Source organism: Lonchura striata, chromosome 11 (assembly GCF_046129695.1).
Source record: "Lonchura striata isolate bLonStr1 chromosome 11, bLonStr1.mat, whole genome shotgun sequence".
In the NCBI taxonomy this organism is placed as follows: domain Eukaryota; kingdom Metazoa; phylum Chordata; class Aves; order Passeriformes; family Estrildidae; genus Lonchura; species Lonchura striata.
Window position 1 is genome coordinate 16,592,845 of NC_134613.1, and position 138,824 is coordinate 16,731,668.

General features: G+C 49.2%; 7 protein-coding genes across 10 annotated transcripts; 4 read left to right on the forward strand and 3 right to left on the reverse strand.

The window, feature by feature from the left end:
* Positions 1 to 44,535: 44,535 nt before the first annotated feature.
* On the reverse strand, positions 44,536 to 55,253 carry WDR93 (WD repeat domain 93). Its single transcript, XM_031505729.2, has 15 exons — positions 54,990 to 55,253; positions 54,055 to 54,250; positions 53,359 to 53,423; positions 53,041 to 53,119; positions 52,082 to 52,209; positions 50,513 to 50,600; positions 49,778 to 49,955; positions 49,508 to 49,575; positions 48,965 to 49,051; positions 48,513 to 48,644; positions 47,768 to 47,999; positions 47,048 to 47,108; positions 46,201 to 46,357; positions 45,873 to 46,074; positions 44,536 to 44,816 (listed from the first exon to the last, which is right to left on the reverse strand). The coding sequence occupies exons 1-15, from the start codon at positions 55,251 to 55,253 to the stop codon at positions 44,705 to 44,707; spliced, it is 2,049 nt and encodes a 682-aa protein (XP_031361589.2). The 3' UTR covers positions 44,536 to 44,704.
* An 820-nt stretch (positions 55,254 to 56,073) lies between these two features.
* Positions 56,074 to 61,297, forward strand: PEX11A (peroxisomal biogenesis factor 11 alpha). The gene is made up of 3 exons (XM_021537385.2): positions 56,074 to 56,183; positions 56,582 to 56,697; positions 58,224 to 61,297. The coding sequence occupies exons 1-3, from the start codon at positions 56,128 to 56,130 to the stop codon at positions 58,787 to 58,789; spliced, it is 738 nt and encodes a 245-aa protein (XP_021393060.2). The 5' UTR covers positions 56,074 to 56,127; the 3' UTR covers positions 58,790 to 61,297.
* A 3,775-nt stretch (positions 61,298 to 65,072) lies between these two features.
* PLIN1 (perilipin 1) lies at positions 65,073 to 69,782 on the forward strand. The gene is made up of 8 exons (XM_021537386.3): positions 65,073 to 65,238; positions 65,845 to 66,043; positions 66,171 to 66,253; positions 66,592 to 66,844; positions 67,016 to 67,350; positions 67,869 to 68,015; positions 68,670 to 68,903; positions 69,402 to 69,782. The coding sequence occupies exons 1-8, from the start codon at positions 65,116 to 65,118 to the stop codon at positions 69,780 to 69,782; spliced, it is 1,755 nt and encodes a 584-aa protein (XP_021393061.2). The 5' UTR covers positions 65,073 to 65,115.
* Positions 69,783 to 70,672: 890 nt separating this feature from the next.
* Positions 70,673 to 75,071, reverse strand: LOC110474297 (ras-related and estrogen-regulated growth inhibitor-like protein). 2 transcript variants are annotated; one of them, XM_077785921.1, is made up of 4 exons: positions 75,024 to 75,071; positions 72,994 to 73,047; positions 72,648 to 72,724; positions 70,673 to 72,089 (listed from the first exon to the last, which is right to left on the reverse strand). In XM_077785921.1, the coding sequence occupies exons 1-4, from the start codon at positions 75,061 to 75,063 to the stop codon at positions 71,664 to 71,666; spliced, it is 597 nt and encodes a 198-aa protein (XP_077642047.1). In that variant the 5' UTR covers positions 75,064 to 75,071; the 3' UTR covers positions 70,673 to 71,663. The 2 variants fall into 2 exon arrangements, with proteins under 2 accessions (XP_077642047.1, XP_021393293.1); XM_021537618.3 differs by lacking the exon at positions 75,024 to 75,071 and adding an exon at positions 73,462 to 73,678.
* KIF7 (kinesin family member 7) lies at positions 74,349 to 85,459 on the forward strand. Of its 2 annotated transcripts, none has more exons than XM_077785920.1 (18): positions 74,349 to 74,724; positions 76,058 to 76,258; positions 76,446 to 76,857; positions 77,420 to 77,951; positions 78,232 to 78,369; positions 78,514 to 78,738; positions 79,503 to 79,657; positions 79,945 to 80,051; positions 80,353 to 80,508; positions 80,812 to 81,014; positions 81,125 to 81,322; positions 81,507 to 81,632; positions 82,094 to 82,270; positions 82,550 to 82,765; positions 82,970 to 83,176; positions 83,647 to 83,845; positions 83,938 to 84,087; positions 84,630 to 85,459. In XM_077785920.1, exons 1-18 carry the CDS (start codon positions 74,424 to 74,426, stop codon positions 85,010 to 85,012), a joined length of 4,086 nt encoding a protein of 1,361 aa, XP_077642046.1. In that variant the 5' UTR covers positions 74,349 to 74,423; the 3' UTR covers positions 85,013 to 85,459. The 2 variants fall into 2 exon arrangements, with proteins under 2 accessions (XP_077642046.1, XP_021393291.2); XM_021537616.3 differs by having other exon boundaries at positions 84,633 to 85,459.
* Positions 85,460 to 87,172: 1,713 nt separating this feature from the next.
* TICRR (TOPBP1 interacting checkpoint and replication regulator) lies at positions 87,173 to 104,415 on the reverse strand. 2 transcript variants are annotated; one of them, XM_021537613.3, is made up of 22 exons: positions 103,774 to 104,415; positions 102,955 to 103,240; positions 102,157 to 102,398; positions 101,657 to 101,900; positions 101,031 to 101,166; positions 100,206 to 100,348; positions 99,278 to 99,490; positions 98,472 to 98,620; positions 97,648 to 97,742; positions 97,197 to 97,290; positions 96,951 to 97,030; positions 96,395 to 96,631; positions 95,873 to 95,969; positions 95,580 to 95,652; positions 94,747 to 94,887; positions 94,156 to 94,246; positions 93,600 to 93,661; positions 92,655 to 92,810; positions 91,772 to 91,929; positions 89,274 to 91,563; positions 87,955 to 88,059; positions 87,173 to 87,606 (listed from the first exon to the last, which is right to left on the reverse strand). In XM_021537613.3, exons 1-22 carry the CDS (start codon positions 104,413 to 104,415, stop codon positions 87,488 to 87,490), a joined length of 5,853 nt encoding a protein of 1,950 aa, XP_021393288.2. In that variant the 3' UTR covers positions 87,173 to 87,487. The 2 variants fall into 2 exon arrangements, with proteins under 2 accessions (XP_021393288.2, XP_021393287.2); XM_021537612.3 differs by having other exon boundaries at positions 87,955 to 88,080.
* Positions 104,416 to 109,123: 4,708 nt separating this feature from the next.
* On the forward strand, positions 109,124 to 117,018 carry RHCG (Rh family C glycoprotein). Its single transcript, XM_021537617.3, has 10 exons — positions 109,124 to 109,352; positions 112,704 to 112,890; positions 113,351 to 113,501; positions 113,841 to 113,988; positions 114,368 to 114,534; positions 115,210 to 115,347; positions 115,701 to 115,837; positions 116,374 to 116,498; positions 116,674 to 116,747; positions 116,831 to 117,018. Exons 1-10 carry the CDS (start codon positions 109,142 to 109,144, stop codon positions 116,894 to 116,896), a joined length of 1,404 nt encoding a protein of 467 aa, XP_021393292.1. The 5' UTR covers positions 109,124 to 109,141; the 3' UTR covers positions 116,897 to 117,018.
* The last annotated feature ends 21,806 nt before the right edge of the window (positions 117,019 to 138,824 follow it).

The window sequence follows — 138,824 nt, forward strand, 5'->3', positions numbered from 1 at the left end:
GGACAATTCTTAGCGGACTTTGGGCTTCTTAATCTCAGAGGCTCTTCTGGAAGGGATTACAGCATCTAGCACTGCTACTCAAAATTTTGCAAAACGTTCCCATCTTTCAGGAGGATTTGGCACGCCACAGCGCAGGTGTCGCAACCCCGGCCTGGTTCAGGGGCTTCGTGTGGTGGAAAAGTCTCTCCTCCAACCTGAGCTTCCAAAGAAAACTCAGCAGTCTCTGCTGTTTGGTCTCAAGGTAGTTTAATGCAAGTTATCTAAAATATTTTCTTCTCTGGCTACTCTGGTTTGCTCACAGCTCAGGCAGAGGCACACACACACCCTGACATCCTCTCTGACCCCGACTGCTTCTTCTCTCCTCACCCAGGGCTGCTGCTGTCTTTTATATGGTACATTACGTGTTACATGTTTATAGTTTTTTCCCCAATGCCCATTGCCTATATTAAATGGTGCTTTTCTACTCTAAACCAAACCATGAGTGCCAACATCATCAAGAACATGGAGGTAAGGAAGAAGAAAGAGGAGGAACAGGACCGGCCTACATTCCTCCATCTTAGAACTTCTGACCCCCATGTACAAAACCAAACCCCCCCGTACAGGTGTTAAAACCCCCCTGTACAATACTAAAAAATCCTTCCCTCTACTTTGTGACTACTTCTACTATAATATCTAAACGTTTGTGACTTCTTGTTCCACTTGCAAAGTTGGTAAATCATTCCATGGCTCAAACCCAAAATCACAGCTGTTTCCACCTGCCTGCCAGGGTCTAAAATGCTCCTGACCAGGGCCTGGAACCTTCAAAAATGTCTGAGGGACATTTTGAGTTCCAGCACCCTGGCTGGCTGTGCGTAAGGGGCTTGTAGCACTGCCTGTGTTTCACATTTTGTGGTTGGCCTGGCACCAGGTTTTCAGCTGCCCAAAGGAACCAATCCCCTGGATCTGCTGGACCAGCTCCAGACCTGAACCATGTGAGGAAGGGACCCAGATGATGCCTGGAAGCAGGTGGGGAAATATGAGTGAGGGGAGCTGTTGTGGGGCTGCAAGAGGCAGCCTCAGGTGTGGGAGAGCTTAAAAACTGTGCTGGGCACAAGCTGTCCATGGGGGTGGGAGGGTTAATCACACAACAGCTCCCATGAGGGCCTGTCTCACAAAACTGTCTTTCACAGGCAGAAAAAAGGAGAAAACAGCTGCTAAAGAGAGAGAAAAGATGCTGCAATGTTAGAGAATTCCTCTGGGCTCGCAATAAGTCACTGAAGCAAGTTTGTTCCTGAATGTGTCTGAAATACCTCCAAAGCAAACATGTTCTTTTGAAGAAGAATGTTTTTTATATGTAGCTTAAAAGAGATTAGTTGCCAATAGAAGAGCACAGCAGAAGAAAATATTGAAAAACAACTGGAGATTGTAGTAGTGGCTATCACACTGGTCAGCAATCAATATTACAGTTAATGTTGTCACCATTAATTTAAATATTAGAAGCCCAAATAAACTAAGGAAACCCATATGAGCATAATGAAATCATTCACCTGCATCCAACCAACTCAGATGAGGAGTTTTCTCCTGCCCAGCATCTGCAGTCTCTTGTACAAGTGACATGTGAGTTTGCATCAGAATTTCAGAGGGAAAACCCAGAAAATTGTTCAGATCAAGTTGGATTTGGCTCCATGACTACAAATAGCAAATGCAAATCCCATTACATGGTGCACACTCACAGCAGGATACAGATTAAACAAAGGAGATGCTGGGATATTCAGTAAAGACACCATCAAAAAATTTGGTCTGCCTTTCACCAAATGCCCAGAAAGAGAGAGGCTGAAAGGCTGTGATCACTCCTTGCTGTTCCCCATGTTTATTTTCTCCCCAGAAGATGCCAAAATATTTATCCAGCTGCTTTGTTTCAACACTGCACTGGAAAGGGACTGGAAATACTTTGCAGCTCTTTTGCAAGCTTTGTTTTGATGAAAAAAAAAAGAAAAAAGAAAGTGGAGGATCTGTGTAGATGGGTAAACTTCCACTTGAAGCTCTCAAGTGCTGTTAGGCAAAACAGCAGGATTTTATTAAGGCAGAGATGTGTCTGATGTCATACATTACTGTGTGCCTTTCTGGATGCTCACAGATGCAGACACTAAGGCTACAGGAGGTTTATCAGGGATCCAGCCTGATCCGTGCTGCTGGGCACTGAGCTCAATAGCCCTTGGAAACAAGCAAAGCAACCAAGAAACCACAACCACCCCACCTGAGTTTCCAGCAGAAAACCAGGTTCAGCCATCTCCCCTTCACCTAATTAACCCAAATCCTTTAAATCTTACAGAAAACCCACAGGCCTAAAGTCACAGACAGAGAGACAAAGTCACCTGGCTTTTAAAGGTTAATTTTGAGGCACATTGGAAGATGCTTTATGTGTACAGCTCCGTTGGCTCCATTATTAAATTAGCAGGTTACAAAGCTGGTACACCATGCTCTGCACTGGGACATTAAGCTGCAGGAATTTTCCTCTCAGCACTGGCATCTCATTATTTGCTCCTGTTGATTATTCAGATTGCATTAGATGTCAAGGCTTGCTGGATTCAAAGACCTCAGTGAGACGAAGGCTGTTCTATCCATCACAGACAACGCCGAGGAAATGAGTACAAAAGCTACTCCATCCCTCAGGATAACAAGTGATGCAAAATATACCACACCATGCCTTATTTAAGAGCCTTTTGAAATGTCATAACAGCTTAGATTTAATAGGGGGAGGTGCAGAGGAGGGGGAAGTCCATCCAGTTTCAAGAGGGTCTACAGCCAGAATTCAGTGAATTGTGCTGCGTTTTGGTCCTCACATCTACAGTTCATACCTAGCTCACCTCTGCAGTGCAGATTCCAACCCTGGAAAGTGGGAGGCATCTCTAAAACAGAGGAACAAACTAATTAAGAGATTACACTTCTATCTCCTTCTCTAAACAGAGCTGGAAATGGACAAAAACCAGCTGCACCTAAAGACAAAGCATCCCTGTGGTCTGCAGCCCTGAGGCAGCCTCATCCTTCATCCTTCCTGCCTGAGGTCCCCTAGCAGTGACCTCAGTGCCCCATCCCCTTCTGCTGCTCCTCCTGCCTGCCCTGGGCACAGGGAGACTCTCCAAATCACAGACATTTGATCCTATTCCCTCACTCAGGCTCAAACAATGAAAAAGAGCTGCACAGACAGAAAGTTGAATTTGCTTTGGTTAAATACCAAAAAAAAAAAAATGTAAAAAAGTGGAGGTTGCCTAATTGTCCTCTCAGCTAACCATTTTAACCTTCTTTCCTCCTACTAAGTGAATATCTTATGTGATTTCTGTGCTAAAAGCAGCTGAATGTCAGAGACATTGAACTTGGCTTCAGCTTTCTTTCTTTTTTTTTTTTTTTTTTTTTTTTTTTTTTTTTTTTTTTTTACAGGATTTGGGTCTACTCTGATTTGGCATCACGTTACAGGTTTTTATCAGTGTCAAAGTGCCACTTTCTGTTTTGTTTTTGTTTTTGCCCTGGTCTGTTTTGCTCACAGACCTCAGCCCTTTGGATAGCAAGTGCCAGCCTCAGGGCAATCAAACTGTCACAGGAGGAGACTCTCCTCATGTCCCCAGAGCATCCTCTTGGTGCTTCCAGGGGACATGAATGTACCAGTGGGATGGGAAACTGATTCCCACAGTAATTCACTGTCTCCCTTCTGTACCAAAATCACTACAGACATCACTGCCATCACATAGCAGCACAATGGGACCAAGCAATGCTGGAGGTGCAGCAGCAGAATTTCCCAACTTGAAATCACAACTTCACTTTGGAAGATGGCAGCTCTGTCAAATGAGAGAGGGAGAATCCCTCCACAAGTCTTGGGCTCACTGAATGATTTTTCTTTTTTAATAACTACCTTCTACATTCAGAGCATCCTCATTCTTTTGTTTCTGTTGCCTTCTCCCTAAATAGTGAACGCTGTCTCAAGCTCCCTGCACACTCTCCAGAAAACAAGTACAAAGCACTTTTCCCCTTCTAGGATGACACACTTTATAAAACTACATAAAGGCACATTAATCACAGAGCTCACATTCATTTATTCATGCCATTATAGGTGAGAAATATTCTTTGGTTTTAACAGTTTCTATAACAAATGAAGGTTGAAAAGCCAAAGGAGAAAAAGAAAGAAGAAAATGGAAATAAAAAAACTACATCAAAATATTAAACATGGGAGAATATCAAGTCAATGGTCTCATGGATTTATTGCCAAAATCACTTGAAAGACTTTCACAGCTGAAATTGGGACAGAATTAAAGAACTGAAAATCCTAAAAGAACATGCTGAACCATTTTTTTTAAAAAAAAGTGAACAGAAGGTCTGACTGAAGAAACTTAACTGTGATCCCAAGGCAATTCCATTATCCATGAAAACCCAAGCTTTTCTTAGGAGCTGGAGCTGCTCTTCCTTCCCTGCCAGCACCAGGACAGGGGTCTTGTTTGGACAGTCCTCTCAGCATTTACCACCCAAATCATAACCCCAGGCTCCAGAGAAACAGCACCTTCGGCAGAGGTCTCAGAGCAGGGCAAGGGACAAGTGTGGTGATAGCTGGGAATTAAAACAAGCAAATGTAGATGATGAGTTCAGATTTGGGCTCAGGAGACCATCAGCATCCCCCTCCTGAGGAGCAGGTGGGGATGAGAAGTGCCAAAGCAGAAAGGTGTGGACAGGGCCAGCACTGGATCGGAAGCATCTGTTGGAGCAGGCTCTTCATTTCCAGCCCAGCCTGCATTGAGGGCAACTCAGCACCAAGTTTTGGCCCAGGAGCATCAAAGAGAAGAAACAGAAGTGGGTTTTGGAGGGAACAGCAGGAACAGCCAAGAAGGTGCAGCAAAACACAAGAGATTCTTGTTGCCCATAGTAAGAGCTTAACGAGCCAAAGGGCTCTGAACACCTCTTGTGGGAAGATACAATCCACAGAAACTGGGATTGCTCTCAAAATCCAATTAGGCCTTGCCTACGTCAAAATGTCAGAGGGAAATAAAGGTGTCTGATCCAAATTTGTCAAGTGCCCCCCAGCATTTCTGTAACAGATGGTGCAGTTTTTGACAGAACTATGATGTGTGAAGTCAAGATTGATCTGCAAGCTGCAGATGATGACGACGTGATTAAGGAAATAAGAATCACTCTCAGAGACAGTGGTCGTAATCAATTAGTTTCCATTTCTTGAGTGTTTGCCAGTGTAAAGTCTGTTCTGCAGGCCATTTGCAAGTGACCAAGAACACCTATGTTACCAGTAGTTTCCTGTAACAGCCAGAAAACACACTAATTGATTAAGCAAAAGGTAAATACAAGTTTCCAAAACCCCTGTTCAAATCTGAAGTTGGATATTATTTTATAGTTAATCTTCTGTCTGTTTGTGGTGATGAGGGAGCCAGATGTTTAATTAGTTTTAACAAAAAATTCCATTAAAATTTGTCTTGCTTCCAATGAACTAGATTTATAACCTGTGTAGACAGAGACAATTGAAAATCCCAAGAAAAATATTCTATGGGGAATCCAAGAAAATCTGTATCTCAGAACATTTTTTCCTATACTTGGGGACCTTCAAGGTCTGCAGACTCAGATAGAAAGTCCACATGCATTTTTCAGCTGTCACCATCACTTATTCACTTAACAAAGGAGAAAGAAAAGCCTAATTACTCATGGGTCCACTTTTAATTTTCAGGGTTAGTGATGTTTAAGAAGGAAAAAAAAAAAAAAAAAGGAAGAAAAACACAGAGACGAATTATCCCTTCACTTAGAGCAGTAAGAAGATAGTGGTGGTGTTTCCAGGCAGGCAGGTCCAGGGGGGAGTGCTCAGGAAGCTTTATAGCCCAGAGTGCTGTTCCAGCCAACATCACATAGTAGCTGCCAGTTTGCAACCTTCTGCAGTTTGTTTGCATGCTTTTAAGCAACATTTTGTTTTTAAGCAATATTTTGGGTCTAGTTTCTGAGTTATTTTACCCAACCTCATCAAGGCAATTTGTATTCCCACCCTCCTCAGGCACAACTTCCCCAGAATCCTCATTTCAACAGGTCCAGCAAACATAAATTCTTTTGTCTGTACAAAAATGTTCCAATCTAGACTAAGGCTACTATTTTTTATTTAAAATAAAAAGTGTCCTTTCATCATAGCCTCCCTAGCTGTTATAGAAAACACTCCACATGCAGACAAATTGTTGTGTACAAATAACTACAAGCAGTTCCAACCTAGTGTTTTGCAATCCTATGTTCTACTATTATTCTGTTAAGCACAGAGAGATCTACAGTCATGTTTATTTTGGCTCTTCAACCCTCTGAGTGCCCCTCAGGTGCTGCTGTGACTGAGAACAGATCCATCCCCTAGGGGCTGTTAACATGATTTCCTACTTGTTGCAATTTTCTTTTCTCTTTTCCTAATTAACACTGTTGTGAAACTGGTTGCTCTCCCTTAACCTAACTCATTTTAACATATGCAGCAGCATTGACAAACTCCTCAATTAATTATTTAAAAATACCAATACAAACATGTTTTGGGGCATTGTACAACCACCTCAGTGTAAGTTGGACTGAGATATAAAGCAGATCCTTGTCTGAGCTGAAAAGAATTAGTTTTGATCACAGAAAAAGCCCTTAAGCACAATAAAACTTTGGTCTTTTTCAGGCTGCATTCTCATGTTTTCCTAGATGGAAAGAAAAGATAAAATTGCAAGCACGTTTCTTTCAGGGCAGATTTCAACCTTATACAAAATTGAAACCTTTGTCTTAAATAACACTTCCCCCTTTGCCATTGTGAGGGGCAAACTACATTAGCCAAGAACATTTTTTAAACAGCTTTTAAGAAAAATAGGTTTTTCTAGTAAACACAATCCCATGTCTAGAAGAAGCCTGAAAGGAATCTACTAAAACCATCCAAAAAGAAATATGTAGAAACAGCATATTCTCCTACATGCAAGAAAAGGATTTTCCTGGTGCTAAAGCACCTCCACAGCTCAGCCCCAGCCCTTTCTCAGGGGATTCAGATGCATTTAATCAGATATTTTGGCTTCTCTCAGTGGGGTCAGGAGAGTTGTTCCAACACCTGACACCTTGGTAAATACTTGGATCTAAAGAAGATGCATCCCTGTCCCTCACCAGCAAATTCCTGTCCTGGCACCACGGAGAGAGCCTTGACAGCACCACAGCTCACGAGGAGCAAGATGTGTCAGTCAAATATACACTGGAGCCAACCTCAGCAGAAAGGGGAATCATGAAGGTCTTCCCATTTCCCTCAGGACCAGATTCCCCTGCTCCTCAGAACAGGAAGAATATGGGAGGGGGGTACAGCCCTTGGCTCATCTCCTGCCTCTGGATCCATCCCACTCCTGTGGCTGGCCTGCCCAGCAAACCTCCACTGGCATCTCAAGGCCATTCCCTGCTCAGGAAAAGCTCAGACAGTTTAGATGATCCTCCTGCCTTTCTAAAACGTGTCTTGTACTTGTGCCCAAGGCAGGAGCAGTTTAGATAGCATAAATAGAAATAAATGATAACTATAAAGCAAATAACAGCTGCGTGGAGGGAACGGCATCTTCTGGAGTGTATTAAGGCAGTGTTAAGAAGCACAGGACAAGCTGCACTGAATTTCAAATTAGGAGGAATGGCTTTTTTCTTCCTCCTCCCCGGTGAAACCCCAAGGCATTTCTCATTCTGCTCTGAGGCACAGTGCCAAAGCCTCTTTTAACAAAAACTTGTTTTCTGGCAAAGCATGGGGACTGAGAGACTCTGGCTTAGCTGAAAGTGTTCTGGTCTCAGTATTCCAGAGGGTGCCAGGCTGTTCTGAACTTCTTTAGCTCCCATGACAGCAACCTACAAAGTGTTGGCAGAAGAACTCTGTTTTCCCCTCATTTTCCCCAATTACAGTCATTCCTCCCTCTGCCCCATCTCAGACACAGGTCCCCTTCCCTGAGCACATCCCATTTTCCAGCCTTCCTTGGGGACACTTCCATCCTCTTACTCCTCTGAACTTTTCACTCCCATTGGGCATCTCCACAGCTCACCATTCAAGCCATGGCTTGTAAGAAGGAGTATGAAAGCACAAGGTGTGTGGAGAACTGTTCATCATGAGAATGTATTTCACTATGCCATGTCCTTTGTCCAGCCAGTGGAAATGGGTGGAGAGCACCTCCTGCAAAGGTTCAAAGTGCCCTGCATTGATAATAAGGCCAGGGAAAGATACAGGGAAGAAAATAAATGCAAAATGTAAGGTGACACCAATGTCACAGCAGACTTGGAAATCTCTTGCATCTCAAACCAGGTGAGCCCTGAGAGGATTCACAGAGTGCTGCTTTCCCCCACCCAAATCAGGGATAAGATCCCTGAGCACAGGGAGGGGAAGTGAAGAAACAGCTCAGGGACATTGCAAGCAGCATGTTCGAGGTGATGGTGCAGTTAACAAAGGCCCACCTGGCTGAGGGAGTTGAATATGGAACTGAAGGCAGCAAGGCTGGTGTGACAGCAGCAGCCCCGAGCCAGAGCCACAGCTGGCTTGGGCAGGAGGCAGAGGCAGCCGCGGGGTGCCCAAGGCTCTGCTGCCCAAACAAACCAGGGATGCTGCTCAGCATGTAAAACAGATGGCAAAAGGGCACAGGGCTCCTTGTGGCACATTGAAAGTCACAACTCACAAATCACTGAGGATTAGACCAGGAAAGAGTCACTCCATCACGCCCTGTAGGGCCACCAGCACAGGGCGAAGCCTCTTCTCTGCAGCTTCTGCCACGGAGGGGGCTCTTGCATGACAGGAATGGAGCAGAAAATAAATATACCTTGGTACAATCCCGAACCTAAATGAAAATTTAACTTCAATTTGCACTCAAAAAAGTGGGTTTTGAGTGCTGGCACACAAATAGGATGACTAATATGAATGAGTTAATAGAAATGGAAATCACTCCCATCTGAAGTGAAAGTAAGAGCTAGAGCTTAAGGCACTTAAGTTCTGGGGACTGGGTAATTCCCGAGGATAATGATAATTAAAAAAAAAAATCTATCAAGGCATAAATGACAGTGTGTGCTAGGAAACAGCAAATATAAAACTATGTTTAAGAGAGGTCCATTAATCCCACTGCATTGGTGTGCAAGATTTCCTGAACAAGTTATGAAGGGAACAATAATTAAAAGATATGGTGGTTAATGGAAAGTAGTATAAAATGTAGCATGGTTGTACAAAGAGAAGCTTATGCCAGACTGAATCCAATATCTTTCTTTAAAAAGATAACTAGTTTTCCACGGGAAAAATGTGGCAAGTCTAATCTATTTGGACATCTGTAAGGAACTTGGAAATAAAACTGCATGGGAAAGTGCTGGTTGGAGCTAGAATAAAAAGGGGTGCTACAAAAATTATTAGCAGTGAGAAACTCTTCAAGGAGCTGACCACAATACACACATGCTGTGTTCTTGTCCTCCCATCTTTTATCTTAGCAGTGGCCTAATTTTTTAAGGTTAGTCTGAGTTTCTATGGTTGATGAAATTTAATTCTCACATCTTAGGTACTTAATAAGCCCACACATAAAATAAGTGCTTTTTGGGGCTTTTTTTAGGGAATGTAAATTTATTGTCCTTTGAAGTAGAAAAGGACAGTGGTGTATGTCCTTAACTTCAGGAAAGTTCTGCAGAAATTTTATGTCCAAAACCATCCAATGTCTAATGCTCCCCAAGCCTGTATTCCTCTCCACAGCTGAAAATTTCTTCACATAGTTTCAGGCCATCCTCTCTCCCCTGCAAACTCAGTCACGTCCTTGCCAATGATCGGGTGTGAGGTTTGCTTCATGCTGCCTGAGAGGAGGCTCAGATCCTCCCTCTCAGCTTTACTGTGGGTGCTCCTGGGGCACCACGGATGGACCCCAGGCATGTGCCAAATCCCTGCCCCACAAGGACCAGCAGCACTGGGGTGTGGTTTAGAAAAATACAACCCTTGGCAAAGGAGAGGACCAGGACCATTCTCCTGCCACCTGACAGGGAAGCTCTGTGGTTATGGCTGTTCATCAGCACAGTCCCAGCACCAGTCAAACCCAGCCTGCTGTGGAAAAGCCAAAAAAAAAAAACATTTCCCTGGGCCAGGAAAGCCCAGTACCAAACAGGAATGACACTGGTCTGGACCTCAGCTCTCTGTGCTGCCTCTTGGGAGGCTTTCTGCAAAGGCACCTGGCAGGAGCACATTCCCAACCTGAGTTTTGCCCAGGCACAGTGACTCTTTAGCTCCAAGATTGCAAGCACAATCTTCCCTATATAAGCAAAGTGGCAGATACTTTGTCAGCAGGAAAATGTCTGTATGGCTATTAAAGAAATCAAACCCAGAAAGACTGCACACACCAAGTGGTACGAAACTGCTATAAAATTCAAATTAAGCTGCATTGCATTGCACAAACTTCCCCCCAAACCCACCCCATGTAAGGTTATTAAATGAATGTGACTGGAGTGCTACAGAGAAAAAAAAAAATAATATGAAAATTCCAGTGCATAATTTTCCCATCTCCAAGCCATAATGTGGCAGTGCTAGAAGGTTTCCTATTTTGGAAACATCAGGCAGGCACATTCTGTCTCCATCCCAGCATGTCTTAATCAAAAGCATCCTGATCTCAGGTTCAACAGCTATTTGCAGGAGCAACCAGCAGCACACAAATGATCAGAGAGATTACAGAAGAGACAAGTCCTGTACCAAGAAGCCTTAGCAGGGTCTCCTACCCTCTCCAAACACAATCTTTGTGCTTCAGTATCTCCATACACTGCTGCAAGAACCAGCACAGTCAAGATGTGAGCAGTATGGCCAAACCAGACTGTCCAGGGCATCACTCATTCAAGGATACTGAAGATAATTTGGGTTAATTGCACTGTGGCTCACCTTTCAGCCTTTGGCTACAGTGAAGAAAGTGGGAGAGACACTGGCAACAGGGTGGGAAGGTGCAGAACCAGCTGGGAAAGCATCTGGAAAGAGCAACAGCGTGTAAAATCAGAAGCTGGCTTTCTACGGACAGAAGAAGGTCCAGTCCTGATGTAATTTAAGGTTTAATTGCTTCAAAGAGATTCACCTAGGCAACAACTCACAGCTGTGCCCTCCCTGAAACCAGAGGTTCAGACGTTGTGAAATGGAAATCACTGTCAATGAGCCAGAGCTCCCTTTTCATTACAGAAATAATGAATGAACAGCTACTCCTCACAAAGGGCAATAGAAAACTTTACAGGACCATCCACAATTTGAATATTAACAAGATTAAAATATATTAATACCACAAGTGTTTGATCTTTTATGAGCAGGAAAAGAATATTAATTTACTGCTGAAGAATATTTTGGGGTTTCACCTCCTGTGATGACTCTCTTAGACAAAATCAAATCAATTCATGTTAGCACTTGTCTATCATCAGATCATACTGAGGTACCATTCAGAAGGTAATTGAATAAAGTTTTTAATCTTAGATGACATTCAAATACCAGTAAACAGCTTTCTCAGTATTAAAAAAAAAATCACTCTAACTTAACAGGTGGCAGATGTAATGATGGCTTTTAAAGAGATTGCAAAAGAATGACAGAGCTGACTGTCTCTTCAGTGGTCTTTAGAAAACAAAGTTTGCTTGCAAATTTAGAGCCACTGTCTCAGAAGTTCTCTGGGAAAGCCTGGCTCTCCAAGGAGGTGGTCAGACACACTTTTGGTTGAGCTCCCTCACAGCACAGCCCTCACTTCTCCAGAGCCTGTCCTCCAGCACAGCTCAGGTGCTGCTGTTCAGCCCTGCCTCCCCTCATCACCTTTTTGGGCACATCTTCCCTCTGGAAGATTTAAGGAAATCAATATCCTCTAGTCTATGAGTGTAAGAGAGAGACAGTGCTTCCTTCTGGAAGCTTTATATTTTATTAGAACAGTGATGTAGGTTGTTTTTTTTTTTTTTAAATAATAAAAATTGAATAGGAAGGAACTTGCCTGGAAGCCTTCCTCGATGCCTCCTTTACATTAATACAGATATTGCAAACCTTTTCTAGACATATGAACACTTAAAGGATTTGCTGACCTGGCTCCACCTTGACACAACAGTTCCCACAGCACCTGCAATAACATCCACCTGAAAGAGACATTGCCATCAAAACCCAGCGTGCCTGCTAAACTGAACAGTCCTGCAGAGCCTGCAAAATTCTCCCAAGATGAAAACAAAATAGTTTCACAAGAAGCCAATGCCCTCCAGGTTAGCAGCGAGTTCACCCAAGCCAACCCCAAGGGTTTTTCAGGTATCTCAGCTCCTGAATTCAGAGAACCAACCTCCCCTCGCTGCCTGACCTGTACACCAAAATATTCCCTGCCCTGCTGCCCTGCACCAGGCTCAGTCCTGCTTAACCTGCGTGCTGCCCACCACGTCCCCAGGCATTTGGGAAACCCCTGCAGTCAGAATTGCTCTCTGTTGTGGATGGTTAACAATCCAATTAGTTTAAAATTAGCTGGTTTCAAGGTGCAAGGCAAGAAAATATTTAAGTCAGGAGGAATCCTCCTCTTTAATTAACTTTGGTGGAAAACAAGTTTGTCAGACAGTATGGATATGTTTGTTTTGGTTCGGTAGATTTCTTAATAAACACATTAGGTGTAACATACTACAGTGAGCTTAATTGCACAGCTATAACAAAATTCAATGAAGAACATAGTTAACAATTGCTAAACTGCAGCAGCTCCTGTTATTGCTCACAGAGTTATTACAGCTGGCAGTGGTCATCTGGCTCCCCTAACAGAGCAGGGACTGCACCAACCCATAAAACAGGTAGGAGAGGGGAGAGACCGATACACACTTAAATAATTGTGCAGCAAGGCCTTATAAATTCCAATTTCTGCTAACACTGCTTCCCATGGAGAACAAGCAGCCTGGGCTGGCATGGTCCGTGCCTCTCCCAGCCAGGAGCTGCCGTGCTCCCTAGCCGAGGGCTGAGCTGGCTGTGCTCTGACTGCAGGGATGCCCCAAGCAGAGGGCCAGTCCTGCCAAGCCCTCCATCAGCACACCAGGGTGGTGGCTCATGGCATCAGTCACTCCTGTGGCACTCACCCATAGCCCAGGGAGGAGCAAGGAATTGTTCTTCTCTGCAGGTCAGCAGTGGCTTTAAGTGTTTCTGTCCCCAAGATGGGAATTCTTGGAAAGAAGAGCAGAAGGAAGAGACACAACCAGCTCCTCCCTGCTGCCAGGGCCATCCCAGCTGTAAGGATTATGAGACAGTATCCCTGTCTGAAGGTCACAGCCCAGCAAAATGCACATATTTGTTCAGCACCAGCAGCACTGCAGCCTCAGTTTGGCTATTACTTGTCCGTGTGCTGCAGACCTCACTGCTGGGAGCTCTCATTTTGCAGCAAGAGGAATGAATGCTTCTCCACACAGGATCTTCCTCTGGCAGGAGAAAGGAAGCCTGACTGGGGTGTTGGAGAGTGATCCTTGCGTGCTGCTAATGCAGAGAGACTGATGCTGCAAGAGCAGGGCAAGGGCAGATCACTGAGGCCCTGGGAGTCCCTGCACCATGAGCAGCACAGAGCAGCTCTGCACACACTGGATGAGACATGTCCCACCCCACAGAACCCCCCAGGAACACCCCCTCCACATCCCAACATCCAAGTGTCAAACTCAGCAGAGGCTGAGCCAGCCAAGACATTGAGCAGCAGTGACAGACACAAATAATTTTAGTTTTGTTTGACACGCCTTCAATTTTCTACTCCTCCTGAGAACATGAGCAGCAGCAGTTGATCCTAATACACACACATACACATATATAGATTATAGAACACATTCCTGTGATGGATGCCTCCCTTCCCTACCACATCTCTCAGTCAGCACACAAATTAACTTCAGTCAATCAATCATTCTGCTGTCTGCACCTAACACCATATATTAACTCCAGTGATAAGACAGTGTTAAGATGAAGTTTAGATATAGGCCTCTAACCTCTGGCTGGTGCAAAGGAGTCTACACAGCCCATACATTCACAATCCCATGAGAAGAAATACTTACTACCTCTGGTTTACTGATGAGCATATCCATACTTTTATAGATACCTGGAGAAAGGCGAGGGAAGGTGCACTCCATAAGCATATTGATGAGTTCTGCAGAAGTGCTCCAAGTACCATTAGACACTCTAATATGATGTAGCCTATTAAGAGGAACACAAGCTGGACAAATCACTGCACTCTGTTACTTTATAAGTGACAGGCAGAGAGGCAGTGGACAGAAAGAAACCTTCTGACTAAAATGTAATCAGGCAGGAGACAGTGCACAGCAGGGCTTTTGTTGTTTTACCCATCATCCCTCAAGAGGAGAAAAACAATCCTTGCTTAGCTTTGGTGGCAGAGAAAAATTAATGCCACAGTGGGAGTGAGGGCTGAGGGCCTTTTCTCTACAAAACCATCCCTGAGATCTGTTCATTCTTTTTTGCCTCTTCCCAAAAACAATCATGTCCCAAGCCATCCATTGCACACACACACAGAATTGTGTCATTTGTTCCACTCCTTGGTAAAGTCTACTTTGGTCTAAAACAGCAACAATTTAGCAAAGCAAAATGGATCCAGCTTCTTTTGGTAGATGAGGTGAATCAGTCAAGGAGAAGATGTGCAGTTTTCTTCCCTCTGCCTGCAGCTGGAACTGTACTTGGCCTCAGGTGGTTCAAAGCATTTCTGTTTAGAAATCTTGCTTGTCTGCCATTAAAACTGTGCATTGCCATTCAAGGGAAAGTGCAAACATCCTCCCCAGAGGTTTTGCAGGTGCTGGGCTGACCACACACCCCTCCAGACCACGCAGCCATCTCAGGAGGCATTGCCAGCTGTCCTTCCCCCTCAGTTTGGTGAATATTCTCTACTCAAAGGTGGTAACAACCAGAAGAAAGAAATAACCCCTTTCAGTTGCATCACAGCAGAAATCCTGGAGAGCATTAATTAAGGTCAAGGGGAAGAGCTAGGAGGGTTAAGAGCACAGGAGCAGTCAGCAGCAAAATATTGCCAATTAACATAAAAAGCACACAAGTTGTTTGTTCTCTTTAAGCTTGTTAAATATTGAAATTAAGTGTTATGAACTATTAAATAAAATTAAAGTCACAATTAACTGCCATGCCTCCCCTTTTAATGGCTCATTAGTGATGCTCACCAAAGAGCATCACCCACGCACGGCACCAACGCTGCTCCCTCTGGGATTGCCTGTGGAGACTTCCCATGCATCAGGCTCCCAGAAAAGTTGGTGGGCAAGAGTTTGACACTTGTGGATCAGGAACCAACCCCATCCATCTGAGGTAGACACAGCTGGAGAGGCATAATAACCAGCAGCAACCTCCTGAACATTTCAAGTGACAGAGCTCTTCTCAGAGCAGCTTTAAAATCCCCCCTCTACGTTTGCTAATTAGTCACACCTAAAAATACACCATTTGCCCCAGAGACCAAGAGGATTAAGTCACTATTTTTTCCAAAAGACATGATATTTTTATAGGAAGAAAATTTGGTAAATATATGGAAATTAACCGACTCTCCTAAAAGGTTCTCTGATTTTAAGTGAAGCCTGTTCTGCATCACCAGCTGTTTATATGTGCTGATTGAAAGCATAATTGACAAGGGATAATTGCTTATTCTTCCTAATACATGGTGAATTACATTTTTCTGACTCAGCACACCATGCTGATGAGAAGCCTCGCAAAACACTTGCAACAGAATCCGTTTGGAGGGCAGGAGCCAGACGCAGACTTCAACAGGAGGGGCCACTTGGACCTCGTCTTGAGCACTGGAGAGCCATGCTGAGTCCTCAAGAAAGCTGTGACACCACCCAGGAGGGCTGGGTCTCCTTGGCACTACAAAATACCTCAGCTAAAAGCGCTACAGAGCTACCAGCACATCAGGAATGGTACAAATCTGCCGTCAAACACAGATGTGTTAAAAGTACACCAGGATCAGAGTTCAAAACTGTGAGAGGGTTTAAATACTGAGTATTCATTAATCAGGTGAATGCAAGATCTACTTAAGACCACAAGCATTTAATAATGCTGATAAAAATTAGCAAAGGCTGATAATTGCTTTGCAGAAAATACAGCCCAAGGAATGAGTGGGAGGAGGATTTAAACCCCTGTAGTATTTGAAAGGAAAATACTTTTGTCCTTAAAATGTTTCACAGCAGTTTAAAGGGGACAAAGAATTTTCAGAAATGGTTTTAGAGATTTGGGGAGTGCATTTGGAAGTCTTTCCAAAAACCTTGGCAATTAGTTGGAAGAAGGTATTATTGAATGTGCTCGAGTCCAACCCATTGCCCGGCTCAGCCCACGAGCAGGAAGGGTCTCCTGGTTTCAGCACTGCTGGCTGGCTGCTGCAGGGTCCTGTGCTGACAGGATGACAAAACTCTCCCTTGACCAAATGCTAATTGCAGTGCTCAGGAAAAGCTTCACACAAGTGAGGCCAGGGCAGCATTTTATGGATGTTCCCACAACGCACCCCAGCCCTCCTGACTTCAGAGACTTGGGATGACTATCTCCAGCTTTATCAGATAAGAAGCTTATTTGAAATTCAAGGCAAGGATATTCCAAGGCTCTTCCTTTTCTGCATGTTCATTCTGTTCTAAAGCAAAGATATTTTATCTAATGCTTTTTAATTCTGGCTACAGAGTATAATTGGCCAAGACTGGAAGATAAGCAGTTAAAAATCTCCACTTCCTTTTTAAATTAATGCTTTCTTGAAAACAACCTAAATCACATTCAATGAACTCAAAATATTTAGTGCTTATTCAGTAAATTTCACAGGAATTAATTTTTTGTTTATATCCAAACAACCCTTCTGATTTTTGAAATACAGTGTTCCTTCAAATTAAAATCTGCTGGTGGGAGATGTAATCTAACATTTCCTTCAGATTAATGCCATCAATAGAGAGGACATTTCTTGAACAACCTTACTGCTCCAAAGACCTATTAAAGGATGCAAAAGAAGTTACAGGTGCAGAGTTCATCCTCGCAGAGTGCTCCTCTTGCTGGCTCTCCCATCCCCACACACAGGTCCAGGTTCACCTCCCATCACCTACAGGGGTCTCTGAATGGCCACAAAGTGACCAAATCAGGGTCTCTCTTCCAAATTTGTGCACCCCACATGATCACTGGCTGGGTGGTTCTCAGCCACAGCTACATCCTGATTTATACATGCACTCAAAAGCATCCCAGTGCTTTTGCACAGCCTTTGCACAGACTTCCTTTGGAGTCAGCAGCAGTGCAGAGGAAAGGGCAGCAAATCCTGCCAGCTCCTGTGAGGCTTTGGCCTGGCACAACTTCCCCAAGTCAAAGCTGGGCAAGGAGGAATCAAGGTGGGACATCATCAACCACATCAGATCTTAAGATAAAGTGGTAATGGCCTAGAAGGTGCCACTGGAGAGGATTAGCAAAAGGCAGAGAAGCACTAATGAGACAGATTAACAGTGATTTTGGCTTATCTGTTCTTTCCTAAGGGAGGAAAGAATTTCTAACAGCAGGACATGTGGTCTCAAGCAGCAGTTGAAGCTTTGGGAAGTCTTCCCACCATGTTCCCAGGCCCCCACATCCATCTTTCATTGGTGTTTGCCTGGGTGGAGAGGTGGAGCAGACCCCCTTTGGCACCCCAAGGACCAGCCAGTGAGCTGCCATGGGGTGTAAAAGGCTCTGCAGTGTGACATGGGAACACAGCACCTGGAAAATCTCCATTTCAGAATCCTGCTGTTTATTTCAGGGAGATAAAAAGGAGCAGTGGAAAGCTGTGAGTCTTTGAGGCACTTCAGGGCTCCAGCAGTGATGCCCAATTAACACAAAAGCCAGGGCCAAGCACAGCCCAGAGCACTGGGTGCAGGTTACTCTGCACAGCACAGGCATTACCATGCTTGGAGGTGCTAGGCTGCTTTCCAGAGGCTCTACTGCACCTCACAGAGTTATTTCCTTAACCTACTGCTGTAGGCTATGGGTGTAGAAGCAATACAACAGAAAAATAAATGAGGGTAACCCAAAGAAAATAAACCTGCACTTGCTTCAAGGAAACTGCTGGCTCATTCACCAAGCCTGCCAGAGTTTAAAGAACTGTTTGGTCAACACTCAGGCATGTGGTGTGATTCCTGGGGTGGTCCTGGACAGGACCAGATAGATTTCAATGATCCTTGTGGGTTCTTTCCAGCTCAGGATAATCTAGGATTCATCAGCTAAGAATTAACTGGCCATGGCTGCTCAGCTTGGCTTTTGCTGGCCAGGATGAGTATCTGCTGCAAAAGCACCAGGTGAGCTACTAGCTGATAGAAAGGGTTAAAGATGACTGCAAGGCAGGCAGATCTGGACTTTCAATACAGATATCTCTAATTAGGGCCATGGGCTGGGGACAAGAGAAGGACAGCCAGCCTAGGACCCAGTACAAGCTCACACCAAACTACTGGGTTTTACAGGGACCACTGGTCTTAGCCAGGGTCATGGGGACCTGAGCAGAAGGCTCAAAACAGGCTGAGAAAATGAGTAAGGAAAGTGAGTGTGCTAGAGATGCAGACCATGTAATTACAGACAGAGACACCTGGATGGCTTAACAGAGGTAAATGAACTTAAGTCCATTAAGGTCTAACAGAAGACAGCCAGTGATCAAGTGTCAGTACTAAATAGGGTGGAGGAATTTTGTTTTTCAGGGCCATCACCAGTTTGTTGTGCATATCAGGATCCCAACAGGGCTGCCGGGGCACAGCTGGGAGCAGGAAGCAAGCAATAACATTTTCCCATAGCTCATACAACACAGGGAGACCAGGAAAAGCCAGGAGATGAGCCAAGGCACACACAGCAGGGACTTCAGAGCCACAAACCTCTGTCTCAGCTTTGCTGGGAGATGCCTCTCCTCATGCAGCAGCTCTGGCTTCTTGTGACACCTTGTGCCACCCCGCTGCACATGGAGACAGAAAATGGCTTTTTCAGCCCTGAGCCCACAGCACTCAAGAGGCCTCTGGCTTTGTGCTGGCCAGCCCTCATCTGATGTGTTAAGGGGATTGTGCATGGAGCTCAGAGGAGCAGCAAGAAAATGTTCAGAGAAGCTTTGGGCTCCAAGAACTCATTGGGCTTCTACTCCTTCCTCTCACTAGGCAGCTGGGAAAAAATTCAAGCCAAGGAGGATTGCAGCAGCACACTTTGCACCAACACGTGTGCAGTTTGTGCTTTCCTGCTCTGTCCTTACAGAGAGACGTTTCAACGCCAAGCAACCACCTAAAGAGAACAAGCATTGCAAGAAGGCAGAGAAAAACCCACTTTTCTGGCCTGTATCAGAGCTGTTGGCAAAGAAAAGGAGAACCTGAGTGTCCTTCTCAGGAGATGCTGAGTGACCAGCAAGCTGTGCCCAGCAGCCAGACCTCTGAGGGCACCAGCTGCTTTGCAGAGCTGGGCCCTGAGCCTTGTGCTGCCATCCCAGCCCTGGTGGCAGCTGTGTCCCAGAGCCCAGTGGGAGCCACCCTTGGTGGCACAGGTGCTGCCTCACAGTGCTCCAGAAGAGAACAAGCTGCCTCATTCAAACAAGAGAACTTGAATCCCTGCCCAGCAAACCGTGCTCTTGAAAGGGAACTTTCAGATCAGCGTTTATTAATTCTGGAGTGCGATTTTGTTTCCAAGAAACTTTCTTAGCTGAAACAATGAAAAAATTGCTGGTTTGGCAAAGTTTCTGATTGAGAATTCAAGCGACAGAGCAAGTGTTTTGCTGATAACGAAATCATATACATTTTTGTTTTATAGACACTGCTATTTGCTGCAGAATATTTATAGGATGTGATAAAAATCTACACACTCAGCACAGCTCAAACTTCTTTCCACAGACAGGTCTCTACCCCATCAGAAGTTTTGTTAGGACAGAGGAGCTGCCTCTCAGAGGTCCAAACAGATCTGCTGCACCAGTGGCCAACTCACCCCCTGCCTGGGACCAGGACTGCCAAGATCAGCTAGCAGCTGCACAGGACTCATCCATGCTCTTGAGTTCCTGTTAACCAAACAAATTTCACCTGGGAAAAGAACCCAAAATTCAGTTTAGCCAAGAGAAACACGCAGTTGTCCTGCTGCTGTGCACAAAGCACATAAAAGTCTATTCAAGAGCTCTGTGTCCCTCTTATATCAAATCAACATTAGGCCAAATAGATGCTCTCACATAAGCTGTTCATAGGCTTATGAATGTAGTTTTATGCAACTTAGAAGTTATTTTCTTTTTTTTCTTGTTTTTTAAACCTCTTGCTGTTAAGACTGCAGGCATAAGGAAATTTCCAGCTCTGGCTCTTGCCCCATTTGCTTTGCCCAATAGATCTTCAGGCAACAGTGCAGATTACTTGATTGTTGCTAGATCTCACACTGCCACCTCTGAAAATCAGTGTGCTGACAGCCACTGGTGACTGGAGGCCAGGGCAAGCATCTGGCAAATGGCTACGAGCATTGCTGTGGGGGAAGCAAGCCTATCCAGCCTGGAGTATTTATCAGACTGCAGCAGAGCTGACTTGCCTGCTAAATAGGGTGGGTTGGGGTTTTTTCCTCCATTCAGATGAGGAGGGAGTGTGAATCTCATACAGCTATTTGCTGGAAAGGAACAGCTTTCCACTCCAGCAGCAGCAGCCCTGCCTGAACTACTACCCTGACAGCCAGGATATATTGCCTTACTACTTTTGCTAAGAACAAAATCCAGGGATTTGCAGCTACAACCCCCACCATTAATCATCTGGGTTCAGAGATTTTACTTCTGTGCACCTCCAGCAGAGCCCTTTGATATGCAGAAGATGTACCAAGCCCCAGGTGATGGCTCTGATACGGGGAGGTTCAAGGGCACAAGCCAAGAGCAGAGCTTCCATTCAAATGGCCACGGGGGAGTGGGGGGCACTGTGAAGAGCCTGGAAACCATCCCTGAGGCCTGCTGGAGGTGAAGTCTGACTCAACTGGGAATTGGAGGCTGCACCCAGCAGGTCAGGCCCCCAGCTGATGTGCTCAGACCCGTGTTTGGCAGGTGAAAGCACCCCAGGTGAGTTGTGATGTATCTGCCACCATTGCTGAACACACCTCGTTCCCTTCACTCATCAATCCAGGGAGAGGCCATTACTGTTATTGATGTGCCTCAGACCTCAGGAGCCCTCAGACTTCCAACCCCAAGAGCTTTAAAGTCATGAATTAAGCCCTAAGGGTCATTATTAAAAAAGCTGCAACCACTGCATTATTTTCATCTGCCGTCTGTTTAAATGCTTTAGGCTATACTTAGCTCAAGGTTTCTCTCCACAAGAGCTAGAAATTCACTTGCTCTAAATGAAAAAAAAACCTTCCAATTGTCCTGGAGTTATGCAGTGATTTGAACTGAAGTTTTCATTACTGTGATACTTGCAGTATAGGCAAAATGCTCCAGTGCTTCCAACTTGTCCTTGAGAATGTATTGCTCAAGGTGGGGAAGGATGGAAATCCAGGATCTGCTCAGGGCTCATCTCCCAAATGCATATGGGAAAAAATTATCTAAGACAGAAGTGCCACAGTCCACATCAAGGCAGTGATTTCCTTTGGTGTTTGCCTGCCCTCCCCATCACTGATCTTAAACCACTAGATCAAGAGGAGCTTACTTTACCTTAAGTTTTCAACTTGGGTTCATTTTCAAGCCATCACAAGTGAATTGAAAAGTAAACCACAGATTCAGTTTCCTAATCCACTCTGGTGGATGCACCCCATTCCTCACAAACAGCCTTCATTCACCTGCTCTCACCAAGAGCAGCACTGACGGCAAAAAAAAAAAAAAAAAAAAGGAGGTGGGGTAAGAAATAAGAATATCTACCCTCAGAAATAAGACTTTTTAAAATTTTCTTCTTTACTGAATTTCCTTTTCCCCAAATCCTAAAGAGAAGCAAAGATCAATAGATTAAAGATGTCCTATTCTGCAGCCACAATATTTGAAGTCCTTAGACCTCAGCCAGAAACATCCCATTTAGATTTTCATTACTTCTAACTCTCATGGTAGAGTTTATGGCTACACGTTAGGACCTAAAATGGCACCAACATTAGACTTGGCCTTGCAAAAGAAAAATAAAAACCTTTTTCTTTAAGAGTAGCTTTCATTTCTATATTCAGTAAGAATTCAAGAAAAAAAAAGCCCAGTATGTCTCTCAAGCTAGAGAATGCTGTTTTATTTTCTGCTTTATAAAATAATCCTACTGAAAACATTTCTCTGCATACATTCAGTAACTCTATTCCAACAGAAAAGGAAGCCCTACCCAATACTGTAGATAACCTTAACAAATATTGAAAGGATTGCATGACAAACACCAGGGCCCTGCACAGAGCTGGAATCCAGAGCAGCACTGAAGGTGGATGCATCACCCCAGACTGGAGGTGCTCAGAAACACCCTTGCTGTGCAGCAGTCCCCTCTGTGGGTAGCAGCTCAGGCAATAGCAATATGAAGAACATTTATTGCAAGACATCCATGAAAGAAACTCATGAGGAGCACATGCATTCCCACTGCTGCTAAGGGAATTGTTCCTTTAGGGAATGAGAGCATTCAGTGGAGTCAGTGCAAAGGGTCTCATTTGTAAATTATAGACAGCAGCTATCCCTCATCTATCTCACAGGGACTGACTCCTTGGAAATTGGGAGCAAATTCTGTGGGTCCTCACACCCTTGAGGAGGACCAGACCCTTTGCACAGCCCCCATTGCATTTTTGGGTGGCTGGATTTCAAGAGGAAAAACAAAAGGACTAAGTTGACCTGCATTAAAGTAATTTCCAGATTCAAAAATCACCAGTCCTGGTTGAAACAATTTGTATTTCCTCCTCCTGATGCCAAGGTCTCCTTTCTGAGATCACCAAAAGCTCTAAGAGCTGTACCACTCACAAGGGCAATGACAATTCCCTTAATATGCAATTTCAAACCACCCACCACACTCAGTCATTCAAGTCTTTGATACTCATCTGCTGCTTTACTGAGGCCCTTTGTTGAGGCACAGTGGGATAAACCTGAAGCTCTCTAGAGTGAGCCAGTTTTCACAGAATGTGGCTTTAACAAATTCTATGTAGCCAACTGGAAAATTAAAAACTGTCTTTTCTTTCCCTGGAATTCATTAAGGTTGAAGTAGCCTTCTTAAGTGTCTTCTCAACATGTCAGTGCTATCTAATCAATTGAAGATAAATTAAGGGTTTGATCAGACTTTCTTTCACAGGAATTGACCTGATGAGTAGAGAAAATACTTTGCATTTTACTTCATCCCATGCAAGAAGAAGAAAAATCAACTGTACCTTGCTACAAGTGGCCAATTTTGGGTACTTGAGGCCACCTGACCTTAAGCATCACTCAGTACCCATGCTGTCCAAGAATGACTGTACAACATTCTTGCTTTGCATTTGACTCTGCAGGACAATTGTCTTAGTTACTATTTCAATAGCTTAAAATTGGCACAGTTTGAAGTGCAGCAGGACAGACTGGACCATGGAAACCCAAGCAGTGCCACCCAAACAGCCCCCTGAGGTCACAACAATGCCTCCTCTAAAGCCTTCTTGAGAGATGAACACTTGATTTCTTTACTCAAAAAGACAGCACCACAGTCTCTGGGTAGTCCAGAGAGATCAAGCCACTGTAAAATCACAGAGTCACTGAGGCTGGAAAAGACCTCACAGATCTTTGACTCCAGCACCACCATGTTCATCACGAAACCACATTCCTCAAGTACCACATTCGCTTGACTTTGAACTGTTCCAGGAGCAGTGATCCCACCACTTCCCTGGGCACTATTCCACTGCCTGACCACCCTTCCAGTGCAGTTTTTCCCAAAATCTATTCTGTAAACCTCCCCCAGCACAGCCTGAGGCCATTTCCTCTCATCCTGTCCCATTCACACATCCAAAATTCCTGCTTCCACCATTACCTAAACCAGGCAGGAAAAAGGCTGCAAAGCCCACACCACTCTTCTGTCCAGCCACCTGCAGGGTTTGCAGAAATACCCCCACAGAGAGGGAAAAAGCATCTCCACAGAGGCATCTTTCCAGCATCCCAGTGCAGTGCTTCCATCCCTTCCCAGGAGAGACACTGCCCTGAACACAGCAGCTCTGCTTTGCTGCCCAGGAGCCAGCACTGCTCAGCAGCACTGACAAACCTGTCCCCACATCCTTCACCCTGAGAGGCTTCTCAGACACACAAAGCTGATGGCTGCCAACCTCCCATGTACCCATAAAATCCTGAAACAACGAGGTATTCATTTCAGGGAAAGTGTTGAAACAAAAATAGAAAAAATAGAAAAAATCCCACAGGAAAAAATAGAAACAATGATAGAAAGAAAATAGAAAAACCCATAGGAAAAAATAGTTTATGTTTGAGCATAATAGATGGCCTGGGAAGATGACAACCTTTGTGTATTTGTTGATAGAACAAGCTGATGATGTGACTGGGCCACAAGAGAGGCTAATGAGTTTCTGCAGTTATTACAGAAGGTCTGCTCAGGAGAAGCTGAAGATCAGTGTTATTGCTCAGGCCCAGGAATCCCAATTTAGGAAAGATCTCATTCAGACTGAAACGGGTGCAAAGAACCATACATGTTTAGTTAATCTCACAAAAGAAGATTAAAAATAACTCATTTCAGTTTGCAAATGAAAGTCTAGTGGTACAATTGCAGTCTTTGAATAGATCAGGGAGATTACCAGCATCAGACCCTGCCTATTTTTACACTGAGAGCTGGAGTGACCCTTGACTCCACCAACAATGTGCAAGACAAAAAGCAGTTTGGGCACAAGAGGAATTTCTACATTTAATTTCCAGCACAGATACATTGCCTAGTGAAACGTCTAAGTGCTAGATGAGGGCATAGCTGGAAAAGCTTTCCCATAGGAGAGGAAGAAATAAGCACCCCTTACTAAAAGGATCCCACCTGCTTGCAAGTTTTCTGAACAGGACTGGGATCCTTCCTTGAGCCAAGACAGAGCTAAACTTTCAGCCACTTCCCTTCTTGCCTGACCCCACAAAGCAATTTGAGTGGATACCAACAGCCCCAGTAGCATCTCCAAAGCTGTTCATGTTTTTCAGTCTCCTCATCACTGAATATTTCCATTAATCAGGTTTTTCAGAAGAGGGATATGGGGAAGCAAGTTTAATATACTGAAAAATTAAAAATTTAGGGGCAGGATAAAACAAATTGAATCTTGTGTTAAATTATACCACTGTAGGGATGCCAGTGCAATTTTATCATTCATACTTAGTCTAATAAAAACTCTCAGACCTTTAATTTATCTCCCCTCCAGAACCATCCTGCACCATTAAAGAGTTTTTCCACAGAGCAGAGGTCAGGCTGAGGAGCACCACAAGCTGTAAATACAGCAACTGGCTTCAGCTGCTTCCCCAGGGAACAACACCAGGATACTCTGCTCCAAGGATAAATCAGAGATAAGCACAGCACCTGAGAGCTCACTTGCTTTTATGTTCTGTACAACTGCTTCACTCTCAAGAGTGTAAAACTACACAAAACAAGGATGGAGGAGTCTCAGCTGGGCTTGGCCTCCTGCACAGTGTCCCCTACAAGGATAATTTGTGGTTGTTGCTCATCAAGAGGACAAGAGAACAGCTTGCCTTTCTCCAAAGCCATGATCCAGCCAGCTTCCTCAGACCAGTCCCAAATTATTTGTGAAAAGGCAGGGCTGTGCACCAAGCAGTTGCTGCAGCTGACCCCAGCAGGCAGAGCAGATAGAGCTGGTGCTTGCATAGCCTGCAAAACATGCTGTACTTTTGTCCTCAGGCCTACAGGGATCTGTGACAGATATTTTGTGCATCTTCTGGGCTAGAGATGTATTGCACAGCTGCCTGAGCTCAGTGTGCCAGCTGTTCCACATTAGCCCCTTGCCCCCACACTCATTTGCAGCCCTGTTCTGAGTTGATTGTCCCAAGATGGGAACTCAGCAAGTTCTGGAAGATCTGGGTGGATTTTGATTTCACATGAAGTTGCTCAGTGAAACCTTTCTACTCCATATCTATTTCCCATTTGCACTTGCAGGAGCAGTGATCCCTGCCTGCCACCCACCCCAGCCAGCACTCAAGCTCAGTCTGTGCACCAGTGCCCCCAAAACAGGCAGGGTAAAATTTCCACAGTGCCTTTTAAAACAGTTGCAACTTTAAAAAGACAACAAGAAAATGAACAGCTGACTAAACTGTTGCATGGTTTCGAGGAATTAATAATTTCCCTTATTGGTAGAAGCTATGCATTCATAAGCAGCTCAGAGCCTCACCAGACTGAATCATTTTAGCTGGAAGATGAGAAACTGCAAAAGTTCAAGGTTTCCACAACAGCAACCAGGCTTTAGTTGAGGAAATGCTATAAACAAATAAGCAAAACACCTCCCAGCCTCAAGATGCTGGAGACTCAATTCCATCTTAGAGAGCTGAGATGCACTGGAGGTGGGGATGGGCTCTGTGGCAACTCTGCAGTGGCCTCATCCCAAAATGACACAGGAGCACAGGGCTTTGGTGCCCGTGGGCAGGAAGGCACCAACCCTGGAGACATCAGTAATTTCTTTGCTGCAAAGATGCCCTTCAGGTACTTCTTACAACTTTTAACAAATCCCAGGATGAAAAAGACCATTGGAGCATCTTCCTCAGGCTGAGAATAGCAGCACAACTGCTCTGTCCTCTGCAGGAATACCTTGGACAGCAACCTGTAGAGCTGCCCTGAGTGGGTACATATGGTCAGGGACCACCTTCAAAACACAGCAGCTTTAATTATTCTTGCTCCTGTGCCAGACATATGGCATTTTACCTTCAGTTTAAATGCCATCACCTTCTATTCCTTTATTGTTCCTTTCCAAAACTTGTCCTTTCTCCCCACTTTAATATTTTAAGCTGCAATGGAAATAGATTTTTTTCAAAGGAAAAGTTTGTAGCCAAGCAAGTGTCCATGTCATAAGATGAATGACTATGCAGCTAAAGCAGTGATGTTTTCAGGATTAATCTTGCCTAAATATTTCATTTCTTCATTTTGAATTATGAACATCTTTTTCATAAGTACTGATAGAGTTTATAGATCATTCCCAAAATGAAATTTTGATTAAAAAACTAGAAAACCATTTGAGGAAGAGGACTTCAGTAGGTGACAAAAACTGTCCTTCAGATAAGACAGAAGAGCCTATAAGATGATAGGTCACTTATTTTTGATAGAGTTTTTATTTTGGCAAAAAAAATAGGACTACCATAAGTCTTGTGCTATTTAGCCTTTGTTGGACTAATTTAATGAAATATTTTCTTGGGTCTAAAACAATTAGGCTTTGTCAGAGAGTATTTGGGACTCAGCACTCTGCAAGATTTTGGCACCACATGCACCTCTTTGTACTGTGGGATTCATTGAGAGCCATACACATTTCCTTCAGGAAATCAGGAAGCCTAAGAAACCTCGTGGCAGATAAGATGCAAGACTGATGAGCTGCAATCAGTATAAATTAGCACCTGCAAAGGATAAATCCAATGCACAAGAAAATATCTATTATGACTATCAGAAAAATTCCAGGTGCAACATGAACTTGAGGAAGTCACAAGGTTGTTATTTACAGCCAGACCTCTTCAGCAACTGGAGTTTTGCAAAGAAAAAAAAAAAAGAGAAAAAAAACCAAACTAAACCAAAAGCTGCTAAGATCTTAGACATCCTGAAGATGGGTGCACCATCAGGGCACCATCCTTCCCAGCTCGTGTTAGTTAACATGTCAGAACTCCTGGAAATGCTCAGCCCCCAGCTGGGAGGTGGTGGAGGGCTGGACAGGGAGAAGCTCTGGATCTGCCAGAGGAACAGTTCTGCAGGAGGTCACTTGCATGCTCTGTAGGAACAGGAGCCCACATTCCCCATCCATTGCTGTGCAGCCAGGACAGAGACCTGGAGTGGGCAGGAGAAGTTTTAACAGACCTAGCAGATGAGAGAAAGAAATTGGTGTCAAGGACAAGCACAGCCCAGCATTACCAGGCACCCCAACAGGTCACAAAAACCATCTAAGTTATGAATTTCATTTAGAGCTCCTTGTTCTCTCTACACCTGCAAAATCCAGATACTGGTCTTGTCCAATGGCATCTCTTAACTAGGAGATGAGTACCATTAATTACCTGCAGGCCAGAGGATATCTCCTTTCACTGCTAACCCACTCTCAAGTGCTCTGATAAATACAGAGTTTCCTCTTGCAGGGGGAGGGAACCTATCTGCAAAGTGTTAACGGTCTAAAGCCACTTTCAAAGTAGCATCTACCACCTGATAAGTTTATCCTATATCTCAGCATTTCACAAACAGCAGCTCCAAACACTTTTCCCTGACCAATTTATCAAGATTTATATCAGATTTGGGTTCTGTGCTCCAGTTTGACTCGCCCAATATTTCAGCATTCTGTAATCAAACCCTGAGAGGCCCATGACTCTTGGGCATGACATCTTCTGCTTTTCAAGATACTCCTGTCCTATGACATAAAGAGGTAACTGTGCCAGGCAATAAGCAGGAAGATAATATTTCAAGAACACAAGAGAAATAGTTAAAACTCAGCAATTTATTTGGGAACACATGTGCTTTTGTTAGTAGGAGAACATCATCCATGGCTTTTTTAATCTAGGGATGCATTGATGTATTGTGACACTTTGTGCTTTTCAGTGCCCTGCACTTCCATCCATATCCTTCCCTCAAGTGGGACAGGCTTTCCAATGGATTGTCACCATTTAGTAATTACAAATATAAATGTCACTGCTGTCAAATAATATAACACACCTCACGCATCAGGACACAAGCTGTTTGAAATCGAGCTATTATAGCAGAGCCACCACTGTGTGAACACGCCTTGATTAAATTCATAGACATTAATCATTTTAAATAAAAAACTGAATTTTGTCAAGGCAGCAATGAACTTTCCAGAAGATATAGGAGTGAAGTGATGTTTCCAGAAGGCAGTGTTCCTCCAGGCATTCCTTTAACACCAGAGCACAGTAGGAGTACATAATGCATAGCTGCAAAAAGCAGTTTTTAAGCACAAATCCCATGGAGCAGTTCAGTACCACAAAACCCCTGAAAGCTGCAGCCCTCAGCATATGGCAAGTGCTCACCTGAGCACCAGCAGAGCCATCACAATCAGGAGTGGTGTCTGCACAGGCACAGCCCCAGCCAGCTGAGAGCAGGGTCCAAGGTAATTGGTTTTGCCACGCTGTCAATCCCACCCCCAGGAAGAGGTTTCCCTGCCAGCCTGCCAAGACAGCTTCTATTTTCCAGACTGTCAGTCTCAAATCCTATCAGATTTCAGGCTGCAGAAGATAGATTATCTGGGCAGCGTTATGACAGATGCACTGCTGAAGATGCCCACTTACTCCAAGAGAAAAGGGAAAATGTCTCCCCCTGCTCCTTTTCTGCCTGTGTCAGACCCATCTGCCATCCACTGCTGGGCTCATCTTTGTCACACCTGGGAACAGCAACTCCACCAAGGGGTCTGCACATGCATTCATTAGGAGGAAGCGTAGTTTGATGGAAAGATTTAGTTTCTTTATCTTCCCAGAGAAGGGATATCCTGGGAAAACAATCTATGATGATTCCCCTATATATTAAAGGGGTTATTCTGCATAGGGATCAAATTGCAGTTGCAGAGTGGAACAGCCACTTGGCACGATGACAGATTGCTGTATCAGTCATACCTGCAAACCTTATTTACAGAAGCACTACGAAAATATTTGAGCTGGCAGCTGCTCCATTGTGAGAGCAAATATAGCTTAAAAGGTTTTCTATTTTGCAGAATTTCCAAGCCTTTTTTTTTTTTTTTTTTAAAGCACATGCAAAACACATCCCTCCTCACTGTCATCCAGCTCCTGCCCACCCTTTTTGATGAAGGGTCTCCTAAGTATGAAGCATTTGCTAAAAAGCAGACAATGATGTTGCTGTCACTATTCAGTCTACTTATGAGTCCAGCTTTGAGATCAAGAGCAGATGAAAGAGGAGAGGAATCTCATTTGAAGTCAGATGATGCTCAGCCCCAGCTTGCTGCACGTCCAGCCAAGTTTCTTTACTCCATTGCTCAGTCACCTTGCACTTACTGGTTTCCCAGGTGTGACTGAGCCTTGCCCAGTTTGGGGTGACACTGGTGCCAGCTACAGACAGCAGACAACCCCCAGGGCCATGTCAGAATTGCAGCAGCAAGCCAGCATCAGACACCAAATTTCTTACCTTTCCATATCAAATGCAAGGAGAGCTAAGTGCCCCCATGTGAATTGAGCACAGCCATTACACAGCCCTGCTGATCCCTCCCCTGCCCTCAGCCCTGTGCTCTTCCCTCCATCACCCAACTACAGCTGTACATGCAGCTGGCACAGCAAAAGCAGACTGAGGAACTGATCTGGGCTAAAAAAAGAGGCAACTCCTTGCAAATGAACCCATAAATTTAGCTTCAGAATTTGCAGCACAAGTCTCCTTGATTGAGGCTGGTGTGCTGGGAGCAAGATGCCTCCTGGCATGGATCACCCACCCTGGCACACTCAGCTCTTCCCTGGAGATTTGGGATTTCTCTGTGCTGCCCTGGGTCACACCAGCATCGTGCACAGCCTGTGGTGCCCAGCTCCTCCCTGGGCAGTCCCCACCAGGCACAGCCTCACCAGATCATAGACAAAAAGCATTGCAAGGCCACTCACCTGACTTGAGGTACCAGGCAGCGTTATCACAAGTCCTTAGGCAACAGTAAAGCCCCTAGATTTTGAGGTTTGCTATTTTTTTATAAGCTGAAACATGTATGCATATGTTCCAGCTCTCTGTTGCCAAAAAGAACCAGACAGGTAAAACAAACAAAAGGTAAAGTTTGTTATAAATGCAAAAGCCACAGCCCTTGCCCTTCTATCCCTCAACCTGAGTCAAGCAGGTTAACCAGCTCTGCCTCCTCTTCCTGATATAAATGTAAAGCAGAAGGGAAATAGTGCCAGGATCCAGAACGTGCTTGCCACTTACTAGGGTCAGAACTGCACTTTACACCATAAAAATCTTCCCTGGACACTCACTTCAAACTCAGGTCAACATTTGACTCCCCCAGTACCAAGTGAAGCAGCTCTGCTGAAAGCTGCTTGAACTACCTCCTCTACCAAATCTTGCTCCCTGAGGGACCAGAGAAGCTCATCCTACTCAAGGGAATTTGCTTGCTCACTTGCTCTGCCTGAATAGAAGCCCTCTGCTGCTCCTCAGCACCCCTCAATGAGCAATTGAGCCTCAAATAAAAGCAGCTTTTCCAAGCCCAAGAAAAACCAGAGCAGAAATCACCTCAACTTACCATCCAGGCCCCCAAGCAGCTCCATTTCCCACAGCCATGCTCTTTTATACTCATGGCCTGTAATGATTTTTCAGGTGCTCTGGATTCAATGCACAAAAAACCCTCATTTTCCCCACCTGAAAGCTTTTACCCCACTCTCCTGGATTGGCCTGGGAGGAAATGTGTGAATTTTGTGACAAAATATTTTAATTCCTTCACAGGGGACAGAAGAGAGGTCAACCTAGAGGAAAGGGATGACATAAATGGAAAAGTTTGGAGGTTTGGGTTTTTTTTTTTTCTCTTTATAGATAAAGAAAACCTTTTCTATGCAGAAGAATTGTAAAAGTGTAAGGGGTCAAATCAGCAGCAAAGAATGCATTTTGCACTAAAAAAATAATGTTTGTACAGATATAATAAAAGCATCAGAGTCTTGCTCTGCTCTTCAGCAGTGAAAAAATACCTCTGGACTCCCCTTTGCCTCATAAATCACTGGCACAATTGTCCTCTCTCACTGCAGCCAGGCTTGGGGTGGCAGGAAGGGCAGGGCTCGGTGTTGTCACCCAGTGCAGTGGCCAGCAGGGCAGGTTTGCAGCCAAAACCTGTGAGAATGGGACCTCAGACTACGGTGTGTTGTCCTGCCCTTCACTTTTCAGCCCCTGTTTTTCGTATGCAGGATTAAATTCTTTGCATTAGCTTCAGAAGCAAGAACAGGTCCCCAGCACCACACACCTGCGAGCACTTGCTGCTGGGTGCAATGCGACATCCGCTGCTCTTACCCACAGCTCATGAATGAAATCCAGAACAACAGCTGTGCTGCACAGCCACGGGGAACCTTCCTGTGGACCACTGCAGACAGGATCCTCTGCGAAACCTGTTCTTTCTTTGCACGTGCAGAAGATGAGCTCACTCAGACCACCAGGCACCCGAGCCTCGGAACGCGGCGCGCGGCAGCTCGGGGCAGCGGGTGGGATGTGGAGAGCCCAGCGTGGATGTGCACCTGGATTGTGTCTGCCATGGCCATGCAGGGAGCACAGCAGCCTGCTCAGCTCCATGAGTTCCCGAGCAGGAGGAGGGAGCGGCGTGGGCCTGGGAGGGCCGCGGGAGGTGCCACAGCAGCTTTGCTGAAGTCACGGCCGCACACGGCGATGGCACAGCCACAGCCTGAGCTCCGAGCTCCACAAACACCAGCCTGGAACCCTTTAAAAGCCCCCCTCACACACCTCAATTATTTCAACCGCTTAACCATCACGTTCCACTATTGATTTGAACAGACAAATTATTTAAGTCAATTGCCTATTAAAATTCATTTTGGGTGAAAGGTCAAAGCTGCAAATTGAAACCAGATGCAGTACATTATGTCTATCAGTACTGTGATCTGCACACAGGTTCACTATAATGTTTCTGCAGAAGTAATTTCTCTTGTCAAATTTTGCTCTGTATGCCACTGTGGCTATTACAAGCTCTATTAATTAAGAGGCCTCTTTACTTTTATTAACAGAAAGTTTTAAATTCTGCAGTCTCAAATAAAGGTATGTAAAAAAGCATTAGGTCTTACCCACCTTATAGCATGTGCCTCCTGAAATTCAGAGAAAAAGGAAAATGAATTAATTTTGTAGATGGAATTATTTTATTCAGTTGCAGGAGATCTGAGGAACTTTCAGACTCCCTGCAATGACTAACAATGACAAGTAGCACCCTCCCCCAAAGCCACCAGCAACATCCCTGCATCCAGGACTGTGCTGCTTGTAAAGTGCAGTGACTTCTGGGCAGCTTTTGATCCACTTGAAGTCCATCAAGAGAAAAAGGCCACAAGAATGGCCTCTCCATGTCACCTTGAAGCCGCCATCAACTCCTGATGAAAGGCAGCAGAAGCACAGCAAACCTCTAAGTGTTTACACTGCTCTCTTCCTCAGCAGCCAGAGCTGGGAAATCCCACCCTGACTTGATTTGGGTTGCATCTGGTTTTAAGTTCCTAGAAAAATAAAGGCCAGTTACTCATGGCTTGCTCTGCCACAGCTTGCATGAATCTTTAGCCAACACAGCACTGCCCTTTGTGTCTTTCTTTATGTACACATGGCTTATGCAGCAAAGGGGGCATTGGACCACAGAGGGGAACATGGCATTTTCTCCCAATCACAGAAGTGTTTTGTTTTCTTTGAGACTGACCCTGTAACTACTGTCTCAAGAGAAAATTTAGTTTTTTCCAAAGTAAAAATCATTTGAAAGGAAGGCTGCTGTTCCAGTGGGAAAATGATGATGTGCCTCTTGGGAAAACTGAAAACAAACCAAAATGGAAATTTTAATTTAATTTTTAAATGCCAGCTTGAAATAGGACATTTGCATTTCTGCCCTCCAATAGCAGTCATGTTGCTCCTATTAAGATGTTTATAAAAAGATTTTGTTTTGGTAGAAGGAGGGGGTGTTTGATACTTCTGATAGGGAAAGCTGATCTCTGACCATTTCTGAACATCTGAAAGTGTTTTCAGCTCTTTGCAGCCTACATTGACATTTCAGAGTGTTGAAAGTTGCACAGATCAAGTCAACAAATTTCAGGCATGCTATGAGTAATCCAGTTCATAGAATCTCTCCCAGCCCAGGGAATCACTTCACTTGCACATAGCACCACCACAGACCAAGGCTGTACTTTAATTACAGCATCTTCCACAGCTCTTCCAAGAGTTCCTAATAACTCTTTAAGACAATTGCCAGGGAAAAGTGGAACAGAAGAGCCAAGAGAAGAGGAACTGCTCTCAGTGCCAAGCATATTCGGCAGTTCAGTAGACACACACAGACACGTTTTTTGCTTTGCCAAAAGTTAAACCTTTTCTTCTTAAAGTTTTCCTGTAAAAATATTTCTTTTCAGTGGAGTTCTGTAAAATCTGTCCAATTTCTTTATAGTCTATTTGCTGAAACAAGGAACCTGCAAGTCCCCAGCAGGTCACCCCAGAAGTTGATGCCTTAGGATTTTAGCTTTTATATTTTTCAAATCCTGTACTGCTTTAGGGTATAACTCTAAAGTCCATATAGAGTGTTAGATAGGGCATAACTCTAAAGTCCATATAGAGTGTTTAGTTAACCATCTTCATATTTTGGTCAGACAAAACAATCCCTCTAGGTCTGATCCTAATCAAAATGAGTGGGAGCTCGTGGGTGTCCCAGGGAGGGGGCAGGGTGGGTGCAGGGGCTGCACCTGGAGCAGATGTCTCTCTACAACACAGCTCATGAGAAATGAGGTGTCTCCTCCCCTGAAACTGGGATCACTGTGTGAGCAACCAGAGAAATGGGGCTGAGGATGGGAAAAGCATCAAAAGCAAGAGTCCTGTTTGAAGAGATGCAGTGGTGGTTCTGCTTCTGGTTGGGTTGGGCTGAACTCTTCTCTCTGTAAAGTTATTTGAAAATGACTCTGTGGACACAGCCTCTGGGAAGGGCCAGTGGAAGGGCTCAGGCTGCTGTCTCAGAGCCCCCCACGCTCTCAGCTCAGCTGCAGAGGTGGCAGGTCTGCAGGCAGGGCAGGGCCCCTTTTGCAGTGGGATTTGTGACACAGGCACATCCTGCTGGGAAGGGAGTGGTGTGGCCAGGCCAGCAGTGCTGGCAGATGGTGAGGATCTTCCACCTCAGCAGAAGGTCTCTCAGGAGGAGGGGAGGCTGAACACCTGCTCTTCCAGACACACATGGCTCTGTGCAGGCAAAGGGATGATCCTCAGGCAGGACAGGCACTGCCCAGGGTGCTTCCCCACAGCTGGGGCTGCTGAGGCCATGGCAACAGCTCTGCAGGGCCATGGCTTTTGGAGGTCCCCACTGGGATTTGAAACTACTCCATTTGGTCAGAAGGGCTAAAGGCAAGGGCTTTAGTCATGGCAATGGGTTGTGCTGTAGGGCCATGTAATCCAGGGGTTAAATAACAAATTCCAGTATCATCTCTCCACCTCTCTTCCTCACTTTCTTGGAAAAAGGATGAGATAAGAACCCAGCCCTGGGCAGGACTTCACAGTCTGTGGCAGGCAGGTTTGGGCTCTCTGAATGTGAGTCTCAGAGGGGAGGCATCTCAGAGCAGCTTCCAAATGACCAACACTGAGGGCTTCTCACCATTTGGCTGAGCTCATCCCCGTGCCAGTGTGAGCCAGTCCCAGGGCAGGGTGCACAGCTGATGCAGAACTGATGCTACACTTGATCTCAGCTGAAAGGCCATTACAGAGAAATCAGAAGAGACTGGCTAAAAGCAATTTATGGGGTTACAAAATGATGTATTACATGCACCATGGCTCCAGGTTTGCAGTAATTTAGGCTGGTATTGATTGAGGAGAGACTGGGGCATATTCCACCACCTTTTTAATTTCAGTCTGATTTGGCCACTACTTGCAGGTCAGCAGGCAATTTGATGAGACAAAAACAAACGAAGCATTAGAGCAGCCTAAATCACATGCTTTTAGAAGTACCTTGTAAATAACTTTTAAGGCTGAACAAGGAGAACAAAATGAAAGAATTGGCTATTAAGGAAATCGAGACTGAAGTTTCAGGCTCAGAAAAAATGGTTTCATGGCACAGCTAAGAAAGAATATCACTCACACCTACCATCATTGCCTGCCTGCATTTTCCCAGACAAATATGCTGTCTTTTTCTTCATATTACGGTGGTAATTCTGATTCAATGTGTACTGATTAGATATGAAAATAAAGCCAAAGTTTATACAGTTTCTTACAATGGCCTCTAATTATATTATTTCAGCAGTGGGATGAATGACTTGGTAGGATTCCAGATTGTTCAAACCAGGTAATGGAGTATTGTCTCTGCACTTCAAGAAAAGGGACAGGCTGTAAACCCAAGTGTAAAACTCTTGTAAGGGTAAACCTGAGATTATTTTCATCCTGGAGGTAGTGATTACAGTACTAGTACATGAAAGGGCACCCATCAGTACTTCAGGTGAGGAAATTTCCCAGTGATTTCCATGAGAGAAGGAAATTTAGCACATACTATGTGATATTGAGGAGAAAAAACACAGGCAGAGGAAGTGGGAGGGAAAGGTTATTCAGTTCTTCATTATTTCTTTTTGATTTTAGGGTTGAAGCGGTCCTCTCCTCACAAAATTCCATTAAAGTGCACAAAATCCCAGATCCTTTTCCCTTCCCCTCCTAGGAATGTGCCCTGTAACTCATCACCCACAGTCCCACAGGGTGAGAGGGTAGTGGAGGCACATGTTAGGGGGCAATTGTTCCAAACCATAGAAGGGATCCAGCTGCAAACTGCCCGAATTCAGCCCCGAGCTCAGCTCTTCTGTGTCTGCATATTGATGTTGTGTAGGACATGGACAGAGGTCTAAGCAAAGCAGATCGATTATGTCACTTACACCAGCCATCAGGTGTGGATATAAATGGATTTTCTAAGTTTGCTGTGACTATCAAATCTTGAACTCTGATGTGCACAGGTAAAGAGAGACACAGGAATCTCTGATTGGAGTAATTAGCACTTTCCTGCAGAAGGCTTCTCTGATCTCTATAATTGCATGTTCATTTCAGTCTTTTAATAGCACACTTGTGAGGCGCTTTTCTACTTGCTGCAGGTAAAGGGAGACATGACCTCGTGTTCCATCACACCTGCTGATGGAGCAGATGCCATGTCCAGACTTGCTGAAGCTTGGGAGGGAGCTGGAAAAATCTCTGAATTTATTTCAAATCAAGCAACTTCTGAGGACCCAGTTCTTTATTTCTGGCTAGCAGGGAGTCTGTTCAAATGGCATCCCAGGCAACATGAAGTCCCACTTGATGGTTTATTTCATAATAAAATCAAGTTTAGTGGTGTGAGGGAGGATAACATCTCCTTCCATGGGCCTGTAGGAAATGGTACCCTGCTCCCAAATATATACACATGTTGGGAAGGCCAGTCAGGCTCTATGGACTCTCACAGACATCACAGAAAGTGCAGGGCTCAACTGCCAGTGAACTCGATTCCACCCTTTTAATAATTCATTCACAACCAAATGAAACCACCTGAGCATCTTCTTCCTTTGTCTCAACTCCAGAAGTCAAACACCTCCAAAGTTATTGGCAGCTTTAATTAAAACTAGCTTTGAAACACAGAGCAACCTATAATAGTTATGGCTCATTCTAGATAATACTGTAATAACCCTCTCTCATATTAAATATAGCAGCAATATTGTTCACCAGAGATGAGGACATTAGCACAAATAATCAGCCTCACTGTTGTGGGGAGGGCACTGAAGCCAAGAGGGGGTCTAAAATGATTGCATAAAATGCATTTGCTCCTGAAAAAGAGACACCCTGCAGCTCCCTGCCCTCATCAGCATCCTTCCCAGAAGGCCCCTGAATTTCCTGTAGAATTAGTTCACCCCCCAGTACTATCTCAGTACGTGCTGCCAGTGGGAGGCCATTTCCAGGCTCCTGCCCTGCCTGGGCACCGGCTGCATTGCTCTGCCAGTCTCATTCACACAGCCACTTCCACCAGCACAGAGCTGCAGCAGGGAGGGCTGTGGCCCAGTGACTGCAGATGTGTTCCCAATTCCAGCCCCATTCAGCTCTCCTGGTCCCAGGCCCTGGGCTCTGCCCCAGGGGATGCAGCAAAGGCAGGGCTCTGCCAGAGAAGTCGATGTTTGGGCAGGCTGGCAAGCAGAATCACAGCTGGGCTGCTGTTCAGAGCTGGGGGGGCCGTGGCACTGCAGCACAGGGGGTTTGGGGGGAGGCCAGGAGCTGGGCTGGGGGTGCAGAGCATGGCAGATTGTCCCCCCCTTGCTCTGAAGCAGTGAAACCAAATGGCTCTGCAAATGCACCCTGGTGCAATGCCTGAGGGATGCATAGAGGCACCTGCCTTCTGCTCACCTGCCAACCCTCAGCATGGCTGCAATTAACTGAAATTCCCTCCTGTTGATATACATAGGAAATTATTTTTTCCCATGGTGTAAATCCACTGAAGTCAGCACATTCAAGGAAGGCACACAAGGAGTGAATTTGACCCAGGGCAGTTCATGTCACAGACTCAGGTGTCCATTGAAATAGCCCTTGCAGCTTCAGCCCAGTGCTATTTTAAGGGGCAGTGAAAAATTTAATTGTTTCTTCACATGCATGACAGCCAAATCTTCAGTGCATTTTCTAGAGAGATATCTTACGTTCATCTGAAAATCTCAAGACATTCTGATTTGATTTGAAGGAGGCCTTTGGGGGACAGTGAAAACAGTCCATTTGAGGAAACTCTAGTTGAGTATGTGAGGTAAAGGCATCCAAAATCATTAACTTCTTTTACAAAGCACATCTCTTCTTTCCTACAGTGCTGAGGATGTGCATGAAAACACCGAAACAAGTTTTACTCAAAAGACCATTTCAGTGAAAAGGATTGTCATTTTTTTAAAACTAATGAAACAAAATGCAGCAGCATTTCTCCTTTGAGAAAAATAATAAAAAAAAAAACAAACTTCTTCCTTACAGTTCTTATTCCTTTTTCACCCTGTGTGTGTAATTAGATAATAAAGACAAGTGAAAAAACACTGGAGTTGGATTCAAAATTTGAAACTCACAGGGTTCTTTACAAACTTCTTGGGGAAATGTTTAGCTTTCTGATAGATGATACAAACCTTACATATAGAACCATAAGCTCATGCTAACTTAAAATCCCTTACATATGAAATGCACTTCAGTGGCCATTCTGCTCAGGAACAGTTCATCCTTGGGAAAACATTATTGCTGGAATGCTACATGAGTCCACAGCTCAGAGCTGGAGGATGCATTGAAATTCTCTAAAGAGGCTTTAGGAATTCATAACAGCACTTGATCTACTTTTGAGGGAGGGAATGTGGGGGGTTTTGTGCTGCAACAGCTGAAAGCATTAATTGGCTGATCTTTTCACCAACAATTCATTGTATTTCATTACGTGCCTTTTATGTGTCTGTTGTGTTGCCCCAGTGCCTTGCTAAATATTTCCTAGCTGCACCATGGCATCTTTGAAAGAGGGAGAGGGGCTCCAGCCATCACTCTGTTCCCAGAGAATGAAAGAAAAGTCAAAATTAAATGGGAAAACAACTGTCACCACAATGATAATTAAACTGCAGGCTGCATTAGTATTTTTCCTCCAGAAGCTCTGGTATGAGGCAACAAGATGCATGTCTTTCCACAAAATAATTGTGCTGTAATGAGACTGTCTTTGTGCGTTCAGAAAGAAAAACTGCTGTTAAGGCTGGCTAAATGGAAGTACAAAAGCAGAACAGGTAGCCTAAATGGCAGTTAGTCTTTATAGTTTCTTCCCCAGTCTGGAAGATTAGGATTAGTGTGATCATAGCGAGATGCAAGTGTAAAATCCAGATCTGGATTTCAGGTTTTGCCTCAAGAAGTGGAAAATATACAGAGGAAGGTTTCTGATTCAGATTCATTTTGTAAAGGAAATGTGTAACTCTCTTTCTGTTCATTCTGGTTCCAACAAGTAAATAACTTCAGCCTCTCTGATCCCTGAGGAATGATGATTTACAACTGGTAATGTGCACTGAAGAAAAATACAACTTGTTCCTGAAAACTACTGATTAAAGTGATCATAGCAAAGCCAAAATAACTCACAGCTTCCTCCTTTTATCACTCATACCTGCCTTAGCCCTTGTTACTCCACCCAGCAGCACTGACTCTGATTTAATCTGCTGGAAGGGGGCTTGTCTGCAATGCTGATCAACACAATTCAGCCTTTGCAAACATTGGCCAGTGCCAAGGGACATTCTGGCAATGCTCTTAGCTGAAATAATCTTCAGAAAATGAACTGCTAAAATATGAACTTCCTCAGAGACAGGACCAGGAGAAAAAATGACAAAACCATAATAGGCACTGCCTGCTCACTGGGAAGCATGAAGGATACCAGTTATTGAACCAGGAGGGAAGTACAACCTGGCAGATCTGTTCAGTCCTGTCTCATCCACCATCACTGCCCCAGTCTCTGCCAGGACTCTGTCACGGGGGAGATCCATAAAGAGCAAAAGCTGCTAGTGATGGAACTGAACATTCCATTCCCATTTGGACAATTGCAAATATTTTTCCTGCTTTGTAGCCCTGCTCCTGCTGCCTCTCTGCACTGTCCCAGGAATTGTGTGAAATGCTTTTCTCATTTCCTCCTGTATGTTATAGCCTTCAAAGAGAGAAAGGACACAAATGCAGAATGCATGGGAAACACTTCAGGAATACAGTCCATTCATTTCAAGAGACTGAGAATCAGAGAGAATCTGGGCTAGAAAGAATTCAAGAGTGCCCTCTGTCCTGCTGAATCTTCCTGGCCGGGAGAATCCCTTTCACTGATGGATGTTCCATGACTCCCCAGAAATCTACACTTATGCTGCCTCCACAGCCAGTGCAAATTTCCCCTCACTTGTAACCTGAACCCACTGCTAAGGTCCCCCATGGACAATGGAGCCTGTTTAGTCCCCCTGTAGCTGCTTTATACACACACACCTGGCTCCTAAGTCCCTCCACGAATCCCACACCTTTTCCTGGTGGGCTCTTCCATCTCCCAGAGACCCAGCAAGCTGAAGGCTGGAGCGTCAGCTATTCAGATCAGAAACAGGGTGCAAGTTTAAACAGCACAGGTAGTTTAACAACTGTGACAACTGACCACAGGCTGTGCTGGCATCAGCAATGGGCAGTTTAAAAATTAGGATGCCGGATGTTTTTAAATGATGGCTGTGTTTCAAAAAGAAATTAATTCAGAAGCATCCTTCATTTAGTGATTACCCTGTATTACTGTGCTATATTATCCTATAATTGGTTGTTAGGTCAGGATTGCAACCTAGCAGGTTCCTCTTCCTTGCCTAATTAGTGTATATTCCTCATTGCTCAGTGCAGGACTTGTTGTTTCCCCCCTACACATCTCCTTTTCCTATGAACACCCTCTCAACAACACAAATTTATTCCCTCTCCCTCTGACAGTCCAGCCCTTCACGTGCTGCTGTTTGCCCGAGCGGGCTGACCTGAAGCTTCTAACAAAACAAGCTGTTTAGTCTGACGAGCTCGAGGCAGTGGAAGTGTTTCAAACTTGGCAGCACAGCCGATTCACTACTCAGGCACTGCACATTTCCCTCCTGTCTGATCTGCAGCCCTGCAGTGACATGAGTCATTCTCCTTCCCCTTCTCTTTAAACCATGGAATTCCTGGGGCCGAGCCAGCACAGGGCCCTGCACAGAGGATGCCACATGAAGTCCCGGCTCCTTTGAGGACAAGCCCTCCCCTACAGCACAACCAGTCTGCTCCTCCACACCCCTGGCCCAGCACTTGGCTTGTGCAGGGTGTGAGTTCCTCAGAGCACAAGCACTGCCTGTCTTGAGCTGCAGAGTGCCTGTAAATCCATGGGCCAAGAGCCAAAACACAGCATCACCCTCGTCGTTGTGCAAAGCTCTTATCTCTCAAGCACCCTCAGCTAAGCTCAGCCAACCTCATCCTGTAGCTTGGCCTTGAAAACGTGGCTCATTTCTCATCCCAGCCAATTGTCCTGCTCTTGCAAAATCTGGCATCAAGGCCAGCAGAACATGGCTCCCCACGTGGGACCACATGTGAATATTGTACAAGGTCCTAGACAGATCAGCACTATACACCATCAAACTGGAATAGGAACAAGGACAAACTGGAAGGATTTGCAGAAGCCCTGAATTAAACTAGACTGAGATGCCTGGCACAATGCATTAGGAAAGATTAAAAGAGCTGATCTGCATGGCTTGGCTGAACAGCACAATCCAACAGTGATCGGCTGGACTCGGAGGATGATGAGAGACTTCACCCTGGTACAGGGAACTGGCATTAGAGGCAATGAGGCAACACTAGTTTGGACAATGAGAGCTATTTCAGAAATTAGGAATGGGATGCAGTACATAGTCTACCTATATCTAGACACAAATTAGAACAGCAGGGAATTAGGCAGCTTGACCTTCCCTTGCTACTTCCAGAGCAAGCCAAGCAAGCACGTGCTGGGACTGTCCTGCCCCAGGCACCACTGCATGCCCCACAGTGTCTTGCAGGGACACAGAGGTCTTTGAATCTTCTTCCTCAGAATGGCTTCAGGTTTATGTGGTGAGACACTGCAGGGTATGTGGATTGCTGCATTAAAATTGGCAACACAGGCAACAGGGAGGGCAGATCCCAGAGCACACAGCAATTCAGCTCCCCCGAGACCACATTCCTTCCAGCAGACACAGACGTGGCTTACCCAAACAGCCCAAACTTTTCTGGCCCCAGGAGCAGGAGAATCAGGTCAGATCAGCCTCTGATTTCCCCTGCCTTCACAGCACAAGCAAGTATGCAAAGAAGTAAGATGACATTTGGCTTCTTGCAGAGAGCAGCAGATAATTTAGCGAGATTAAACGACAGGCTCGTCTCCCTTCTCGCGCAGAAAAACCATCTCCGCCGGCTGGGCAGGGACCGGTCTCTGCTGGAACGATGCTGCTCGAGCGCCTCTCTGTGGATCTGAGCTCCTCTTCCTCCCTTACAGCCTCCTCTAGCCATCAACTGATCTTTTAACTGTCTTTACTTTTTTAAAATACAGAGCCAAATTGCTCCTATTATACCGTGAGCACCTCCGAGTTCACTGAACTTGGCACTGAGCAAGGAGCTGACCCAGCCAGAATTCACAATTTCATCTTTTGATGGTGAGATACATATATTTGATACTACTCAAGGCCTTTCTGCAGTTTCCAGCAGCAGAACAGCTGAAATTGGAACAGACCTACAGCTGTCTAGGGCTCACAGAGTGACCAGGAATGAAAGCGTGGCTGCCAAGGGCATTGTCTTTGAACAAGCAGTCAGGTGCCTGTGCTTGTCTCCAGAACATGCTGTGGAGCTCAGCACAGAGCTCCATCACTAATACACATGTCAACACACTGATCATGCCAATTTTTCTGTATCCCTTGAAGGAACAGGAAACAAATGGTCCCCTGCTGAAATCATGAGTTAAAACAAAGGCTCTTCATCAGCCTCCTGCAGCTGCTTGTTGTTTTCCTTTCTCTGTGGAGCCTGCCAGCTCCTGGTTATCTTGGCCAAGCACATGATTAGAATCCTAGAGCAAATTCTAACTGCAAACAAACAAGTACATCTTGAGAGCAATACACACAAACTGGTGGATGCCCAGTACATCTAACTGTTCAGCAGATCCTGTCCTGCCTCTTCTGATGCCAGGCAAGCCCTGCTCCTCTTCTGGATGAAAAGCAGATGGGGTAGGATTAATGGCACCGATCCCCAGGCCCTTTATATTTGCACAAATCTCAAGAACTAGACTCAGTGCTGTTCAAGGGGCCACGTATTTGTTGTGCTGGCTTTCTGCAGCATGGAATAGGAATGGCCTGAGAAATCCCCTTTGCCTGGCTATGGCAGAAGGTCTATTGTTTCTGAAAGTACCATAGAAACAAAATAATTAAGCTCTATGGCCACCACAGCAAGAACAGAAGGAAGGATCAAGGATTGCTCCTTGTTCACTTCAGTGCTGACCCAGGTGGCTTGGTTTGAACAGACATTGGGGGTGGTTTGGGCTCACCCCCCTGGCTCACACTGAGGCAGATGGCAAGAGCTCACACAGCCCAGTCCCAATATCCGTAACAATCAGATGAGCTGTGAAGCTGTAATCTGTGGCAGATGGAAAATGACAGCACAAAAGCTTTTACTACGGGCCTCAGAGCCTTCACAAAGGTAGCAAATAGGAAGGTTCAATTCAAATAGCTTGTCCTTCTCCAGAGCAAAGCCAGGCATCTGAAACTGTGAAACAAATTGAATGCTTCTCCTTTTCCTACCTCCCCAAAAGATTGGCTGACTTCCTTTCCAGGGGATGAGCTGAAACCTCTCATCAAAACTCAGCCCAAAACAAGACAACTTGCTATGAAAAACTGAAATGGGACCTTGGCATGGGAGCATCTACACAGCACAGTCTGTGCTGAATCCCTGGCACCCTCCATTGATGCTCTCCTGAACCTTTGTGAGAGGCACTGCAGGGAGACCTGGGGTGAGATAAAATATTCCCTGTGCACAGAGATTGGAGTTGTTCCTCGGAGATTTGTCAGATTCTTTGTGGGTGAGGCAGTCATCACAGAAGCCTGATCAGCTGTAAAAAGACTGAAGCTTTCTCATGGGCTTTCCAAGCTGCAGTTCCTGAGCAGTGTTATCCAAAACTGCCTTCTTTGAAGTCGAGAGACAACTGCAGAACATCCTATATTGGGCCTGTCACATTCTGCAGTGTGGGAAGAGACCTCCACAGCCAGTTTGCTGCCTCCTTTGAAAGGACAAGGTTTCTGGCTTAGCACAAAGATGCTGGTGGCTGCCCATCTGGGTAGGAACAGAAAATGAAACCCACTGGTGAGCTCCAGCAAAATCAGAGTCTGACAAAATGCCAATTCTATGAAGAGCAAGAGACTTTTAATGGAGGAAAGGCTTTATTAAGGTCCACCCTGTTATTGTAACATACCAGGTTACTCTGATGCTCCAGATCTCTGGGAGAGAGATGATTGCAATAGAGTGTCTATCAAAATGTCATTGCTGGATCAGGAGCCTGACCCTCAGAATGCAAGGCTAGCTACTGCTTCTTCTCTCCCTTCACTTTCTCTCTCTCATTGTCCATGGCAGCTGCCTTTGCCTGCAGACAATCCCAGTATTCCTGATTCTCCATTTCCAGCAGTACCTGCTGCCTAAAATGGTGGGGAAAGAGTGGTTAAAACAAAAACAATCCCTGACATTCCCCTGGTGCTCAGACAACACCCCAAGGGCCCCTGGGGCTCACTACCAATTAAACAGTTCTACTTCCTGCGTCCAAAAATCTCAGTGATTCACTCATGCCAATCAATACTCAAGCTCACTGTTCCTGACAGCAAGGACCTCTGAATTTCTTGTGTCTCTAACCTCTGTAGACACAAGTCTCACTGCAGTTGTATTTGCACTACTCTGGCTTCAGCTCTCAGTTCCCAGGGAGCAGGGTACCCCTTGAGGTGGTGACTCCCCAGTTTTCTGGTATAAGGCAGCCAAGAGTCTCCTCTCCAATATTTTGAGGAGGGACAGAACTGCTGGCTGGTAGCACAGGATGGAATTTTTCTGCCTTTAACTAGCCAGACAACTCCACAGGATTCACCCTGGAGACAAGGAATTAGGGAAGGCTACCAGGTAATAAATATGTGCTATAAGGTCACATTTGCACCCATCTATTTCAAATTGGAAAATTAAAGCATAGTGAAAAGAAGATACAAAATACTGACACGGATCTAGCGCCAGGTTTCCAACAGAATTCCAGGCAAAGGACCCCAAAAAGAGATGTCACAGTGCCATCTAATGACGGCAGCGACACAATGCCACATCCCCGAGGCTGCCCGGGACCTCCTCCAGCCAAGGAACCTCCAGCACAAACCTACTTAAACATCACATGGACCTGGGAATTCGAGGGTCAAGAGGGACACACAGAGATCCCAGCTCTGCCTGGCTGTGGGAGCTAAAGGAAGGCACAAACACGTGAGGATCATTCTCCCTGGCAAGCCTGCACAAAAACACATTCGAACTTGCATCCTGACTTACAGCTGAAGCTGCTCTAGGAAGGACAGAAGGGAGAGGAGGAGGGGTTCTGGGTGGCTGCCAGGTATCCAGCTGCCTGAACACCAGCCTCACTTAGGCACAAATCTCTCACAGCACACAGAACAGCCCAGAAGCTCCAGGGTGAGACCTTGCACCACAATTTACAATAGTGCAGGTGCACTTACCTCTCAGGCAGGAAGCGAAACCTGTCACGTAAAACAATGTTACATCTCTCAATCCACTGCCGTTCTTGCACGGGTTTGAGAGGCAAGTCTGGCTTCTTTGGGAAAGCCTCCTTCAGTGGGTAGGAGTTGAAGTCAAAAAGGAAGATGGTGCTGTGAGTGGCTTTGTTCTGGAAAAATTCATCTGCCTGCTGATGCTCATCTCCTAGACAGAGACAAGAACAGTGAGCCACTGCATCAGGACACATCCAACAAGAACTATCAAGGATCAGTGCACAGCTGAAGGCACCCAGTGATGGTGCACCAATGACCACCCCAATGTGTCACCCACCTCGGAGCAGCAAGCAGCTGTTCACACAATCCACTGTGAACACTGGCTGCCAGGCAGGTGCTACAGCATGAGAAGGTGGAGTGCAGAAGCTGTAAACAGTCTGTGATGTGTCAGTGTTCATCAGGGACACTGTGCCATCCCAGGAGAAGATCAGGACCTGAAGCAGCAAAATTGACAAGTATGTGTAAAACAAGTGAAAAACACTTTCTGTAAAAGACTTGAGATGACATCCAGGGCCTCACATCCTCAGCTATGATCCTATAGTCATAGGATGACAGAGATGAAGAACAGCTCTTGCAGGGAACTTAGACCAAAACTGCTAGAGGTTTGGATTGGAAAAAGGAAACAGGGCACATTAGAAATGAGCTAGATCCAGCCTTCTGCATGGCTCCTATGGTGAGTGGCTATTAGTCCTTTCCTCCCCATGCCTGCAAACTTTCTGAGGCCACTTGTAAGGTTGTGTTTGTAACTTTCTCCCCAGGATGCCCTCTCATATTTGACCCTGATGCCTGAGGCTTCATGGCTGAACCCTCCCACCTTCCAGAGGGACCTGTCCATGGGCACCTCAGTGGCCAGCTAGAGGACACAAGTGCAAGGGGATACTGAGTAAGATCATGGAAGAGAAATCCTTTGAGCATTACCAGCCACACACAGACCTGTAACTGGTGCAGGAAGTCTTCACACCAAAAATATTTGGAGTCTGGAAATTACGTGAGGCAATCATATCTGATTGCCCTGTTCATTATCTTCTAGGCACCCAGTTATTGTCCTTGCTGGAAACAAGATCCCAGCACAGCTGGCCATGAGTTCCCACCCAGCTGTTAAGAGAGCTGGCAGTAATACTCACTGCACTGGGGAAGGCCAGGACAGGCATCACTGCACTGACAGTAAGATTTGGATTTTCAGGCCTGTAAAAGAGACACAGGTTCATGCTGCTGTTGCATGTACCTGGCACATACTGAGAGGCTGTGATAATGATAGTGGCAATTTGGGGCACACTGACTGGCAAAAAGTCCCAGCCAGGCCCCTCCCTTATAGAGACAAAGCCTGTCTCCTCCCGGGCAGGAACCCCTGAGGCCATCCCTGTGCAAACCTGCCTGGGAACTAGGTTGGAGATACAAATCCCTGCCTGCCATGAAGGCATGAATCCAGAGTCTTCAGAGCAGCAGCTTCCCTCCTCCTCAAACCAAGGGGATAAGTGAACAAAAATGATAGTAAGATGGCAATGAATGTTTATTCTGACTTCTAGGGAGATGGTATTCTGTTAATGGCAAAGGAGGGAAGAAAAAAAATCCCATGGGTATCCAGCAGAGTCACAAATGGTTCAGCATCAGCCCTGGAGCTGTGCTAGAAGTATTTGTGTTCTGGTGCACAGAAGAACCCAGAAACACCCCTAATTCTGGCAAACCATTGAATTTTATCACTAACAAAACCACACTGCTGACAGCAGCATGGCAGAGCCATCTGTGTAAAAACAGTAGGAAGTTCTTTACCCCACAGAAACCTGGGGCTCCCTGTTAGACTGGATCACTATAACCACGGCTTCTTTGGCTGGAGTCTGCCTCACCTGTCTGCCAGGAGTGTGATGCTGGACTTCCCAGCCCTGGGTGCTTTCACCAAATAGAAAGAGCTGTCTGTACACAGCACTAGAAGCTGTATGATGGGACAGACAGGATCTGCACCACAATATACAGGATCTGTAGCACATGTCTCATCACTGGCAGCTGCAGTATCACACAGAAAGTGAATACTACGGATGAAACGTTCCTCTAGAATGGCAGTCACAGACAGTGGGTATCCTGAGGAAGCAAGGAAGAAAAAAGGAACTGGTAATTTATCCAAGCAAAGCTTAGTTTGGAGTGTGGCCCACTCAGAGAGAGAACAAGCAGATGGCAGAAGAAGATCCTTCTGCCAGGAGAGTCCCTGCATCGTGGCAGGATGACACTAGCACTGATGGCAGCCTGATCTGTGGTGCCACAACAGTCTCAAAAGGGACCTTAGAGTGCAGTGGCAAAGCAGTGACTGTCACTGTCTCACAGCCTTGGGGCAAAACTGATCAGTCCTTGCTGCAGCAGTTCCAGCCCGTTCATTGCCCTGGATGGGGATGGTTCTGCAGGGGCCAGGGCAGTCTTGCCGTGCTGGTAACTTCTGGCCAAGCATCCAATAGATGACTGAATCCAAACTGTTTTCAGATTTCCTTGTAAACTCACCACCAGCCCTTTATTCACACTAAGGCTGAGCCTCAAACTCCTAGGCAAAGGTGCAATTTATCCACAGTGATCACAATACAGAGTCCCAAAGGGCAAGCTCACCTAGGTGCTTATCCCAAATAGTGATTGTTGCATCTTCACCTGCCAGTGCCAGGTACCTGGAGCAGGAACTGACAGCTGAGCATGCAATTGGAGCTGCACATGGCCACACAACATCAGGTTTCAGATCAGAACCTAAACAGGATGGCAGGAAGAGAGACAACTGTAAGAAGATGCAGAACATTATCTCACATAGTACTGGCATCCATCTTCCTCATCAAACATGCACCATTCTGTTGCTTCTTCCCAGAGTGGCTTCACTGAAAACGCTGCCAGCCTGTGCAACACAGAGCCCCACAATCCAAATGCCAGCCTAACCCACAAGATGTGAGTCAGCTTTCCTGCCAATTCCTCATCTCCCTGAATCATGAAGACCTGGCAGAATGAGAGCCCCTGGCCACAAACACTCCCACTCCCCACAGAGTGCTCTGCTGGAGAAAGAAAAACTTTCTTACCCTCTTCATCCTTGAGTGAATGGTTGAGTAAGTACAAGCAGAAATTGTGGTTTCCATGCCAATGCACACCGATGCCAGCTGGAATATCTGGTACAGAGAAGGGGATGACAAAAAGGAAAAAAGACTGGGGACAAAGAAAGGAACAATCCAGGGCACCAAAACACCATTACAGCTTTCATGGTACTCCTGATAGAAATTCTGCTCACACAGAAACTAAACCAGAACAACCTCTCCCTTTGTTTGTTTGGGTTTTTTTAAATCTTGACTATATGCCTCCTTTTTCATTTTTTGGGGGGATTGTTTTGATTTGGGGTTTTTTTTCAGGGGGAAGGTTGTGGAGTTTTTTTAAATATAAGTTTTTTTTTTTACTGCATGCCAGTAACTGACTTATAAGTCTTAGGGCTGACAGTTGTACCCAGATTTACATCCTTGGAGATGGAACTTAGAGTGGATGCAAGCCAGACCCACTGAGCTCTCCTGGAGCTCAGTGTCATGCAATGACTGTGCTTCACAGATTAACAGCTTTTTGTCCTTTTGGATTACCTGGCTGGACTTTCATTTCTGGTCCCACCAGGATCCGGCTAGGAAGGAGGAAATGAAAGGTAGCATATCTGAAAAAAGGAAGAAGTATGTGTAAAAAAAAAGGCTTTGATAAATAGGCAGCACTATGACAAGAGCTGGAATGGCTCCAGCTCCCTGCCCTGAAGCCTTGGGATGAAGGAAGCAAAGCAAATACAGAGGCTTCCATCTACACAGCTCAGTGCCCTGGGTGCATGACTCATGGACTGGATCCTGGTTGGTGCTGCCACTCACCTGGGGATCTCCTCCTTGATCACACCCTCAGCCTCCAGATACTCCTGGTAAGTGCTACAGAAGATTGCTTCCTGCAGCTCCCACTGCGAATCCTTGATTAGGTGGTTGTACCCCAAGCCAAGCATGCTGCCATCATCCACTTCCTTCAAGGCATCCAAAGGGCCTTTAAACTTAGTGCCTGGGATGGGAACACAAAGGGAAAAGGCACAGCCCTGGAGAAGCAGAAAACATGAAGCAAACACCATGGAGGCATTTGAGGGTGGCATGGTCTTGAAGCAGAAAACACTTCATCTTGTGTGGGACTTTCCATATCACAAGTTCATTTTCCAGTATTTGAATCCAGGGATTAGGGCAAGACTTCTGAGGACCCCACTCACCTTGCCTCTCTGTGACATTTTCCAACATATAATCTGTCCCCTCCTCACCCTTGGCATTTTTCAGTAAATCCAGGACTCAGACTGATGAACTAGGAGTGCTGCTAGATCTAGGCAGCAGCCTCCTCCCTCTCCAGTGACACCCACTCTGAGACACTCTAAAGCACTTTGTGCTGGCAAAGGTGACATGTGAGATGTTCTGTGAGGAAGCAACTCCCACTACAGGATTACATAGAACTAGAAAGGACCAGGGATCCTGTAACTGAAACTTTCTGACCTGTTCTGCATTTACAGGGGCTGTTTATAGGGCCCTTTGCCACCTGAAACAGCTGCAGGCTGCACATACAGACTCAGTCCTGACCTGTAATGGGTTTGGGTGGCCTCACTGTCAGCAGCAGCACTGGGGGATCCAGCTTTACATCAGCTTGGATTGCAGGCACAGGAAGCTCCTGCAACAGAAAAGTGCTCACCTGAGAACTGCATTGTGTGCTACACTGATGAGTGAGCACACTCATCAGTGAGTTTTCACCTTTCCATGGGAATCAAATGCTTCCTAAAGAATTTAGGACAAACTCCTTTGTGTATGCAAAGGTTGGCTGGCACTGTCTGGGACATACTCAGGGTTTAGAGTCATTCTTCAGGCCAAAACACAGGAGCTTGAGGGCGTCACTACTTTCCCAACTACATTACAAGGATGTCCTGCCCAGACTCCTGTCTTTGTGCCATCTCTCAATGATTCCTGTTTTAGCATAGGCCTGCATGAGTCACAGCAATGCTCAGAAAATCAGGGAGGGGAGGCTGGGGGGAAGCAGGACTAAAGGTTGAAGAGTGTCTCCTGAAAGCAAGAACCAGATTTTACTTCACAGAGCCCAGGACTGGAGGAGGTCACATATATACTTGGCTGGGAACAGAAAATTGTAACAGGGGGCAACACCAGTGTGTGCCCACCCCCCACACATTGACATTGGGCTAAACAGAAAAGGTCTGGCTTAATAATCAGCCACGTCTGAGAAGGAAGGGACAGGAGCTTGGATACTTTGCACAGACTCAGCAAAGAGAGAACGCTTGAGTGTTTGTTTCTGGCTTTGCTAAGTTAAGCAGGGTGTTTGCCCTGAGAACAAGGCTGAGAAGCAGTTCCCTCTTAAATGTCCAGGAAAAGTCTTTGCTGAAGGAAGAGGAAAGGAGGCTGCTATCAGAGAGGGTTAGTTCAAGGTGCTGGGAAGGAGGTGTCTGTGTGCTGAGAGGTGAAATCCCATAGGGTGAAAGTGATAAAGGGGAGAGTTAAGCACTGACTCAGTACTTAAAATTCCCCATGGCAGCTCAGGACAGTCTCTGAGGCCAGTGACCATCTCTGCAGAACTGTCTCCATGCAGCTCCTCAGTTTTCTGCCAAAGAACCAGAGCTGACCATGGTTAGTGCACACAGGCAGAGACCCTGCTCTGCTCAGGTGGGTGAGGCTGTGACCCCACCAGGCTCTTCTTGTATGTAATCTAAAACACAAACCCTGCTTCAGGGCCAGACTCCCAAACAGAGGCATCCTGCCTGATTCCCACTCCTCTTCTCCTTCCCCCAGTAACACTAGGGAGAAGCCCTGTGGGAATATGCTTACACAGAGCCCTCTCAGATGGAGCAATACTGCTGAGAAATGAGCTGCCAGTTTCAGGGAGGGGCAGCAGGAACATGAACCCTGGGAGCAGGGGAATCTCTTTGGAAAGCCTGTCTTGGGAGAGTAAACACGTCCCAGTAGCACAGAGGCCTTATGAAATGTGGGCTGGGTGGCTGCAGCAGCTGCAGAGACACACACACCATCCCCTTGGGGCTCAGGCTGTGCCCTGCTGTCACTGTCTGCAGCAGCAAGGCTTGGGGGAACACCTGTGGGCAAAAAGGTCTAAGAAAAAACAGTACAGAGGGAAATGGAACTGTTTTGTACCACAGATGAGCAGCTTGACCTCCTCTCACTGCAAGCCAGCTCTTCTGCAGCTCCTGTGTTCTTTCCCATCTCTGTCAGCCAGGAATCTTTAGGCAATTGGTAGATCTCCAGCCAAGCTTTTGTGCTGTCTGCATTGGGAAACTATGTTAAGCAATTGCAAATGAGAAGAAAAGGTCTTTCAGGCAACCAGCCTCTGTTATCTTTTATCCTTATAAAAAGATTTGTGTATTTTCTGAAATATAAAATCTCTGTGAACTCCATGCAGCCCACCTCTCCTCCCACTTAAGGCCTGACATGCTGGATTGAGACTGACATCTCAGCCTCCAGCTCAATTTCTCAAGGTCTCACATCCATCAATGAAGCTACTCAGTCAAGAACCTGACTTGCAGCTGAGTAGAAAGTAGAAAGTGAGGCATGGTCTCACATTAGTTCTCTGCTACATCTCTCATTCTCAGCATGTGTCCAGGCAGATCTCACCAAACACAGGACCAGAAAACCTGTCTGACATGGATTCAGCAGCCATGAAACAGAAGAACTTTGTAACAAGGAGTTTCTTGTAGACTTTTTAGAGGTCCTCTATGCTCTCTGGCCTACATCTGCAGAGAAAATTATTCAGGTCTACATCTTTCCAGTGTAAAAGTGAGCCATAACAAACCAGAGGAAGAACTGAGTTTGGTACTTCTGGAGAGAGGGAAACCTGCTTTCACTGAGTCTCCTGGGAGCTGGGGACTGCACTGACCAGCTGCAGACAGCTCACTTTTGGGATCAGTCCTGATGCACACCAAGCGTTTTAGAAGGGACAGGGAGTGGCAGGGGTTGCTCTTTAAGCTGGAGGAGGAATTGGGAGGATTAAAACAGGATCCCTGGGTACCCAGACCACTTGCAGCATTCTAAAAGCATTGCTGCTGCCCCTCTGTTAGAACACTGGAGTCTGCAAACAATCATGTTCCTGCACTTGCCTTGCAGCAGGATTCCTGCATATTCACCTCCTCGGGACAGAACCACCTCCACACAAGGGCTTTGCTGGCTGATGTCCTGCTGCCAAGGAAAAACAGGCTGATCAAAGCAAGATCACTGATTCAGAGAGCTCCATGGCCTTACACTCTTCTCAACAGGCTGAAGGCCAGCTAGACTGTTGGACAGACATAAATAAATATTGGGCAGCAGGCTTGGAGGGCTACTGCCTATGAATAAATTTCTGAGGGCAACTGGTACTCCTCATGATTGATTACTTCCCAGCCTGTGCCCAGTGTCTGTGGAATTAGCTCAGCACTTACCACTTCATTCAGGATTTTAATGAGCAGGAAGCTTTCCTTGTGAAAGCAGAAGAGCCAGGCAAGCCCTGAAAGACAAATACAGATGCAGCAGAAGGAGGGAGAGAAAAGTGAGTGAATGTTAGCCATGCTCTTGGGAGATGGCTGTTACAACATGTGCAGGAGAGTGAACAGGATTACATTACTGCCTGGGCCCAAGGAACAATATCCCACTGTTTCCAGCACTAAACTTCTGCTGGCTTCCTTCGAGCACCAGCAAACCTTTGATTGTGCACAGAGATGGATAAGCCAGTCTGAAAAGTTCCTCCACCTGAAGTGACAACTTTCAGATTCACCAACACATTAGTACAGGTGCAGGAGCAGCTCCCAGGCAGGAGGTCATACAGAGCAGGAGTTCTTTCTGCCCAGCCCAAGATGTTCCTAAACTTTACTGTGCTTCACCCTCAGCTCTGCACCTTCCTCTGCTGAGCCAGAAAGGCCACCAAATCCAAGCCTATGCTAATCACAAGGCCCTAAGGCCACCCTGTCACCCTGCAATCTGTTAGCTGTCCAATGCCCACTCTGCAGGGCTTTCTAGGAAATTTCTCAGCCACACTAATGCTTCTCCTGCTTTAGCAGTGCTCTGTAGCACAGCTGCCAGTTCAGCTCCAGAGCACAGTTAATCCCCAGGTAGGGCAAGGAAATCCACAGCACACTAACCCATTTCATCCACAGCAATCAGGACATGGCACTCATTCCCCAGATGCGAGGCATGGATGGCACAGATCTCTGTCTTGGCTGCATCCCAAGCACAGACATCCTTGAAGTCACACGTGTTGAAGGCAGCCAGACCCACGGACAGACCAACAAAGACGTGTTTTCCAGACACTGCAAGGCAATTGGCCCTTTCAGTTACCTACCAAAAAAGGGAAAAGATGAGTGTACCCAACTGCCTTCTCACAGCAGGGTGCAACAGCCATTCTAATGGTACATGCCTGGCCTTTTCACCAGAAAATGCTGATTTATTGTACAAGGGAAACCTTTTGACACATTCTTTCTCCATAAGACCAAGGGAGGGTCTCTCATCTTTGTGACAGAGATTGGTCTGTGTTAGGAATGAGAAAGTTTTCTCCCATCTTTCCCCTTCCCACAAACAGAAGGGGCTTTAATGGCCAAGAACTCAGGAGCATTCAGCTCTTGAATTCCAGTGCAGAGCTGTGACGAGATGCTGAACTCCTCCAGGCAACCACAGAACACCAGCAGACACCCCAGTATCCTCCTGGACACCCCCACATAATAATGGGGAAGGCAGCACTGTCATTCTGCTCACGGTGCTCCTGCTGGAGTATTCACCAGAGCACAGAGCTGAGCCTGCCCACTCGTGTGCTACTGACTAATTACCTTCTCCCAGCAAATAAAGGTGGAGCCAGCCTGGGAAGCAGAAGGTGAATTTAGTGTTTGATGTCTGCCTCTCTCTTTTCAGAGAGGTGTGATGATTGGATGGGAAGCAGAACCTGTCAGACAAGCTGGGAAGCTGCAGGCTTTTAAACTGAACCAGTGAGATGGTGGTGCATTCTGAGGAAGGTCATGGACAGAAGAATGCACAAAATCTGCTGTGGTGGTTAATGCTGTCCCTGCTGGGAGAAGCTCTGTACCTGGAATTCACCCGTAGGAAAGCATTTTTGGGGCTGGACCTTTCGGTTTTGTGCTTCTTGGGGCATCTCCCTTTTTCCAATGATTTCCAGAGCACTCTCAAAAACCTGCATCACCAGATTGTTGATCATCCTGAAGGGCTGCGGCAGCACATCACGCTTTCGATCAGGATCCAGCAGGAAGAAATTTTCCTCATCTTCCTTTGGCCAGTCCTTTCCAGATGGTGGGGGAATCCCCAGGGGATGCTTCCTGGTATTCACCGCCATGGCTCTCCCCTTCCAGATGCAAAACGCACCACGGATGCAGGAATCACCCTGGATGCAGAAGAATGAAGAGTCCTTCAATACTTTTTTTCATGAGGTAATGGGAGAAGATTTGATTAATGGTGTCTAAGAGGGTTTCCTTTCAGTATTGACACCCAGAGCAAGTCTGCTCTGTGCAGCTCAATTATCCTTGTATCACCTATATTTCCTGGGGGTTTTGTCCTGCTCTGGGGATCTCAGCCACACAGGGATTTGCAGGCTGCCCACAGGTAAAGAGAGCCCAAAAACTTTCTCACAAGCTTGTATGAGCACTATGGCAAAGGATTCAAAAGTACTCAAAAATATTATCTTGATCTTCGTTAATTACCCAGGACTTATTCGGCCTGGCTAAAATCCCGATGATTAACTCTGAGAGCAGGTGCTCTCCCTGGAAGTTTTATATCTCCAAGACACCGCCTGGTTTCGAGCTTCAGCTCTGCGGCGGGGCCGTGCTCACGCGGGCGCAGCCCACCGGGCTGACCTCGGAGCGGGGCCGGGGCCGAGGGGCCGTGCGGGGTCCCAGGGGCCGTGCGGGGTCCCAGGGGCCGTGCGGGGTCCCAAGGCCCGTGCCGGGGCCGTGCCGGGGCCGTGCCGGGGCCGAGGGGCCGTGCCGGGCTTGGTTTCCCGGGAGGATCCGCCGCAGGTCAGCCGGCGGCTCCGACGCGGGGGAAGCCTTTCGGGGTGACACCGCCGCTGCTCCGTTGTTGACGGTTGCCGTGGTAACGGCACCTTGGTGCCGCAGCCCGGCCGGAAACGCGGCGCGCAGCAGAGCGTTCCTGGGCGGGGCGGGGCCCGGCGGGGCGGAGCGGCCGCGCTGCTGCCGCGGTGCCGCCGAGCCATGGAGGGCTTCGTGGAGTTCACCAACCGCTGCCAGGGCCGCGACCAGCTCTTCCGGTGAGTGTGGGGGCAGGCGGCCTCCCCCGGGACCGCCAGGGCCCGTCCCCTGCCCGGTGCTGCCGGGGATGGGGCCGGGCTCCGCCGGGGCTCCGCCGGGGCCGGCTCCGCTCGTTCCTGTCGCTGTGGCCGCAAACTAAAACACAGAATTTCACCTCAGCGTGAGGAGGAGCTTCTGTACACTGCAGAGCCCCGGGGCAGCAGCCTCTGGTCCTGGATCTCCTCTCTGGAGACTTCCAAACCCAGCTGGACGCGTTCCCGGGTGGTCCTGCCCTGACCCTGGGGTTGTACTGCCCGGTCTCCTTCCGACCCTGTGAATAAACCTGTCCTGCTGCTGCCGTCCTGTGACTGTCTGTGTCTCACCTGTGTCTCCCCTCTCCTCGTTTTTTCCCTTCCAGAGCCACTCAGTACACATGCATGTTGCTTAGCTATCTAATAGAGAATAAAGCCGATAAAAAGAAGCTGGTAATGAAACTCAAGCAGTTGGAATCTAGCATGAGCTCTGGCCGGAAAAGTAAGTACCCAGTGTCTAGAGGGATAAAACCTTCTTCACTTGCTCCTTCCAGTAAAACAGCTCCTGGCCTTGTGTCTCCTGTCGTTAACCTACCTTGAGTCACAAAACCTCTTTTAGCATATTTACAAAACTGTCAATAGACCTTATCCCTGCCGTGGCTTGCCAGGGTAGGTAGGGCTAAATAGACTTTTTTTGCTTCCTCAGCCTCCTCTTCAGTCAGACAATCGGAATTACCCCTGGAAGGATGAGAGGAGTAAGTTAACACTCAGCTGTGGCTGTAGAGGCCAAACTGTCACCTCTGTTCAAGGGCAGAGCAGGGTTCTGAGGCAAGGCTGGCTCACTGTGTGCTCATTAGTCCTTCCGGCTGATGGCTTGACACAGCCCAGTGTTGACAGATCATCATCCCACAAAATCACCTCTGAAGGACCATCCTTCAATATGGCTTTTATATCCTACTTAACATATTTATCTTCTTTAGCATTTATACCCTACTAAATCACAAACCCTTCCATGCTTCTCGCACAGCCTGACCATTTGCATCACTCAGTTCTGTGTCACGTTGCATCCACGATGATTATGCTGTTACTATGTGTGTATCACTTGTTTTCAGCTTGATCTTCCACCCACTTGTCAATTGCTCAATCCTGGAACAACTGCAACATATGAGACAAATATTCTGGTCTATCATATTGCCATGGATTTGTTTATTATTCCCTTAGCTTCAGAGTTATGGTAATTTCTAGTGGGGAGGCCAATTGGTTTATCAGCATAGCCATAATTCTCCTGCTTCTGCTAAATAAATCACTAATAGACACCGGCCTAAATTCAGGGCTCTTGTAGTTCCACCAGGCTTGGGTGCTGTTAACATCTGTCACTGTGACAAGGCAGCAGGGTGTAAAAAGTGTTTTGAATAATATTGTATTGACATTCAGGGGCAAAACCCAAACGGTGCAGGGGATTAAATCAGGTTTGCCATATGTTGTAGCTTGAAATGGAGCACACTGTTCCACACAGTTTGCAGGGAGCTGCATGTGCCTCTGACAGGTTCATGGCTGAGGAGGGACTTTGGTCTCTGTGCTCAGCACGTGAATCACCAGCTTTTACAGGCACGTAGGCAACTTGTATCTCATGGCTGCAATAGGATTAATGCAGTAGCAGCTTCTGTCACAAAGTGAGGTAAAACGCAGTGAAATGTACAGCTGAAATCAGAGGCTCTTGGTGTTCTCTGCTGGCATGATTCCTGCAGAGCCAAGGGTGACACTGGTCCAGAGGCCTCCCAGGTGCAAGAACAGAGTGGCAAGAGAGGCTGCAAGTCCTGGCTATTGACCAAACGTGTGTGTATGTCCTGGGCTGGTGATGTTTACCCAGAACTGAGATGTTTACACCCCTTTCCTCACTAATTCTAGGAAGTGCTTAAGCATACAAACACCTGAAGCCCTCCAAGTTTTGTAGAATCCACGTGGCCTGCGGCAGGCCGAGTTCTGCGTGAGGCCGGGCCGTGCTAACCTGTGTGCGGTTTCTTGCAGTGTTCAGACTGGGCAACATGGTGCACGCCTTGGTGGCAGCCAGGAGGGCTGCAGAGCTGCCAGAGGTGGTTCCTCGCCTGTGCCTCACGGCCTCCCACCTCAGCCGGGCCCTGTACTTGGTGTGCGACGCCGTGCTGTGGCTCAGGAGCGTGGGGCTGCGGCCGCACCTCGACAAACCCAAGTGGCACACCTGGGCCACCAAGTGCTACTACTGCTCCCTCCTGATGAACCTGGCCAGGGACTGGTATGAGATCTCCTGGAGGCTGGAGCAAGCTGCACTGGAAGAAAAGACAAAGGAGAATTCCGTCTGGCAGAAACACAGCGAGGAGCTAAACGGTGTGGAAAGCGATGGTTTGCACAGTTTCCTCTGCCAGCTCTTTCAGATACTGAAAAGGAATCCTCCTTTGTTGCTGGACTTGGTGAAGAACCTCTGTGATCTCTCAGGCCCTCTGGATACACTGGGAATCTACAAGACCAACCCAGGAGTGATTGGTTTCTGTGGCATCCTCTCCTCCCTGGTGGGGATCCTCACATTAGCAAGCCCACATCTGAAGCTGAAACAGTGACATAAAAGAAGCTGCATAGTATAAGGCTGCAACTTTGATCCTCTGACAGATTTTTATCTTCATATAGCACTTTCGAATGAACATGTCTTAAAATAATCTCAAGATTAATTTTGTCCTCTGAAGAAGTGAATTCTGCCCCTTTTCCTTCCCTGTGCCTTTGCAGATGAGTTTAGTGCCATGACACACTCCCTGATGGGGTGGAGAGAGGAAAAGGCTGAGTAATATTTCACAAACATAAAGAGGACTTGGCTAGTAGATAAGAAAATATTCCTGTATTTAATACAGGGTTGTGAAATAGCTGCATAGGCAACTGTAATAGGTATATGAGTCAAGACTACACTAATCATGTTTACACTGGAAAGTTTCAATTCACTAATCCAAGGTCCCTGCAGTCAGATTGTCTAGAGTGGGCTAAGGCAGGTTAGGAGCTGCAGTTAGAACAGCCTGAAGTCAGGAATGAGTGTTCTGATGGCTTTAGGTTGATGGATCCTGTGTCCTGCAGGCACTGAACTCACTGTGGTGGTACCTGGAAATGGTCTCTGGGGTGTGTGCACTGGTGGTGCTGGAGCTGCAGTCTAGTGAGTGCCAACTCCTGTCCCAAGAAATCTGCACTTTCTTTGTTTCCTTTGATACTGTGAGCCAAGGACTGTTGGCCAGTGACTCTGACTGCTCCAGCAGGCCACAGCTGAGGGCTTTGGTGCAGGGCAGCATATTAACTCCCAAATCCCTGTAATTGCAAACACAACTATTTTCCATTACTAATATTGTGATAAGGAGCTTGTTTTTCTCTTTAAATTGTACATGACAAATTCCAGTATAATAAGGAGTCTGGAACATGCAGTTAAGGAGAGAAGCATGGCTCAGAGCTCGTTGAGTCAGAAAAACTGCAAGGACATGTTTCTAGTTGTGTAAGCTCCAGGAGGGGAGAGAATGGAGTTTGTCATGATAACATCAGAATCCCATCAGAATCCCATTGTCATGATAACATCAGAATCCATTTCACTGGATTTGGGCATTCATGGTTTAGATTTCCTATCTGGTGCTCCCTATCCTCCCTGCTCATGACCACATGATTGCTCGTGTGTTCCTTTGCTGGCTGAATGGGTTTAGTTGTTTGGAAATGCCTCATTTTGTTGCCCTGCAACTGTGTTATTGTTCATCACTGACCTCACTGGCAGTGATGGCTGGCAGTGTAACTGGGTTAAAAGAGAAATGCTGTGTCCAGCTGTCTAGCATGGCATGCAGTTTCTGCTGCTCCTGACTTCGCAGAGTACCAGTTTGACACCATCTGAGACAAAATTGTACATTATACAGGAGATAAATTTTACATTTTTCTTCATCAGAGTTAGGCCTGTGTGTTCTGCTGCTTCCTGTAAGAAGTCTTTGTTTAATCTGTCAAGGAGATGTGAACAGACTACTCTAACCTGGACCAATGTGATCTCTTATTATTTCTGATGCTATCTAAAACCAGAACATTAAAAGGTCTCCTCTACTAAAAGGCAAAGGATGTGGAATTAAGTAGGCAGGTGAGGCAGTGCTCCAATTTACCTGAAGTTGTGGTTGGGTTTGGAATTACTTCCAAGTTTGAATATTAAGTGATAGCCTGCCAATTAAGTGTTTGAAAAGAAAAAGGTTGCTGGGCAGGATAATTAAGTGTGTTTGAGGACCAGATGTGGCCTTCAGCAGCTCTTCTTTTTAATATAGAAATGAGTAGCACTAAAAGTAGAAGCATACTGGCAGTTCAGGCCAAAATGGAGCATTATGTTCAGGATATGTATTATAGGCTATATTCTAGGCTTCCTCTCCTTTATAATATTGTTTCTTTCTCCATTTGTCTTTCATCTCCTGGCAATGTGGAAGCCATGCCTGCCTTAGTCAGAGCTGATCATTATCCCAGTGTGCAGCAACTCCTGGAAGAAAGGAAAAGGAGTCTTCATCATCTGACAGTGGAGGTTTGACCAGCTTTTGTCTTCAGAATTCCATCTTATTGCTAAAAATGTGTTTTCAGTCCCACTCAGGGGAGCTCTTAGGTGCAAAATACTTCATAAAATATTTTCACTGGTTTGCCAACTGCTTTCTCTTTCTTACACTTTTCAGGGAAAACCATTGATACAGCCCAATCCCCACCTCCCTGTGCCCTGCAGGCAAACGCTGTACAAAGCCTTGAGCCAGGCATGGATGTTTCTCCCATAGGGTCTGGTGTGGATTACCTTGTACAGCCTTTTTGAGGGAAAAGGGGTGTGAGCTTTCAGCCTGTCTCAGCCCTACCTGCCATAGGCTGGAACACACAGGAGTACCTCTGCTGGATGTTAAGCACTAATATTTGCCTTCTGCTCCCCAGCTGGAGGCTGGTGATTTAAGGTACCTTAACGTAATGTGACTGAAGCCATAGGATTGTGATCATAGGGAGAAAATCCTTTTAGTGCCTTTTTTTGTACTCTTTTTCATACAGCAGTTGGAGTAAGAATAAGATGTTTGATTATAAGCAATAAACTGTGATAAGTGTGACACTGTGTCTGTGTATAACTTGGAAGGTGGTGTAAAGAGGTGCTGAAGGAGGAGGAATTCCTCCCATCTCTGAATTTTATGAAGGGTGACACTCTTAAAAAGACATTGTCTGTGGTTAGATTCTAGAGCTTTCCTTTTGCAGTAGCCAATTGGCAGCTAGATTTATCCAGCTAATTTGGAATCACAAATTCAGCTGCAAAAACATTAAGAAATACATGAGTATCACATGAAACTGCATCCTTAGAATGCCCTGAAACAAGGTTTTTGGGAATTGCCATCAGCTTCCTGTGAGTACCAGCAGGGAGGGCTGGAGCCTTATGGCCAGTGTAGGCACAGCTGGGTGAAAGGGACAGGAGAAGCTGCATTTCAGTGTCTTATAAACAGCTTTTCATTTGGATGGTGATAGTTTAGTGACAAATGCCAGTTCAGGGAGGGAACAAAAGGTAACATCTTGGGCAGAGGGGGCAAGGGATGGAGCCAGGATAACCATTAAACTGAGCTCACTGTTAGCTCCTACCCCCTGCAGGGAGAGTCTTGCAAACTTGGAAGCTCCAAAATGTCAGCTCCTGAGCAATGTATAAAGCATGGCATTCAGGAGTGCTTTAGCAAGAGTTTCCTTCTGGATTAGTGGCCTCATACACATTTTGTAATGGAAGTAGTATGAGAGGTTTTCTTCTCTTCTGCTTACAGACAAGGCCTTCCTAACATTAACACTGTGCTTGGCATGACATTTCAAGGAATATGTGAGCCATTGGGGATTCCCAGGTGAGCATCCAGAGCAGGCAAAGGTTAAAAACCAACATCTCCGGGGAGATACCAAATACACCCATTCTGTAGAGGCAGTGTGACTGGGGGAGGGTGTGAACAGTCTTCCAAGTGTCCCAAAGCTTTTCTGCCAAGAGCAAGGCAATAAATTTGCCTCCAAATCCTGGAGATATATTGCCACAAAGAATTAAAGCACACCTATTTTTTTAACTGAAAGTAAAATAAAAAATCTAAATAGCTTGCCTAGGAGGGCATCCTTAAAAAGAAACTGGGGACACATCTGCCAGCAGTGGTTATGGGGTTGCTGATCCTGAATGGAAATGAATTAGATACTTCTCCAGCCCCCTCCCAGACCAAAGTATGAAGGTGCCTTGCAGGCACATTTGTGGATCTGGCTCATCCCCTCACTGTGGAGTATTACTGAGTATGGAGCAGACTGCAGGGAAGTGACACTGCTTCCCTGTATCCTGTGTATCTGTGAGCTCTAAACATTGCCTGCAGGAGCACAGGAGTGTTTCTGGTGCAAGCTGGAGTGCTGGGGCAGGGAGGCCGTGGTACCTTTGCCCTGCAGAGCTGGGGCTGGCACAGCCTTTGCCCCAGAGGAAGGGGAGGGGATGAGCACAGGCATTAGTAGGGCAAAGGCTGTGTTGGCTCCTGACTCCAGACAAGGGGAAGAGGAGGTTGCTGTGCCCTCTGCACTTTTAGCCAGGGGGGCTGGAAAAAATCTCAGTTTGCCAAGAGAGCAAGCTTCCAAGCAGGCTGGTGCCCTTTATCCCTCTGTCTCAAGGGCAGTGACTGACCCCAGCACCAGCTGGAAGCAGCCCAGAACATTCATGTGCCTCTGTACCCAGCCAACAAGGCAGGCACAGCCCCGGGCTGGGAGCAAATGGGAAGGAATGGGAGTATTTTCTTTCCATCTCTGCTTTTCCCATGCCCCTGAGAAGCCTCCCACCCCCATGTAGGAGCAGTGCAGCCACAAGCAGAGAGCCACGGGGCTGTGTTGGATGCTCACCTGCATGTGCTGAATGGGAGTGCTGGGCAGCTGTGGGAATTGGGGGCCACATGCCAAGGGGCTCCCTGCCTCACCAGCTGATCCAGGACACACAGCAGCCCTGGACCTCTCATCTGCACTGATTTCCCTGATTATTGCCTTGTCCTCTGGCATTTGTCCTCTTTCCACCACACTGTCCTCGTCTCATCAGTGTGGCTTGTCTGTAGTCAATAACCAAAACTTGGCATGGTCCCATACAGGTGGTGTGGTCTTCTTTTCAGTCAGTACCACAAATGGGTTTGCTAACAATGGTGTGAGTCCTCAGTGTGCCTCCTGTGCATTCAGGCCATGGAAGATCAGCATTTTAGTGAGAGCACTGCTGGTTGGTCAAGGAGAGCAGTTGTTCCTCTACAAAGCATTTGTGAATTTGGGGAACCACCTCTTGTTTTAGTCCCACCATCACAAGAGACGTCTTGAATAGTCTTTCAGAAGATCACTGAGAGAGTAAGGCATTCAGGGGCATGGAACACAGGCTGCACCAGCACAAAGTGGGGCAAAAACTCTGCTCAGAAGTGCACAAAGCAAAGATAGGAGATGTCAGGTACAACAAAGAAAATTCCAGCTGGACATTAGAAAAAATATTTTAACCATTAGTATGGTTAGCACAGGAACTGGGAAATCCCCTCACTGGAAGTTTTTAAGACTGGACAAGACCTAGAGCAGCCTGATCTGGCTTTCAGGGTAGCCTTGCTTTGAGCAAGAGTTGAACGAGGTGATCTTCAGAGATCAGTTCTAAACTGATCTTTTTCTCCATCTACCCCAAATGCCTAAAACTTTCCTAATGAAGTGTCTGCCCTGACCCTCAGCTACAGCCTCCTCACCAAAAGTCTCATGAATCATCTTAGAAATTGCAGACCTGGCCAAACCAGATTGCTTCAAGTAGAATATGTTCCCCACATCTCCCTTCTGCTCCTTGTGCTTAGTAAACTCTCCTGGGGAGGAACCACATTCTTGTTCTATGTTAGGTTTCCCAGCAGGATCGTACCCTAGTCCACCGTGAGGCACAGGAGGGCTTACAGAAATACAGGAGGGTTTTAATCTCTTAGGAAACCCTGACTATTCACCTTCTCCCTGTCTGCTCATGATCTGTTGCTTTCGAGCTGGTGAGGTCCCAGGGCAGCTTCTTCTCATCTTCTGTGGAAGGAGTGAGAAGCCACCCCAAAATGTTTCAGCCATGCTGCGGCTTCTGGACTGTGCAGGGAAGGCGACCAAGGGGATTTTCTGCCATCATCTGTTCCCAATTACGGTGGTTTCAGGGAGCTCCTTGGCCCATTTCCACCACAATCCATCAGCTCCCGAGCCCACGCAACTGGGAGGTGGGGCCTCGTGGTGGTGGTAGTGGCCAGAGCACGACACATCACCCTCACAGGACCAGGGTGAAGGCACAGTGCAGACACCACTCTCTGCCCCTGCTCTGCTGGGAACGGGCTGGCCCTTGGTGAGTAGTCTGTGCCCACTGGGTGCTCCGGGACAGCTTCACTGGGACCAGGGAGTGAGAGCAGGGATCACCCATTCTCTCTAGATTTCCAGAATTTCATCTGCTGCTAAGAAAAAGGGGACTGTGTTGGGGCTGGAGCTGAGTTTTCATCAGGATGAGTGCTGGCATTATGAGCAGCAGATATGTATGAGGGAGATGCTGACCTCAGCTGGATATCTCACCATATCCCTACCCATTGCTTTTCTATCTGCTCCTGTCCTGCCTTCTTACCCCTTCTCAGGCAGAGTCCACTCTCATGCACATCTGTTAGCATCCTGGTTGCTCTGAGTTTGCTTTGCCAGCATACTTTACCCTGCCCTTACCATAACTTCCCTAAACTACATGCTTCTGAATGAATTTTTTCATATCTTTGGGTGTTAAGGCACACAGGCAGGGCAGGGCTGCACGGAGGCTTTGGTTATACAGCTTAACTGGTAAAAAGTCAAGTGTTGGGCAATGCCACGTCCATTGCACCCACGGGAGGTGTGTGTCAGCCCAGCTGCTGTGCTTGGGGGTGCAGGAGTGATGGGGAGCCCAAGCCCAGCCCTGCTTTCAGGCAGAGTCTGCGGTTCCCAACTTTGCTTTGCAGGTGGATGCGCCACAATGACGGTGAAGAAGACTCAGGCTCTGCAGGATGGAAGTGCCAAGGTGGGTGCAGGAAAAGGGAGAGAGAAAAGGGTAGAGATGTGCCAAGGGGGCCAGGTAGTGTGTGTTGACTGTGCTGGATGAATATCAGCCACACCTCACACTGTCTCACCTGTTCCCATATTCTCTTTATATGATCTTTACCTGCAGTAGTATGGAGCATCATCAAAGGGAAAGAACAAACCTTTTTGCGTACTTGAAATTAAATAGTTCAGATTCAAAAAGGTACCCTTGAGCTGATGAAAGTACTAAGTGATAGCTGCCAACTGAGCCTGTCCTTCATCTGTGCCCCATTTAGTTCCCAGACCTCCAGCAGTCATGGAGGTTTCCACAGGGTGGAAGGCCAGAGGGAGCACCTAAACAGCTGGATTAGGATATTGGAGGAGTGGAGACCGATGCCTGTGGTGTCCCTGCTCCCTCAGTGGCAGCCAGCCTGCTTGTCCTTACTCAGCATACTTGGGAGACCCTCAGTGGGGCTAGAGAAACAGCCCCTTCCTCTTCCTGTGCAAGCCGAGGTCACTGCAACCCTCCAAGAGCCGCTGGCTGTGGGCAGTGGGGCATTCCTGGGGGAAGAGCTGTTTCTGACCCACGTCCGTGCACCATGCACAGGAGAACGTGCTGCAGAGGGTGCTGCAGCTGCCCGTGGTGAGCTCGACGTGCGAGACGCTGCAGCGCAAGTACAGCAGCACCAAGGAGTCCCACCCGCTGATGGCCTCGGTGTGCGAGGTGTACGAGCGGGGCGTGCAGGGCGCCGGCGCCCTGGCCATGTGGGGCATGGAGCCCGTGGTGCGCCGGCTGGAGCCGCAGTGTGAGTCCGTGTGCCGGGGGGACGTGGCAGGGGGGCCTGGCAGAGCATCCCTGGGGGGACAGCGCTGGCACAAGCACGCGCTGGCACGGCCCAGGCGCTCTTCTTACCGCGCTCTTGCCCACGGCAGTCGCTGTGGCCAACAACCTGGCTTGCCGGGGCTTGGACCACCTAGAGGAGAAGATCCCTGCTCTGCAGTACCCTGTTGACAAGGTAAGTCACAGGCAGGACAATCTGGGACACCCCCCCCCCCCCCCCCAGTACATCTCCTCTAGTCTTGTTTCTGCATGGCTGGGAAACAAGGCAGCATCTCCCAGTGAGGGCTCCTCCAAGGGCCTCTGCAGGCTAAACGATGGCTGGGGCTCCCAAATATAAGTCAGCAGTGTCGTGTGTCCCATCCCTGACAGCTGCCTCCAGCCCAAGTTGGAGAGAGCTGTCATGCCCCTCTTGGAGCTGTTAACTGGCATGGCTGGGGTCCCTGCGGTCCCTCTGTCTGTCCTATGCCACCCCAAGCACACCAGAGGGGCTGTTCTCCATCTCCCTGCCCACAGCTCGCATCTGAACTGAAGGACACCATCTCCTGCCCCCTCCAAAGTGCCAAAAGCACCATTGGCAGCTCCATGGATAAGATCATAGAGCTGGCAGCGGAGGGCTATGAGGCCACCAAGAACACGGTGGAAACGACAGCCAAGTACACAAGGAAGAACTCAGTGACCCAGATGGCAGCTGCAGGGGTCGACACAGCCCTGGGAGGGCTGGAGAAGCTGATGGAATACCTGCTGCCAGAGGAGGATGAAGAAGCAGGTAGTCCTGATGCCCCAAATTCCCTCTGAGGGAATCTGGAGACAACTGGCTGGGTGGCTCCTCAGTTGTAGGGTGCATGGGGCAGGAGGCAGCTCCTGGATTTTGGCATAAGGCTGCCTAGGAGGGTTGTCTCACCAGAATGTAACCTTCCCACCATTCTTCTACCTTTAGATAAGAAGCCCAAAAAGAAACGTCTGTCAACATCAAAGGTGTCCCAGCAGCAGCCCAGCACTACCACCACTCCCTGCACTCCCAGTTCTCCCAGTGCTACCAGGGCTCCCAGTGCTTACAGCACTGCCAGGGCTCCCAGTGCTCCCAGGGCATCCAGCACACCCAGCACTCCCAGCACTCCCAGTGCTCCCAGTGCTCCCAGTGCTCCCAGCACCCTGGGCCGGATTGGCGCTTTGGTCAGCACCGTGTCCCACCGAGCTTACCAGCAAACCACCCAAAGCCTCCAGCGTGCCAAAACCAAAGGGCAGGAGCTGGCCTCCTGGATACCCATCCTGGTGAGTGCCAGAACCCAACTGCTGGGTTCCTGCTCCCCCATATCCTCTTTTGAGCTGATTTTGCTTTCAGAATGGACATTTCAGGCTCCTTGGAGCAAATCTGAGCAGAGTTCACTTCCCCTGCTCAGCAGGACAAGTTGGGCCTGGCGGTTCCTGCGTGATGTTCACACATAACCATGTACCACAATAGTGGGACAAGTTATTTTTAGCAGCTTCCCAGCATGTAATTGTTGATTTATGGCCTTGCCATAACATCCTTCCTAAAGCAAAAAGCCCCTGCAGAGACCCAGAGGGGATGGGGAGAAGGAGGTACTTTTCCTACCCTGTGCTGCAGTGGGAACAACTTCCCTGACCTGTGCCAAAATCCCAGAGCTCCCATCTGCCCTCAGGATTTCTCCCCAGATGCACAAATGAACTCCCTGCTCCCTGTGCACCCCCGTGAAATCCAGGCTAAACAGGAGGGAGTGGATGGGACCAGCCAGCTCCCTCTGAGCGGTGGCGTTTCGCTCCCCTTCCAGGGAAGCCTGGCCAAGCCGAGCGCCCCTGCGGCCCCTCAGGCCCGCAGTGATGGGCAGGGCAGTGCAGGATGGCTGACCCGGCGCCAGAGCAAGGCACCGGAGCAGAAGCAGGAGAAGGCAGGGAAGAAAGACACCAACCACACCAAGGTATGGAGAAAAGCAGAGCAGTGAGCTAGCAATGCTCCAAAGCATCCTCCTACCCATGGACCATGGGGGCTGTTTCCCCATACCTTTGGGGACTAAGCCCCTAGCCCTGCTCAATTCTGAAATGCAGCTCAGAGAATGCAAGAGTGGGTTGGCAGCCCCAGGAGTCCCCTTCCCTTTCCCCAGAGCTGGGAGCTGTGGGCAGCCTCTGTGCCAGGCAAAATCACCCTGGCTTGTAGGTTCAAAACTCCTTTGGAGGTGTGGGATGTCAGCACTGAACTCCCTATTGATCCCCTGAACACCCCTGAGAAATCCCCCACTGTGGTCCCAGCAGGGAGGGGTGGTGTGACCGGTGGGGCTGGGAACAGGCTCCTGCATGGCTCCGCTGGGACCTGGGGACGGGAAGCAGCAGGTTGGGGTCGGAGCCCTTTGCCTCTGACTGCAGCGGAAGCACAGCCTGGAGCAGAGGGTCCCCCGGGGCCTGGAGTGGGGGGAGCTGGCACCGACCCTGCTGCAAAGAGCTGTGCTGGCTTTTGCAGAGCAGCGAGCTGAAATCTCTCAGGCTAAGAGCTGCAGAGGGGATAGGGAAAGCAGGACCACCCCTGTCCTGCCTGGAGGCTGGGCAGCTCCAGGAGCTGAGCTGGTTTCTCTGGGCAGGAGGGACAGGACCCCGGGCTCGTGGGCAGCGTGGCTCACAACCTGCAAACCGCCTACGCCTCGGGCATCTCCAGCGTGAAGAAGGTCCCAGCCGTGGCCTGGGATGCGGCAGAGGGCTTGATCCTCTTCACCCCCCGCAGGCTGTCCAGGGCCATGGAGACAGTGGATGCTCTCGGGGGGACCCTGGTCAGTGCCCCGAAGCATCTGCTGGGCACCCTGTACAGCTACGTGCCGGTGAGTTTGCCCCCAGGCAGGCCCTGCCCATCTCCAGCAAACCCCGCTTTGCTCCATCTCCTGCCATGGGCACCCCACAGCTGCAGGCAATGTCAGGTGGTACCAGAGTGGGGAGATGGCATGCCTTGAAAACACCTCAGTCCCACCCTCCTCTTGAGCATCCCCAAAGCCATGACAGTGAGTCCCCCAACAGAATAAATGGGTCAGGCAGTGGTGACACCTTCACACAGTTCATGCCCAAGCCAAGGTGTGACCACGTTCCTGGGAAGGTGAAAGTCCAGGCTGAGACCCTGTTCTCCGTCCTTTACCTCAGCCTGTTGTTCCTCAGCATTTCTCCACCACAGCTGCTCAAGGACTACAGGCCACCCACTCCTCTCCATTCTGGGGGCAAACTGGCTTCTCCTGACCTCCTCCCAGTTTAAGGGAGGCTGTGAAGCACAGGTGCAGCAGGGCTGGCAGGTGGGTACAGCCTGGCTGGGTGCTCACCCCATCTCTCAGCTCCGCAGGCAGTCGGTGAAGGAAGAAGAAGCACCCAGGAGCAGCAAGACCAACACGGAGAAGAAAGAGAAGAAGGAGGAGGAAGAGGAGACCAAGCCTGCTGCCCCCTCCACTGAGGAGAAATCCCAGCTGAGGGGTGACTGGCGGCTGTACCGTGGCCATCACCCCCTCTCCTTCCTGGGGCTCGAGGACCCCCTCTTCCTGCGGCACAACTACTACCGCAGCCCTGCCTTCGACCCAGACTACCCGTTCCCGCGGAAATCCGCCTTCTCCCCCTACAACCGGCGGGTGAGCGAGGGCTCCTACCGCTTCAGCCCCGACTCCATGTACAGCCGGGCCTACTACGGCAACTTGTACACTCCTGTCTTCAAGAAGGACTGAGCCAGCGGGCGGGACAAGCACATCCCAGCCCCTCTCAAATCCCCTCAGCATGCTTTGCCTGGGCCCCTGCCAGCTTCCCACACACACCCCTGCTCCAGGACAGGAGCTTAAAGTGGTAGACAGGCCATGGGATAGCTTATTCTGGAGTGCATCAAGGCCAGGATGGGGGAATAAAGGCAACCAAAAGCCCTGTTGCCAGAAGGAGAAGGTAGGGGAAGGTGGGACTAGGAAGGTGAAGATGTGGAAAGAGCAGTGAGACCAGAAGGGACCACCCAGGGCTGGCACTGGGCTACCTTGGGCCCTGCTCAGCAGACAGAGTGAACTTAGATGGGCTACACATTGAGAGAGAGAGGGGAGGATGGCAAAGCTGTCAAACATCACCATAGCAAGCCTACTTCCCCATCCTTCCTCCCTTCATCCCCCTTTGCAGGATCCATCCCTAGGCACAGATTGCTCCTCCACGGAAGGACTGAAGATCCCCACCAACCAGCAGGATTCATGAGTGGGAAAGCCCTGGGAACTTCTCTCCCAGCTGGGATGGATGGTGGGGTCAGGAAAAGGAACAGGTGGAGATCCTGGAGCCCCTCTCCCACAGGATCACCTGGCTTCCCACACCACCTTGTTCTATCTGCTGCAATAATAAACCTGCAATAATAAACCACCTGCCGCTCACCCCATCTGCTCGGCTTCTCTGTGGGAGTGAGACACCAAACCAAGGGAACACAGTGGGGTGAGACCCCCAGCTCAGGGCTGAGGGAGTGGGTGCGGGAAACATCCTGTCACATCCCCTGTGGGGAGCTGCCACTGGGAGAGTGGGTGCTCATGCCCAGCACGGTACGTGTCTCTTCCCATGCCCCAAGTACAAATTCACAGCTCCAAGGAGCCGGGGCTTCCTGCCAAAGACAATTTATTGCATTTCCAGAATAACACAGCAGAGAAATCAGTGTCCCTACAGCACGCACAAACCCTCTTCCAATACACTGCTTTCCCAGGGCACAAAGAGAAAGGTTTGGGAGAGGCAGGAAAAAGCCTCCCAGCAGCAGAGGTTTCAGCAACGAGCCCAGCGACCCCTTTCCCCAGCTCCTTTCCTCCCCGGGGACAGGCAGCCCTACAGGAGTGGCTTGGGAAGGCGTGTGGTGCAATTCCATGCTGGGAACGAGCCCCGCGCCTGGCTTTTCCCAGGCACAGCCTGTGCAGCGCTCGCCCGCACAAGGGAACGCTGTGATCGCTGAAGGCTGTGGGGGAGAGGGACATGAGCACGACTGCTCAAAAGCACGGCGGGGGATGGGAGGCACCAGCCCTCTCCAAAGTCCCCAGGACTGCCGGTGCCCTGGGCTCTGGGATGCTCTCACTCGGTGATAACTGAGTGGGAACTGCCAGTGCCTCCCCAGTGGAGAAAGCCCCACCTCTCCAGCTCATGGGTGCTCCAGGGTTACTGAAGAGGATCCTGATCAGGGTTAAAAGGGAATAAGGATCCCAGAGTAGGAGTGGAGAGACAGGGAGTCGTGTGCTGTACAAGAGCAGGATATCCTCCCTAATCGCTGACAGCTCCAGCTGCAGGAGCTAGGGATGCTGCTGCCTGGAGCTTTGCAAAATCCCCCCGTGGTTTCCAGTGTTGGAGGACAGAAGGAGAAAACAGGAGGCACCTAAAGAGCTGGTACAGCAAAGAGATGAGCCTGTCCCACGGCAGAGCCAAGAGTAACCCACTACAGTCCTCAGCTGCACTGGCTGTGCGAGGCAGGACACCCAGACCCTGACACTAGGAGGACAGCAAGGAACCCGTCACACTTATGGAAAGAGACACACCATCTCCATGGGCACCCTGCAAGGAGGCTTGGCCCAACAGGGCAGCACAGAGAGCAGCAACACCCGTGCAGGAACTCAGAGGGAGTCTGTTCGCTTACGGGCAAACACAGCCGACATGGTCTTGACGATGCCACGGATCCCTGTGCCCTTCTTCAGGGCCAGCTTGGTGTCTGGGATGAGCTTGGCCAGTCCATGGAAGACCATGAGGGCCCCGTGGTAAGCCTCAGCTGCAGAGACCTCATAGAAACCGCAGTCTAAAGAGAGGGCCAGGAGCCGCCCCTCCTCGCTGGACACCACCCGCTGGTGGTGCAGGTCCCGTTTGTTGCCCACAATGACTATGGGCACCTTCTCCTGGCTCTGCCCCTCCTTGGCAGCCTTGATGAACTGGATTTTGAGGGGCAGGATGTTGAAGCTGGCACGGTCACAGATACTGTAGACCAGGACAAAGCTGTCTGCCCACTGGATTCGCTTCTCCTCTGAGGAGCCATCCTCTGCCTGCTCCTGGGGAAAGAGAAGAGGAAGGGTTGTTTTATTGGGCTCCCTCCCTCCAGGCCTGCCTGATAGAAGAGGGCAATCTTGAGCCTGTCGTGACAGGGACAGCTAGAGAACAGAAAAAGGGCAGAGAGAAAGAGGAGTACAGAGGAGGGCAGAGCAGCACCTGGCAGCACTAACCAAGGGGGGGTGATTCAGCTTTCATCATCACACCCTAATCCTAACCCTCACCCAGCTGCCAAGCACTGCAGGCTGTAGGTGATAACAGTGTGGGGACCTCAGAGCAGCACCTCTACTTCTTTAGCAGAGTCCTGTATTAGTATCGGTGCTTCAGCTCCAGTGTTGTCAGCCAGAGGACCATGGGCTATGGGAACTATTGCTACCCTGCCAGCAACATTGCTTCCTCTGCTTGGCAGGTGAGAAGAATTCAGTCACTTATGAACCCTCTGATTTGAAAGCCTTGCTCAACTGGACCTTCCAGCCTGTGGTTCCCCATAGGTAACTTCCAGTAAAGAGGTTTTTTTGTCCCTGGGGTAGAAACCGGTGATAGGAGTGGAGCCCTCTCACCTGGGAACTGGGGACGTCCCAGATGTGTAAGAGGATCTCTCGGCCATCCACAGTCAGGTTGTGGCTGTAGATAAATTCTGCACTCCCAAAAAGAAAAAAAAAAAATATAGTCATCTTCATGGTGTCACCAGCTGCCACCCTGGACCGTTTGCACCCCAGAGAAGCAGCTCTGGAGCAAAGAGATGCGTCACTGAACAAATACAACACTGAGCCCCTGGGAGCAGGCAAAGGCTCTGGAGAAAGGCAGGAGGGGATGGGCTGAAATGAAATCCCACAGACGGAAGCAGGGCTGTCTCTCGACCCCAGTCCCTGTAGGGAACTGGCCTGGCCCTGCCCTGGCACTCACCCATGTCTCCATACTCTCCAATAAAGCGCCGGGTCAGGAAACGCACGGTCAGAGCTGCAGACAGAAGGACAGGAATAATCAGAATAACCCAAAACCTGAAGGATTCTCCTTTCTAAATCCAGAGCAGAGTCAGGCACCATCCCCTTGCAAACTCCTACAAGCAGGAACGACCTCTGAGTTTCCTCAGCCAGCAGCAGGTTTGCGAGTGCAGCAGAGGCACAGCACGATCCAAAGCATCTGCACGCTCCGGAGCATCAGCAAACTGCAGCTCAGTGGAAAATACCTTCCCCTGTCATTCCCCGGCTGGCTAGAGGGTTGTGCTCAGCTTCCCCACCTTGAATCACAGCTGCTGCACCCCAGGGGCTCAGCCCCATCTCACCAATTTGCTCCATGGGCTGCTCCCTGCCTCCGGTCCTCCAAACCCTGCTGCAGTTTTCAGCCTGGGAACAGTTCACGGTCAGCTCTCACCTGATTTCCCTACGTTGTCCGCTCCCATGACAAGGACGTTTGCTTCCATCTTCAGGGCAGTGGGGCCAGGCACCTCCATGAGGGCAGGGTGGTCGGGGGTGAAGCTGGTGCTCCGGCGCAGCGGGAGCCGCAGCCCCATGCCGAGCGTGGCCGAGCCGCTCGGACGGTCCCAGCCGTGTGCACGGCTCGGCTCGGCACGGCCGCCAGCCCAGCGCTTCCCACGGCACCCAGGGGACCCACGAGGCCCATACCCCTCCCCGCAGCCGCAGGGGCGGTGCAGAGGGAACTGCAGGCAGCCGGATGAAAAACTTTGTCATCGCTCAGACTGTCCTGAGCATACGTCAGTGGTGAGCCGGCCCCGCCAGCCCCCAGCGCGGCGGGCGGCCGGGAGGCACCAGCTGTCGGCACCGGCTGCTCCGCAAGCCGCATCCCGGCGGTGCCCACGGCCCCGCCTCACAGCACTTGCTGCCTCGGCAGGGCCACGCAGCCCCTCGTCCCTTCCCCACGGTGACCGTGGGGATGTCAGCCGGGAGCGGAGCAGTGTCACCGCTGCTGGGGCGTCTCGTCAGGGATGAAACACTGATGAGAGACCTGAGTCCCTTTGGCTGACGGAGCATCTCATGGGTGGTGGAGCTTTGTTCCACCAGAGACGGAACACCTCACGACTAACGGAGCGCTGCCTCGCACGTGACGAAGCATCTCACGAGGGATGGAATCCCCCGTGAGCGATGAAGCATCCCAAGAGCGACGGAGCATCTCCCGAGCCATGGCGCTTCTCGGGAGCGCCGGGGAGCCGCCGCGCAACTCCCGCAGCCGCGGGGCGGCCGCTCTCCCCGGGGTGCAACGAGGACCGGCCGCATCCTCCCTCCCTCCCGGCGCCTCGCATCCCGCTCCCGGCCCCTCGCATCCTCCCCCGGCCCGGGAGGAGCCGCTGACGCCATCGCGGCGCGCCCGGCGCGGCCATGGCGGCGGAGGCGGCGGTGGTGCGGGTGGCGGTGCGGGTGCGGCCGCTGCTGCCCCGGGAGGCGCTGCGGGGACACCGGCCCTGCCTGCGGAGCGATTCCGCCACCGGCGAGGTGGCGCTGGGCCGCCGCCGGTTCCGCTTCGCCGCCGTGCTGCCCGAGGCGGCGGGGCAGGCGGCCGTGTACCGGGCCTGCGTCCAGCCGCTGCTGCGCGCCTTCTTCCGCGGCTTCAACGCCACCGTCTTCGCCTACGGACAGACCGGCTCCGGCAAGACCTACACCATCGGGGAGGCCAGCGTCGGTGAGTCTCGCCGGGACCGGCGGCTCCGTGCCCGCCAGCATCCCTGCTCCGCCAGCATCCCTGTCCCGCCAGCATCCCTGCTCCACCAGCATCCCTGTCCTGCCAACATCCCTGCTCCGCCATCATCCTTGTCCTGCCAGCATCCCCACTCACCCCGCCCTCTCCACCAGCCCCACGTCGCCACCTCCTTCCATCTTCATCTCCTTCCATCCCCAGCCAAGCCACCCACACCATTATCCCAGCCACCTCTCCCAGCCCACCAGCCCCACTGATGCTGCTGTCCACACCCATTTCAGCACCTTTGCTCTCTTTATCCAAACCCAACTGCATCTTCATCATCTCCTTCACTTCCGGTGAATCCAGCATCACCACTTCCAGTTTCACTCCCAAACAACCCTTCCACCCTGCCAGCCCCTCCAGCTCAAGCCAACCTCCCCCCCACCATCCCAGCCCCAGCAGCCTTTCCTTTCCCCTATCTGTGTTGCTGTAGCCACCCCCCAAAGGTGTGTCTCCACACCTTTGAGGTCACAGTGTCTAGGTTTCTCCTCTTTCACTGCAGGACAAGTGACAGGACCTGGCCCTCCACCAGCTTTGGAGGTGGTGGTGATAGTCCTAGGTCCTGAAATAAACCTGAAGGAGAGGGAGGTTTGCAAGTGTTAATCCTGTTTGGTTTTTTATATGAAGGAAATCAGGAAAGAGACAAGTTTTTCTTTCTGGTTTAATGGCATTGTAATTTCTTACAGAGGATGTACTGTAAACATTTCGGTCATCTTTAATTAATTGCATCATTTGTAAACATTAAATTGTTTCATACTTTTAATATATGTCTGTTTTCAGTCTCCCAGTTCAGGCTAACATTGCACCAGATTTGGGAATTGCCATTTTACATGGCTGTTGGAGACAAAAGGAAAAACATTTAAAATTCAGACAGTGGAGTGCTGTGGCCAGATACAAGCAAGCTGCAAGCACCAAAAAAAGAGAAAAGTTTCTTGCATTTGGGAAAAGTTGTGGAGTCATGCTGGCTTCAAAGGACAGCACACTGCAGCTGTAGGCATGGTCTTTGGTACTCACTAAAATGCTGAGGTGCTTTTTCCTTCTTGAGGAAGGACTGGAAACAAGCAGCTTTGCTAGAATCCAGCACAGCAATGGGCTAGGATTTGCCCAGAGGTCTTGTGGGATGTTTAATCCAGGCTGCGAGGGCTGAGCTGTGGGAGAGTTGTGAGGCTGCTCCTTTCCAGCTGATGAGTGTTGCAGGCAGGCTCCTGACCTCAGCTCTGTCGCCAGCCAGCGTGGGCTCCTGGATGCTCCATGAGCATGTGCCTCTCTTTGCCAGCTTCCATCAATGAAGATGAGCAGGGCATCATCCCACGAGCCATGGCCGAAACCTTCAGGCTCATCGATGAGAATGACCTGATTGACTACACGGTCCGAGTGTCCTACCTGGAAGTGTACAAGGAGGAGTTTCGGGACTTGCTGCAGGTGGATACAGCCAGCAAAGACATCCAGATCCGGGAGGATGACAAGGGGAACATTGGTATGTGTGCAGAGCCATGTTGTAGGCCACAGCTGGGCTACCTATCCATGAAAGCAGCAGTTTGCTGTGCTTAATATTGAAAGCTGGTCTGGGCAAGGCCGAGTACGGGCAGGGTAACAGCACCAGGCTGTGCAGAGGAGCTGCATCCAGCCCATCCCTCCCAGCCACAGCTGCCTTTGCTTTGCAGTGCTCTGCGGTGTGAAGGAGTCAGAAGTGGAAGGGCTGGACGAGGTGCTGAGCCTGCTGGAGATGGGGAACACAGCCAAGCACACGGGAGCCACCCACATCAACAGGCAGTCGAGCCGCTCGCACACCATCTTCACGGTGACCATGGAGCAGCGGCGCGGCGCTGGCCGGCTGCCCCTGCACCACCGGCCGCCCGCTGTGCCCGCCCCCGGACAGGTCCTGGTGTCCAAGTTTCATTTTGTGGACCTGGCGGGCTCAGAGCGAATTGTGAAGACGGGAAACACAGGGGAGAGGCTGAAGGAGAGTATCCAGATCAACTGTGGCCTCCTGGCCTTGGGCAACGTCATCAGTGCCTTGGGAGATCCTCGGAGAAAGACCACCCACATCCCGTACAGGGACTCCAAAATCACCAGGTACCACTGGGAGCAGGACCCCCCATGTCTCACGGGCTCAGTTTACTCTCTGCCCTCTCTGTGGGTTTTCCTGTAGGGAATCTTGAGGAGCAATGAGGCCAGGATAGGAATGCAGGCCTAGCTCATTGCAGTGCTGGAGACGATGAGGCTTGTGTGAGTTATGCTGCTAAAGCTGAGATGAGGTGTTGCTGTGGGTTATCCTGCCTTCCTGCCTGTCAGGGAATAAAAATACCCCCAGCAGACTTGTTTAATGGTCCACAGTTAGTTCTTAGCTTGAGCAGGTGGCCTTTGCAATCTGCAGCAGGACCCCTGACAGCACATACCTAGCAGAGATCACAGAGTCAGGGAGCTCCCAATCCCAGGAGTTATTTGGATGGAGACTTGCTGTGGTGCAAATTGTTAATCCTCTGCTTAATGATTCCATTCACCTCACTGGTGCCAAACCAACTACAGAGCAAGGACATCATTTTCCTTGGGCTTAACCTCTGAAAAGGGTTGGAAACATTCTGTTTCCTGCGTTATTTTGTATTTCTGCTATTTTAATCCCTATGCTCTTCCTTAGGATCCTGAAAGACTCCTTGGGGGGGAATGCCCAGACCGTGATGATAGCCTGTGTCAGCCCCTCATCCTCTGACTTCGACGAGAGCCTCAACACGCTCAATTACGCCAACCGGGCTCAGAACATCCAGAACAAGGCGGTGGTGAACTGCCGCAAGGAGACGGAGCACATCGAGGAGCTCCACCTGCAGATAAAGAACCTGCAGAAGGCGCTGGAGCAGCGGCAGCGCTCCGAGACGCGCATCATCCACCGCTCGGGCAGCGGCAAGCGCGGCGCGCCCGACGCCACGGCCCGGCTGCTGGCCGAGTGCGCCCATTACCGCACCTGCACCGACGCCGCGCACCGGCTGCTCACGGAGCTCCAGGAGGACAGCAACCTGACCGTGGAGCAGATCCTGCGCGTCAAGGAGTGGCTGTGCGCCGTGGAGAGCGAGAGGAGCGAGCTGACCTCGGCCGGGCTGGACAGCGGCATTGAGAGCACCTCCATGGAGGAGCAGGGACAGGAGGCTCAAGGTTCAAAACCGGCAAAAGCCCAGGTAATAGTGGGGTGTTACAGCTCTGAGGTTGGGTTCATCTCATGGCCACAGCGACACAGCACGATGGAAGGGTCAGGAGAGGCAGGGGAGAAGAACTAACCTGTCCAGGAGGCCCTAGGGAGGCTGAAGGACATGGTCTCCCCAGCAGGCAGGGAGAAAATAGATTCAGCTGCAGCTGAGAGATTTATTGCATAGGAAGAATCTGCGTCTGCAGGGCTGTTGTGTCCTTGCAGAGATAGGACAAATGCTGACGCTACCTCTCTTTTATTTTGGGGAGCAGGTGAGCACTGAGAAGAAGTGTGAGTCCATCAAAGATGAGCAGGTGGCCAAGCTACAGAGGCAAGTGGAACGCCTGGAGGAGGAGAACCGTGATTTCCTTGCTGCCCTGGAAGATGCTATGGAACAGTATAAGCTGCAGGTATCTCTGGGTCTGCTTTCTTTGTAGGAACCTGCCCCATTCCTCTCCTTCCTGCCCAGGGGTGCTCAGCCCAGCTTTCAGGTTCCCCTGCAGGGGGTCTCAGATCAACATGTATGTAACCACATTTTTCTCATTTTTATCTAGAGTGACAAACTGCAGGAGCAGCAGGATAAGATCTCAGAGCTGCACGTGCGCTTGGAGATGGCAATGCCAAACCTGTGTGTGCCAGGACTGCTGGAAAATCTTCACCTGGTCACTGCCAGCCAGAGACCTCACACAGCCCCTCTGGATGCTGCCCCGTCCCATGGCTTTGGTGGGGTTCCCTCTGGGCTGCTTCCTGAGCAGAATGGAAGAGCTCTTTGCAAGAAGGTGAGGGCATAAGGCTGTGCCACTGAAGAACTGCTGCCTCTTCACTTGGCTGCTCTCCACTGTACGAGAGCTTTTGCCCTGCTGTTCAATGTGATCCTTGTCAGAAGTGTAGTTCAGAGGACCGTGCTCAGTGTTCGAATCCAAAGTTTTACAACTCTGGCAAAAATAGTCCAGCCTCAAAACTGAGGCTTTTGCTTTCATGTTGTGGGTGAGTCCCAGAATTGTTCAGTGTTTGAGCAGCAAAAGCACAGGCAGCTGGGTCTGGCAACACACTGGTTCTCCTGAAAATACACTCAATCCATTTTGTTGCTTTTATGTCTAGCAGTGATGCTCAGCTGGGAGCCACTTTTTTTAACATTGGCTCTCATACAGCTTGTTTCCTCTCTTTGCAATTCTGTGCCCAGAAGCTCAGCAACAGCTCCTCCTTGCAGAAGGAGGAACTGGCAGGCTGGCACCAGTGGATGCCAGCCTGGTCAGGGAGAAAGAAACAGCAATCATTTCTTACAGTGGCTTGTGAGAATTTTTAGGGAGTTGTAGGAATGTGTTAACTCGTTAGTGTAAACAATCTGCAGGTGGTGTTTTCCACCTTGCTTTTCTGTTCCTCTCAAGGACAGTGTGTGAAAAAGATGTTTTTATTAATTAACCAGTCAAATAGAATGTATCGTATTGGTCTGTTTAAGCCAAAGCTTCCTTTCCATTAAAGCCTTCTTTTCTTCCTTTTTACGCTGCATCCTCGCCTGCTCTTGGGTCATTCTTGGCACAAGGGTGACAGGCACCCGAACCACGCACAGCGCCCGACTGGCGATCCTGAGGCGATGCTGAGGAGGGAGCTCAGCCAGGACTCAGAGAAGCCATCAGAACTGTCCTCAGGAGAAGAGATGGAGGAATGGGAACGGAAACAGTCCCTGTCCCAGTGCCGGTGAGTTGGGGCTGTCCCAGCCAGCTGTCCCTGTGCCATGTCCCTGTCCCTGACCTGGCTGCCCCACTGCTTCAGCTCAGCTCTCATTTCTGATGTAGAGGCAAATGCTGCCTGTGGGGTTGGTGATGCTGCTGATACTCCTTACTGCTCCCTGGGGAGCCCATTACCATCATTCCTGACCACAGCTATTGTTTCCATCTCCTTCTGAAGCCTGTGGATCATGAGGGTCCTTACTGGGAAGAGCTTTAGCAGTGCCCAGACCAAACTGATTAATTTGCTTCTCCTAGAAACGGGATCCAAAATTTAAGCAAGAAAGAGATTTTCAAGTGGAACGAAGAGGCAAGTGGAGGCAATGCCCATTCAATTCAGGAGGAGCAGCTGGAGCTGTCAAAAGGCAAGTAGCACTCATAGGTTGTTGGACAATCTTCCATGGGCTGGTGGTGCTTCACTGGGAGATCTGGATGTCCTACCTGGATGTGCCCAGAGGACAAAGAAGGAGTAAAAATGGATCCCGCTGCTTTTGTTAGGGAGAAACTTGAACTCATAGGGTCTGGCAAGGGTGTATGTTATTGTAGAAGCTTCAGGTGACTGGGCAATGCTGTAACAGACTCCAGCTACAGATCCAAGATCAGATTGACTTTCTGTCACCCATCGGCTAAGATAGGACTTTCCTGACCTGGGAATCTGTGTTCCAGAGGTCTGTGGGAAGCGGGAGTCACTGCTTGGTTCCTGGGAGCGCCTGTCAGGGAAGGACTCAGAGTGGAGGCTGGTGCAAGCACAGCAGAAGATTCGAGAGCTGGCAATCAACATCCGCATGAAGGAGGAGCTGATCACAGAGCTCATTAAGACAGGTGCAGGGTTACTGGCAGGAATATGCACCCATTTCCCATGAAATCTCCTCCTACTTGTGGTGCTTCGTCTCTTCTTCCATCCTCATCTTTTCTCTCTGTGTTGCTTGTGCTCAGTCTCTTCCCCTACAAACAGCAGGGCTTTGTTTCTCCATCCCTCTAGCTAACAGAAACCCTTTTCACTTGTTTGTCCCTTCCCTGGAGTGGCTGAGTAAAAGGGAACATTCAGTCTCTGTAGCCAAAAATACCTGGGGAGAGGGAGGAAGGGCCAGGATCCTGCCTGTGAGAGAGAGGGCTGTGTTGCAGGCAAGGATGCCCAGGCTCTGAACAAGCAGTACAGCCAGAAGATCAATGAGCTGGAGCAGGAAGCAGAGCAGGTGCGGGCAGAGCTCAGCGACAGCCAGAAGCAGCTCCAGGAGCTGGAGGGCAAAGAGCCGTGGGACCCTGGGGAGAAGCGCAAGCTGCAGGAGTACCGCACGCGCTTGGCAGCCGCGCGGAGCAAGGCACAGGTGAGGGGGAAGGGCTCTGCCCACCCTGGCGCTGAGCAGGGGCAGAGCTGGGGGCATCTCGGCAAAGAGAGTTGCTGCTGAGGCCAAGGGTGGTTTTCACCCCCTGGCAGGTTCTGTGCAGGAAGAAGCAGGCGACGGAGAGGCTGGTGTCGCTGGCGGCGCAGAGCGAGAAGCGCGTGCAGGAGCTGGAGAGGAACATCCAGCTGATGCGGCGGCAGCAGGGGCAGCTGCAGCGGCGGCTGCGCGAGGAGAGCGAGCAGAAACGGCGGCTGGAGACGGAGGTGAACAAGGGACAGCACCGAGTCAAGGTAGGAGAGGGCAGGAGCAGCTGTGCTACTGTGGGCTTTGTGTGGATGACAGTGGGTGGGCTCTGATGTGGTCTGCGATTGTCTTGGAGAGCATGGACACAGCTCTCTCCAAAAAGCTGTCCCCCAGCCCTTGGGCAAACATATCCCATTCCCTCCATGCTCACTGCTGCTCTTCCACATGCAGGAACTGGAACTGAAGCACGAGCAGCACCAGAAAATCCTGCGCATCAAAACAGAGGAAATTGCGGCTTTCCAGAGGAAGCGGCGGAGTGGCAGCAATGGTTCTGTGATCAGCCTGGAGCAGCAGCAGGTACACACAGCAAGCCTGCCTCTGCTTTCCTGATCAGAGGGGATGCTGGGCAGACTGCAGGCTGATGGCAGAGATCTGAAAACAGAGACCTGAGCCTATCTCACCCTTGAGAAGGACAGTCCATCATGTCATTTGCCTCTAGTAGCAGAGGACTTAAGATCTTTTCTTAGCCCAGAAACAGGATCTCATCTAAATGCTAGCACTGGTAAAAATGTTTTGGAATTTAGCAGAAGGGTGGTGAGAGATGTGCCATCCAAGAAGTCCTTGACAGCAGGGAATTTAGTCTAGCTCTGCCTCTTGGAGGAGCTGGAACGATAAAACCAGCAAAGTCTGAGCTATGGGGGTTAGCAGAGATAAAGACCCTTGTTCGGATCTCAACCCCACTGCTCTTTAGTCCAGCAGTCCTGGGCATTGTGCTGCTGTCTGCACACACACATGCCTTTTGCTTCTCCCTCCATCAGAAAATTGAGGAACAGAAGAAATGGCTGGACATGGAGATGGATAAAGTTCTCGAGCAGCGCCAGGCCCTGGACGAGCTGGAAGATGAACTGAGGAAGCGGGAAGCTATTGTGGCCAAAAAGGAAGCCCTGCTGCAGGAGAAGAATGGTCTGGAGAGCAAACGGCTGCGCTCCAGCCAGGTAAGACAGGAGCGTGACACCACAACCCTTTGCTTGATTTCCAGCAGAGGTGGAGGCTGGAAGACCCAGGTGCCATCCTGGGTCTGGCTGCAGACCAGGATGAGGTGGTGTTGGGAAGTGGGTAGGAAATCTTGTCTCTATGAAAGAGTACGAGCTTGTTGGTTTGGTAGCCCTTGGCTTATGTCTGCCTGGGGGGTCACTTGACCTAGAGAGGGAATAGAGGGGCTGAGGGTCTGACTTGCCTTCGGAGCAGATCTCCTTGAGCATGCTCTGCTGCAGGCCCTGACAGATGACATAGTGCGTGTGTCCAGCCGCCTGGAGCACCTGGAGAAGGAGCTGAGTGAGAAGAACGGGCAGCTGCGCCATGGCAGTGCCCACGACCAGCAGCAGATCCGCCAGGAGATCAACAGCCTGCGCCAGGAGAAGGACCAGCTGCTCAAACAGAGGCTGGAGCTCGACAACAAGCTGCGTCAGGGCACACTGCTGTCCCCAGAGGTACCTCTGCTGGGGCTGGGGAGCAGGAGGCTGTAGGAGAGATGTAAAGACTGAGCATGAGGTCGTTGGTAGATTCTCCCCCACATCCCTAACTGTACATGTCCCAGCTTCTCACCAGCACTGTTGACATAACAAGGAAGGCTAGGGCAGGGTGAGACAGAGCAAACCCTTTGCTCCCTGGTAACTAGAGCTCTGCCCTGGCAGGAAGAACGGATCCTGTTCCAGCTGGATGAGGCAATTGAGGCTCTGGATGCAGCCATTGAGTACAAGAATGAGTCCATCACGTGCAGGCAGCGAGTCCTGAGAGCCTCGGCCAGCCTGCTGTCACAGTGTGAGATGAACCTCATGGCCAAGCTCAGCTACCTCTCCTCCTCCGAGACACGAGCTCTGCTCTGCAAGTACTTTGACAAGGTGGGAGACAACTGCCCTCTGTGCTGGTGGGAGCTGTATTTCACTAAGTGGCTGTTCGTGATTGCATTAATAGCCAGCCAGAACACATAATAAACATAACAGAGCTTGAACACTCTTATTAACAGAAATTATTACCTAACCACACTCCTCTTTTCCTCAGTTTCAAGTTTTCTCCTTGCATGATATTGTAAAGTTTACTCCTGTAAAGTAAGCCCACAAAGCCACAGCACCATCATCCCTAGCTGGGAGAAGAGCTTAACTAGTCATAGGATGCATGGATCCCTGAAGTGGCTCTGCCACTTCAGTGCAGCAACACCTTGCTCTTCCCTCCACAAGGCAGCTCTTTCATCCCAGCACTACTAACCTTTGTAAGCTGTACCAAAAAACTAACATGACTGGGGCTTGGTGGGGCAGGAAATCTTCCCAAGGATGAAGGAGCTGAAGTGTTCTTGCTCTTGGGCCCCGACCAGGTGGTGACACTGCGAGAGGATCAGCACAGGCAGCACATTGCCTTCTCAGAGCTGGAGATGCAGCTGGAGGAGCAGCAGCAGCTGGTGTACTGGCTGGAGGCGGCCGTGGAGCGCCAGCGCCTGGAGATGGACCGCCAGCTGACCCTGCAGCAGAAGGAGCACGAGCAGAACATGCAGTTACTGCTGCAGCAGAGCCGTGGTAACCCCCAGCTCTCCAAATGGGCAGCGGTGCTAACTGCTTTTGTCTTTCACAGGGCTCCCAGGCTGAAATGGTCTTGTTTTTGCTTGTAGAGCATTTGGATGAGGGGCTGGCCAGCAGCAAGCTGCAGTATGAGGCGAGGATTCAAGTGCTGGAAAAGGAGCTGAGCCGTTACATGTGGGCAAACCAGGAGCTGAACCAGAGACTGAATAACATGAACCTCCATCCTGGACAGACCAAAGGTGAGAGGAAACCCAGGCTAGAGCTTTGCTGTTCCTGCCATGTTAAAAGGGATGTTCAATTCCCTAGAGCTTGGAGCAGTTCAGAGCAGTGCCATGTATAAGTCCTTCAGCAGCTGCTATACAGACCCCAGTTTTGATGAGAAAAGTAGAGATCCTTGATGTTCCCCCCCCTGCACAGCCCCCCAAAATATCCTAGGCTAGCTCAGAGGCAAGCAGGCTGTGGGGGGAGGAATATCAGGAGATGGCAAAGATTTCCAAAAGAGGCTCTTACCCCAATATACGTTGGTTCAGCTCTCTTTATTCTGTGATGTCCAAGGGGAGAGCGGGGCAAAAGAGCACGAACAGGAAATGTCAGGGGTCTATATAGACTTTGGACAGGGTGGGCTTCTCTGGCTCTCTGCCAACCCCGTTGGGGCAGGAAGGAGGGGTCCAGGGTTATCTGATCAGAGTCACAGGGTCCCGGGAAAGGGGTTACAGAGTGCCCATGAGCTCACTGTAACAGACCCTGATACTCTCCTCACTGTACCCTCAATTTTTCCCAGCAGGGATGGAGAGGAGCATTCATGGGGCTGGGGACAGAGCTGCCCCTGAGCTTGGTGCCAGTGAGGAATTCAGCCTCAGGGAGCAGCCCGTGCCTCCAGCTGCCGCTGAAGAGAGCCCTCGGGCCAGGGATGAGAGCAGGGACCTGGTGCACGCCCCTTTGCCCTCGACATGGAGGCGTTCCTCGCTGCCCAGCGACAGCCCCGGCGACCCTCGGCACAGGGACACGGAGCACTCGCTGAGAGCGGGGCAGCCCCACGAGCTGCTCCCACCACGGAGCCTGGCTGCCCCCAAACCCCGCCGGGAGCTGCGCAGAGCCAGCCTGAACGTGAGCCCAGTGCCTTATCACCCAGCCATGATAGACGTGAGGAAAAACCCGCTCTGAGCCAGGCTCAACGCTCACCTGGCACAGAGAGGGAGCAGCAGGTATTGCTGACCTGAGCTTGAGAGCCCTCCTGCCCCACAATCAGCTTGGCGACAGCCCTGTTACATTTCAGAGGCCTGAGGAAGATGTGACTCTCTGTCATGAGGGAGTTGGGTGTGTAAGGTGTGGGAGCACCAGCCTACATTCTTTATGTTGCTGCCAGTCGAAGCTTTTCCCTCAGCAGCTTAAACACTGTGAAGCAGGAGACACTTTGCTTCCAGGCCTCTTAACACTAAAAACTTGTTTACAATGTGGAAATCTCAGCTGAAGAGCTTGCTCAGCCCTGGCAGCCTCAGAGGGAGATGCTCTGCAGTCCTGCAGAATTTGTACATAGATTTTTGTAGTAACTTTGGGTTTTTTACATTTCTACTATAACTTTTCTAATAAAGCAGAGTGAGTTTTATGAAATTGTGACTTGGCAGAAGGGCCATTTAGTCCAGGTATGAAGGAAAGTTGTATTTAAGTCTCACTGCATGGGAAGTCAGCTGCTGTCACACTGTTGGCCAGATGTTTAAATATCTGTTTTATTGAAGTAGTCCCAGCCACATCTAGTAGGCTGCTTACATTAAATTGCCACAGGAAGAACATTTCCAGCCAGCAGCAGAATTGTTTGAAATGTCCATAATAAAAGGAACTCTAGTTCTGTTTTTCTCTTGCAGCCTCTAAGCTGCTTTAAGCAGGGTTTTCATATTCTTGAGAGAACTTCCAGTCTGGATTTAAGAGAGACTAAATACAATTCTGCAGCTTAACACTGACAGCTCAGGAAGGGGGACTAAAAGTTTAACCCTGGCAGAGCAAGAAATGAAAGCCCAGATATCTGCCTTAAGAAAGGCAAGGGGCAGGGGCAAAGGGCTGCTTGACCACTTGATCCTAAAAAACAAGCCACTGCTTCAGCCTGAAAGAACAGCTACCACAACCACTACTTAAGGAGTAACACACCAAGTTAAAAGCCAGCATTTGATATAACAGCCACCTTCTGATCTCCTACATCCTTCACCACCTGTAGTGGTGTTAGTGAGGGGGGGGATATTATTGAGGGCTCTGTATGTGGCTGAGCTACTCAAGATTAAGTTCAGACACTTCATTCCCTGCTGTTGCAAACAAAGACCTTCAATAGGAAAAGTAACAATCCATCTTTCTTGGAAGTAAGTAGCAAATATGGAGCTCCAAGCTTGTGTAACTCCACATCCTTCAAGCAGGTGCAGCTCTCCCAGAAGTAAAGCAATCAGTGTTAAGCACAGGATTCCATTCCTTTTCCAAGTGGGAAATTAACAGCTTTCCTGCAACAAATAGTGTGTCCAGGAAACAAGCTCCACTCAATCCCATCTAACCCCTCAAAGCCTTAAAGCCACCTTAACAAACCTCTGCTTTCACAGAGGTTTTGGGATGACAAACCTCTGCTTTCCCAGAGATTTTGGAATGACCTTACACCATCTTCATAGCTCTCCACCTCCTGTGCAGTCAGTAGACACAGTGGTGTGAGTTCCCCGAGATCTTGCTATGCACAAACAGCTCACTATCCACAAGGGAAAAAATCCAGCCCTTCCACTATTATGCACAATTTTAGCCCCTTGTAGGCTACATCTCGGACACTGAAACATAGCTCCTGCTGTCTTCATGGGGTTAGAACACAAATGTGTCACAGGCAATTAAATCACTATTTAATCCATGACTCAGTTTGGTAAAGAGTAGTCTTGAAACTGCCATTTTCAGTTATTCCATCCAAGTTTTACTTCTCAAGGACACTTCCCCAGCCAATTCTCTCTGGCTTACTGCAATTTTGCAGAAAAGGACAATGAAGTCACTCCATCAGCATCTGCTTATCCAGCAGTAGCCAGGAGCGGATACACCAAACCATTCATGATCTACAAGGATGTTCCCAGTTAAATTATCTTTCTCCTTTTCTGTACTCTTGGCACTTGGCTAATTAATTAATCCGCTTGTTATTTTCCCACTAAGCTGTGGCAAACTGGAAGCAATTAACAGAGGGATCCATTTAGTATCAGGACAAGACACAGCAGGAGCACGCAGCTTGTTCTGTACCCATTCGCCTCCGCATCCTCCTTCCTGCAGCCCACATCCCTCAAGCCAAATACCAATTCTGGATTAAAGGACACAATGAAAATTCCTATCAGTTTATTTTACAAGAAAGCTGTAGAAAAGTGACAATTCTCCCTCTTGACCTGGGAGAATTGGGCCTTCAATGCAGAACTCACTCTAAGGTTCTGCTAGCAAAAAGACCAAGTTAGGCTTTGAATGGATGGAAGAAACCATACATTTTTAGAGTGGTCCTTATTTCTACTGCCACACGCTTACATCCAGTGTTGTACCAACACAAGGCAGCTCCAGTCTATCACCAAATACCAGTCTTTGTTATAAGGTATCTTGTACAGCTGGGATAATACAAAGTTTCGCATGCTGGCCTGGCTCCAAACTTCAGCTGAGCAACTTTTTCCGTGAGTAAGTCCTGCTAAGGCGATGCCTTCTGGAAATCATGACGTGGAATGGAGACAGCTCCTGGCTGGCAGTAATTTGGACAGCATCAGATTCCTCTTCTACAAAAACAGAAAGAATACATGAAAGCCACAGTTTACCAGAAGTCACTGGTGATTCCAAGAAGCCAAATACCAAGTACAGACAACAAGAACTGGAAGTTGCACTTCCCATGTAGCTACTCTCTTTTCATTCTGCAGCTATTCTTCTTCTAAACTTCCTGGTTCATGCCAAGTTTCTTTTCAGCATTGTGAGATTGAGATTGAGAACCTGAACACAGCAGTGGCAGATACAGGTTTTCTGCCCATAGCCCAACCCCCAGCACAGCATGATTTTGTTCTTACTAGCTGGAGGCAAGCAGAGAGCACAGCCTGTGTGGTCGAGCCCAGCCTTTCCTCTCCTGTGCTTACCTTGAACACGCTTCCTCTGAGCCGATGGTGGGGACAGCAGTGGAGACTGGGTCAGGGCTCGAAGGCTGCTGGCACAAAGTCCACTCTTCAAGGGTGGAGTGGAGCCTGGAGAAGCACAGTGTGATGCTGCAGCAAAACCATTCAACAACTCAAATGTTAAGTCTCACACACAGCCTTTATGCTACCTCAAAAGTGGCATCAGTATGTGATACTTAGAGTTTATCTGAAATAAAGTTTATCTGAGTTTATCTAGGCTGTCACAGTGTTTTAGCATTTGAGAAAGGTAAATGGCAGTCCGGAATCAGCTCTTAGCACATTTAATTTTCTTAGCCAGTTTAGCAGAAAATCACTTCACTTGTATTAAACACAGATAATACACATTTCCTGGAAGAAAACTGTTACAACCACAATGATATAGAAATACAAACACAAAGTCTGTAGGTACAGAAAGTCTCTTACAGGACCATCTTAAGGCTAAGCACTGCTATTATTTCATGTCCTGAATCCGGATTAATGTTGATTCAAGATTTGGCTTTTTTTTGTGATCATGCTGAGTAAGACACTGCCTCTGTATACAAATCTTTCCTTGCAAGAGAAAACACACACCAAAATTAGTGCAATGATGCAGAACAATACCTGCCACAGCCCCCTGTAATTTGTACAACAATACTAGATTAAGTATTTGAAGTTCACAAGGCCTTGTTTACAGTGCTGAACAGCCTGCTTCACCAAGGTTGGCTGAATTGTCTGTACCCACAGCAAAAGCAGAGAGGCAGCTTAAACCTATACACCTCCTGATACATTATTGCTATCAAGGGAATAATTTCTGGTAGCACTTTCAAGTGGCCCACCACCACAGGCAGAGATAGCTGAAGCAGCAATAAGCACCAACATCCACAGGACTAACCTCACCAAGACTCCAGTCTGAAGCAGTGAAACAGCCAAGTTTACACTTAAGATTGTTGGCTTCAGAGCTGAATGCTGGGCAGAAACAGGCAGTGGCATCAACAGAAACCTGAACAAATCACCAGCTGGTTGCAACTGGGATCCTCTCTCCTTAAGTTCTCAAACTTTCCTTTTAGTTCTCCAGCTTTCTGCTCTTTCATATTCCTCTGATCTCTCTTCCATCATTAATACTACTCATATCCAGTCTGCCTCTCCACATAATTATCTTCCATGTCATCTACAAGTCACTCCCCTTTCACCTCACTCTTCCTCAGATAATTACACAGGAAACAACTGTATTCTTGTTTTAGTCTAATCCCCATTTTGAACCACATCTGAATTTCAATGCAATGTCTTTCATGCCATTTAATTACCTGATGAAAGGAAGACATCATCATCCTCTAGACAACTGTGCTGCTCCAGTGTTTTGAGGGCACATGCTCCTGGTTTCTCAGGAAGTACAGAGTCTGTCCTTGATTTACTTCTGTTGCCCTCATCTGTGGAAAAGCCAGTGAGGTCCAAGCTGCCGCTATCAGGACACGATCTCTTGGCACTGTGATTCTTCTCCTTTTCTGGTGAAAGGTAAGTAAAGACCCGCTTCCGAGACTTCAAGCCAAAAGTTCCAGTGGCAGAGTCCTCATCAGCCCTCAGTTCAGAGTCAGGAGATGCCTGATCCTGGAGCCTGCAAATCCCTTCCAGTTCAAATTCCCCAAGAGTATTTGTCACTTTGCTGCTGCAGTGTTCTGAGATCCTCATCACTCTTTCTATGCCTGCTGATGCCCGTGTCTGATCATTGGCATTCCTCTCACTCTGACCACAGCTCACACTGGCAGTGCTGCCTGCTGCTCTCTTCCTCCGAGGCCAGTCATTGATGGCTTCAGGAGTAGTCTTCCCCTTCTGCTTTGGAGAAGGTGTCTGGAGAACTCCTGCTTCCAATGGGAACGGGGAGGTGACAGTAGAGGCACAGCTTGTTGGGGTGTATGACTGGCATATGTAGGTTTGTCCTGCACCTTTCCCAGGTGTACTATGGAAAGAACGGCAGCACGATGGGGAAACACAGGCAGCTGCTAGTTTTCCTGGGTGCTTGGTGCACCAGGTCACAGCAAAATCACTGAAGGGGCTTTCTCCTCCCTTGGGTTTGCTGGCACTTGCTTCAGGTTGAACTTCCAAGGATGAGCAAGAGCCAATTTTCTTAATGCGAAGCTTGGGCAGGCCTGAAGGTTGCATTTCAATTTCCACTTCGTAGGTCGGTGGGCTGGCAGAGGGAAGTTTGCCACGACTTTCAGGAGTCGAGAACTTGGCTGCAAACTGAGGCTCTCCCATGCGAGCCGCAGCCTCCCGCTGCCTCCTGTCTGCAGTGCAGCGTAAGGAATAGGCAGGAGGAGACTTCTGCATAGGAGGGGAAGTATTCAGGGCAAATCTGGAGTGCCTCTTAAGACTTGGAGCCTTCAGTCCCATATATTCTTCCCTCAGCACAGTTCTTGCTTCCAAGTCATCACTAACTGTTTGCAAATCACTTAGGAAGGACTCACAGGTGTTTGCACTGCAGTTCTCCCCCTTAACTGATGGCTCACAGTCTCTCTCAGCATTCTGTGCATGTTCCTGCCCTCCAGCAAAAGGCTTTGGAGACAAATGGTTTTCCAAGTTTTCCAAGTCCTCTCTTGAAGGAGACTTTTGAGACATTCTATCCATCTGTTTACTTTTCCCCAAAACAGAAGTATTTTCAGTAACTTGGGACTGATGAAGCTGAAGGCTTTCTACAGAACAGTTACCACCACTACCATGATGGTTGTCCTCATTCTCTGTAAGTGTTGCACATGTGAGGCTCTCTCCTCTAGAACCTGGTTCATGTTTGGCCTGCTTGGGTGTGTGAAGCAGGGACCTCAGTGAAGTGCCAGTAATACCTGGACTCTTTTGAGAAGATGGTTTAGATGCACCAGGTTCCCAGTCAGACTCCCCAGCCTGTGTGCGGGAAGCAGAGCAGCTTGTCACAGTGTTTGTGGAACTTTCACAGAGTGGAGAATTGCAGAGAGGCTCTGGCCTCACAGCAAGTTGAGGTATTTCTGTACTCAGTGGGCTGGTATATAACTTTGAACCTGGATCTTCAAGTTTCCTAGGTGTCCTTTTAGGTGCTTGAGATAACTGATCTAACTGCACCTGAATTTCCTTTGCGAGGATTTGCTTCCGAGCACTAACTTGAGATGCTAATTTTGAGAGGTTTCTCAAGGAACGTCTTGGAGTCTGAAGTTCTGTAGAACACCCTTCTTGGGTGGCAGAGGGGGGAGACACAGCTGGATTTGAATCTGTTGGAGGTAATACAGAGGCATTAAGCTCTGTGAACCCCTCACGTTTTGGTGTTTGCCAGCCACGCTCTTTGCAAGGAGGGGAAAGTGTCAGAGCTGCACAAGAGTCCTCAGCAGTTACTTGCAGTAAGTGAACACTCCTGCTGTCAGTTAGTGCAGATGGAGACTTGAGCCTTTGTGCAAGATCAGAAAAGCACTTTCCCAAACATTTAGCTACATTCTGCTTAGCTGCTGGACTTTTGCCAGGTGTCTTCTCCAGGTTTTGTGGTGTCCTGTGGACAATGCGGGGCGATCTCCTTGGGAGATTACTGGCAGAATTCAGTGGCTTCTGGGCAAATTTATGAGGTGTTTTTCTAGGAGTCTGCAGGGTAAAAATAAAAAGTTAAAGAATCATGCTTTTTCTACTCCAGGAATATTATCTATCCATCTTCACATTTACTTACCAAGATTTGAAACATAAAAAACCCATTGAATAAGACTTAACAAACACTAAATTTAAGATTCTGATGAATGGAGGAAAAAACAAAGATGGGAAGAAATAAGAAAGGGAGATAAGTAACTGTTTCTACCTGACATGAGGTAAGCTCCTCTAAGTGTAAGGAATCTTTTCTTGTTCTCCTCCTTCCAGGTGAATGCTTCCCTGCAGGACTACACATGTCAATGACTGCACCAAAGAAAAACCTCTTGGGAGTGTGGACGGGGGCGCTCTCTGAATTCTGTTTAAGGCCTATAGAATAGAACAGTACAATCTAACTAACACAAAGTAATGTGCCACAATTGTCTGAATCACATCACATGTGTGGAAAAGTAGTGTAAAAAGCTCATATCCCTGGCACATTCTTTTCTAACCAAGAGTTAAAGTTTCACTAGAATTATTGTTATTTCCCATTATGAAATTAATACCCATCTTTAGAAAGAGTGCTCTAATGGTAAAAAAAGATATAAAATACCTCAGCCTCTTATTCTATTTATAGCTTGTAGCTTTAGATAGTTCTGGTTCATGACTAAGGATAATAAGTAGAATATAAAGAACTAAGTGTCACCATTTTTAGCTTATAATCCTACTGAGAAAGCCTGCAAAGAAGATCCCATCAGTCATTGCTTTATGCTGCCACAGAGTAAGCTATAGGATTTCTGTCCCATATTTTACAAGGATTTCCCTGTTTTTAAGGAATGCAGACTGACAATCAGTGGTATTCTGTTACATGGGCCTGACTGGTTTGTTAAGTTGGCAGTGAATTCACTATAGAAATAGCTGCCTTACCATCCTCAAAATTCAGATTACCAATTAGAAAATAATTACAGAGGATGAATTTCTGCCTACTGAAGATATTACATGACAGCTCTTAGCTTCTTACATCCTCTTGTAGAGCCAAATCAAATCAAACTTGGAGCTATCAATGCCAGCTTTTCAGATCAGCAGTATCAGTCTGCTCAAATGCCATTCAGTACCTTCTACATCCTGCCGTTTACAGTTCTCCTTTTCTTGTCCCTGGTGGAGGTGCTGTGAATTTTTTGAGCTGGGCTGTGTAGTGGAATAGAAAGCACCGGAGCAAGTCCTATTCAAAGATAGCTGTTTGATGCGTGGGCTTCTTCTCAAACCTGCTTCTGAAAAGGCAAGAACATTGGAGACTGAGCCTTCTTTCCCCCTCAGCAATGGACACATCATCAGGAATAGTTCACAACTGCAAGGAACATAATCTCAGAAGAAACTTCTCTACAGGTGCCCATCTCACCCAGGAAGGCAAGCAGATGAAGGAAAGGTTAGTTTTCTTGAGGATTTGGAATATTTATGCATACAAATCTCCTAAAGTATAATGCCCCTCATCTAACTCATGATTACTCTCATTCCTCTTTAGCAATTACGTGGAAAGGAATGCTAGAAAAGCCATGTTCAATACAAGTTACATCCAAGTTAAAAGATGGGTTAATGGTCTTGTCCCTTTTTGCTAGCAATTTCATTTTCCTTCTTGTCCAGACATGCTGGTTTTTATTTCCCTTCTGGGGAAAAGGAACAGCAGTACCCAACATAAGAGACATTCCCCAGAGCCAGGTGCCTGTCTGTTACAGCAGAAATCAGAGCAGGGTCACAGCACAGGATGGTGAAGTTACATTAAAAATAATCACGTGCTGGTTTGACAGTAATTATAGCAGCACAGAATCTTGTTCACCCTTCAAGTCCTTCACTTTTTTTCATTTAAAATACTTGCTATCTACTTCTCTTTCTTAACTTAAACTGTACAGAGCTGTTAAAGCAGTGAGCAGCAAGTGGTTCTGTCAGAACAGAACCGTACATTACTTTTGGACTGACTTATAATGAACTAGCCAAATCAAAGCACATTCATCTTACAAGCTATGACACAGCCAAACCACCTTTAATGAAAAATCAGTGCTTACCATATATGGCTTTTTCTGGAGATTCTTCTACAACACCAGTGTCACAACCTGGATCAGAAGACCTTGAGAAACAACAGACATTTTTGGCTTAGCATACTGAGCACATTTACAGGAACATTGCCACAGAGACTGAGAAGCAGTGCTCTATTCTACACCAAAATATTCCTTTGTGGGCTACTCTAAGTGAGCAACCAGTAAGCACTTTGCCTCTATTGACATGTAATTGAGTATGGGTAGCTCCCTAGATGTACAGTTCTACATGAAAGAAAATGCTACAATTCTGCCTGGAGCCCACAAAATACAGCAGAAGCCTTTTCTTCATAAGCCCTTGAACCAGCAACTGAACCTAAACAGACATTAGCTGCAGGAATTAAAGCAGCCCGAGTTACATGATGAAGCAAGCAGTATTTCCCCCCACTTAAGCAATGACATTTAGCCTCCACTGGTTCTCTTACCGCCTTAAGATCTTCTTTGACTGCAACGATACCTGGTAATTCTGCTCATAGCCATTAATTAGACAGCCAATAGTTACTGAAAAAATTCAGAAAGAACTCACCGGCCTTTGATCTGCTTGTGTAGGAGTCTCCTGGACACCTGCTTGTGTAGTGGTGTTTCTGCAACTCTCTTGGTCAATAACTTACGATGATCTAAAAATCAGGCAAAAGCTGTAACATCACACAACTATAAAGCACTTGGAACAAATAAATAAATACAGTTTTGTACAGGCTTCAGCTTAAGAATGACAATAGTCATTCTTAAGTCAATATAAACTCACTGTGCTGTCTTCCAGAACTCACAAGCTATCATTATTTCAGTCCAGCGTCTACACCTCCCTCCCACTCCCTCAATATTGTACCATGTCAGACACTGTTAACCTACTGAGATAACTTTCATTAGTCATCTTTATTTCACAGCTCCTTTTTTAACCAAGCATTTTTAATTTTCTTTAGGAGATGTAAAGAGTTCAGTAAGAACAGGTTTCAGTTTCAGTACCATCATTATTCACCCTCCAAACACCACAGCAATGACCTCTTTTATCTTTCATTAAAAACAGATCACAATTGTTTCATAGAACTGAGAATGCAAAAATAGGAATTTTAGCAAAAGCTCTTCAACAACAATCCTACATGTGCATATCATATCCTACCTTTGTTGCCCTCACTGGTGCATTTGTATTTTAGGCCTTCCACAGCAGACACTGACTGGCTTCTAAGCATCTTTTTCAGTGATCTTTTTGATGGTGAAAGTATCTCTTCATTGAAGAGATTCCTCCTTACCTTTGTAACCTCTGTGAGACAAGAAAAGCAAGAAAAGATCAGATTATAAGGGAAAACAGAAGAAAAAAAGAAAGGAAAAAATTTACAGAGATAATTTTGTGAGGCCACTAGGGATAGAACAATATACCAGCATGGAAAGACAACTTTTTAGAGGCTAAAAAGCTTTGAAAAGTTGTTTTATCTACTACTGGAACATGCCCTCCTCTGAATCCATTCCAGCCTTCTCTTCTGAATTTGTATTATTTGCATTATCCCAGCAATAAGCTACAAGCAGATGCCATAGCAGAAAAGGCAGACAGTCAGTGTCCCATATGGAACATTAGGTGCACTACAAAATCTCCACCAAAGCACATCTTGGTTCAGAGAACACATGTGAGATTTATTTTTATGAAGTATTTGTGGGGATATATCCTATTTTCAGATGTAGTTCATTCTTGTCCCCATTTACTTTTCAGGAGAGAGAAGTTGGAAATAATTTCAAGAGTCAAGGTTTTCTTTTGAGGACACGAAATTTAAGTTTTCTGCGTATGAGTACACAGAATACCACATTTTTTTCCCCCTCAAAGTTTTTGCACAACTCAGCAAAACTTCCTTCAGATTTCCAGCATGCCTCAGCATAATTTCATCATGGCTCAGTAAAATTTACAGGGACAACATGTGCTGAAGATGCACCTTTCCATGAACAAGCCAAAAGTCAATATACCTTGCACTGCCTCTTTCTGCAACAAAGGCATCTGCTGGGACTTCTCAGCGGCAGGGTAAGAAGGCAAGTTCTCCTGAAACAAATGAGAAATCAGCCTCAGCAGCAGTGCAATGTTATGTTTAAGTATGAAAATTAGCTACAAGCTCCGAACCACACATTATTTCAAATTTTCCTTTGAAACAATGTGATCTCTGTATAGCTGATACAGGGCACACTTCCTAAGGGAATACAGAGCAAGAGTTTTTGCAGTCAAGCATCACAACTCACAGACAATCCTTCTGGAAGAGTTTTACCTTTCTGATGGGGTTCTTGGCTACCTTGGGAATCTCAATTTGACGCAAGTTCTGTGGTGCTTCTGTCATGCTCCTGTGTCTGGCTAACACAATATTCCTTCAGAAAACACACAAAAATTCAGTTAAAATAAAATCAACGACACAGTTATCAACCTACTAACAATTAAACTTAGGTGTGACTTGAGAGATAGGAGGTGTTTACCTAAATTTAAATTGCAAACTACATTGATACCTCACTTACTACAACACTGGGATATAATTTGCAATATAAAAAGCTATTCCTAAAGTTAGTATTGGAATTCATTCACAATTTGCTAATATGAACACAGAATCCCTAAAACAGACATCTCCAGTAAATCACTTTTAACTTTAACAATACAGGTCAGCTACTGCGCAGCATAGCATGCTTTTTCTCTCATGGAGGACGCTTCTGAAATCTACTTTTGCATAAGATACAAATACAGAATCAAGTCTGTATTTTTTATAGTCAACAAAAAGCTGCCTCCTGTCTGGAATTACTACCTTCTCTTTTTGGCAGATCTGGTGCGCAGCTCCTCCAGCTGATCACTCTCAGTGCAAACAGTACTGGGAGTTAAGACAGATGATAAAGAGGGAGGAAGGCCTGGAGATTTGCTATCCAGAGTCATGGAGTCATCACTGAAGAAGTCTGAAGGCAGAACAGATGCCAGCTTCGGAGGTATTTGTGTACCCAGACCATAATAAATATCTCCAAGGATCTTTGGTATAGAATTCATATACCTGGAACACCAGAGAGAACACACATGAAATACACCTCTCCTCAAAACTTAGGTTATTTCAAACCCAAGGTGTGAACTAGATCCTTGTTCTTACATGTCAATTTAAAAACAACAAACTGCATATCAACTGAGTTTTTAAATTAGTTTACTTATCAGTCACTTTTTCTGTACCCAAAATATAAGCGTAATAAAGAGAACACACATCTAAATTTCTGAGAATTACAAAGTAAATCCAAACTGTTGATTGCTGTCTACTCACAGACAACATCCAACCCAAACCACAGTCCCCAGCAATACATAAGTCATGACAAATAACTTACAATTCTAGTATTTCCTCTAGAAACTTTGTAAGATAGGCTGGGTCTTCAGTCAGACATAAAATGCGCAGCATATCTGTCATCTGGAAGAGAAGGTCAGGTGGCAAAATGGATTAAGGTGTGACAGCTGCAACACCAGATATTTTAGTAAGGAATATAAAGTGTTGTATAAAATCAAAGGAAAAGCAGGTTCCAGGTCTACATTTCTAGTGCCATGCAGAAACACAACCTGGTTTATACTTTACTTGCCTCTTCTAACAGCTGCTCCATTTCCTCAGCGTTGCTTTGCAGCGAAGGGCACTGAAGGCACAACTCAAGGCGCAAAAATACCTGAAGTCGGCACCTAAGAAAACAAGTAATTACCCATCACCTCTTTTTCTACTGGAAACAGCAGATTTACTGCAAAAGGTGTGCTCAAAAAAGCAATGGGAAGGGAAGTGGTTCCTTTTGACAGCAATATTTAGTAAGCATTTCATTTGGTGGCAAGGGAGATACCTCACTCCAGATATAGGCTGTAGTGCTTATCACACAGCACGGGTATATTTGCATTTAATGAAATGGTTTTACTGCAACCAGAGATTACTCTTGAAATATTTGCCCCATGCAAATACTTTTCCAGTTGTACAAAAAAGCCACCATTAAAAATTGCTAACCAACTCCACAGTATCTCAGAAGCTGAAGTAAATACAGTGTCTCATACTCTCTGACTTTGGTCTCCTTCTGTGAGCCATGCTGTTGTCTGAGCATTTTGCTGGTCTTCAGGAGATGGTTTCTGACTCTTTCCACACAGGCCACCTGCAGACACATAACAACAGCAAGAACTTCAAAACTGTTCCCTATCTGCAGGGCAGGTTCCTCCCTTGTCCCCCAGTTACCACCCCAACCTATTCCTTTGGAAGTACAGTTTTTTCCTGTCCTTTCAAGGACAGGAATTACTTTTCCCCTCAGTAGCAGAGTTATAACATAAAACAACAGAGCTTGAAATCAGAGGTCTCTTGCTCGCGGCTTCAGGCCTTCTTCACTCTAGATCCACTCTGGATTTGTTTTTCAGTGTTTTTGTTAAATTAATCACAGGCTTACCAGTTTTGGTTTAAGATTATTGTAAGCCTATAAGTAGTGCTAAAGATTGTAAGAAATAGCTTGAAACTATTTCTCTTACCTGACAAAGCCAGGCCTAGATTTGCCACATAATGCAAAAACAAAAGATGCACTGTCTTTAAAATACAGTTTGCAATAATGCCTTTTTTTAAATACTGTCTTTGAAATCAGAATTTGTAAGGAGGTCAGTGTAAAGACATTTTGCAACATCTAGCAAAGCTGTACACTGATAACTGAACTGGATTTTCCTACATTTTTTACAAGCATCCAGTTTTTCACTATTGAGTCCTCATAGATAGAAGCAGTCAGTGACCATGGTGCATCTCCACAAAAAAACTTCAGGAAACATGAAGGAAAGATAGTCCAAAATAGTAAAAATTCTAACTTCCACATCAGCAACAATCCTGCCCACATGCTCTCCTCTACCTCTTTCTCTTTGGCATCTTGTATTTTCAAGAACCTCTTAATGGCCATGATCATACTCTGGGCACACACGGATGAGGGAATTCCCTCAGCAACAGCCTTCTGGTAGCTTGTAGTCAAGTGGGATTGCAGCTCCTCCTCTGTTTGGAAGTCTGCAAGGAAATAGCCTCCATTAACTAAATGCATGCTCACCACACTTCCCTCATAAAATATTCACCCCAGATGAAGCAGGGAACAGAGGAGATAAAAATAAATATTTCCTCCAGCAATGATGCATCCAGACCACAGCACACTAACAGAGGCTGTCCCAGGTCCAGGACCATGACATATTGTAAGCTAAATCAATCCTATAATCAACAAAGTTTACTTAAGATCAGCAAACTTTCAGACGACTGAAGAAGTCAAGAAATGTCCTTTATTTCTGCTTAATTAATAACTAGGACTACATTTCCACTTATACCTTGATGAGTGCTTCCCTCTATTTCTTTTGTTTAAAAAAAAAAAACTAAAGTAAATCCCTATGCTTTTTTTTTCAGATGGATACAAGGCAAGAAACTAATCCCAGAAGCAGCGGTAACACCAGTTTGTAAAGAATCAGAAACTAAATGGCAGAAGGGTGGGAAAAATGTCTACTCTTTGCCATGCTGAAGATACAGAAACTCAAACACTGATTTGCTCTTTGGTACTGAATACTCCATTATTACCCTTTGCTCTCCCTTCATAAAAATCCTCTATGACTCCTGTATCAGGATATCCATAGCTCATATGGGATGTATCAAGACAGAAAGGTAATGCGACTTAATACACACCAATTGATATTTTAAGTGCTTTTGCCTTTCCTTCCACCTTTTCATCCAATCTTTTTGCTGAAAGCTTCTGTGGAACCTTCTCATTCACTGCTGGTGGCACAGCATCGGGTTGAAACTTCTGAGCTTTTACATTCAGTCTTGCTACATTGAGCATCTGCAGGGATCTGGGCATGGTCTTCATCTTCTGCCTGACTGGAGTTCGGGGAACCCCACCTGCAATGCCACGAGAGAGAGTTCTACCATTAGGCACACTGGGGCAGGAACTCCATCCAAGGTAGAGAGCAACACTAAATTCTGGATTACTGTGACCTTAGTAACCTCCTAGAGGAAAACATGGCCAAAAATGTTAGTTTTTATTTGCGAAATCAACATATAGGTAGTGTAGCAGGCAGCTGCTTCTCCAAATAAAAAGCCAGGTGCATATTGCTCTGCATAAAAGCTTACATAGGTTTAATCAGAAGTTATATATATAGGCAGCAATCTTATGTCACAGAAATAGAAACATCTGACAGCAGGACTTGCAGATACATGGAGCCAAGGTGAAGTTCAACTGTAATTAGTGTAGAGAAATGCAATGATTAAACTCTTCTACAAAAAAGTGGTTTATTTCTCTAATTTGAACGAAATTGAGAGGCAGTAATATTTACTAGTAGTTGAAGCAGTCCCTATTTCAACAACTAATTAAACTGCAGAACTCTGCATGCTGCTTTTAACATCTTTGTCACTCTCTGCACAGTCCTGAATTACAATAACTTGGGTTCTACTACAGGACTAATCTAATACAAATAAGCAAATGAGACTGTCCCTAAATATATTAAAAAAAAAAAAAAAAACTAAAAGCATGGCACTACTTAAGAGTACACATCTCTGGAGTTCATGCATCATCTTTTATTGACAACATGCATGTGTAACTCCAAACTATACATACGTCTTTTTTTGTTATTTCCTGGTCCAGCTGCAGCAGAGGTTTCACTGAATTTTCTCTGGTACAACTGAGACAGACTTTCTGAGAGCTCCACATCAGATTGGTCTGCACCATCCTTCCCATTAGCACTAGGAACCTGCAGGAGCCTGTATGAAAGAACAACTCAGTTATCAAAAAAAGTGGGAGTAGGAGGCATATCCCTTCCTTCCTGTGGGCAGAAAAAAGGTTTTTCTAGATTCCAGTCTGCAGCAGTATAGTGCAAGTAGCACACACTACTTGTCCAGCACCTGCTCCCCAACACACTTAGGAGATGGAGAAACCCAGACCCTCTTAATATATTGGAAATAAGCATTATATTAATGTGCAATGGATATGGCACTGGCCTGTACCACAAAACTAAATAAGCAGCTTTGTGCTTTTTAAACTACTGTGCATTAGGCTCTTTTGTTTCACTCAGCAAGCTCTTTGAAGAAAGCAAGCTTATTCATTCCACATGAACACCAACTGTGAGAACACAACCATATCTTCACTATTTTGCACTGGAATTACTATCCCATAAAAGCTGAAATTTGTCATTTCCCAAGTAGCTTAAGGTCATTTTAAGTGACTCCTGAAATTACCAAGATTTTAATCCATGCAAACTGATACCCAAACATCCTGTTCCCAGTTTCTTTTGTCTGTATACCCCACCAAGAGATAAGCCACCAGTAAACTGAGCACAGAAACAAAAGCAGCAGAATTCTAGAATTCTAAGCAATGCCACAGCCATACTCCCTTAACAGGAAGCAGAAATCCTTAATTATTGCTCAGAGACATTCAGAAAAATACCTGAATGACTCCATCAGATCCGAGCTTGCTCCACAGGCATTGGATGCAGGATACCACGCTTCCAGCACTGAAGGATGCCAGCTCCTGGTATGGGACAGCTCCCGCTGGACCCACTCTGGCACTGGAGTTTCTTCTCCTGTACAGACACAATGCACAAAAATGAGAAAAGCTGAATTAGGTGGCAGAAGGTCCCAGCCTTCACAGAAGTTCGAAGACAGAGGTTCACAAACCTTTGATCCTGGAGAGACAATGAGAAGATTCACTCTAACACAAAACACTCATGTCAAAGCAGCCTCCTTGCTGCAGTCCCACCCACAGGCTTTACTGGCCAGGGATGGCCCATGTGACACATTTTAAGAAGCCTCCTTCTAAATGCATGTCCTCAGGCACATGTAGCTGTGCTTCATCTGCAAGCTAATGGAGACTAACACTGTCAGTAAAACAGAAAGCTACACCCATACAGATTGCTTTCTGCATCACATCACAAGGCCTTAGCTACAGATGACACAATGAACAAGTCCCAAAAATGAGACTCCTCGAGGAGAAAACCATTAACTTTAGGTTTTTGCTACTGCAGATCTGGAGATGATCAAAAGATGGCAAGTTTTGCATTTCCTGATACCTACCCAGACTGGCCAGAGAATCTTCCACTGACATGTCAATTTTACTCAACACACTATTCACAATCTCTGGCAGGTGAGTAGCAGAGTCTTGGGAAGAATCTTCCACTACAGCTCCTTCAAGGCTGCATCCCTGAATTTCATCGGTCTTCTCAGGGCCAAGCACAGTCAGAACTGCAGTATCCACAGAAAGAGGTGACAGAACAGCAGTGCAGGGGCACCAAGTTTTAGACAAAGAGACTTCAGCAATCTGCATTTTAAAAGAAAAAAAGAGGAAAAGAGAATAGTTTACATTAGCTAGAAATACAGAGACCTAAAGAGCACAGATACTTTACAAGAAGATTACAGAGTTACATGACCCTCCAAAAAAAGTTCTGAATGTAGTCTCAAATGAGCAATTTGCAGTGCAGCATCTGTTATTGTCTTCACAACATGATACTGGCACCCCCTTTTGGCACAATTCATTTCAGAGCAGGTATTAGTTTAAGGCAAAGAGGAAGATTTACCATGTGCAGTCCTTCAGCCAGCAGACTCCTCAAGAGCTGATGAAACAGAGACCTGTTACACTCTCCCTGCTCACCCTGTGAGCTCTGCAGTATCCAGCTCTCTGTGAGGAAGTGGCCAGCCTGTGCCAAGCTCCAACCCATCAAGCTTCCCTTCACGACAATGCTGACTGGACACTGCAGCTGCCTTTGGCTCATGGCAAGAGGTTCCAGGACCACGGCACAGCTTTCCTGCTTCTTCCCTCCTGTGCAAGGATAGATAAAGGCTGAAAGCAATCCTTTCCATCAAGATGAAGAGACAACTTCAATGTCAAAAAAGTGAGTTCCAAGATTAAACGGGAAATAATACTCTAAGTGTGTTGCAGAACTGACCTCCTTCCCATGCTCTCAAGGAACTGAGTGCATGGAAGTACCACTAAAGAAAGACCCCATGCATACTGCAAGCTGCTTTACAGCTGTTTTATTTGCAAGGGGTTTTTAATCTGTGTTCTTATTTCAGCTAAATCAAATAATTGTATGAGAAAAGGGAGTACACCTCTATAAAGTGGGACCAGCAAAGAGCTCTTCATCCAAACTTCTAAGAGCGTGGCAAACTGAAGAGGTTAAATCAGAAACATGGGCTCACAGTCCTTATATCAGAGGTAGTAAAGCACAAGCAGAACTTTAAAAGAAAAACACCTAGGCTTTCAAATATGTGAAGTTATTTCTACACATGTTATTCACAAGGGAAGTTCATCAAGGACCCTGCATGAGAAGTCAGTTACTACCATGTACATCTATATTTTCCTTTTTTTTTATTACCAGGCATGCTGAGAATCAATGTTCCTTCTTGCTGGGGAAACACTGATCGATACAGGGATGGCCTGGAGAACAAGCAGTTCAAAGTCCCATCCAGGGGCAGAAGCCTGGCCCAAGGCACAGCCTGTGCCTCTGGGAACCCGGAGTCTCCAAGGAAGCCAGGAGCAGCATCTGCCCTGGGGTGACTCAAACAGTGCACCAAGGTTTCAGCTGGCAAAATGGTGCCTCCCATCTGACAAATCACTTCCAACATTGTCCAGTAGCCACCATGATCCGGGCATTCGATCAGCTGAAATAAAAGTAACACAGAGGTCTCTAGTTAAGGTTAGCAGTGAGAGAGCTTTCATGCAAACAAATAAATATTGCACTTTTTCAGAACAACTGGCATATGAAACATGACCACAAGCATCTAAACACAGTGCCTTCTGAGTGTCTTTATGGACTTTATCAGCCTTCATAGGAACCTAACAAAGTAAATATTATTCCCAGTGAATTAAAAGTTACCAATATTTTCAGGCCACTTTTTTTTTTTTTTTAATCTGGTGTCTACACACCTGATCAGGCTGCTTATCTGCAATTCTGAACAGCTATAAGACCCCTCTAAGTCAATTCACAGAACATCCCATCAATGAACACTGTACAGCTACTCCACTGCAGATGAATCTCAGTCTCCACATGGAAGATCCCACTCCAGATGTCAGTCCCTTGCTGAAGATTATGTGGCAGTGAGTGAACCTTGGCGTGATTCCCTACTACCCAAAGACTACTTCTGCCAGCAATCAGCATAGCAGATATCCTACTAGTGCCGTGTAATCCCGTTACCTGAGCGCAGTCGGCAGTGTCCACCCAGAACAGGGTGATTTTCTGTTCCACCAGCAGCTCCTGCACACTCTTGGGCAGGAGTTTCTCCGCCAGCTCCTGCGCCGAGGGCGGCTCTCCGGGGGAGGAGGGGGCGTCATTCCCCGACACGAACTGCCGGAGCTCCCTCCGCGAGTGCGGGCAGGGGGAGAACAGGAACACGGCGTTCACGAAGCCCTCGGGCGGCGCCTCCGGGGGCTCTGGGGCGGCCAGCCCCGTCCTGCGGCTCCTGCGGGGCGGCTTGGCGGGGGACGCGATCTCCGGGCGGTCCCACTGGAAGTCGAGCAGCGTCTCCTTGAGCCCGCTGTGCGTGAGGGCAGCGCGGGGCGCGGGGCCGGGCAGGCCGGCGGGGGCCCGCGGCCCGAGCCGCTCCACCAGCTCCTCCTCGAAGCGCTGCCAGGCGCGGGGCCCCGGCGGGCGGAACCCACCGCCCCGCGAGGCGCCGCCGCGCCCGCCCAGCGAGTCGAAGAAGCGGAAGGCCCAGCGGAGGCGGGAGAGGCCGAAGCGGCAGCCCAGGAGGGTGAGGAGGCGGAGGGCGCCGCGCTGGAGGCGCTGGCGGGGCCCGGCGGTGTCCAGCAGGAACACGGCGCTGTGCGAGCACGACATGGCGCGGACTCCTCACGCCGCCGCCATCGCCCGCCCGCCGCGGCCGCTCGCGCCCTCGCCTAGCGCGGGCTCCCATTGGCTGCCGCGGAGCGCTCGCCACGCCCACTCCCCGCGCCTCCCGGTCCCATTGGCGGAGAGCGGGGAGCGGGAGGGCGGAGCGGTGGGGCGGTGAGAGGGGTGCTCGCTGCTGATTGGCCAGCCGCGCGGCGAGCGCTGCCATCCCATTGGCGGAGAGCACTGCCGGAGGGGGGGCGGGGTCAACGCTCACACCGAACCGATTGGGCGCCGCCACCGGTTTAAAATTTAAAGCCGGCGGGACTCGCGTGGCGGCGTGACGTCACTCGGTGGTGGCGTGACGTCACCCGGTGGTGGCGTGACGTCATCAGGGCGGTGGCGGCGGCGCTCGCCGGGCACCGCCGGGTCCCCGAGCGGGGCCGGGCCGGTGCCGCCCGCCCGCAGCCCCCGGCAGCGCCGCCAGGGACCGCGGCTGCCGCAGCGGCTCGCAGAGGGTCCTGCCCGCACCGCATCCTCCTCCCCGAGCTCCCTGCGGAACAGCACGGACAGCCCACAGCCCGCATGCCTAAACGTCAGATTTAAATTCAGATTACATATCACGAAAAAAAAAAAGTGGTGTTCGTGTGGGTTGGACAGGGAAGTGCTGGAGTCACTATCCCTGGAGGTGTCCCAAAGGCATGTGGATGTGGCGCTGGGTGACGCAGTTTGGGGGTTACAGTGATAGCGCTCTGTTGATGGTTACACTTGGTTGTAAAGGCATCTTAAAACTTGACGATTCTATGAAAAATGTAGGGTCAGGGCAGCCGGACAGGATGCTTGTGGAGGACACAGACCCTGGGCTGTCATCAGCTGCCTTGCCCAGGAGCAGCCCCTCTCTGCAGGGCTTGGAGCAGGTCTGTCCCGCGGTGTCGGTGGTCGTGGTGTGATCACAGTGAATGAATCCCCACAGAGCATCCCCACCCAGGGGTCCGCTCCACCCTCGCCTCCAGAGCCTGAGCACCCCAGACCAAACCAGTGTCACCAGTGGTATTTATAGAGCAACAAAGACAAGGGGCACTGAAGGGCCCATTCGGCTTTGCTGGTGAGCACAAGTGGGTTTAATGAGCTGGAACCAGGAGCTGATCCACTCGGGTGGGCAGGAGTAACCTGCCACCAAGAGCAACAGAAGGACAACAGGTGTCCCTGGAAGCATGCAGCCTGCAGCCCTGGGGATGTGGGCTCCCTTCTCCTGGCTGGGGGCTAACATCTCCTGCTGCTTGACCTCGTTCTGCCCTTTGAGCCCTGAAGAGCCAGCCACACCACGTCACTGCATTGTCCAGCCACTGGCATCTGTCCCCGCAGTCTGCTGAGGACACCTGGCAGAGTGTGACCAAAACCTGCCTTATCACAGTCCACCTGGGACCCGAAACAAACCCATGGCAAAAGGGAGTTTCCCAGCAAAGTCTGACAGCTTCCAACACGGGAACTGCTGCTGGCTATCAAACCCCTTCTCCTTTGCTGCCCACCTCAGTGCATTTGCTCTGGAAGCCTAGCCAGCTCTTGGGAAGGCCAGCAGAGGTGTTGGCTGAGCCCAGGTGACAGTGTTTCCCAGTGTGACAGCCAGAGCTCCTCACACCCTTGCTTCTTGTGCTGTCCTGTGTTTGTGCTGCTTTAACAGACATTTGCCCTCTCTGCCTGCTCCACAAGGACACCAACTTCCCTCTCAAACAGTCCTTGGGTTCTTTCTGGGCAATCATTTACTTGCTGATAAATGCTGTTTCTTGGGAGGAAGGAGAGAGCACAAGAAAAGTAATTTGTGAATTTGGCTCATGTGTGGTTGTCACTTTGATCCAGATAAGATTTTTTTTTAGCTTAAAAAAGTCTCGCTTTATTTTGTCCTGTTTCCAGCGTTTATCTTCAAGAGATACATAATGGTGAGGGCTGGGAAAAAGGGATGAGAAAACCCAGAGCTAAGTGAACTGTTTGATCTCCACTCATACCACCACTCTGTCTTGCCCCAGTGGAAAGTTTGTTTGCCTTTCTGCTGGGGCAACCTGAAAAAACTTTTGTTTTGTATTGACTCAGATGCTTTGCTTTCAGGTCACTCCTCAAGGACCTGCACAAGCAACAAGTCACCTTTGAAACTGGGCAATGCCCAGAATCTCACTTGTGCTACATCAAGGCTTCCAAGACTCCCCAAATCCTCATTCTCCAGTGCCTTCTCAACTCCATGTGCCCAAAGGCTATTGGTAGTGGCTGCTTTGAACACAGATTCTGGGGACCCTCCTATCCAGGGTGAAGCTGCCCCAAGACCTCCAGGCAAGAGGGAAGGATTTCTGTGCTTTAGATTTTGTCTCTACATCTTTCAAATATATTTAGTGCTCATAAAAGTGAGAAACTGGAAGAGAGCCAGCTGGGACCAGTACTGTACAGCCCTCACCCAAGGTAACTAAGACCTGGACACTGCCAGACCTGGTCCCACATCTCTTGAGCAGAAAGGCAAATATTCCTTCTCCCCCAGCGTCATCCCAGAGATTTTTTGGGAAACCTTGTGGCTCTTACGGGTGCTGCACATGATGGGCAAAATGCTGTAGTGGAGCAAGTTCACACCAGCCTGAAGTTTCCAACAGGATATTTAAGCACCTTGATATTTGTGACTGAGGCATGGTGAAACCTGCCCTCTGTGTCCTGCCACCCTTGTAGGGTGGGTGCAGTGGTGGTCTAACCCATCGTAGGAAGTGCTCTGACAGCACTGCTGCAGACACAGGTGCTGGCACAGCCCCATCAGCTTTCCCAGTGTTATCCTGGCCCTGAAAAAGAGCCTGGAGAGAAGCTGGTCCTTTAATGGGCTCTCACAGCATGGACAGCCAGTGGAGCATGCCAGCCCTGATGGGACTGCAGTGACAAAGTTCTGATCTGCAGGTTGATAAGGAGGGGCAGTGCAGCTAGGTGAGACTATCAGGCCAGCAGAAAAGCCATTAGCCTTTGTTCCTGGCCTCCACACACAGGAAGAGGGGCTGGGGACAGCAGGTGGGACAGAACTGCTGCCCCTGGGGTCTGCACAAGGGCTTTGCAAGTTGCTTTTCTGGAGACCCTGCCATTTCAGTGATGGCAGAGATTAGAAAAGCTCTGCAGTTACTCTTTTGCTCAAGTAATCACAAAGTGTAGCTGCTGGTGGCTGCAGTACTTAAGCAAGTTCCCTTTTCTTTTAAAATGCTCCTCTGTGCTGCCTTTTTTGAGGTGCCTAAAGGCTGCTCTAGGGCAGGGCAGAATACCAGTATTACCACGTAGCTGGCACGAGAACATACAACTGTCAACAGCGTTCAGCAATTAGAGATCAAGTATTGTTTAGGGATTTCAGCTTCCTTCTTGCTGGAGATCTTTTGTGTCCTGGTGTGTGCAGCTGACACAGCCCTGAAGACACCCTGTGTAATGGGAGACCCAAAAACACTCCCTGAGCAGCATTGCTCGAGGGGGAGCTCATCCTTCAGACAACAGCAAAATCCACTTGCTCTATGTGTCCCCAAAAGTGACCCCAGTCACATGGAGCTCTGCTCATGCAGGGTAAGGGTTAAGGCAGATGGGCTTCTCTCTTCTTCCCAACGCTGTCTCTATCCTGCTGCCTGCACGGGTTCAAATGAGGTTGGAGAATGATTTTGTGTGGCCGTCAGTCTCTTCAAGACCATCCACAGCATTTTCCTGCCATCTGTCATTTTGAGAAGAAAGCACACAAGAAAAAAAGAATAAACTCAAATTATTGCCTAATCAACACCAAAATCAGCGCTGCTTGCTCAGCCTGCGGGCCACAATTAGATGCCATCAGCAAATTTGGGCAGCTTGCCTGGGCTGCAGTCATTCATCTCTTCAAGACTGACAGGCAAGACAGGGATCTGCAGGCAGAGGAAGGAGCTGGGATCCGTTTGAAGGACTTGCCCAGCTCTTTGGGGAAAGAGCACATAATTCAAAACAGTAGGAAAAATGGACTTTCGTGCTTATGTTTGTTAATTAAAGGAAGACCATACCAGAGGAAGGGCTCTTTAGGCCTCCAGCACTGTCTCACAGTGCTGCCCTGGTTATGCTTGCCTTGCCAGGAGGATGCTCTGGGTAAATCACTTTGGGAAATTAGGGAACATGTGTCACTTGAACATCCTTAAGGCCTTAGCGGGGCCATCACATGTCTGTGCACTCATGTAGGATCTTGGTACCTGGTTTGAAGCGCACACCTTCCTCTTCCTCCTGTTCTGCACCTCAGCTGCTTTTCCAAAAGCCGAGAGCTGGAACAAAGGGCACACTGTGGCACTTCACTCACAGTGCCAGCTGGGGAAGGGCAATCTCAGAGCTGGGGAAGGGGTGAGGGGAGCACCCAGAGCCAGAGGGAGGGGAGCAGGGATCAAGGTGCTCCTGCCAGGGGCAGGGAAGGGGTGTGGGACTGGGCAGAGCAGGGGGCTGGACATTGACTCCACTCCCCAGTCACACTGGCCTCCACATCTGCTCGTCCCTTGGAGGCAGGGCTCAGAGGTGCTCGGAGCAGCTCCAAGGAAAGGTGCTGAAGCCTGTCCCTCCTCCCAGGGAGGCAGGTGGGTTAGAGGAACAACCCTGCCGAAGCTCCAGAGCTCTGAAATGTGATCCTGCCGGAGGCACCTCCCTGGGCCCCACCTCGCCCTCTCCGACCTATATATGTGACCGGCCTGGGGCGGGGGACGCGGCTGGCACAGTCCTGGAGTCCCAGCCCATGGACAGGCCGAGGCACCAGGGCATGGCCAAGAACACGAACCTGCGCTGGCGGCTCCCGCTCGTCTGCCTCCTCTGGGAGGTGGCCATGATCGTCCTCTTCGGGGTCTTCGTGCGCTTCGGTGCCGAAGCGGATGCGCACTGGGAGGAGGAGAAACGAGAGATGAACCTGACCAGTGACATGGAGAACGATTTCTACTTCCGATACCCCTGTGAGTATTCTGGAAGCCTAACCCTTGTGCTGGCTGCTCCCCATCCCATCCATCCCATCCCAACCCGTTCTATCCCATCCATCCTATCCTGTGCTGTGGCAGAGCCTGTCAGAGGCGCTGTCTCCTCTTGCCTTGAGGCTGGCTTGGGGTTCACCAAAGAACCAGAGAAAAGCCTCATGGCCCTCCAGTGCCTTGAGGCTCTGTCAGCAGGGTACTGTGACGTCTTTTTTCCAGGAATAGGGCTGACGTGTTCCCAACACTCTGCAAGTTTCAGCTTTCTGCCCCCTCCCTCAGCCTTGGATCAGAGCAAGCCTTTCTGTGCACACGGAGGAACGGCTGTCGAGATCCTGTGACATCTTCCTCCTCTTCCTCTGTCCACCCCCTCGCTTGTGAATTACCCTTTAGCTACTGGTATTTCAGTGCCACAGTCCTCCTAAGCTGCCAGGTTCCCAGGATTCTTGGGTCTCCGCATCGTAGTGACACAGAAATTATTCAGAAGGTTAAAGCTCTTCTGGCCAGCCAGTGCCTCTGGTTGGCTTTGATCTCCAGGGCCGGTCATCTTTGTGAGCCTTTCAGAACAGGCTGCTTCTGTAGGCAATTGTTTCCAAGGAAGCAACAGGCCTGAGTCATGCATCTATTTAGAACATTTCCATTAAAAACACCTGCTAAATCAAAGGAGCTATAGCAACCTGTAGCTGCTGAGGATTAGCTCGTTGAGAAAAGGATTTGCTTACAGAAACCCGCTGCTCAGTCAAACTCCAGGTTCGTGTACGGCCGTGGCTGCCCTGGGCTCTCCCTGGACGTCTGCCCTTGGGACCAGCCCCACACAGGTTGGCGTGAAGCAGCAGCAGTGCCTGAGGGCTGCTCTTGTCACTGGTGTGCTGGGAGGACAGCAGGAGTCCAAGAAAGAGTGTGTAGGAGCTAAGAAAGTGACATCTCTTCCGTCCTCATATCCCACTCCTGCTCTGCAGTGCCAAATATTCCCCCTCAAATGGCAAAGATGGATTCAACACAACTAAATCAGTCTAAGGGCAACTGCTCAGTTTAGCTTTGAAATACATTTCTGTTTCAGGCCTGAGGAAGGGCTCACGTGCCCAAATGTACAGCTGTTCTTTCTCCCTTATCTAATCAAAAATTTTCTCTCTCTGCAAAGATGGACAAACATGACAATGTGGCTGAGCCCTAGAATTTTAATTCTTGTGTCCATCCAGTGCTGCTCAGAACACTGTGGTGGCTGGTGACCCGAAGATCATTTGTACCAACATGTCTTTGAGCACTGCTGTCCACAGCACCTGTCTGCAGTGGCACAGGGATTAGAGTGATAAATGAACAGGTCCTCCAAGCCAGAGAAGGTTGGGAAGGCAGGTAGAGGGAAGTTGTCCTGGTTTCAGGAAGCCAATATGTGGTTGTGTCAGTGGTGCCCATTGCCAGGTCCAGTCAGTGTGACAATTCCTTCTCATTTTGCATTGCACGTGGATATTGTGTAGTCTGTGACTCATCTGCTCTCTAGGGGAAAAGAAATGAGATTTTTTGTCCCTGACGGCACTCCCAAAGCCCAAACACTTATTCTTGATAGTTATGGCAATTGTCCTGCCACACAAGCAGGCTCACAAAACCTGTAGGGTATGGCAATGCCTGTACTGCCTCTGAATGATAACAATGTTATTCCTACTAAGGAAAAACAAAGGCAAGGGTTAGAAAAAGTTTTTAGATTGGGTGTGGTTTAAGGAAAGATCTGCTCTTCCTCCTGAGTTCATACAGGGTCTAACACACAGTGGGATTCTCTGGGTTTTTGGAAGGCACGCAGCCCACCGCTTTAACTCTGACCTGTGTATTTCTGCTTTTGGGATGAAAGAATAAATATATGAGGCAAATGGCAGCAGATTAATCTAGCTGTATATTGTGCTGCTTACGCTGGAAAAGAGAGAAGGGAAATAAATACAGCTGCAGATGAAAAGTCTATGGGATTGTGTGGTAAAACCACAGTAACTAAGATTGGTTCTTAGGACGTGTGGAGAAGTGCTTTGGAAGTGACCTCTGCTGAGCACTGCCAGCTGCAGATCTCGTCTCCTTCCTTTTCAAAGAGTGATTTCATAGACATGGGGGACATTTTTAAAAGCAATCAGATTAACATGGCACTACATGGTTTAAGCCTGTCCAAGTGCTCATCCTTAAACATGTTTCAAGGTCTTCTAAAGCACAAAAAAAGGACAGAACTCTCAGCTTCTGCAGAGCTGCACTTCATGCAAGTCTTCACCCACCCTCAGTGGAAGTAGCCAACATAAATCCTGTGGAAATGGACCAGGATCTGATGGATTTCAGCACAGTTTCAGGGTAGAGCAGACTTGCAGCCACAGAATTTCCTTTGCCCTGAGCTTACACTCTCTCTGAGTGCACAGACTTTGCTGGATGTAGTGGCTATAATGATTTGTGCATTGCAAAATGCAGAACATTCTGGTTTAGCTCCATCACTGCTGTATTTATTTATCTGCTCTGCAGCATGGGTTTGCTGGCAGGAGTCTCCCAAGGGGGTTCCCAGCCTTGGGTGTCCTGTTCTTTCTATCGGCTGAGTGGCCTGCAGTGTTGGGGTTTGCATGGTTCAGTTTGTAAGTATGCAAGTGTTTCAGCTCACTTAATTGCAAAGCAATGCTTATCTGATAGAAAGGTGCAGCACTAAAAAGTTCAGCAGGTTTACTGCACCAAGAAGGTCTTTTAAGAGGCTCATACAGATCTGGTTTCCCCCAGGGAAGGGCAGCTGAGGGGCTTGGGTAAGCAGGTCTGACCATTAGTGGGAAGAACTGGGTCTCTCTGGTTTAAGCACTAAAAAATCTCACACGGTGGGTTTCTGCTCTCAAGGGTATTTTGCCAAAGCATTTAAAAATGTATTTGTAAACTTTCCTTGTTATTGTGCTCTCCTTGCTCTGAGCCATCACCAGGACTCTACACTGAATGGACCTGCCCAAAATGACTATTTATGTGTTTTAACAAAACTTTACTGGTCATTTCACATGATGGTTTTGAGATTTTCACAAAAAGAGAAAAAACAATATGAATAGAAAATTGTTCTCCTTTGTACACTCCATTACTCTCAGGTCTTCTTTTGCACATAGCTTTTAGTAAACATTTACTTTAAAGGCTGAGCCTTTTAACCAAAAGCCAGTTTCTAAAAGCTGAGCCATTTTCAGACTTAGAAACATGGGGACACGAGGCAAACACACATTTTCTCTTGAATTTCTCTCTTACTGCTACTGATGTAATTTTTTCTGATTATTTTCTTTTCAACACCAAATGCATGTGGCATTTGCGGCCCTGCTGCCCTCGCAGAGCTGACAGTCCCTCCCCTCTGCACAGCTTTCCAGGATGTCCATGTGATGATCTTTGTGGGCTTTGGCTTCCTCATGACCTTCCTCAAGCGCTATGGATTCGGAGCTGTGGGTTTCAATTTCCTCCTTGCTGCCTTTGGGATCCAGTGGGCTCTCCTGATGCAAGGCTGGTTCCACTCTTTCAAGGATGGGAAGATCCTCATTGGCGTGGAGAAGTAAGGAGGAGCTGGGCTCTGGGATGGCACCTCTGGCCTGGCTAGTGGAAGAGCTGGAATGAGAGCCAAGCAGTTGGCAACACTGTCCCTCAGTTATGTCAAATACAAATCAGTCTCTAAACTGTTGTTTTCCCTCCTCATACTTCCACTTGCTTTCCACCTTCTAGTCCAAAGGTACCTGCTATTGCGGTGGTACTGCTCAAAGGGAAACTTGAGATGAGTGTCACCCCTTAGTGCTCAGCCAGGCACCACGGATGTCAGTGCTGAGAACACGTATCATCCACGTTATCCTGAATAATGTGGGGGTGTAAGGATGGGAGGAAGGTCAGTGGGAAATCCAGGGGTGTCTCCTAATCACTTCTTTGTCTTCGGGTGGGATCTCTAAAGCTGGGGGTGAGTAAAAGTGATTTACAGAGAAGTATTTCATTATTAAACCACAATTTTCCTTGCTTTTTTCCAGCCTGATCAATGCTGATTTCTGCGTGGGCTCTGTGTGCATCGCCTTTGGGGCCATCCTAGGCAAAACCAGCCCCATACAGCTCCTTGTCATGACTTTGTTTCAAGTCACACTCTTTTCAGTGAATGAGTACATCCTCCTCAACCTTCTTCATGTAAGGCTTTAGGTAGTACCTGCTTTGTTCTGTTCCTTCCTCTCTGCAACTCTCCAAACTGTCTCCCTTTGCTGTGGTTCCACCAAGACACTGCCTTCATAAGCATTAAAAATGCAAGAATTCGGGCAGCAAAAGTAGTCAGATTGTGAAGGAGAGGGGCAGTGGACCATACATCCCTGGGAAGGGAAGATCTTCTAGGGTTTTACACATAAGCCTGGCAATTCAGGAGCACTGGGTCCCTCTGTCAAGTGCAGACAAGCTGGGATGATGCAGATCAGGCCTCAGCTCCAGAATGAGTGGTGACTGCAGAGGCAAACCTCTGTTTTCCCATGGCTGCAGGTAAAGGATGCAGGTGGCTCCATGACCATTCACACCTTCGGAGCCTACTTTGGCCTCACGGTGACACGGGTCCTGTACAGACCCAACCTGGAGCAGAGCAAGGACAAGCAGGGCTCCGTGTACCACTCCGACCTCTTTGCCATGATCGGTGAGTCAGCCCTCATCTCGGGGTGCTGCATCACGGGGAGCACTCAGCTGCACAGGGCTGCTTCCTCCTGTCTCTGGGAAAAACTGAACCCAGGATATGGAGTTGAGGAGCTCTGTATCCCAGAGGTCTTTCACATTTCGGAGTTACTCAGCTCCCTTCATCAGCTGCTGGGCTGAGATGGTGCCTAGGAAGATAAGGATGTGTTTTGGTTCCCTTTCTCTGCCAGCCTTTCCTGATGCTGTCTCATCATGCGGGGTGTGGATCTGGGGAAGCAGAACTACGGGATGCAATGTCCCCCTGTGCAGAAGAGGTTTTTTTCAATCCCTGTATTCTCTCTTTTCCCTTTTTCTTCCTCATGCCACATGCCCCATCCCACCAGGTACCCTGTACCTGTGGATGTACTGGCCCAGTTTTAACTCAGCCATTTCTGATCACGGGGATGCCCAGCACCGGTCTGCCATTAACACCTACTGCTCACTGGCTGCCTGTGTCCTCACCACCATGGCCTTCTCCAGCATGCTGCAAAAGAAGGGCAAGCTTGACATGGTAAGATGGGAGCAGAGAGCCCTGCACTGCTCCAGGGACATATAATGAGGTTGATCAAGGGTCTAGGAAACAACTGGCACTTGTGTTTTGCTGAACATACACAGGGTTTCCGGGTCTGATAGTGAAACCAGCATCCAGGAAGAAATTCTGAGGCTATATTGAATAAGAAAGTGGGAATGGGTCCTCAGAGCTTGAGGCGTGGGGTGATGCCCTGCCTGTGGTGGACCCAAGTCACAGCAGGGACAGGACTTGCTCTGCTGGGCACATTGCAGAGCCCTTTTTGGCAGCGCTCCCCATCGAACAAGGCCTGTGCAGCAGCTCATGAGCAATCGGGGGGCTGACTTGTACGTGTTGGATGTGTGGGTGACATGTCTCTGTGACAGCAGAGCTTGCACGACACACGGGTGAGACAATTTCCATCTCATCACAACTCCCCACCCGTATCTGTGGATGCAAAGAACGTGTGTGGTACGGGGAGTGGGAGTCTATGTGCACCTGTGCTACAGACAGAAGCTGCTTGTTCTTTTCTTGTTTTTCACCACCAAGTAGGAAAACGGGCTCTGATATTTCCTCTGGAAACATTTTCAGAGCTGATTCTCCCACTTTGCCAGTTGCACCATCCCTGAGCAATTGCAGTGTCCCTGAGATGCCAAGGCAGAGTGGTTGCTCCTGCAGGTCCACATCCAGAATGCCACACTGGCCGGCGGCGTGGCCGTGGGCACCAGTGCTGAGATGATGCTGACCCCATACGGCTCCCTCATTGTCGGCTCCATCTCTGGCATCGTGTCCACGGTGGGCTATGTCTACTTCACGGTGAGTGCTGCCCGAGGGGTCTGCAGCCCTGCTCCTGCTGAGGAGACCAGAAATGCATTCACTTCCCTTTGACAGTTCCTGCTTTCCAGAATCCTTTATGAGATGCACTTCTGTCTCCTTTTACTGCCCAAAAGTGCTCAGGAAGTTTCAGACTCCCAACAGGAGCATGTTTGGAGGATATGTTGTTATTTGATCTTGAGCTTGGCTCACATCTTTGTCTACAAGCTTTTAGCTCTTTAATGGGACACTATGTCTCCTCTTTTTCTGCTTATTCCAGTCTCCCATGGAAGGAACTAATCCTTTCCAGGGCCATGCTCAACTCTCTGATCTCTCTCTACTTCCCTTCCCCTCAGCCTTTTTTGGAGTCTAGGTTGCACATTCAGGACACATGTGGCATCCACAACCTCCATGCCATGCCAGGCCTTATTGGGGGCATTGTGGGGGCCATCACAGCAGCTGCAGCCACCGAAGATGTGTATGGAAAGGAAGGGTAAGATGTCTTGAAAATCTTCCCTGAGAATAGATTTTACGTTAAGCTCTGTGGGCTGGGAGCAGGGAGCAAATAACAGCTTTTGTTAATAGTTCAGAGTTGCCCAGAGCTATCCCTCAAAAACATGGTGTGCACTGATTGTCTTTGGCTTACTGAACTGTAGCCTCATCTTATGCAGCTGACTCTTGGTGGCCTCATAAAGTGAATCACAATCCTGCTGTTTGGCATTATTCTGGGCCACAATGGGGAGGGAAGTGCTTCTCCCTCTCCCCTGCATTGTTTTGTGGGATCAGGTAAGGTGAAAAGTCTGAATTACAAAGAGTATGTTTATATTTTGGGCTCCTCCTTGGTAAAGCTTTGCCTGGGGTCAGAGAAAGAAGTGAGCGGTGTTTTGGTCATTGCAACACTCTCCTGGCCCACTGCAGGAGAGGGATGGGGCTAGGGAAGAGTTCCCAAGACAGCAGGGCAACATGGTTCCTCTGGAGCCAGGGAATGCCTGCTGCCGAGGCAATCATCACCATTTCTGCCCTCGGCAGGTTCATCAAGGCGTTTGACTTCACGGGCGTGTACCAGAGGCGGACACCCAGCATCCAGGGAGGCTTCCAGGCAGCCGGCATCGTGGTGTCTCTGCTGATGGCATTTGCTGGGGGAGCCATCGTGGGTAAGCCGGGCACGGAGAGGGGAGCGCTGAGCCAGCCCGCAGCTGGAACAGCGGCATCCGTGTGCGGGATACATCCTGGGGGCACGGCACCGAGCGCTGCGCCAGGGCTGCGTCTGCCCCCTTGGGCGGACCACCCGCATCCCCCGTGCCCAGCGCCCTGCCCTCCCGCTCGCAGGGGCCATCCTGAAGCTGCCCATCTGGGGGGACGCGGCGGCCGAGAAGTGCTTCGAGGATGACATTTACTGGGAGGTGAGGGGGCGCGGGGCGGGGGGCACGAGATGGCGCTGTCGGCCCGCGGCCCGGCCCGGGGGGCTCAGGGGGCTCTGCCGCAGGTGCCCGAGGACGAGGAGAGCGATGTGTACCGCATGCACAGCCCCGACAAGCCCGCCTCGCCCTGAGCCGCGCCCCGCCGCCGCACCGAGGGATGCTCTTGTCCCCGCGACCGCAGGGATCTGCCCGGCTCTGCCGCTTTTGTACCGAGCTGCTGTGCGTGGAATAAAGTCCTGTTCTTCTTTCCTGGCCTGTGCTGCCGTGTGTCGGCGGCCGAGCGGGGTGGGATGTGCGGCACAGCGGCTGACAGGAGAGCTCTTGGCTGCCCGGGGCAAAGCAGAGGCGCTGGGACACTCCCGGTCCCTGGGGACAAAGTGGTGGCGTGAAGGGTGGCAACACAGGCTGGGTGTATTAGACAATGTGCTAGATGATGCGGTCTGGGGAGATATTTGGTCTGGGAGATGGCACCTTGAGATGACAGCCCCCACGGTGAGGGTCAGCACCTGTGGGAAGCACAGGCTGGTCTGGTTCTTTTTGAGGAGGGGATGCTGGGGTGCAGCAGCTGAGCCTCTATTCATTCTGCCATCCAACAGTGAGGGTGAGGGCCATCTGTGAGTCCAGCTACACTTCTACATGATGGCCTCTGCCATCACCTTCCCTTGAACTGCCCTACCAAGGCTTCCATCAGCTCCTTGGGAGCCTTGTTTGCATGTACATCACAGACTGACAGGAACCTTTCCTCTTTTTTGGCTTTATCCATTTCTTCCCGTGTCATCAGATGGCTCTTCCCACTGTCTGGTGCTATTCTGATGGGAAAAGGACAGTCCCTGTCTCTTAGCTGGACCATCAGGCTTCAGCCAGAGTTGGAGGAAACAGGGATGAAAACCAGGCCTAAAATCCTGTGTGTTTTCCAAGATGATAAAATATGAGGAGCAGGAAAGGAAAAGGGAGGGGGGGGAAAGGAGGTAGGAGTGCTGATAGGTCTCTTCATTGCATCTAGCTGTAATTCTTACACCTGAGGGGGGGAGTCAAAAGTAGCTATTCACATCCCCTTGGGATATGACACCCTCATTTTCCATGCTGGGTAAAGACAAAAACCCTTTACAACATGTTTCTGGAATTTGTCAGCGGCTGCCAGCAGCAGCATGTTAATTAAATGTCGGCAAAGATGGAAGCAAGAGGCTCTGCTCTAATTGGACACTTTGCTTGGTGGAGCTGAAAAACATTGTGACAGAGGAGGAGGTGCTGAAACACTGTGTTCCCGTGCCATGGCGGGGACGGGGACAGCCAGGCATGGGAGATGCTCTCTCCTGTACACGCATTGCCTCCATTTGGCCTGAAACAACCTCACCATTGAAAAAAGAAGACTAATAAAAGGCCTAAAATCCTCCATAGGATTGGTCTCAAGCACGGCAGCAGTGGGGGATGCAGGGAAAGGGCTGGTTGGCTAAGGAGAATTTCAGAAGTATATCCGGGCCATCAGGAGCTCCAGCCCACTTGCCAGCAAGTAGTGTATCATATATGTCTTTTATGATGGCAAAGGCAAGTCTGAGAGGTCAGAAATGGTCTCTGGAGAATTATCCCCGCAAAAGCTGAAGCATACATTGAGCTGCAGCCTTTCTCTAAGACAGGGATGGGAAAATGTAGGGCAAATGTTTTCCCTGTGCTGGGATCTGCTGAAGGAGGGAGATCTCATCCCAGCTTCTCTGCACTGGGAAAGGGATGTAACAGCCATTTTCTGCTCACAGCTTCATCCAGAGAGTGCATCAGAAATCACCACAGGGATGTTTACTGACAGGCACCACAGACAATGTCATTCCAGAAAAGGAATCCAAAACTTTTCCCCACAAGCCTGCAAAATCTGAAAGTAGAAGCAGACCTTTTGGGCACTGCAATTCCTCCTGTGTGACTGGACTGGTGTCCCTTCATCCCACACCATTTGAGTTCTGTCTGTGTCCCAGATAATCTGTGTCCAGCCTTCATGGGCTCTGATCTTTCTTCCCAGAGCTTACAAGGGTCCATGGGGTTCAATAATGGCAAACACTGGGTGACCCTCATTGCTTCAGCCAGGTAGCCAACCCACATCTCTGGTGGGGCAGCACTGTGAGCCCTGGGAGACGGTCTTGTCCCACGTGCACATGCTGGAAGAAGAAGCCCTGACCCAATTCCCTGGCCCTATGGGCTGTGCCTCCTCCTCGTGGGAAGACACCCAAATTGCCCAGGCTGCTGAGCAGCGAAGCGTTTTATTGCCCGTGCTCTTGCAGGCTCAGTCTGGTCTCAGTACCTAAATCACTCGCTGGGGCTGGCCGTGCAGTTTTAATTCCCTGGCAAACAATGCCGGGATCGGGCTGGCGCGTTTGAAGTGCGGTCGCGGCCCCAGCAGTGGACGGAGGGTTTCTCAACGGGGGAGCGTGGAGAGCAGAGGATTGGGCTGCTCCAGCAGGCGGGAGAACATGTGAGAAAGGGGCTGTGGATACTCGCGGGGATTAGGTGGTACAAATTGGCTGGGAAGCACCGGAGCCATTGACCAAAGTTGTCCTGGGGCAGGTTCCCATGGGGGGGGTGGCTGAAACAACCTGCCTTCAAGGAGGCTGGAAGGCCCAGCCTGGTTGCTAATCCCCTGAGATCTCTGTGGCACGGAGCAGAAAAGAGGTTAAAAAAAAAGGGAAAATCTCATGTAAAGGTGGTGGTTTCCCCAAGGGGATGATGTTAGAGAGAGAAGGGAGGAGGTGGGGGGAGGAACAGCATAGTTTAATCCCTCTTTTAATAGGCAGGTGGTGGGCTTTGCTTGCACTCCTGCTCCTGCAAGCTGCTGCAGAGATTTTGGCAGAAGGCCTTTGCTCACCTCTGCTGCCCCCCACTCTTTGTGGAGAGGGTTCCCAGCTGTGGATCTGCCTGGGACAAGGGGGCTTGCCTCCTTACTACATCTGTGCCCATGTGTGTGCTGGTGTGCACGGGTGCACGTACACAGTGTCAACGCCAGATTTGGGCTGAAACGGGCCCATTGCACACCCCAGCACTGGCCACGGTGTATCTGCTGCTGGCAGTGTGCCCACGTGTGCAAAGCCACATGTCCCCATAGCCGTGCCCTCGGCCTTCTCGCCCTTCCATGGCTGGCACACTGAACACCACGCTGCAGTGATGCTCACATGCTGTTGGCCGCGGTGCCACTGTGCACGTCGTCCCAACCGTGCCACTGTGCACATCGTCCCAACCGTGCCACTGTGCACATCGTCCCACCGTGCCACTGTGCACATTGTCCCAACCGTGCCACTGTGCACATCGTCCCACCTGTGCCACTGTGCACATCGTCCCAACCGTGCCACTGTGCACATCGTCCCACCTGTGCCACTGTGCACGTCGTCCCAACCGTGCCACTGTGCACATCGTCCCAACCGTGCCACTGTGCACATCGTCCCACCTGTGCCACTGTGCACATCGTCCCACCTGTGCCACTGTGCACGTCGTCCCAACCGTGCCACTGTGCACATCATCCCACCCGTGCCACGCACTCCCACCTACCCACCCGCCCGCCTTCGGGCTGGGGCGAGCGCCTGCGTGTCCGAGCCGGTGTCCACGCCTGCGTGAGCGCCGCTCCAGCCCCTTCTGAAGGAGCGCTGTAAATTGTAATCAGATTAGGGCAGCCGGTCGCTTAGGGCCCTTGAAAAGGGCATACGTCCCCTCATCAGTACCTAGCATTGAGTCGCACAAAGGGTCTAAGTAACTCGGCAGGGGTCGGGCCCTCTGGAGCGCAGGGGAGGGGGCTCGCCTTTCTTTTCTCTCTGTCCCTTGTAATTATGTCAATTTGCTAGCCAAATTGTTTGCTTGAGTGGACAGTGGGGGCTTGCCCCCCTTCACACCTCCCCCCCACCCCTAACCCCATTCATGTGCTAATGTGGGAAGGAGCATGGCCTCCTGACTTCGGGAGGTGGCCGTCAAGGAGCAAAGCACAGGGGGGCATGGGCCAGGAGCCCCCCATTTATTGATGTGCCCATGGATGCCTTGGCCTTGCAGCCCTGATCAACAGGGCTCTCCTGGTTACTTTACCCCGTGGCAGGGTGTGCAAAGGCTGACCAGCCCCAGCCAGCACTGCTTTTCTCTGGCCACCCCTCACCTGTGCCACATGCCTGCTCGGGCCGCGGCATCCCCAGGGCCAGGAGCCGTGCCCTCTGCGCTGCGGCTTTCCCGGCACACCTCCCCACCCGCGCACCTCCCAGCATTTGCATATATTCTGCCCGCAAATCCTTGTCAAGGGGACCCTCTTTATTGCCTGTATAGATCACAGGGTGTTAGTTAAGGGGCTTCTTTGTATTGCCTCAGACAGCTGGGGTCATCAAAAGTCCTGTGGTGGGAAGGAGAGACAGGAGGAGGGGGGAAGCTCTGACAATACAGACTGAAGGATTAAAGGAGCATATAAAGTTCCTATTGAGTGAGACAAGAGGCTGTTCACTCCCAAGATTGACAGCAACCAGGAGGCGATTCCCAACACAATGTCCAATTAATTCTCTACCCTCTTCGCTGCCGTCTCCTCCTCCCTCTTCTCCTGGGCTGGGGCATGAGCAGGGAAGGGCTGAAGCTAAGATCCTTGAGAAGGTAATTAATTATTCCTGACTAAGAGGAGCTTGCCGAGGTGAAGGCCAGTCCCCAGGCTCGCTGGGCATCCATCCCCCTCCCATCAGTTTGGGCCACTTCAGGGTAGTTTTCCTCTCTATCACAGAGCTGTTCCACCAAAGGTCCATCTTCGTGGCATGTGCTGGACAATAACCTGGGCTACTATTGAGCCTGGAAGAGGCAGATTCAGGGCTAAAGCCAAGCTGACAGTGGAATGCAGCAGGACAAGGCATCAGGAGGAAAGCCAGGGAGCAGGGCAAGGTGTATGGGCATGCAGAGCATCTGGGGAGAGGCAGAGCAGCATGTGCTGGGCCTGGGGATCAGATTTTACCAGTGTGTGCAGTGGCAGTGGTTACAGCAGCTCCACCTGCCCTGGTTTTGTAGGGAGAAGCGGGTTTCTGGCAGTGGGAGTGCATTGCCACTATTCCCTGGGCTGGCCAGACACACTGGCCCCAGTGCTGGGCGTAGCAGGACATGTAGGAGATATTGTAGGATACTGCATCTCTTTGATATACCCCCACGTACAGGAGCAGAATCTGGGCTACCATGTGAAATTCCTGCAAGCCACTGAGTACAAAATTGTCTGACTTGGCTGGTCTGGTTTTTCCCTTACAAACGCGTCAGCCCAGAAGGAGGAAGGCACCTTTCTCTGAGCTGGCCATCTTTTTCTTGGTACTCTGTGTCAATGAGGCTCCCAGACATGATTGGCCAAAGTCCTTCAACAGTGACAAACATCTTCAAACCACCTCATTTGGGAGAAAAAGCCATGCAGCCAGCACAGCCTGTTCTCACCACAGGAACGTTTTGGCCATCCCGTCTTCTACTGCTCAGCACTGAGCCCTTCCCCTCTGCCACCCCTGCCCATGGCACTGAGGATGCCCGGGCCAGCACGGGCTGGGGAAGCAGTGCTGCCCTCCCTGCGCACCTCAGGAGCAGGGAATGCCCTCAGGATGCCGGCATGGGGCTGCCAGTGGCTCGGCATCTCCTGCCCTCTCCCTCCCGCCGCACACGCTCCCAGTGAAGTTGTTTGAAAGTCTTCCGGCAGTTTTCACGGCCAGGAATAACAGATTAGCCATGATCTGATCAGCCCAGTATCTAAGCTGTATTCTCCCTGCTGACAAGTATTTGAAAGAGGGGAGGGGCCACTTTCAGCCCAACGATGAATCTTTCACCGACAAGAAAAGAGCCTTTTTTCTCCCTGCCAGCCGTGCCCTGTTGCTAAGCGAGACCCGGGGCTGCTGCTTGCACGCGGCCGGCTCCAGCCGGGCCCTCGGGTTAGCAGGATCGGGATATTCACACCAGACATCTTGTTTTTTAGGGAGGATGTTTCTTTTCTCACCCACCTCTGGCTGGCAAATAACAGCTCGCCAGCGAGGCCCAGGGCTGCTCCTGCTGAGGCAGCTTTCCCCGGGAGGAAAGGGAAAATGCAGAAGCTGTTGGAGGGCAGACTGGGGCACTGGGGTCAAGCACTCAGCCTTCAATGTCTGGGGTTTGCTACCACTCATGGGGCTGTCCCTGTCTGGGCTGTGGAAAGGCAGCCACCCCACAGCCCCCGTGTCCTGGTGGTTTTGGGCACAGTGGGACCGTGGGGGACATGGACTTGGGGGATGCTTGGTGCTGGTGTCTGAGAAAAACCTGGCTTGGCCTCATGCAGGGCTGGCTCTGGGCATGGTGTTGCAGGGAAACATGTGGCAGAGGAAATAGGAGGCTAATCTCCAGGTTTGGGATGCTTTTTTAGCCCCCACAGCTTCACTCTGCTCCAGAGCACCGTCGTATCCTGTCAGCACCAAGCCGTGTGACCCTGAGAGAAAGAAGGGGAAGGACTAAAACAAAGGCTTCCAGGCTATTTCTGAAGCTGCCAGCATGAGGTGCCCTCGCCTAAGACATGGTGCTCACATCTCCCTCCTCTCCGCAAGGCAGCGGCGCAGGCAGGACTGCGGGCTGCCAGGGCCTGGGCTGGCACCTCCTCACAGCCCTGCCCGCCCTGCCTGCCCTCTCCCGCAGGCAGAGTGTGGGGGGAGGAAGGTCTCAGTCCTTCGTGTACCCCTCCAGTGACTCTCTGGTGCTGCTGCCGAGCCTCCCTCACCAGCCCCGAGCAAAGCATCCCAGTGTTAGTGATGCACGGCAGCTCAGGCTCTTTGTGAGCAGCCCTGTGCAGGAAATCTCCCTCTCCGCTGCTGCAGGAAGCCTGGAGAAACCCACTCATTTCTGCCTCAGCCCAGGAAGTCTCGCTTGACCTCAGACTCCTGCAAGCCCTTGATCTCCTGATAGAGGTGACCAGGGTTCATTCCGCTGACGTGTAGGACTGTGGAAGAGATGTGCAGAGAGGCTGTTTCCTTTTCCATGGGAAAGATAAACCACTCTGGTACAGCATCACAAGCTGCTCCCTCTCTTCAGGCCATGCCCTGTGCCCAGCTGGTGCAAAAAGCCCCAGGGAAAGCTGCCAGAGGGGATGTAAAAGTTACTGCTGCTTTCAGCAGCACAAAAAGCAAAGAAACCCTGAGTCTCCTGATTGAAACACAAAATGTTGAATCCATGGCTGTGATACAGCCCCTTTCTGGATATTTAGCAGCACAAAGCAGCTGACCAACCAGCCCCTCTGGCCCAGTGAGCTCTTGTCCAGTTTGGGGAGGGTCCCTCGATGACTGAGGGGCAGCACCAGGGCTGGTTTCATGGCCACCTCCAGTGCCATGGGCAATGGGACAGCTTTCCCAGCACCTAGAGCTCATCCTAGGTCACATCAGAGGCATGATGACTTTCTCCTGTATTCCCAGGAGCAGAAGTACCTACACTTGGCATTCTGGAGGAAGGTGGAGTTATGGGTGCAGGTGCTCTATCAGTTTGTGCTTGCTATGGGCAGCAATGACTGCGTGGGCTCTTTCCCATTCTTGGCAGAGGACACCCACCCCAAATCAATCCCTCCTAGCCTGCAACTTCTGAAGGATGTGCTCAAATCTCTCTAGGTCTGAGCCAGCAAAGCACAGGCCAGGCCTGCTGACTTTTGAGGCTCTCACACAGTCCTACCTAATTCTCTGTCGCCCTTTTTTCCTGGCTGTTGGCCATTCTGGCATGGGCAGGCTCTCAGCTCTGGGACCTTAGCAGTCCTCTGGTACTCCAGGCCAGATTTCTCACTCTTGGTGTGTGTCTCTGCCAGCCATGAGTCACGCTCTCCACTGCACAGACAGGTCTCCTGCCCTGCTCTCCAGCCAAGAATCACCTGTGTGAATGAGCAGCGAGGGAGCTGGGTGGGGGCTGGAGCACAACTCCCTTCATCCTCTCCTGGGAAGGCTGAATGACTTCTGACATACATCTTAGAGCTTCTTGGCCCGTTGCTTGGTTAAACCTGCAAATGGCCTCTGTTCCTCTTGGATAAACTCTCTGACTCATTGACTTCACCATCTGCAATGCAATGACCTGATGCTCACACCATGGACACGAAGACCCATTGTTGACTGCTCCTGAATTTCACACTCTCATGGCACTGACCAGGTTTTTAGGAGCTCCATGTGCTACATACAGCAAATCCACAGCATCAGAATTAATTGCTCCTGACTTCATTATTTTTGTCTCAATTTTGTCTGCTGGCTTTGCTTCCAGGCCTTGGCTTTGCCTTGGATTGTGCTTGGCAGGTGCTGGAAGGTGCTTTGTGAATGAGAGCAGGAGGATCCCATATGGCTTCCCTTTTCTCTGGGGAGTCCTGAACCACTAAAACCAATTTAGTCTGTAACTCTGGGTAGTCTCTACACTGGAAATGCTCTATAAAACACTTGTTTGGGAAGGATGTAGTCTGCAGAGAGATTTGACTGTCATCCTGATGGTCTGATCATCTGCAGGAGAGCAAAAGGGCTTTTCCATGGCCAGGGCTGAGCAGCACCACATCTTCCCGAGGAAGAAAGAAAAATTTGCCTTCAAGAACTAGCAGGTAAAACCTGATCTGAGAATTCATGTGCAAGTGATGAAATAAACCATTGTGCAGCAAAGAATAGTACACAATGTAAGCACTCAGGAAAGAAGAAAATAATTTTATCCTGATTTCTAGTGTCTTCCTGACTTGTGAGCACCCTTCCATACTCACACATGTCAGCAGAACACCACGGAGATATATTTATATGAAAATCCATTTGTCTCCACAGCTATCTCCAGCATTTCTTTCCCTGCCCTTAGCTCCTGTGGCTGTGGGTCGGGTTTGCCTGCTTGGTTCCAGTGCCTGGATCATCCCTGTGCAAAGGGACAGCATCAGCACCCCGTGTCCAAAGGAAACCAAAATAAAGAGCCATCGTGGGATCAGAATGGGAGCTTGGATGGTTTGGGAGCACACGGGGAGCCTTGAGCATTGCAGCATCCTTTTCTGGGGCACTGCTGGCAGGGAAGGGGGTCCCCCCACAGGCCTCCCTGCAGACAAGGGCCCCGCTCAGAGAGAAGTGGCGGCACATCAGTATGCAGGAGTGGTCGCTGCTCGCCAATAAATTAGCATAAACCACTCTAGGAGGTAAATAGACATACAAGGCGCCAGTGTGTGCAGCGTGGGCTGTGGCTTTGTCTCAGCCCCACTATTGTCACGGCCCCTGCTGCACACTGACCGAGTGGGGCCGGTGTGGTGGGCTCTTACACTTTTGACTGCTGGATAAAAGGGGGGAACATAAAGAGAGGGGAGAACTTTTTTTCGGGGTTTTTTATAAGTCCAGACGAAGTTACAGACGTCTGTTAAACGTCAATTACAGCTGAATAAAGACGTCTGCTTGAGGCTTAGTTATGGCTCCTTTCAGCCACCGAGATTTTTCCAGGGCTGGTCCGGGATGCCTTCGGCAACCTAATTTGGAGATTGTAACTCTATAAACAGGCTCTGGCATTAATCAAGGCTGGTGAAAATGCAAATGATGGCATGGAGGGGGCTTGGGGATGGGACAGGGTCCTGTGCCTTGCAACTCAGGGCAGGGAGTAAAAAGAAGGAAGCAAAGAGGAGGAAGAAAGGGGCCATGCAGAGGAGTAGGGATCCATAAATAGAGTGCTTGGTGGGATTTGCTGACTTTCCTCATGGTGCCCTGGGAATCTGGTCTCATCAAGACTCATCTGTATCCGACTGCTTCCCATTGATTAACCCTTGTGGTGCTTCTGGCCATATAAGCCTGGCTGCCTATGTTTTTCCCAGACCAAAACCAAAACAAAGCAAAAAAACAGATATTTAACGCTCTAAAATCCTGGAGGATCAGAAGCTGTTTTGGAGCACCCGGACTATATGAGAGAGGGTGCCAGGACAGTTCAGAGACCACAAGGAATGGTTCCTTTTGGAAGGGCAGCTCATGCTCTCCATGTCTCCCTGTTGCTCATTATGTGGCCTGTTGACGTTGCTTCAATTTTGTCATGAGGAAAAGGCCTCTGAGCTCTAGCTGGGTGAGGAGGAATGAATCCCCTGGTCAGTGTTGTCCATGCCATTAAAAGACATGCTGGTGACCACAGAGACCAAAACACACTTCAGATGGGACAAGGCACACGAGGACCTTATTCCCTCTAGGATACATCCACGTCAAGAGGCCGAGGGTGGAGGGTTGGAACTCACCTTGGCCTCACTGGCAGATTGTCTTGTGGCCTGGGATGGTCAGTGCCTGGTGGGCAGAGCCATGTCCTACTGTATAGCCAGAAAAGCTGCAGGCCAGAATATGAGGAATAGGCCTGAAAATCAGAGTGGAAGCAGTGCAGATGCTGAGGGCTTGCTGTCTGATGTGTGCTGTGGAGGAAGCTCACTCCTCACTCCCCCAGACCATGGAGCATCCTTCCCATGCTCTGCCCTGGGCTCAGCACTGTGCTGGCCCAATGTGCCTTGCAGTGACTGTGGGATGGGTGGTCCAGAGGAGCTCCAGTCTCCATCCTTCCCAGATCTTCTGGGAATCTTCTATTTTGGTAACATTTGAGAGGAGAGGTCAGTATTTTAGAGGTGACAGTAGCACAGGAACCCCCTTTCCATTCCACTCCCTTGGGAAAACATATCCTCCTCTCATTTCCATTCTTTGGTGAGCATTCTCTCCCCATCTTAACCCCACTTCTTTTATTCTCTGTCACTCCCTCTCCCCCATCTCATATGAGCACACACTTTCCTGTCCCCTCTCTGTCTCCATATCAGAAAAATCAAACACACAGAGAGGCACAGAAACTTTAGAGAGTCCCTTTTCTGATTTCTTGGAGAAATTCTTGTCCATTTTAAATATATCCAGAGTACCAGGTTCTTCCTTGGCCCATGGGGATGGAGGCTGCAGTCCCATTTATCTCACACACCTGCCATGGGACTGGCTTGAGGTGTTGACAGGAAGGGGGATTTATTGCAGAGCACTGACACAGAATCGCACACCCCAGGTCCTTCCCCTTTGGGTGATGATTAGGAAGGAGCCTGCCCCTCCCAAACCATTATCCTGACACTGCTGGGGCCTGAAACCTCATGTTTTCCCCCAGTTTTTTTCCATCCACCCGTGGCTTCAGAAATTGGCTAAGAAACTAGCAGCCCGCTTCTGGAAAACACCTGAAGGGTACCCTCCAAGCCAAAGAGAATCTAAGGATGGATTTAGGCCAGAATACATTCTTTTGATTATGGTTTATACACAGCTGAGCAGCTTTCCTGATGAAGCATCTTGAGAAATCTGTAGTTGGTCCTGGGGAAGTGTGAATGAGGTTCTCTGCCAAGGCTGTGGAAACCCCTTGCAGGAAAGTGGCACATGTTCATGGGTGTCTTTTGCAGGATTTGATTTTTTGCAGCAGGATGTGGTTCAGAGGAAAGCCAAAGGAAGGACAGGAGGGTGCAGCCTCGTAGGGCTGCACAGACTGGCTTAGGCAGAGATGCAGAGCAGCAGGACCTGAACAGGCATCTGTTATGTTATGGGCTGAACTGCAATTGCTGGTTCTCCAAGGCTTGTGTTATCATTCCCTCACATCCTTTCCCCTTTCACCTGGGAAAAGGAGTACAGGCAGATTTTTGGGGAGCTTACAGCACTTCCAAGGAAAGGAAGGTCAGATCTTGCAGTGAAAAAGTGTCACTGAGCCAGAAATCATGAGACAACAGAAAAAGAAGGGGTGGAGGTGGGAAGGAGGATGAAGATGAGAGGATGATAAAGGGGGATGTGAATCAGGGCACAGAGCCAGCCCGGCGGACAACGCCCAGGGCTTCCCGAAAAAAAATGGAGGATGGGGTGGACCAGCGACAGCTGGAAGATTTAATTGCTCCTCTCCACAGACCTGTTCGGCTCCCTCCCTCTCAGATCTGCATTTCAATATGAGAGCAGCAGTAAGTGGGATGCCGCTGGAAGGGGTTAGAATGATTAATCATTTAAAAAGCAAGATCTTAATTACAGGGTGCAATTTTTGCTATTTAAGGAGTCCATTAGTTTCCAGAAAGGAAAATATCTATATATATATACATTCATATATATATATACTGCAGGTTATTCTCCTTTTGAAGAAAATGGGTGGGGAGGAAAGCGGGGGGCCGCAGCACCCAGGCTGGCGTGGCCGCCCCTGCCTGGGCGAGGGCGTTGGTGTGCGAGGATGGCGAGGGGGAGGTGGTGTCATTTGTTCCCCGAGTGATATTTTTGAAGGGTGCTGGCTGCGAGCGTTCGCCGCGCTCAACCACGCGTTGGCACAATCTGTGCCGGAGCAGGCAGACGGCTTCTGTGCGCTCAGCCTCCCCCGGCACGGCTCCTCCTCCGCCCGCAGCGCGGCGAGCGCTCGGCCGCTGTCAGCACCGCTGACCCCTCGGCCAGAATAGCTCCCAAAGGATGTTTTGGGGGGTAATTGCCGTGATAACATCTTGTCTGCTGGGAGCCAGGTTGAGACCTCGCATGGCTCATCTTCGCCCGCGGCTGGGGATGCTCCGATCGTGCTGGGGGGCTGCAGAGCGCCCTGGGGCCGCAGGGCTACCCCCGATGGGTGACACGGGCTGTCGGGGCACAAGGGGACACCAGCTCAAGCGGTGCCGGGACCGGCGGCTGCGGGCTCGGCCCCGTCTCACCCCCGCCGCAGCCTGGAGGGAGGTGACGGGGGTTAATCGCCCACCGCCTCCCCTCTGACCCCTCTGTGGGTTTTTCTCTTGTATGGTCATTTAGCCGTCCCCTGACACAAAAGGGAGCGATTAAACACAGCTCAGGCCCTTCATGCTTTAGTGGATTAATTTGCTGATCCCCCACGGATTAAAGGTCTCGACAGGATCAGCGGGAGCAGCGGGGCAGACCCCGGCGGGAGGAGGCCACTGATAGTCCCGGGCAAGCTCCAACCCGCAGCAATCCCCCTCTCCGGGGACCTCGCGGTGTCACCGAGCCATGTCAGGGTTCAAGGCATCGGAAGCTCCACTAAATAGCGCATCCCAGCCCTCCTGCTCGCTCTGCCGACAGCCGGGAGAGGCAGAGCCGCTGGGCCCGCCCGCTCCGGGAGCGCAGCCGGTTCCGTGCGCCGGGCAAGGGCGAACGGGGCCAGCGGGAACGGCTGCTCCAAGGGAAAGGGGAATCGGCGGCGATTTTGGGGGGCTGCACCCCAATGAGGGGGGAGCGTGGTTACTCCCCCAGGCCTGCGGGAAGCAGAGATTGCATCTGCCTTTAATTACTCCCTCTCTACATATCAGATGCTCGTGCACCTTCTGCACATGAATGCTGATTAATTGCAGGGTTAGGCTCCGAGGCAGGCCGGACCACATTATTTCTGATGTTTGCTCTTTTCACGAGGAGAATAAATGCCATGAATCCACAGTAATCAGTGGCTTTTAGCTTGTCACTCTTATGACACTCTTTACTTAGACCAGGAAATGGCAAATGTGGTGGAAATAAGAACTTTATTATCTTTTTTTTTTTTTCTTTTCTCCCAAAAGGGAGGTGTCTGGTGAGGAGGGGAAAGAAGGTGGTAGGGGCATTTCGAGGGAGAGGGAGAAAGGGGCTCCATTTTCCCTGTGCCTAAGAAGCTGTTCTGTGAGGGAGAGAGAAAAAGCAGCAGCATCTTCTTTGTGAAAGGAGGTTCGGGTGGCATATCAGACTGGGGCTGTCCTGGAGCAGTGGTGGCATCCTGGGGACAGCAGAGCTGGAGGGCAGTGGGATCCCTGCTACCCTCCGTAGCATCTGTGGCCTTGCCTGAAATGCTGAGCTTGGGCGTGCACCGTAGAGCCGCATCCGGGCACTGATACCCACGTGTGCTGCATCCAGCCCCGGAGACATCCCATAGCCTAACCGGAAAGGAACCAGGCTGGGGAGAAAACCAGAAGGATCATCGTAGAAATGTTGGGGTCGGAAAAGACCTTAAAGACCATCTAGTTCCAACCACCTCATTCCAAGGAGGCTGAGTCTCCTGGCGGGGATGAGCTCTGGGGTACAAAGCAGCAGCACCCACAGCATCTCCCAACTCTCACCCTTCGCCTTCCCTCGCCGGCAAGCCCCGCTCTCCTCCCAGCAGAGCCCCATCGGCTCAGGTGGGAAACCCTTTCACCGCCTCCCTCAATGCCCTGCTAGCGATCTCATTGCCACCGCTTAGCTCAGTGCGAGGGCAGCCCTCGCCTTTTCAGCAGCGAACATCTGGCGTGCGGCGGCGCCCGGCCGCGGCCGCCCGGCCCCCTCCCCGCGCCGCCCCGCCGCGGCTCCCGCAATTAGGCGGCCCCGAGCCCCTGGCCGCGGCCCCGCTCAGGTGAGCACCCGAACCGAGGATGGAGGTGTAATTAAGGTTAATCAGGGGGCCGGGGATCAGGGCGGTGGTGGGGAGACCCAGTGAGCCTAATGGCGGCCGTAATTAGGCAGCTGTGGAGAAGCGGTTAATGAAGACGGCAACCGTTAATAAAGCTCTTCCTGAGCAGCCTTCTGGCCCGGGTAATTGAGGGATTTGCAAGTGCCATCTCCCCCTTAACCCTGTAATGAGCAGACCCGTGGCAGCCCGCGTTAACCCTTGCGGGGACGGGGGCGGTGGCGGCGGGGCCGTGTGCCGCTCGGCGGGGCCGTGGGTTTGAGCATCTCCCCTCGCCACCGCGTCCCCAGGGCTCCCTCTGCCCCGTGGCTTCCCCCGGAGCCCTTTGAGCCGCGCTCAAAGCGGCTGGCAGAGACTTTTCTCGCAGATGCTGTGGTTTCCCACGCCTGCCTCGGCATTATGCAATCCCCCCCAGCCCTCGCCGCCCCCCCGGCCCCACCACCCACCAGCGCCGGGATGTCATCATCAGCCCAGGCCCTGGGAACCCACATTGTTAGCTTAGTAAATAGAGAAATCCCCACTCAAGCATTGCAAATGAGGGCAGAGGGGGAGCCGGGGAACCGCGCCGGCGGGCCGCAGGGTCTCTCCCCTCTCTCTCTCTCTCTTTGAGTTGTCAGATGAATTCAGTGGTTAACAAAGAGCAAGGGAGGGAGCTGAGCTGCTGTCGCAGCTGGGCAGGGCGGCAAGAGGAGGCAGGACTGCAATGCCACCACTCCAGAGAGCAGCTCTGGCCCTGCAATACCTGCTGCAGGTGGGCAGGAGCCGGTGCGCCCCCAGAGCTGGGCATGCCAAGTACCTGAGCGTCAGTAACTCTGCACCCTGGGGCTTGTACTGCAACAGGGTGACAGCCAGGGAACACCAGGGGGGCTGGGGACACATCTCATCTTTGCTTTGCTTCTCTGCTGCTCGTTGTACTTGCATGGATGCAATTCCCCAGGGAATCTTGGGACTTTGCTGAGGTATGGGGACCCACCACACCAAATGCTCGTGAGCATCCTGAATGTGTCAGTAAGGAAGTGAGGCACATCAAAAGGCACTGAAATGCTTTTATTTTCATCTGAAATAAAAAAGAAGCACAACAGAGCTGCTTTCACAGAGCAATGGTTCTGCTTTTCTGAGTGGGGCATGAAAATCACCTGGTGAATGGAGCTCCCAGCTCTGGCAGCAGTGATGCTGCTTAGTCTGTAGCACAGCAAAGCCTCTCTTGGCCCTACCAGGAGTTTTCCTTTACCTCTCACTATGGTGTCTTCTGTTTCTCTCTGGCTCTGGGTTTCTGTATGTGCAGGGAGGTGTTGGGAAGGGTACACAGCCCCCTGTGCAAGGTGCACAAGGGCTGAGAGCTGCCCAGTGAGTAAATCCCACCCAGCACACGTGTCTGGAGCCAGTCTCCGTGCTGGAACTGCTGCCTGTTGACTCTGCCCTGCAGCAGACAGGGCAACTGGGAGTCTTTAAAGTCTTTATTAAGGTGTGGAGGTGTGGGTGCCCTGCTTTGCCTTAGCCTAGAGCCAGAAAAGGTCACAGGCTTTCTGGCACTGTGAGCAGTGATGCTGTTCCAGATGTGAGCAGTGCCTGAGGTCTCACTTCCTTCCAGAGTGCCCACAGAGCTGCTGTGCACAGGAACCCCAAGGGTGGGCACAGCCAGGGGGTCAGGAGGAGCCACGAGCCCCTGCCTGGGAGTGGGCACCCAGAGGTGAGAAGGGAGCACAGATTCAGGGCTGTTCTCTCTCCTAATAAAAAGCTTTTGCTTTTTTTGCATCCACCACTGGATGGTCGGAGAAATCTGCCTGGGAGGCACACTTTCCCAGGCCATGGTGATTTGCAAGGGGTTGAAAGATCTCAGTCTTTGAATTCTAATGCTAACCTGGCTTCATTGAACCATTTTGTTAAGCTCTTCAAATTGTGTGTTTCCATTATAATAACATGTTGGGTTTAAAATAAAAAAGACCTTTTTAAGATTATAGCAAAAATGTTTCACTCCGTGTCTTTGCCCCTGGTTTCAGCTGCTGCAGCTGGATTAGCAGTGAATGCAGGAGGCTTGGGGAGCCCCTGAGTTCCTGCTAGGGTGTCCATCAGAGCACTGGCAGCTCAGCCACCCTGTAACTTGTGCTGTTAGGTGTTGTCAGGATCAAATCATTACCCCAGCATAAGAGGGGAAAATGCTATAGCAATCAGGCAGCCAGAGGCAGAGCTGCTCAGATCCTGTACTGGGAGTGAACCTCACATTCTACCCCATTCTGGGGGTACAGCTGGCATCTGGCACCTCCGTGCCATGGGTGCCATCCCTGTGCCTGTCCCCAGGTAGGGACAGTGCAGTGTGGAACACCAGCCCTTATCTCCAGGCTTTCTAGTGTGTCACAGGGTGCTGCAGCCTGAGACTTGCCCACATTCTGACCTTCGCCAGGTCTCTTGGACTCTCCTCAGGCCATTCTCATTGCCAGATTTACTGCTGGTTACACTGGGGGGATTGGAAGGAGCCAAAACCCAGCTCCATGAGACAAACCCAAAGTGTGGACAGATATTTGTCCTGCCCTGCAAGACAGTGAGTGTGGAGGGGTGGGGAAGAAGATGCTGTGATGGGAGAGCATCTTGGAGCAGTGGTTGCATTCAGGAAGAAGGATGAAGAAACCTCTCCTTGCAGCCCTGCAGTTTCAGGGCTCATATGCTCCAGATGCTTCCTACTCATGCCAGAAAGCAACTGTGCTGCAGGGTCAGGAGAGCTCCCAGGATTTCCCAGGCACACACCCACAAACTTGGGAAATCAGTGGTGGCTCAGCCTGTATCCCTCCCTCCCTCCCTGGTCCCACGGGCTGACCCTGCAGGGACACTCCCAGCCAAGCCCTGTGATCCATCAGCTCCTACAGTGCAGGTTCCCCAAGCCGGGGGTCACAGGTGAAAAGTCACTTCCAGGTGTTTGGGATGGCTTTTTTTTTTTTTTTTTTTTTTTTTTTTTTTTTTTTTTTGAGAAGAGCAAATTCATATTAAAACATAGATAAAGTGAAGAAAAAGACTCAGCAGAGACCAAGTGGTCTGCAATAGCTGGTGGCTGCTGGTGTTGAGCATCTCCAAAACAACCTGATAACAAATATACCCTCTGAGCAGCAAACCTGCTTTGGCAGATCCCACATCAAATAAAATATGTAGATTTTTCATGAGAAGGTTTATTTTTTTTTTTTTTGGCTCGTTGCTCTACAAAACACATTTACTCAGTCACATACAAAATACATTTATCCAGTTTCTTTAAAACAAACAAAATAACCTCTCCTCTCCATCTGGCCCCTCTCTCTGCTCCTTTCTAGCCTGGTCTGCTTCCCTATTCCTCGCAATATGGAACATGACAGGGTATTTTCAATGCTATTTTTGTCCGTTGTGTCATAGCTTATATTTAAAATAGCATTTAAATCTGCCAAGTAGTGCGGTGTTTTAAACTGCTGTCAGACTGAATTTCTCCTCCTACATACCACAGATTTCAGCTACGACTTAAAGACAGCTGAGGGAAGCTTTTGAGGAAGGGGGGAGGTGGAGGTGGTTGGGGACCAGATTGTCTGCAGGTGTGAGGACAGTCAAAGGATATTAATAGGGTAAAGGGATGCTGGAGAGGGGACACAGACCCAAAGAAAACCAGGGAAGGTGCATGGGAATGATATTGCCTTCCCAAAGGAAGCTCTTGTTTGGGACAAAAGGCTGTGATGGTGAGACCAGGAGGCTGCACCCAGCAGCTGTGGAAATGGAAGAGTCTCTGTTCTAAGGATGAAAAGAGAGACCTCCACGAAGGGATGTTTGCTCTGTATCTAGAGTTCACCTTTCAGGTCCCAAAAATAGGAAATAGGGTCAATAGAGCCTTTAGGAAAGGCAGCCCTAAGGCAGGGGAGGAGATTGTGCTGCCTTGCTGGCATTGTGGTTTATTCCCCCTTTTTTCATAATTTACTTTTCTTGGGACATGGCTGACATCTGAAAAGCCCTGAGGTGAAGTAATATGATCATGGTCCATGATCATGGGAAAGGGCCCATTCCCATTCTTTATGGTTTTGGGGATCTAAAAGTCAGCTGATCCTTTCCTTCCCCACCAGGAATAAACATTGCAGCCATCCCCAGCAGAGCTGGCTTGGTTGCAATCACACTAGAAACACCAGCCTAGCATTTCCCAGGCAAATCCTGACCCAGTTCAAACATTCACAACCCCTCTGAAATCATCTCCCAGTGAAGGAGATGCTCCAAGTATGGATCTTCTCTGCCAGCTGAGCCCAGACCACCTTTGTTTCAAACGTTCAGTCTTCACCCCATTACTTTAGGTGCTGGTGTGTTCCCTTCATTCCCTGCTGTCCCTTTCACATTTCTCCTTCTATCCGTGGGCACATCCCAGCAGCGTGATGGGTTCTGAGTGGCACCCCCACCCTCACTGCTCTGCTCCAGGAGCATCCTGCCTTGCATCTCCGTGTCATCGGAAGATGCACCCCATCATTGCCCGCAGTCACTGGCACACGACCAGCACAGGATGCCCAGGCTGTGCTCCCTGCCACTTCCACTGTCCCCACCTTCCTCCCTGCCCTTCCTGGCTGCTCCCGTCTCTGCTGGGCTCGGCACGACAGCCTGCATGGGAATTGTGGGCAGCACAGGGAAGCCAGTGGAACCGGGAGCATCCCCACACCAAGCCTGACAGGAAACTGCATCCCCACCCTGCTGCAGAGGGCTTGGGTGTCTCTTCTTCCCCGTATGATTTTTGGCTGCAGTGGAGGTCTGGCACAGCCCCACCAGAGCTGCTGATGTTCAGGAGGGGTCTCCTCCTGCACCCCTCTCTCCTCTATGAGCTCCACAGACAAGGGGTGCAGAGTCTCTCCCAGCCCCTCGCTCAGCCCTGCACCTTCCCAATGCTGATGGGACCCATGGCAGGTCCTGATGGCTGCCTGATGCTCTCAGATGTCTGGAGGAATGAGTATTTCATAAGGTGCCCCCAGCCTGCAGGTGACCCCATTTCCAAAGAAGGTTTGGGTTTCTCTCCTGCAGCTGTCCAAGGCTCATTTCTTCCATCTCTGTTGGTGTCTCACCCTCTCCTGGGACACGTGTGCCTGCCATTGAAATCTCCTACCCATCTTCTTCTGTCAACACCACCTAAGAAAGGGACAGATTGAAAATTTAGCAATGTGTCCTCTATGTCAATAACTCCCCCTCATCATCTCCTGGGTGGCTCAGAGATCTGCTCAGCCATCTTCTCCCTGCTCTGCACGCAGACTTCCTCTCCACCCTCTCCCCCTTCACCTTCCCCTTCTGCCTGGAGTTTTCCACTGCTCACCCTTGTTCCCCGAGGGAGAGGTGACCCTTCCCAAAACTCCTTGTCGTGTCATGCAGTGCCACAGCCCCTGACACATCCCTGTGCCGGCCCCAAAACCGCCTGTGTGCCAGGATGGCAGAAGCATCTCTGTGACCCCCCTCAGCTTTCTGGGCTGGCACGGGACACGCATCAGGATCTCTTCCTTTGGCATCACCTCCCGCCTCCGGTTCGGTCCCATTTTCTAGCGCAGTTCAGAATAGGATGAGTGGGGGAGCCTGGTTGGGTTTGGTTATTTATTCCCCCAAAAGGCAAGGCTAGGCAAGGGGTACGGCTGGCTCCACGATCACACCGTGGCGCGTTAATCAGCCGCATTAAAATTCCGAGACAGCTCCTGCCAAAGTGGCTGCGCGCCGTGCAAGGTGGCTGGGAAACGCCGGGAGCCGTGACAGGCAGGCGAAGGCAGACAAAGAGCTCGCTCCGTCACTCCGGGTCTGCTCCGGGAGGAGAAAACCAGCACACACACACCCCCCGCTCCACATCACCACCCAGCCCACGCCGCCCGGCCGCTCGGATGCTGCCAGAAAGCCCCGGGCGAGCAGGCGTGCAGTGGCCAGCGAGCCTGCCAGCGCTCCAGCACCGTCCCAGGGGATGTCTGGGCTGGATCGGCATCCCGGCTGACCCCGCGGAGATGGGTGGTACCCGCCACGGGGGACTGGGATGTCACGGCGGAGGGCACCGCCGGCTGCTCAGCCCCCGGCATCCCCATCCCTGCCTGCCGGTGTCCCCGCGGGGTGCGAGCCCCCAGGGCGAGGGCCCCCCGGGCCGTGTCCCCCTCCGGATCCCCGCCAGCTGTAGTAAAGCGTTTTGCCACAGGGTGCCACTATGGCAAAGCTGTAAGGCCGCCGAGCCCGCAGCGCCGTTGTGTAAGGATACCTGGCGTTCCTCACGCTACTCGTGGTTTCATTCTTCCCCTCCGTTCCCATCTCCCCTCATCCACCCCGCAAGGAAACTGCGGCAAGAGCTCCCCAAATGTTCATCCGAAGGGTGACCCCGGCACTGCAGGGCAGAGGAGGGGATGCTGCAACTGCTCTGAGGTGTCCTGAGAGAGCCACAGTGGACACTGACATGTCGTGATGGCATTGCTCTGTCTCCACCAGACCTGGCAGGGAGGAGAGGTTTTGGAGGCTTTGTGGGACCTTGTACCGTGGCAGGGAGGGGGATGCTGTGTAACACAGATCCAGGAACAACACTCCAGCCATGCTCCTCTCCTGCATTTGGGGTGCTGGGCGCTGGGGATGCAGCTCCCCGACAAAGGGGGTCTGGCTTCATTGCTAGGGAGCAAGCAAAGGGCCTGGCAAGGCTACAGTCACTCATCTCCTCCAGCTTTTCTCCAAGGATGGATCTGGTCAGCCCTGTCCTCCTGCAGCTGGGCCTGTGAACTGCCTGAGAGAAAGGGACTGCTGCAGCTGGGCCATCCCATCCCATCCCATCCCATCCCATCCCATCCCATCCCATCCCATCCCATCCCATCCCATCCCATCTCGACACGCTGTAGGAGCGAGCAGGCTGGGTCCCACACCCTGAGTTTCTCTTCCCCTGGCACACTCCGGTCCCTTCCCTGCCTCTCCCCAAAGAAGAGGATATGCCAGGGGGCAGCTCAGACCTGCACCCACAGCAGCACCCTGAGAGCCCCACTCTGCAGCCACGTGAGGGGAATGGCACAGCTCACCTAGGAAATGCAGCTGATGAGAGCTATGCAGGATCAGGCCACAAACCTGAGATTTTTTGGGGTGAAAAGTGTTCTGCAAATGGCAGGCAGTGGGATCCTGCATGCTGCATCCACCGCGGGCGGAGAGAGAAAGAAGATTCTGTTCTTCCCTCGCTAATAAAGTCTGGCTGAAATGACACAGTATAATCAGTGTTTACCTGGGAGTTTACATATGGTTTGTTGTAATTATAGTTTCAATTCCTGCTTTTGCTTTTTTTTTTTATTTTTTTTTTCCTAACATCTATTTTTCAATCAGTAAAAGTAAATACTATTTTCAGCCCAATGTAATTCTTCCACTCCCATGGCCACAAACACAGCGAGGAGAGCGATTCCATTTGCGCGCTGTGCAATTGAGCAGAGAGAGGAGCCCGGCGGCTGCGGAGCATCAGCGAAGCCACGGCCGAGCGGGGACCTGGGGACATGGGGACGAGCCTCCCCTCCCCACCACGAGTCCCCCAGGGCGTCCACCCCACCTGGCAGGGCCACCTTTGCTGGTAAAAATCAGCGCCAGGCCCAGATGTTGCCTCTCATCACATCGGCATCGTTAAAACCCTAAAGCTGCCTGGTCGGAGGCAGTGGGGAAGGGATAAGAGCCATTAGGTGAAGCATCATTTATTTCAGGGCTGGTAAAGCTTTGTTCCAGCTTGGGGATTGAGTTGGCACTAAAAGCACTGCGATCCCCAAGATTTAATTTTCCCCCCCCTCAATTTTT

Excerpts from the sequence above, each read along its gene's own strand:
- TICRR (XM_021537612.3), bottom strand. The coding sequence starts at position 104,415 with ATGTCGTGCTCGCACAGCGCCGTGTTCCTGCTGGACACCGCCGGGCCC. Across the intron at positions 103,241-103,773 it reads ACACTGCCGACTGCGCTCAG|CTGATCGAATGCCCGGATCA; the intron begins GTAACGGGATTA and ends CTTTTATTTCAG. Across the intron at positions 88,081-89,273 it reads TGATGTCTTCCTTTCATCAG|CATCACACTGTGCTTCTCCA; the intron begins GTAATTAAATGG and ends GTTTTGCTGCAG.
- KIF7 (XM_077785920.1), top strand. The coding sequence starts at position 74,424 with ATGGCGGCGGAGGCGGCGGTGGTGCGGGTGGCGGTGCGGGTGCGGCCG. Across the intron at positions 74,725-76,057 it reads CATCGGGGAGGCCAGCGTCG|CTTCCATCAATGAAGATGAG; the intron begins GTGAGTCTCGCC and ends TCTCTTTGCCAG. Across the intron at positions 84,088-84,629 it reads CCATCCTGGACAGACCAAAG|CAGGGATGGAGAGGAGCATT; the intron begins GTGAGAGGAAAC and ends AATTTTTCCCAG.
- PLIN1 (XM_021537386.3), top strand. The coding sequence starts at position 65,116 with ATGGGGAGCCCAAGCCCAGCCCTGCTTTCAGGCAGAGTCTGCGGTTCC. Across the intron at positions 65,239-65,844 it reads TGCAGGATGGAAGTGCCAAG|GAGAACGTGCTGCAGAGGGT; the intron begins GTGGGTGCAGGA and ends CACCATGCACAG. Across the intron at positions 66,254-66,591 it reads TGCAGTACCCTGTTGACAAG|CTCGCATCTGAACTGAAGGA; the intron begins GTAAGTCACAGG and ends CCCTGCCCACAG.
- RHCG (XM_021537617.3), top strand. The coding sequence starts at position 109,142 with ATGGACAGGCCGAGGCACCAGGGCATGGCCAAGAACACGAACCTGCGC. Across the intron at positions 113,502-113,840 it reads TCCTCCTCAACCTTCTTCAT|GTAAAGGATGCAGGTGGCTC; the intron begins GTAAGGCTTTAG and ends CCATGGCTGCAG. Across the intron at positions 115,348-115,700 it reads TGGGCTATGTCTACTTCACG|CCTTTTTTGGAGTCTAGGTT; the intron begins GTGAGTGCTGCC and ends CCTTCCCCTCAG.
- LOC110474297 (XM_021537618.3), bottom strand. The coding sequence starts at position 73,600 with ATGGGGCTGCGGCTCCCGCTGCGCCGGAGCACCAGCTTCACCCCCGAC. Across the intron at positions 72,725-72,993 it reads TGGAGAGTATGGAGACATGG|AATTTATCTACAGCCACAAC; the intron begins GTGAGTGCCAGG and ends TTGGGAGTGCAG. Across the intron at positions 72,090-72,647 it reads GGGACGTCCCCAGTTCCCAG|GAGCAGGCAGAGGATGGCTC; the intron begins GTGAGAGGGCTC and ends CTCTTTCCCCAG.
- WDR93 (XM_031505729.2), bottom strand. The coding sequence starts at position 55,253 with ATGGCGGTGAATACCAGGAAGCATCCCCTGGGGATTCCCCCACCATCT. Across the intron at positions 53,120-53,358 it reads TTAAAATCCTGAATGAAGTG|CAGGACATCAGCCAGCAAAG; the intron begins GTAAGTGCTGAG and ends TTTCCTTGGCAG. Across the intron at positions 49,956-50,512 it reads GCCACCCAAACCCATTACAG|GCACTAAGTTTAAAGGCCCT; the intron begins GTCAGGACTGAG and ends TTCCCATCCCAG.
- PEX11A (XM_021537385.2), top strand. The coding sequence starts at position 56,128 with ATGGAGGGCTTCGTGGAGTTCACCAACCGCTGCCAGGGCCGCGACCAG. Across the intron at positions 56,184-56,581 it reads GGCCGCGACCAGCTCTTCCG|AGCCACTCAGTACACATGCA; the intron begins GTGAGTGTGGGG and ends TTTCCCTTCCAG. Across the intron at positions 56,698-58,223 it reads CATGAGCTCTGGCCGGAAAA|TGTTCAGACTGGGCAACATG; the intron begins GTAAGTACCCAG and ends GGTTTCTTGCAG.